The sequence below is a fragment of the Sciurus vulgaris genome, assembly GCF_902686455.1.
Source record: "Sciurus vulgaris genome assembly, chromosome: 17".
In the NCBI taxonomy this organism is placed as follows: Eukaryota; Metazoa; Chordata; class Mammalia; order Rodentia; family Sciuridae; genus Sciurus; species Sciurus vulgaris.
The window spans coordinates 53,539,163-53,683,341 of record NC_136478.1 but is presented as its reverse complement, the minus strand read 5'-3'; the positions used below and the strand labels follow the sequence as shown (position 1 = coordinate 53,683,341).

At 40.0% G+C, this 144,179-nt stretch overlaps 5 protein-coding genes, 3 long non-coding RNA genes and 3 pseudogenes across 15 annotated transcripts in view; 2 read left to right on the top strand and 9 right to left on the bottom strand.

Annotated features, from left to right (window-relative positions):
- Positions 1 to 4,422: 4,422 nt before the first annotated feature.
- LOC306648694 (something about silencing protein 10-like) lies at positions 4,423 to 5,964 on the top strand. Its single transcript, XM_079118964.1, has one exon. The coding sequence runs from the start codon at positions 4,486 to 4,488 to the stop codon at positions 5,893 to 5,895; it is 1,410 nt and encodes a 469-aa protein (XP_078975090.1). The 5' UTR covers positions 4,423 to 4,485; the 3' UTR covers positions 5,896 to 5,964.
- Positions 5,965 to 17,913: 11,949 nt separating this feature from the next.
- LOC306648715 (UBX domain-containing protein 2A) lies at positions 17,914 to 20,244 on the top strand. The gene is made up of 2 exons (XM_079119005.1): positions 17,914 to 18,163; positions 18,224 to 20,244. Exon 2 carries the CDS (start codon positions 18,237 to 18,239, stop codon positions 19,011 to 19,013), a length of 777 nt encoding a protein of 258 aa, XP_078975131.1. The 5' UTR covers positions 17,914 to 18,163; positions 18,224 to 18,236; the 3' UTR covers positions 19,014 to 20,244.
- Positions 20,245 to 26,102: 5,858 nt separating this feature from the next.
- On the bottom strand, positions 26,103 to 36,252 carry ZNF233 (zinc finger protein 233). 2 transcript variants are annotated; one of them, XM_079118918.1, is made up of 4 exons: positions 36,085 to 36,252; positions 30,204 to 30,330; positions 29,399 to 29,494; positions 26,103 to 28,232 (listed from the first exon to the last, which is right to left on the bottom strand). In XM_079118918.1, exons 1-4 carry the CDS (start codon positions 36,097 to 36,099, stop codon positions 26,506 to 26,508), a joined length of 1,965 nt encoding a protein of 654 aa, XP_078975044.1. In that variant the 5' UTR covers positions 36,100 to 36,252; the 3' UTR covers positions 26,103 to 26,505. The 2 variants fall into 2 exon arrangements, with proteins under 2 accessions (XP_078975044.1, XP_078975043.1); XM_079118917.1 differs by having other exon boundaries at positions 30,241 to 30,330.
- A 10,733-nt stretch (positions 36,253 to 46,985) lies between these two features.
- On the bottom strand, positions 46,986 to 106,969 carry LOC306648668 (zinc finger protein 227-like). Of its 3 annotated transcripts, XM_079118899.1 has the most exons (10): positions 106,041 to 106,326; positions 101,310 to 101,356; positions 99,335 to 99,461; positions 96,855 to 96,947; positions 62,540 to 63,571; positions 60,452 to 60,524; positions 59,995 to 60,056; positions 56,684 to 56,810; positions 55,599 to 55,731; positions 50,466 to 50,604 (listed from the first exon to the last, which is right to left on the bottom strand). In XM_079118899.1, the coding sequence occupies exons 7-10, from the start codon at positions 60,052 to 60,054 to the stop codon at positions 50,601 to 50,603; spliced, it is 324 nt and encodes a 107-aa protein (XP_078975025.1). In that variant the 5' UTR covers positions 60,055 to 60,056; positions 60,452 to 60,524; positions 62,540 to 63,571; positions 96,855 to 96,947; positions 99,335 to 99,461; positions 101,310 to 101,356; positions 106,041 to 106,326; the 3' UTR covers positions 50,466 to 50,600. The 3 variants fall into 3 exon arrangements, 2 of the variants coding, with proteins under 2 accessions (XP_078975024.1, XP_078975025.1); XR_013760452.1 differs by lacking the exon at positions 56,684 to 56,810 and having other exon boundaries at positions 106,041 to 106,969; XM_079118898.1 differs by lacking the exons at positions 96,855 to 96,947; positions 99,335 to 99,461; positions 101,310 to 101,356; positions 106,041 to 106,326 and having other exon boundaries at positions 46,986 to 50,604; positions 55,636 to 55,731; positions 62,540 to 63,543.
- Positions 76,161 to 81,521, bottom strand: LOC306648705 (heterogeneous nuclear ribonucleoprotein A3-like; annotated as a pseudogene). The gene has a single exon. The product of its transcript is annotated as a heterogeneous nuclear ribonucleoprotein A3-like (transcript).
- LOC306648742 lies at positions 94,254 to 96,843 on the bottom strand. Its single transcript, XR_013760473.1, has 2 exons — positions 95,153 to 96,843; positions 94,254 to 95,112 (listed from the first exon to the last, which is right to left on the bottom strand). It is a non-coding gene; the product is annotated as an uncharacterized lncRNA (long non-coding RNA).
- On the bottom strand, positions 97,223 to 99,286 carry LOC306648732 (small ribosomal subunit protein eS4-like; annotated as a pseudogene). The gene is made up of 2 exons: positions 98,516 to 99,286; positions 97,223 to 98,201 (listed from the first exon to the last, which is right to left on the bottom strand). The product of its transcript is annotated as a small ribosomal subunit protein eS4-like (transcript).
- Positions 106,970 to 116,103: 9,134 nt separating the features above from the next.
- LOC306648739 lies at positions 116,104 to 120,118 on the bottom strand. Its single transcript, XR_013760469.1, has 3 exons — positions 119,984 to 120,118; positions 118,513 to 118,595; positions 116,104 to 116,445 (listed from the first exon to the last, which is right to left on the bottom strand). It is a non-coding gene; the product is annotated as an uncharacterized lncRNA (long non-coding RNA).
- Positions 120,119 to 135,974: 15,856 nt separating this feature from the next.
- LOC306648730 (zinc finger protein-like) overlaps positions 135,975 to 144,179 on the bottom strand; it is a 15,136-nt gene continuing 6,931 nt past the window's right edge. Inside the window, exons 3-5 of one of the 2 annotated variants that reach the window (XM_079119036.1) lie at positions 143,607 to 143,733; positions 141,150 to 141,242; positions 135,975 to 138,544 (exon numbers count right to left, since the gene is read on the bottom strand). In XM_079119036.1, the coding sequence (XP_078975162.1) occupies positions 138,522 to 138,544; positions 141,150 to 141,242; positions 143,607 to 143,733 (243 nt within the window). In that variant the 3' untranslated portion in view covers positions 135,975 to 138,521. Of the gene's footprint in view, positions 138,545 to 138,843; positions 138,969 to 141,149; positions 141,243 to 143,606; positions 143,734 to 144,179 lie in introns of those variants that run through there. The other variant, XM_079119037.1, reaches the window with a different exon arrangement.
- Positions 139,255 to 139,736, bottom strand: LOC306648741. The gene is made up of 2 exons (XR_013760472.1): positions 139,463 to 139,736; positions 139,255 to 139,422 (listed from the first exon to the last, which is right to left on the bottom strand). It is a non-coding gene; the product is annotated as an uncharacterized lncRNA (long non-coding RNA).
- On the bottom strand, positions 141,834 to 143,193 carry LOC306648733 (small ribosomal subunit protein eS4-like; annotated as a pseudogene). Its single transcript has 2 exons — positions 142,792 to 143,193; positions 141,834 to 142,480 (listed from the first exon to the last, which is right to left on the bottom strand). The product of its transcript is annotated as a small ribosomal subunit protein eS4-like (transcript).

The following is a 144,179-nucleotide window of genomic DNA, read 5'->3' as shown; positions in this document are numbered from 1 at the left end:
CCCAACAATCTGAACTTTTTAAATTATGCCATTTATACCTACTAAAGAATTAAATGTTTTGGTATAAATGAAGTATAATACTTATTCCATATATGACAAAATGCCATTAGAGAAAAAGTAAAGAACACCTAAATAATTGAAGAAAAAATAGTGTTTATGAATTAGAAGACAGCCAGGGAAAGAGAACAGTTACCCCCAAATTGATTTATAGATTTAATGCAACCATAATCAAAATTCAAATAGTTCAGAGAGATTGTAGTTCGTTTCAAAAACTTACACAGAAAGACAAGGAACCTGAAGAGTTCAAATTTTCTGTTAAAGAATAAAGCTGGAGGGCTGGGGAGATAGCTCAGTGGATAGAGTGCTTGCCTTGCAAGGCCCTGGGTTTGATCCCCAGCACCCCCCCCCCAAAAAAAAAAAAAAAAAAAAAAAAGAATAAAGCTGGAAATATCACATCACTTCATTTTAAGCTACACCATTTAAAAATGGGATAAAGGTGAAGGGACAGACACACGGATAGAAAACAGAAGTCCAGAAGAGGCTCAGCAATGTGGAAGATTTTGACAAAGTCACAAACAATTTGCTGGAAGAAGGGTGTCCTTTCAACAAATGGTGACTGAACAACCGGCCTGTGTGTAAAAAGAAGGCACCTCAACCTACACAACTCAGGTTATGCAAATATAACTCAATATATACATCTGACTACAAAATGTAAGACTATATAAATTTAGAAGCAGACAGGAGAAACTGTGGTCTGAGGTCAAAGTTCTTAGAGTTGATATCAAAAGTACAGTCCATAGACAAAAACTCTATTATAGTTGGTCTTAAAAACATGTGCTTTGTACAAAGCAGTGTTAAGGAAATGAAAAGACAAGCCACAGGCCAGAAAAAAGGTATTTGCAAACCACACTTTTGAAGAAGAGCTTACCCTGGAACACACACTGGAGAACGGTCAATAAATGGTGCTGGGAAACCCAAATATCCACACGCAGAAGAACGAAACTAGAACCCTCTTTCTCACCAGTCACAAAGTCAATTCAAAATGGATTAAAGACTCAAAGGCGAGACCAGAAATTTGAAACCACTAGAAGAAAAACAAGAGAAAAACTGCAGGACATTGAAATGGGCAATTATTTTCAGACAGTTCCCTAAAAGCATAGGGGAAAAGAAAATCAATCGTGGAATTACATCCAACTAAAAAGCTTCCACACAGCAAAGGAAGACAGCCCGCAGAATGGGAGAAAACGATGGTGAACTATGCATCTGACCAGACGTTTGCATCTAGAATAAACTCCAGATGTGCAACAGAAAAAATTAAGGCAACTTAAAAAATGGGCACGAGGTCACTCTGCTGACTATGGCCATTGTCAAGAGCACAAGGGAAAACAGGTGCTGGCAAGGACGTGAGAAGGCCGGTCCCAGGGTTGCGTGCCTATCATCCGGGCTGTCCCGGAGGCTGAGGTGGGAAGACTGCAGGTTCAAGCCAGCTGGCAACACGGCAAGACCCATATCAACCCAAAAAAAAGGGAGAGAAAGGAAAAAGAAAAAGGAACCCTGATACCGTTACTGTTGGTGGGAATGTAAGTTAGTACAGCCATTAGGAGAAATGGCATGGAGGTGTCACCCAAAATTTAAAACAGAATGACCACGTGATCCAAAATCCCACCGTTCAGTCAGCTTTATCCATGCTGTGACTAAAGGACACGACCAGAACAACTGTAGAGGAGGAAAAGGTTATTTGGGGGCTCAGTTTCAGAGGTCTTAATCCACAGACAGCAGACTCCATTCATCAGGGCTCGGGTGAGGCTGAACACCATGGCAGAAGAAGCAGCTCACAGCATGATCAGAAAGCACACAGAGAGCTCCACTTGCCAGATGCCAACATATACCCGAAAGCCATGCCCCGATGCCCCTCCACCCCCAGCCCCATCCCAACTGCCTTCAGTTACCACTCGGTCCCATCAGGGGATTAATTCACTGATTGGGTTAAGACTCTCATAACCCAATCACGTCTCCTCTGAACCTTCTTAAATTGTCTCACATATGATTTTGGGGGGGACACCTAACACCAAAACCATAAGACCACTCCTGAGTGTATGTCTAAAGGTAAAGAAATCAGCATGTTGAAGAGATATCTGGGGGCTGGGGAGATAGCTCAGTCAGTAGAGTGTTTGCCTTGTAAGCACAAGGCCCTGGGTTCGATCCCCAGCACCCCCCAAAAAAAAAAAAAAGAGAGAGACATCTGTACCCCTTGTTTACTGCGGCACTATTCACAACAGCAAAGAAATGGAAACAACCTAAGCATCTATCAACTGATGAATGGATAAAGAAAATACGGTATCTATACACATTAGAATACTACTTAGCCAGAAAAATGGTATTCATCTCCTTTGCAACACGTGGATAGGACTGGAAAGCACTGTGTGGAGTGAAATAAGCCAGACACACAAAGACAAGTACCACATAATTGCGAGCATGAGAAGTCAAAACAAAGTTGATCTCACAGCAACGGAGAGCAGAAGGGTGGTTATCAGAGACCGGGGAAAGGAGGGGAGAGTAAGGGAGAGGCTAACCAATGAGTACTAGACTGAAGTTAGACAGAAGCAAGAAGTTCTACTGGACTATTGTGCAGTGGTGTGAATATAGATTTAGCAATTGTGTTCTGCATATCTTAAAAGACAGAAGAAAGGATTCTAAATGCTTTGCCATAAAGAACTGATAAATATTTGAATAGATATATTTCACCTGATTACACAATGTATACATGTGTCTAAACGTCACCTTTTACCTTGCTAAGTAAAAAAATTGTGTTTTTATGTCTCAGTTACAAATAAAATTTTTAAAAGGAAACTTTTTCCACACTATGTAAAGAACTTCCAAGTCAGGTGTGGTGGCACATGCCTATAATCCCAGTGGCTCAGGAGGCTGAGGCAGGAGGATGGAGACTTCAAAGCAAGGCTCAACAAAAAGGCTAAGCAACTCAGTGAGACCCTGTCTCTAAATAAAATACAAAATAGGGCTGGGGATGTGGCTCAGTGGCCAAGTGCCCCCGAGTTCAATCCCTGGTACCAAAAAATATATTGTTAAGAACTTCCAAAACCCAAATTATAAACTGGTAAAAGATATCTTGCCAAAGCATATAGAATAAAGGCAAATGACTACAGGAAAAGATGTACATCATCTTTAGCAATAAGAGAAATGAAAGCCACAATTAGGCCCCACCTACACCTGTAAGAATGGCTTCAATCAAAAGCAAGGATAACATAAGCTCTCAGGAGGTCCCAGAGCAGCCCAACACCCATCCACTGGTGGGGAACATGACAAGCTACAGACACTTTGGCAGAAAACAGTGTGAAATTTTATAACCAAGTTTAAAACGTGTACAGTCTTCTCAGTAGTCTTGCCTAGAGACATAAGAACGCACGTTCTCACTAAAAGCACACTAGGGTTTACACAGCCATATTTATAATTGACAAAAAGCAGAAGCAACCCAAGTGCCCTCCACAGGGTGAGTGGATGAGCTAGCTGCAGCACCTGCACCCAAGCAAAGATGCTCAGTGGTGAGAAGGGAACCACCAACATGCAGTGACTTAAAGCACATCTCAACAGAGGGAACCCAGCATGTATGTCACTCGTGGGCCATTGCACCTGTGTGGCGTTCTCCACCAGGTGAGCAGACAGTGTCACAGACCCAGTCGTGGTGTCAGGACCTGAGAGTGTGAGGAACGATGGAGACGGGTGTGGGGAGTGGGGCGTGAAGGGATTGTTTTCCATCCCGAGGACGGTGGTGGCTGCACAAATCTGCATGTTTTAAAAGTCACAGGCTTGAACGTGGCCATTTAAAAAATCATTTTTACAGAAAATATTTAAACCTGAAAAGGATATTTGACCATTTGAAGCAAAAATACTTTTGAAGTTTATTGCATGTGAAATTAAAGCATAACAACAGCTCAAAGGAGAGAGGGAGGAAACAAGGGTAGTCCCAGGACCTGTCACTCAGCAGGACGTTACTTCAGACTCTGATGTTGTGTGCTGCCTGTTGCGAGAGTTAGAGAAGAAAAAGCACACAGAACAAGGCAATGTGGAGCCAAAACTGAAATACTCAGTGCAACAGAAGAGAGAACGAGGAATGAGAACAGTTGGATAAATGTGAACCAAGAAGAGGCTGACTGAAGCCACACACGCCAAAAGTCGCCCTAAATTTAAATGGTCCAAACATCCCAAAGGCAGCTGTATTAACCCTGTACCAAAAGGCAGGGCCGCCATTTGCCTGTGCAGAATCCTATTTTAAATATGAAGACACAGAAATTAAAAGATATGTCATCCAAACACTAATCAAAAGAAAGACAGGATTATCACCAGGAAAAGTAGACTGTAGAGAAAGAAATTTTACCAGATAAGAATGTAAACTTCTCGGTTCATGTGCCACGGCCCGGGTGGCCGAAATCCCGGCGTTGCTGCAAAACGTGAGACCGAGGGAGAACCATGGTTAGGAGATCCCAGCGGCGCGGAGTGGCCAAGTGGGCAGCTGTGCGAACCAAGGCAGGTCGCACCACCACAGATGAAAATGAAGACTTAGGATCGCCACCCTCACCCGGAGACTCCAGCTACTTCCAGGATCAGGTAGATGATTTTCATGAGGCACGATCTCGGGCAGCCTTGGCCAAAGGCTGGAGCGAGGTTGAGAGTGGGGATGAGGATGGCGATGAGGAGGAGGAGGTGCTGGCCTTAGACATTGATGATGAAAACGACAAAGATGAAGAGAGTACGGGGGATGAGGAGGATAGCGATGATGATGATGATAGTAGTGGAAGCTCCGTGCAGAGTGAAAATGAGGCCTTGGTGGATCCTAGTTTGTCGTGGGGTCAGAGGAAAAAGCTTTACTATGACACAGACTATGGTTCTAAATCCCGAGGCCGGCAGAGTCAACAAGAAGTAGAGGAGGAGGAAAGAGAGGAAGAGGAGGAGGCACAGGTAATTCAGCAGCGTTTAGCCCAGGCCCTACAAGAGGATGATTTTGGAGTTGCCTGGGTGGAGGCCTTTGCAAAACCAGTGCCTCAGGCAGATGAGGCTGAGACACAGGTCGTGAAAGATTTGGCTAAAGTTTCAGTGAAAGAGAAGCTGAAGATGTTGCGAAAGGAATCACCAGAGCTCTTGGAGCTGATAGAAGACCTGAAAGTCAAGTTGACAGAAGTGAAGGATGAGCTAGAGCCATTGTTACAGTTGGTGGAGCAACGGATCATTCCATCTGGAAAAGGAAGCAAATACCTGAGAACCAAGTATAACCTCTACTTGAACTATTGCTCCAACATCAGTTTTTATTTGATCCTAAAAGCTAGAAGAGTCCCTGCACATGGACATCCTGTCATAGAAAGGCTTGTCACTTACCGAAATCTAATCAACAAACTATCAGTTGTGGATCAGAGACTGTCCTCTGAAATTCGTCATCTACTCAAGGGTGATGCTGTAAAGAAAGAACCGAATGCAAAAGAAAAATTCACCAAATCCAAGCCAAAGTCTGTTTCAGAGACTTCTGCTTTGGCTGTAGATCTCTCTGATGGCTCTGATTTTGATGAAGCTGCATTGAAACGCTACAAAGAAATAGAAGACAGGCAAAAATCGAAGAGAAAGATAGAAGAAAACAGCATTGAACAGGCTCTTGAAGATCAAAATGTAAAGAGAGCCATTACCTATCAGATTGCTAAAAACAGGGCACTTACACCTAGAAGAAAGAAAATTGATCGAAACCCCAGAGTGAAACATAGGGAGACGTTCAGAAGAGCCAGAATTCGAAGAAGAGGCCAGGTTCGAGAGGTTCGTAAAGAAGAGCAACGCTATAGTGGTGAACTATCTGGCATTCGTGCAGGAGTTAAAAAGAGCATTAAGCTTAAGTAAAGTCTTCACTGAACTTACATAAGGTTTTTGCCAATAATTTTAGATCAATAAATTTTTGTTTTAACTGAAAAAAAAAAAAAGAATGTAAACTTCTCAGCAATAACAATTTATCAAGAAGGCACAATAATTGTAAATGTGTTTATATCTAATTAGGGTGCTGTTTTTTGGGGGGTGGGGTGGGTACCAGGGATTGAACCCAGAGGCACTTAACCACTGAGCCACATTCCCAGCCCTATTTGGTGCTTTATTTAGAGACAGGGTCTCACCAAGTTCCTTAGCATCTTGCAAGCTACTGGGATCACAGGTGTGTGTCACATGCCCGGCTTCTAATCCCAGTGCATTAAAGTACATAAAGCACAAAAGATGGAAATGAGAGGCATTGGCACAGTCAAGTTAGAGACTTCCACATTCTTTTCCTGGTAAGCAACAGAACAAGTGAAGATAAAATTCAAAGATGCACATCCTGAGCAACACAGTACACCCGCTGGGCACTGGCATCACAGCACTCCACCCACAGCACAGGACAGGACAGGAAGTCCCCCAGGCTCGCCGGCAGCTTTTAAAGGACATGGAATCAAATCACAAATGCTGATATCCATATGTGAAGGATGAAACTAGATCCTCATCACTCACCTGCACAAGTCAACTCAGAGTGGATCCAAGGCCTGGGAATTAGACCAGAAACTTCAGTTTCTAGAAGAAAACAGGATCAACATTCCATCATGGAGATACAGGCAATAACTTGCTCAATAAGACCTCTAATTTCCAGGAAATAAAACCAAGAATAAGTGGAATGAAAAAGAAAAAGAATGAAAAGGCACCAAATTAAAAAGCTTCCATACAGCCACCGATACTAGAGTGTGAAGACAGAGCCCATAATGGGAGACAATCTTTGCTGTCTACTCTTCTGATAGATTCATGTCCAGAATATAAAAGAACTCAAAAGTTTAACACCAAAAACGAATAACTCAATAAGCAGGCAAATGCACTAAACATCTTTCAAAAGAAGAAATTCAAGTGGACAACAGTGTATGAAAAAGTATTCAACATCTTTAGCAATCAGAGAAGTGCAAACCAAAACTGCATTGAGGGCTGGGTTGTGGCTCAGTGGTGGAGCACTTGCCTTGCACTCGTGGTGCACTGGGTTTGACCCCCAGCACCACATAAATAAAGGTATCGTGTCCATACAACTAAAAAAATTTTTTTTAAACCAACTGCATTGAAATTTCATTTCACTCCAATTTGAATTGCAATCTTTAAGAATACAAATAATAAATGCTGGTGAGGAGGGGGAAAGAAACACTTCTGTTGGCGGGACTGTAAATTAGTGCAACCCTGTGAAGATCAGTATACATGTTCCTCAAAAGACCAGCAACGGAACCACCGTAGGACCCAGCTATTCCCACTCCTCGGCATATCTTAATTAAGGTCATCATTCTATAGTGATACATATACACCAGGTTTGTAGTATCACAGTCCCCAGAAGTTGAGTTGTGGAACCAACCTAGATAATCAACTGATGACTGAAGAAAATGTGATATGTATACCTAGTGGAGTCTAGTTCAGCCATAAAGAACAAAAGCATGTCATTTGCAGGAAAATGGATGGAAGCAGAGAACATTAGGCTAAGTGAGAGTAGGCAGACTCAAAGTGAAGGGCCCTGTGTTTTCTCTCATATGTGGCAACTGGAGAAAAGAAAGCAAAGAAAATGGACCTTATGAAGATAGAGACCAGTAGACGAGAGGAAGGGGATCTGAGAAGGCAGGAGGGGCAGGGAATGGGGCCTATGAAGGAATGAAACAGACCAGTTTGTGAGAGGTGCACGTTTGAACATATCACGATGCATCTATTATGTAAAACTGTAATACCAACAAAATTAACAAATGGGTTTAAGTGAAAACAGGATACAGCCAGGGAGACTTGTGAGATGTTAACTTAGCCTAGTCCCATCTCCCACTCCTCAGCTGGACAGTAGCTCAGAAAAACAAAGTCTGTATTTCTAATATTGGAGGAAGAACAGAACAAAGGTTGATCAGTTTTATGCCCAAAGAGGAATCATTTAACCCATCTGTTGGTTCCGAGGAAGATCCCACTCCAAGGACTTGTCTTTTGACCTCACCTGAACTTGCCCAGTACTAATGTCATGGGCCAAACTATATTTGCCTTGTCCAGACAAGCTCCATTTTACCCCGAGACTCCATTTCATATAAGAAATGCTTCTTCCGTGGGAAAACCCTGCCTCTGCCACCTCCTGCTAAGCACACCCTGTTTGGTAAGGCATGGAGGTTAAAAGAAAAAAAACTTTTTTTTTTTTTTTTTTTTTAGTGCTATTGAACCCAGGGCCTTATGCCTGTGAGGCAAGCACTCTACCAACTGAGCTCTATCCCCAGCCCTGTTATTCTTATACATTGTATTATTCAGAAATACATTTTTAAGATGTTCTCTTAGTTCCCATATTTCTTGGGTAGCGTACTGTACCCTGAACTGGGTCATTCTGGCCCACTTCCTATGCTGCTGTGGTTTTCACTTATTGGTAGCTTGTGGTTTGAGATACCTTACCTTCTGTAAGGGGTCAAGGGTGGCAAAGTTTGCTGCCCCTTGGCCCGCCAATGAATAAAATTCCATGTCTCATTTCGTGACTGACCTGGTGATTTTTTTCAAATGCCCCCAACACTAAGAGCCTGGGGTGAGGGACCATGTAATAGGCATGTCAGCAGTTCCCTGGGGTGGCCTGAGGTGAGGGACAACAGCTGGGCAAACAATGGTCAAAAGGTGAGGGAAAAGCAGAGGGAGATGTCCCACATGCACAAGTCAAAGGTAAAGGATAAGAAAAGATATCGTCAATATCATGCACATGATAACCAAAAGAGCTGGATGGTTGTGTAATACCAGAAAGCGCAGGCTGTGAGATAAAAATTGCTACCAAACACAGAAGCATAAAATGAATGGTAAAAGGGTCAATCTAACAGGATTTTAAAATTTACTGTATGCTTGAAATTTTCAATTTTATGAGAGACCCGAGAGGAAGCAGAGTACCAAAGTCACAGAAACATTTCAAACTACAACAAACCAGAGTGGTTGATATTAGAATGAATAAAACATCAGGAGAGTGTTTGGTGGTGGGGGAGGGGAGGGGACATTGCTATCCTGGGAAGGGACACAGTGGAACTCTATCTTGATTAGGGCTCCAGGTAGCACAGATGTATTCCATTTTGGAGTTATTGAATAGTTCAACAAAGATGTTCCTTTCCACGTATGTACATTTTATCTCCGCAAAAGGTCCACCAATGACACTGATACATTTGGACTGACACTTCTTGATTTCAAAACACACTCCAAAGAAAGAGCAATCAAGTCACCATGGTTCTGGTGAAAGGAAAGACAGATCAATGCAACCGAGTGCCAAAGATAAAACTATTTGTGGAGAATTTTCAACAAAGAGGCCAAGATCATCCAATGGAGGAACACATAGCTTTTTCAACAAGTCGTGCCAGACAACTGGGTGGCCTTATGCCAAAGAATGAACTAGACACTTAACTGCACCATACACAAAACTCAATATTGATCAGTTCTAAATACAAGAGCTATAACCATAAAGTCTCGGAAGAAAACAGATAGCTCTGCATGATTTGGGAATAGATTCTTAGGACACAAAAAACTATGGGCAATGCCACCAACAAATGGATATATTGTATGGCCAAGTTTGAATATCTAGTACAAATTAGGGAAATGCAGATCACAACTATACTGAGATTTCATCTGACACCAGTCAGAATGGCAGCCATCAAGAATACAATACATGCTGAAGAGGGTGTGGAGAAAAATGAACAGACTGTTGGCATTATAAATTGGTACAACCACTATGGAAATCAAATGGAGGTTCCTCCAAACACTAGGCAAGGAACCACAGGACTCAGCCATACCACCACTCAGTATTTATCCTGGAGAAGGAAAGTCATCATACTATAGTGGTACACAAATACCCATATTTACAGCAGCACCATAAACTATGGGACCAACCTAGGTGTCCATCAATGGATGGATGGAAGGAGAAAATGTGGTATATATAAGCACAATGGAGTTTTATTCAGCCATAAAGAAAAATTAAATCATGTCATTTGCAGGAACTTGAGATTATATTAAGTGAAATAAGCCAAACTCAGAAAGTCAAGGGTCATGTATTCTCCCATAAGTGGATGCTAGAGAGAAGGGAAAAGAAAGGTGAGTAGATCTCATGAGAATTGAGTGGAGATCAGGAGAATAGAGGAAAAGGATTAGGGAAGGAAGTGGGGAGAGAAAGGGGAAACACTGAGGACTGATACTGACCAAGTAATATTGTCACACTGTGTGCATGTACAAGCATATAACACATCCCAGCATTCCATAAAACTATAATGCACCAATAAAAACATGGGGAATCATTTTTGTGCAAAGGACACCAGGGAGAAAGTAAAAATAAAACCCAAAGATGGGAGAAAGTATGTGTAACTCATGCTCATAAGGGTATCTAGAACATGCATCTACACCAAAGAGCTTTTATAACTCAATATAAAGTCAAATAGCTCAATTTTAAAATGAGCACTTTTGCATTTTTCTGAAAAATGCGAATCAAAACCATAAGATACCCACTTCACCCCATTAGGATGGCGAGAATCAAGAGAAGGTAAGTGCTGGCAGAGGACATGGAGAAATTGGAACTGTCATTTGCTGTTGGTGAGAATGTAAGCTGCCATTCCTCTAACAGGTACACACAGCTACCAAGCCGTCCAGCAATTCCACGACAAGGTATATTTATATCAAAAGAACTGAAGACACGACACAAAAAAAAACTTGTACTCAGATGTCTAGAGCAGCATGGTTCATAAGGAGGTGGAAACAACCTAAATGTCCGTCAGCTGAGGAGTGGACACAAGATTGCTCCATCTGGGCTACAGATCGTTTAATCGTGATACATGCTACAAGATGAGCTTTGAGAACATACCGAGGAACGAAGCGGGTCGCCAAAGACCACATGTGATTCCTCTAGCCCTTCCCTTTTTGTCCTTGGCATGGTGCTGGAGATGGAACCCAGGGCCTTGGCACATGCTAGGCAAGTGCTCTACCACTGAGCTCCACCCCCAGTCCACAGGATTCCATTGATATGAAACCGCCAGACTAAAGCTATGTAGGTAGAAAGCCTTGGTTGCTTAGGGTGGGTAGGATGCTAAGGAGGAGATCACTCCTCCTTAGCATCAGAAAGAAAGAAAGTGATCTTTTTTTCAGAAAGAAAGTGATCTTTCTGAAGTGGTGAAATGCTCTCCAGTTGACTGTGGTGACGCCTGCACATATCCAACTCTTGAATTTTACACCGAGTGGGTGAATTTGGTATGGGAATAATCTCAATAAAGTTGTTATACCAAATAGACTGAGTATAATTCAAAATTACAACTGTTCTGTGAATGTAATAATGAAAGTGTATTTCAATGTATTTAAAGGACATTGAAAGCAGCCAATTTGTGAGCAAGATAATGAATAAACTTACTACAAGTCTTACTTATTGTATACAATTACTTGTGAAACCAAAATGATAAAAACTAAAGAGAAAATAACAGGAAAGCAAATCCTTGGCACATTTTAGAAACTAAATACTTACTGTCATCCATTATCTATCTCTAGAAATGGGGAAAATGGGCTACAAACGCCAACACAGCCTCAGCGTGATCCTTTGTGACTTCTCTTTCCTGGGGCAGGACAGGGCAGGTCTGGGAAAAGCAACAGCAGCCATGAGAGAAAGGCAGGACGCCCAGCCTACTTTGCACCCTGTGAACACTGGGGAACACCCCTCTTCTGCTGAGCTCTCACGGCCATGAGGCGTGGTGGTGAGCAGAGCCAGGCCAAATCCCAGCTCCTGCTGGACCACCTGGGGAGAAGAACAAGCCACACACTGTGCACAGTAGGGCTACCACTGCTCCACTGCTCCCAGGCCTCGCTGACCCTGGGAGATGGGGAAGGAGCTGAAGTAAAACCCAGCAGTGGGGGGGTGTGGGGGCATAGTCCCAATGCATCGAGTAGCTTCAATTCTGACAGCCATACATCACACATCCAGGATGACAATGGCTCCTCCTCACAGGGCGGCTGCGAGTAATCATTTGGGGAGGGAGACATGTGCGTCCTGCCTGGCAAACACTTATTTGCGGCCTCACCATTTTTTTTTTTTTTTTTTTTTTTTTTTTTTTTTTGGCACTTGGTTGCTTTCTAAAATGCACTCAGGGTGGTGAAGTTTCTTCCTGAAGTCGGAAGCAAAGGCACACTTCCCTTTCCCTATGACCATGGAAAATGGAACCTGAGACTTATTGTCTTATGCTCAAAAAAAAAAAAAAAAAAAAAAAATTGGGAATCTGCTTCATTTCTGAATCCTTGGGTAGTAAAAACCCAACCAGAGGACAACGGGGGGCTTTAGCGGACCGATTTGCTACAACCGGGCATCTCCAACACATTCCGTTCTTACACAGTGATAACTCCTGCTTAACAGAGAAGACTCAGGTTGGTGGGACAAAGTTACCCAGGTGACAGAGCTGACCTGCGGTGGGGCTGGACCCGAGCTGGCACTCACTGTGGAGCCTGGCTCCCAATCTGTCTCTAGGCTGCTGCTCTGACTCACATGGAGGCGGGGAGGAGATTCTCCCGGAGTTAATTTAAGGACAATTGAGAAGTGGATCATTTCCTGTGGCTGCCAGGAGAAAAAAAAAAATAGCACAAGCTTGGAGCTAAAAAGAATGAAGTCCAGATGACTCCTAGGGGATTAAAATCAAAGGTAGGGCTGGCTGGCCCCGCTGGGGGCTCCAGGGGAGGGTCCCATCCAGGAGGCTGCTTAAGACCTGCCCCCGCCCCGGCGCCAGCGGCCTTCCTTCTTAGAAGGCCCCCGAGAGTCTATGCGGCCCGCCTGGGTAGTCCCGGACCCCCTTCCCTCAAAACAGACCCTGAACTTATTTCACCCGTGCAAAGTCCTTTTCCCCAGGTAACATTCACGGTCCTGGGGATTTTCAGGACATGGGCGTCTTGGGGAGCTGTCCAGCCACCGCTGGGAATCAGAAATCCAGAGGACCCCGCTGCCCAGTGGCCTGCTTCAGAGAACGAAAGCAAACGCACACGAGGGTGAGGAGGTTCCTGGAGCCACATCTTTGAGGGTCACATGCCGACACCTCCAACTTGTGACCTTTCGGTGCCTCCACCCTCTTCTATATGAGGAGCTGGTGGCTGAATGCGAGTACACGTGCGGCCGCGGTGGCCTCCGCGCGACACGGCACGCCTGTCGGGGCCGCTGATTCCCCAGAGACGCGCGCTGCCCTCGGCTCTGCACGGTCCCTGTTCTGGCTCCAGGAGTGTCAGCGCCTGCTCCGGTGCGGGATTTAGAGATCCGAGGGACTGTGGTGGCGGCTCGGTGGAGCCCGCGACATCCGGCAGAGCCCCTCCCTAGGCCCGACTTTCCAGGCCTCCCAGCCTCAGCGCAGGTCACCGGGCAAAGCCTCTTCCTGCCCCTAGAGAACTTTCGCTCGCTCTTCGTTTCCTTTAAATAAAGAGTATTCATTGTATTTAAATATGCTGTTACTCACAAACGGGCTGCCTGCCAACAACCGCTGGCTTTTCTCCTCTGGCCTCAGGACATTTTGTTAATCAGTCTCCTTTGCTGCTCACCAGGAAGAACCCGACTCATGCCCCGCAGTAGTGGCCAGAGGAAGGAAGGCGCCCACGATAGCCCGCGGCAAGTTTGCCCTAGCTGTTGGTAGCTATTAAAAAAGAAAATCGGGTTGTGGCTCAGTGGTAGAGCGCTTGCCTAAAAAGCAGGAGGCACTGGGTTTGATCCCCAGCACCACATTAAAAAAAAAACTAAATAAACAAAAGGTGTTGTTAAGAAAAAAAGAAAAGAATATAATTCAGTTGGGTGTAGCTGTTGCACACCTATGATCCCAGAAGCTCAGAAGCCTGAGGCCAGAGGATTCCAAGTTCAAAGCAGGCCTCAGCAACTTAGCAAGGCCCTTAACAACTTAGCAAGACCCTGCCACAAAATAAAAAATGAAAAGGTCTGGGGATGTGGCTCAATAGTAAAGCACCCTTGGGTTCAACCCCCAGTGCCAAAAAGAAAGAAAAAAAACTCCCCAGTCAAGTTATTGCAGTAAATCAAAAGCTGATTCACCAATCAGGCAGCTTCCTGACCAGAGCAGGTTCTAAAAGCATTCTGAGAGCTTTTATAGGAAAGCAGAGTGAGGCTTCAAAAACAATGTGATTTGCTAAGCCTAGTCAATCAACCAGACACATGGTTACAGCTTAACCAGCTAATTGTTTACAGCCTAAGCAGTTAACTGGTTACAGGGCCTTCTGCGACCTGCCAAGGCTCAGTTACTAGGATTAGGCTCCATTGGATTGGTCTGTTGGGCCCAGGGCAGGTGTCCAGTCCAAGTTTAACAGGCCTTGATGGTCCTAGAGCAGAGGATTTGGGGGCAGCAGTTTCATTTCTGGGTTTTCTGGGTTTTCCTCTGGGTTCCTCAAGCATCTTCAGAGACATCTGTGGGACATCTTTGAAGACACTGAACTTTTCAGTGAAAGCCTTGACTTCAGCCACCTGCTCACTCCAGCGCCTCCCTCGCAAAGTGCTGCCAGCCCTATGAAAGAAAAGCCCTTTGCTGTTTAAATTTGAGACACTTGTGTATTTCTGAAATCAGAGCTTTCTTTTTAATACTCTTTTGAACAAAGTCTCTCCTGATCTAAATCTGGACTTGTTATTTGACAGTCCAGGCTCATAAGTAGGAGCGCATTCTCTGTATCAGACAGGCTTCTGACCCACACTCCAGGAGCCCCTCCGTGCCCTGCAGGACAGGCCAGCCAGTCTCGGTCATACTGTGGATCTTGAAGTGGCTCTTAGGTGCAGCTCCAGCCCCTATGACATGGCTCAGCTGTGATCTGAGAGCCAGGAACTTGGGGGAAAGGTGCTCATCTGTGCCACCAGAGGCAGCCCCACAGATCTAGGTCTTGGCTGTGGAACCTGAACTGTCCCTGTGACTCAGTTTCAGCCCCTCTTAGCCACAGTCCAGAGCCAGTGCTGCCTGCCAGGTATGTATCCACTGACCCAGCAGGAGTCCTTTCAGGGACCTGGAGGAAGTCACAGCCCATCTGCACACCTGGTCACTGGCCCCCTGTCCATCACTACTTATCTACTGACATCTTGACACAGGAACCCTTTGGTGTCCCTCAAGGATGTTAAAATCCCTTCATAAGAAACATATCCATTATCTGAAAATAGAAAGGTATTTAAGAAAGAAACCCTGCTTACCTGGACTTCGTTCAACGTCTCAGGGCAGGATACTGAGAAGGCAGATAGGAAAGGGTATGGATTCAGCTTGACGTGATGGCAGCCATCTTGATTTGGAACCACAATTGCCCCAGAGTTATCCTAGTTAGTTTTTCCTGCATGGTTTCCCAGCAAACTAGACAAAACCATTAGAGTGGCATGTGAAGCTTTATAACCACTCTGGCTTTATGCATGTGTCTCTTTGATATTAGCTGGAGATAAACCAGGTATATTCCAGCTAGGATGAGGTCACTTTTATCCTAACCCAGCTACCTGCTCTTCCTTCTGACCCAAATTATAGAAATTCAACTGGTTTTGCTGCCACCTAGGACAAAGCTTCCATCAGTAAGTCCCCCAATAAATCACACTGTGAAATCCTGGATCTGCATGCCTCTTTCTTGGGTCTCACAGTGCCTTAGAACTGGTCCTTCTACTCTGAAGACCAGTTATTCTGGAACAGGCAGAAAAGAAGGAAACCATAATATCAGACCTGCCTAACCACAACCCTCATGGACTAGTTGGTCTGAACATCACCTGATAGGAAGTGTAACATTTACCTCCTGTGGCTATCAGTTACTCACAGGCTCTTTTCCTTGGGGAAACAACAACCAAAAAAAAACTTGACCTTTCTTCTCACAGGAACAGAGGACCATCCCACAGCCCCCAGGCCCTGGGGTCACTCATCTGTCTCCTGATGCTTTTGAGTCAAAACTCCATGTTCCTTTCCTTTTCTAAGTCCCACAAGTACAGTAATGCTACCTAGGCAGTAAGCAGCAAGGACAGAGGTTCCAGACTTCAATTTGGAAAGAAATCTCAGGAAGGATTCTTACTGACAGGGGCACTTCTTTGTTTCACTTTCAAAATCAAGACTTGTTGGCTTCTTTTGAGCTATGTCCTGAAGAGCTCCCCAAAGTCACTCTCTCCAGAAAGGATCCTCCCTGGAGCCTGGTTTCTGTAAATATTCACAGACTCTCACAAAAAGGCCGGTGCCTGCCTGGAGAAGCCCACAGTCAACCTGAGTGCTGCTGGTTTCAGAGAATAAACAGTGTTAGCCACTGCTAATTCACTTTTAAACACTTTATAAGAGTTACTGTATTTATCAAATCAAGGACTATTCGGTTCTTTTTAGATTTTAATTTTTTGGTGAAATTCCCCATATTGTCAATGAACATATTAATAGCAGCTATTTTAAATTCATGTCTGGTAACTCCAAACATACAGATCACCTGGAGCCTGTTGATAGATCTTATTTTTGCTTTCAGTTCATCTGATTTTCCCCCCTCCTGGAAAGTCTGTTAATGTTCGTTTTGGTATGAGACATTGCTTATAAAAATTTTTGGAGGCTCTGTATAGCACCTTTATCAGGGGAATTTTTCTTCTGGTGAATGAGGAGAGTACCAGCAAACTCTTTATATCCAATTAAGGATTTACCCCATTATTCATGAGGATCAGAGACATATGCAACCTCAGGAACATTTGGAAGACACTGCATACCACCAAATCTAAAACTGATGATTCTTGGACACAGCACGAATTCTAGATATTTATTCCAAGGAAATAACAGTGCCTGAAGATGAATGTCACCATCCTAAATTTTTCATTGAACTGCTGTTTAGAAGACACAGTCTGAGCATTCATCACGATAAACTGGTTAACACATAATATATCCTTATACTGAAATGCTGTACGATTTAAATATAGATCAATATTGATAGAAAATGTTTCTAACATTGCATGAGGATTTCTTTCCTTGATGCGTCTTTGTCTGGTTTTGGTATCAGGGCGATACTAGCGTCATAGAATTATCCCATGGAATAATTTGAGGAGTGTTGGTGTTAATTCTTCTTTGAAAGTCTTGCAGAACTCAGCTGAGAATCTGTCTGGTCCTGAGTTTTTCTTGGTTGGTAGGCTTTTGATTGCATCTTTTATTTCATTGCTTGAAATCGATCTGTTTAAATTGAGAATGTCCTCCTGATTCAGTTTGGGTAGGTCATATGTCTCTAGAAATTTGTCAATATCTTTGAGATTTTCTATTTTATTGAAGGATAAATTTTCAAAATAGTCTCTAATTATCTTCTGTATTTCAATAGTGTCCATTGTGACATTTCCTTTTTCATCATGAATTTTAAGCCAAAAACATACATTGGTAAAAAGATAGCCTCTTCAACAAATGGTGCTGGGAAAACCAGAAATCCATATGCAGCAAAATGAAATTAAACCTTTATCTCTCACCCTGCACAAAACTCAAATCAAAGTGGATCAAGGACCTAGGAATCAGACCAGACTCTGCACCTAACAGAAGAAAAAGCAGGTCCAAATTTTTATCATGTCCGCTTAGGACCTGACTTCCTTAACAAGACTCCCAAAGCACAAGAAATAAAATCAAGAATCAATAAATGGGATGGATTCAAACTAAAAAGCTTCTCAGCAAAGAAAACAATAACATGAAGAGAGCATACAGAATGGGAGAAAATCTTTACCATCTGCACATCAGATAGAGCATTAATCTCCAGGACATATAAATAACTCAAAAAACTTAACATCAAAAAACAAATAACCACTGGTGCCGCGCCGCGTTTGGCCGGGCGCGGGGCCGGCGTCCGCTCGCCGCGGGGTTGGGCGGGCTTCCCCAGGGGCCGTGGAGTCTCTGCCTCCGGCCGCCGAGCGTCTGGATCGGGTGAGTCCGGGTCTGAGGACAGCACCTTTGCGGCCGGTGGGAGGACGCTGACGCGCGGAGGCCGGGCGAGGCGCCTGCCCAGCCCAGGTGAGCGCGGACTCCGGCTCCGGGCTCTGCTAGCCGCTTGGCTCGTGAACCCAGTGCAGGCACCCCACTCGGCTCTTTCGAAGGGCGCCCAGAAACTTCTAGCTACATGCCATCAAGGCGTTTTCCCAAAGGCGAACGCTGCCAAAGCGCAATCCAGAAATACAGAATGTCTGTTCTAGGTGGGCATCTCCTGATTGGCACCTTCACCTGCCTCCCACAATTCACCTGATATTTTGAAGTAACACAAAGAGAATGAAAGAAGTTGATAATCTTGAAAGTATAAAAGAGAAGTGGGTTTCTGAAACAGGATCCAATAATCAACCTCTTAGTGATAATCAACAAACAAATTGTGAATACTTTGTTGACAGCCTTTTTGAGGAGGCTCAGAAGATTGGTGCCAAATGCTTGTCCCCCACTGAACAGAAGAAAGAGGTAGATGTAAGTATAAAATTATGGAAAAATGGATTCACAGTCAATGATGATTTTAGAAGTTATTCTGATGGTGCAAGTCAGCAGTTTCTGAACTCTATCAAAAAAGGGGAATTACCTTCAGAATTACAAGGGATTTTTGATAAAGAAGAGGTGGATGTTAAAGTTGAAGACAAGAAAAGCGAACTATGTGTATCTACAAAGCCTGTGTTCCAGCCCTTCTCAGGACAGGGTCATAGACTGGGAAGTGCCACACCAAAAATTGTTTCTAAAGCAAAGAGTACTGAAGTTGAAAATAAAAATAATCTGTCCATGGTTTCACTGAACAACTTGGAACCCATCACTAATATACAGATCTGGTTAGCCAATGGGAAAAGGATTGTTCAGAAATTCAATACATCTCATAGGGTAAGCCACATCAAAGACTTCATTGAAAAATACCAAGGACCTCAAAGAAGTCCTCCCTTTTCCCTGGCGACTGCCCTTCCTGTCCTCAGATCGCTGGATGAGACGCTCACAGTAGAAGAAGCAGATTTACAGAATGCTGTAATTATTCAGAGACTCAAAAAAACTGCCGAACCTCTTAGAGAGTCTTCATAGTATTGATTTTTAAGAGACTAAGAAGAAATGTCACAGAGAAATGATGGTTGGAAGTGGACATGCAAAAATGGGAGGAAGGACCAGTCAGATTCACTGGTCTGTCGGTGTGAGTGCTGTTTACTGCTTCTGAGGAGAAGACTTTTGAATAATTTCAAGTTAAGAAAGTAACATGGCTGGAAGTTATATTTAATGATATTTAATGTACTTTTCCCAGAAGGCTACTCAAAAAGAAACATATACTTAATTTCAAAGACCAGTTAATCAACATATATTAAGTAGCTACATCATTTAGAATCTTAATATGGTATAAATGAATAAAAAATGTTCACAGTTTTAATCACTGAAACATTTCTAAATAGCAGGTATTTATTTAAATGTTAGCTATCTCAGAGTTTTTAAATAGCAATATATTAAGAAATTATACGTAACAGGTTAAAAGCATTAGTGTAATTATTTTATAACTGAGATATAATCAGAAGGGCAGAAAGACCTTTTACCATAGGTATGTTTAAGACTCATTGTGTTCTGAATTTTCACTCTGCTGGCAGGATACACTCGAATATTAATTTGGCTACAGTATCTAAGTTGTATTTTCATTTAGGAATAAAATTGCATGACTTAATGTAATGTCAGTGTTAACATACCCACTCACATTTCTGTACTTCTAAATTTTTTTTTTTTTTTAACTTATCTTTCACTTTTTTACAGTGCTGGGGATCAAACCCAGTACCTCCAAATGCTAGGCAAGTGCTCTAATGAGCCACATCCTAGCACCCCCTACCTTTTATTTAATTGGGAATGTATGCATTGTTTGTTGTTTTTTGTTTGTTTGTTTGTTTGTTTGTTTTTTGGTGTGGGGAAATCCTGGCTTTTTAACGCTAAGCCACATCCCCAGCCCTTGTTATTTTTTATTTTGAGACAGGATCTTGCTAAGTCTCTGAGGCTGGCCCCCTTGCCTCATCCTCCTATGTCACTGGGATTTACGATATGTGCCGCCATGCCTAGCTAGGGATTTATTTTTAGTTAACAATTAGGTATTTAGCCATTCATTTCCCACCAGTCAGAATATGCTACTAGGTTATCACATTACTAATTAAAGAATGTTTTTAAATATATCACTTGAAGTACAATTTTTTTATTTCTTGTATCCCCTATGTATACATTAACAGATTATTTATTACATTTTTATATCACCAAGACATCTTAGGAGTTTAACTAAAACTAGTTAAACTCCTAAGTTTAAGTTTAAGTTTAAGTTTAACTAAAACTAGTTAAACTTCAAAACTTAAATCAGATTAAAACCCTGGCTTGAAACTTAAGCTTTTTTACCAATGAATCATTAAAAATAAAGTATTACGGCTGGGGCTGTAGCTTAGTGGTAGAGTGCTTGCCTAGCATGTGTGAGGCATTGGGTTCAATCCTCAGCATCGCATGTAAATAAATAAAATAAAGGTCCATCTACAACTGAAAAAAAAAAAAAGTTACATAAATAAATAAAGTAGGTGTTGAGCATGCCGAGGATTAAGTGGCCCCTATCAGCAGTAATGTTCATAGGGTGCTAGATGGAGGCTGTGAGGCCTTGGGTCTCGAGACCTTTTGTTTTATGTGTGTTATATATCTATATAATACTAAAAATTCAAAGTTTTTAACTTATTTTTGTGACAAGTTCTGGCTCTATTGCCCAGGCACCTTGAACTCTGGAACCTCTCCTGCCTCATCTTCCACAATAGTCATGACTACTGGCATGCACCACAGCACTAGCTCCAAAAATTCAGTTTTAAACTATTTACTTAAAAATAATGACTTTCAAGCTGGGTACAGGGCATGTGCCTGTAGTCCCAGCCACACAGGAGGCTTGAGCAGGATGTTTGCTCAAGCAAGAGTTCAGGTCCAGCCTGGGCAACAGAGTAAGATTGTCTCTTTAATAAAATAAAATAAAATTAAAATAAATAAATAAATAAGCAATTTCCAAAACACAAAAAGGTTTAAGTAAGAAAAGTGACATTGTATTTTCTTTTTTTGCAAAATTCTTTTCTGTCTTTCTTATGGATTCTCTTTTTCATTGTGGGGAGTTTTTTGTTTTGTTTTTGTGTTACTTGGCATTCTACTAGAATCAAGCCCAAGCACATACCAGGCAAGCACTCCACTACTGAGCCAGATCCCCAACCCCAGATGGCTTGTCCTGTCTACTCTCACTGCTGCAGTAGCACACATCCTTAGCCTCCAGAAGACACCACCTACATCCATAAGAGAGGAAGCACATAACATTTTAATATTACTCAGAAAAAAGTTTTGACATCATAATCCCCTGAATGGATCTCAGAAACCCCCAGTGATCGGCTAAGAGTCAGTCCTTTAAAGCAATGTAGAGTTCACAGTACTCGAGCTTTACTGTAAGAATCATTTGACTTTTCAGAAATGCCCATTCCTACCACCCATCACAAACATTGCATTCTCCCTGGGTTAGGTCCCAAACCACTGCACTTGAAATCTTGAGTCACCGCTTAGGGGTGTGGTGGCAGTACCACTCTTCAGGAAATCCTGCACTAAGCTTCTACCCTAAGAAAATAAAGCCAGCATGCTTCACCATGGACAGTGGAAGACTCCAAAAAAGAGCTGCTGAACCTCATCCACCAGTTGCTTTTACAGAGAGCCCAAACCCCTTTAACCTGAACAGATCATGATGTAATCCTGTGCTTTGTCTCCTGTAACACAGATGAGACAGGGCTGGAACGTTTGAATGAGGCTTTTTCCTAAAGGGTCAGAATAGCAAAAGGGAAGTATTTACATAACTACATGGCATGGCTTCTCTTTGTGGTCTATTTTAAGGACACTTCCTTTCCTAGCTCCCAGCTGACCATGCGGTAGAGGTCTCTTTATGAGAAAAGGAGGAAGAAAAGAGATCCTTTTTCCTTTTGTCCTTTACCCTAGAAAATGGGCAGGTACATAGTAGAAAATAAATGTTTGTCAGTAACATACAGTAGTGTCGAGTCCTCTCTAGTAAGACAGAAATAATGACATTCTTTCAAAAAATTGGTAAAATCAATGAACTTTCAGATATGGAAAATAATTTATGAGTGTTCATATAACCAGAACTCCATAAGATGTTTCATATAAGCCTATCATGAAGTGTTTTTATTTGCATAATTAAAATGAATAGATGATTCCGCGTTTATACAAGCAGTCTTTCTTACAATGATAGTTTTAAATATATATATCACCAGGGGCAGTGGTGCACACCTGTAATCCCAGTAGCTCAGGAGGCTGAGACAGAAGGATCAAGAGTTCAAAGCCAGCCTCAGCAAATTAGTGAGGCCCTAAGCAACTCAGTAAGACCCTGTCTCTAAATAACATGTTAAAAAAAAAAAAAAAAAAAAAAAGAGCTGGGGATGTAGCTCAGTGGTTAAATATCTTTGGGTTCAATCCCTGGTACCAAAAAAAAAAAAAAAAAAAAGTGTCATATACCTACAGAAAAAGCCTCCTTTGTGGAATTTCCAACTTATATAATTCATTAATCAGAAGGTATAATGGAAGTTTCTTATGTGTGCATGTAGCATTCATCCCAATGAGAGGTGCCTACAGAGAAAGATCTGTCATCAGCAATAACCTTCATTTTTTTAACTGTGAAAACTTTTGTTAATGTGAATAATAATCTCAAATGTTTTTGGAAAAGTTAATCATCTGATAAAGCTTTTTACTTGAATGTTTATATGTTGTAAATGCATAAAATACTCAATGCAGGTTGAATATGGGAAACAACTGGATTTGCCAAGAGAAAGAAAATTTGAAAATATGCAAACATCTTAGGTGTGGAATACAGTTTGACCTAAATAGTTGTTTCAAAGCCGTTATCAATTTTTTGAAAATAATTAGGGCTAATATATAGAAGTATATTTCTAATTTTACAAATTCTGATTTAATGGTTAAATTACTATGCATTATTGAAGTTAAAACTTATTTTATATACTTTTCATGATGTTTCAGTGTATTGATAATATGGTTGTATGAATTTATTTCAGTGCCTTAAAGTATTTTGAATGCAATATTTTGCTAATGGTTAAAGAATTGTTCTCTTAAGAATGAAATGCTATCCGTTAAAAAGGATCTATGAAGTAATTTACACTTGTAAAAAAAAAAAAAAACAAATAACCAAAAATAGAAAAATAACCCAAATAATAAATGGGCTAAGGAACTGAGCAGACACTTCACAGAAGATAAACAGTTGATTAACAAATATAATGAAAAAAATGTTCAACATCTCTAGCAATTAGAGATGCAAATCAAAACTAAGATTTCATCTCACTCCAGTCAGAATGGTAATTATCAAGAATACAAGCAACAATAAGTGTTGGTGAGGATGTGAGGAAAAAGGTACACTCATTTATTGCTAGTGGGATTGCAAACTGGTGCAACCACTCTAGAAAGCAGTATGGAGATGCCTTAGAAAACTTGGAATGGAATCGCCATTTGACCCAGCTATCCCACTCCTTTGTTTATACACAAAAGACTTAAAATCAGCATAGTACAGTGACACAGTCGCATCAATGTCGATAGCAACTCAATTCACAATAGCTAAACTGTGGTACCAACCTAGATGCCCTTCAACAGATGAATGGATAAAGAAACTGTGGTATATATACACAATGGAATGTTGCTTGGCCTTAAAGAAGAATGAAATTATGGCATTTGCAGGTAAATGGATGGAATTGGAGAATATTGTGTTAAGCAAAGTGAGCCAAACCCAAAAAACCAAAGGCCACATGTTTTCTCTGATAAGTGGATGCTGATCCATAATGCGGGAGCCCAAAGGAAGAATGGAGGAACTTTGAATTGGGCAGAGGGGAGTGGGGGAGGGGAGGGGGCATGGGGGTGGGAAAGACAGTGGAATGAGATGGACATTATTACCCTATATATGGGTATGAATGCAAGTATGGCGTGACTCTGCATCATGTACAACCAAAGAAATGAAAAGTTGTGCTTTTCTCAGCACCACATATAAATAAATTAATAAAAATGAAGGTCTATCAACATCTAAAAAATATATTTTTTTAAATTTTTAAAAAAGAAAAGTTGAGGGAGATAGCTCAGTGCTCAGTTGGTAGAGTGCATGCCTCCCAAGCACAAGGCCCTGGGTTCAATCCTCAGCACCGCAAAAAAAAAAAAAAAAGTGCTTCATTTGTGTACAATGAGTTGGAATGCATTCTGCTATCATGTATAACTAATTAGAATAAAAAACACTGCATGAAGGAAAATGTTACAAAATTGTATGCATATTATTCTAAATGTCTCATAAAACAGAATGTCCATATGCCTACATTGACACTCTCAAAAATACTCAATTAAATATTCAGTTTATGTGCATCAGTGGTGTATCCACTGTGCTATTTTGCTTGTTTACAAACTCAAGCATAACAATTCTTAGGGAAAAAAAAAATCTAATTTTACTTTGGAAAAAATAGAGATACCTCAAAAGTTTCTCCAGAAAGCTGATGTGTGGTTAATGGCAAGTCATAATCATATTATTTAGATATGGTATACTTAGGAAGATACCAAGTCCCTAAATGACTAAGAGGGACAAGAGGTTCCGAAAATCAGCTGCCTTAGAGGTTAACAAAGCATCCACTCTTATCATGATTTGGCATGAGCACCTGTGGGAACCAACCAGAAAGGCCAAGGTCAGGGAATCACCAAGAATTGGTCCTGAGCCGTTTCAACCAGGCCTAGCCCTGACCTAGCTGTATTCTTATAAATTACGCATACCAACACATCTCCTTTTGGTTTCAGCTGGTTAAGCTGGGTTTTTTATCTCTCACAACTGGAAACATTCTAACATAAACCACCATGAGTGCTGTGACAAAGCAGAGAACTGCTGGCCCTGGGTTTCTGACGGTATGTGATGCTTGAGATGCCATGGAGCATCAACACCCATCGTCCTGGAAGATGAGGTGCAGGGAAAGGACAGTAGGAGACTGTCCCACCTCTGGACACACCTGGCTGTAAACCCTTCACCCGGCAAATCTGAACACCACTGAGGAGCTGAGAAGTATGGAGCGGTGTCCAGAACTTTCTGTGCGCTGATCAGCTGAGTCCAATGTCCTGTCTGCATGATCCGTGATTTCCCCTTCTGCACACCCTTTCCTCAAGAAGCTTTATGGAAACAAAAGCCATTTTTTTTTTCACTCAGTTTGTTTTTGTCACATAAGACCTAAAAAGGACAGTGAAATTTATACTATCCAGAATTAATGGTACAGTGTACAGAGAAAGTCTTAAATGTTAAGATCAAAAACGAGTCCATTACTCTTTAAGCAGAGAGCAGGAGCCAGTTGTAAAAATCTTACACAAAGAGCAGGCTTTATATAAGGCTTTTTATAAGAATTCTTTGTACAATTTACTACAACTAATTGGGGTTCACAGTTTTTCAGGTGTGGGTCCTCTTTATGATAGGTCTTTCCTGTCATGGTTTGGATATGAGTGTCCTCCAAAGCTCCTGAGTTAATGCAGGAATATTCAGAGGTGAATGATTGGATTATGAGAGCTGCGACCTAATCCGTTTGTCCTAGTTTGAATGGGCTGACTGGGTGGTGACTGCAGGTGGGGCATGGCTGGGGAGGTGGGTCATTGGGGGCATGTCCTGGAAGGCATATCTTCCCTGACACCCCTCCCCCCACTTCTTGGCCATCATGAGTGAAGCAGCACTTCTCTGCCACATGCTTCAGCCATGATGCCCTGCCTCACCTCAAAGCAATGGAACTGGCCAGCCAAGGACTGAATGAGCCTCTGACAGTGAGCTCACATTGTAGTGGATGTGGATTTGTCAGGTCTGTCATTGTGGGGGTCTCTCAGCCATGTCCCGCGTGGATGAGAAGAGGACTAACTGCCGGAGGATGATGTTGGCTAATAAATCAATCAATTACCCATAAACTTATCTAATCAATAAACACACAAGAGTCAATATTCCTTTTAAATGAGAGGGGGCATGATGGATCTGGCCATACCAGCTGTGGCCTCTAACAACATGGAGTAGTGCAACCCTCTTTTATTTATAGTCACATGGGTACAAGGGCCCAGACCAGGATGGTGTGGGTTAGGGGAGCCATTTTCTCAGGGGAACTACCACAGAACCAGACAGGGAACCCCTCCCACACAGTGCCACATGCTTCCTGGCAATCTGGGACATTCTCCATGGTAGCCAGTTCCTAGAAGCCAGACCTCCACGTCCCATGGCTCAACCTCATCTGATTCTGCTAGATAAGGATGGCTCCCACATGTCGTTATACTTTTGTTAAAGTCCTGGCCTGACTTTTCATTTTTAAGGCCTCTATTGCCTGAAAAGGCTCTGAGTGGAACTCTTACTTGTTCCATCCTTCCAGGGTTTCTCTGCTGTGTGTTCTCTTGAAAAAACTGACATTTTAGGCTCTGCCTGAGACACTGTGCTCATACAAAAAATAGATTTTCTCCAATGAAATTTATCTGACTATAAAAAATAATCCACTCATGAATTCTTAAAACACATTTTAAAAATACTTTTGCCACAAGGATTTTCTGAGGAAAAGGAGAAGCCTAAGTCCGGAAGAACACCTTTACTGGACTCATCACGTGTGTTGGGTTTACTGCCACTGTGGACCTTCTGATGAACCTGAAGACATGAATTCTTACTAAAGCCCTTCCCACACACAGAGCATTTGTATGGCTTCTCTCCAGTGTGGACTCTCCGATGGGCCTGCAGATGTGAGGTCTGGCTGAAGCTCTTCCCGCACAAGGCACATTTATAGGGCTTCTCTCCTGTGTGGATCCTCTGGTGAACATGGAGATACGAGTTCCAGATGAAGCCCTTGCCACACTCATCACACCTGTAGGGCTTCTCCCCTGTGTGCACTCTCTGGTGGGCTTGAAGGTGTGAGCTCCAACTGAAGCCCTTCCCGCACACCTCACACCTATAGGGCTTCTCTCCAGTGTGGACTCGCTGGTGGTCTTGGAGGTGTGAACTCTGACTGAAGCCCTTCCCACATGTCTCGCACCTGTATGGCTTCTCCCCCGTGTGGACCCTCTGATGGGCCTGAAGATGGGAGAGCTGACTGAAGTCCTTGCCACAGGTGTCACATTTGTAAGGCCTCTCTCCGGTGTGGACTCTCTGATGGGCCTGAAGATGAGAATTACGGCTGAAGTTCTTGTCACACACGTCACATTTGTAGGGTTTCTCTCCAGTGTGGATTCTCTGATGGGCTTGAAGGTTTGAGGCCTTACTGAAACCCTTACGGCATACCTCACACGTATATGGCTTCCCTCCAGTGTGGACTCTCTGATGGAGACCAGGATCCTGGTTCCGTACCCTGTCACACGCCTCCCAACCATATGCTTTGTCTCTGGGGAGGGCTCTGTCACAGGTGTCCAGCTTCTCTCCTGGCTGAATAAGCTCATGACTGGGAAGAGAGGAGTTCTTGTTGAGGCTCTGAGCACACAGCTGACACCTGGTGGGCTCTCCTTCTGACTGGACCCTCCGAGGAGTCTGTAGGCATGAGCGTGGCCCGAAGCCCTCACCACCTCCACCCCTGCAGCGTCTTCTACCTGTGTGAGTGCTGGGACGCAGGCTCCGCACCGAGCTGTGACCTACGTCCCTCCCACACTCAGTACATACCAGGGGCTTCTCTCCCAAGGGCAACTGCTGGTGAAGATCAAGGTCAGAGCCAACGCTGAAGCCTTTTCCTTTCTCACAGGAGGTCTGCTCTTGTGAGTGACTTACCCTATCCTGGGATGATTTCTTCAAGAATTCTTTTCTACCATTACTGGGGATACAAGCTTTCTCTCCTTTGTGTATTCCCTGGTCATCACAGTCACATTTACACAGCTTATTTGTTATGTCAATTTGCTGGCATCTTCTCTGGTAATTCTGGGATTCTCCCACATTCATTTTTCTCCAGAAATCCCAGGTGGTCCTAAATGGAAACTCTTGCTTTCTGACACTGTCAGAACTCTCCCCATGAAGCTTCACTACACAGACCTCATCTTTCGGGACCTGAACAGAGGCTCCTGTCCACACCTGGGCATTGCCTTGTTTTGGCAACTCAGACCTCTTCCCTTGAAGACTTAGGATCAAGTCTTGATTTCTGGCTAATTTACTTGTAAATTGTTCCCACATTTGCCAGCACATAAGGTCTTCACGTAAAAGGCATCTTAACCCTACTTCCTGGAGAGTCTCTATCTCATTTTGATTCCTGCATCCTGGAAGAATAAAGAGATTTGGAGATGAAATGAGGATGGATGTTTGTTCAGAGAAAAAACATTTCACAGCTGACCACACTGGGAGACCTTATTCCCCCACTGGAGAGCTGAATGTGACTTCATCCTTGTTCTTTTCATGACTATGGAAACACAAGAGGTGATGACATTACCTCCTTGACCATAAGAATAATTACTTAGGAATCCTGTCCATGGGTGGAGATGCAGTTTCACAGTTCAGTGTTTGTCTAGCAAGCCCGAAGCCCTGGGTGTGGTCCTCAGCATGAAAACAACAATGACAAACAAACAAACACCCCAAACAAGAACAAAAACACTGTCCTCCTTTCTGTAGCAGGTGTGTAGGATCAGCAACATCACGGTTACACTAACAACCTACAAGTGAACCCAAGGTGACAAGAGACTGAATCTCTCTGGGTTCACAGGCAGGTTATCTCCTAATACCAAGATTCCCAAGGAGAGAAGGAGGAAGTATCCTCCACGGAAGTGAAAAGAATTTATCTGCAAAGGGAAATATCTCCTCTGTCCCGACAATAAGTTCATGAGATGGTACATTTATTTCCTTCACTTAGCTGTTTAACCTACATCTTAAACAAGCTTGATCTGAGAGAATTCCCTTTCATGTTGATGATTTCCTACTACGTGAATTTAACTGGCGAATATTACATCAGCAAAGCAATTAGAAAACTGATTCCTAGAGCTGACACAATCTATGAGAATAAATTATTGCCACTTGATTTGGCTAAATTTTGTGATAAACCTGAATGGCCAACACTATCTTCTGGGTTTCATGGGTATGTGTCTGCATGTGTCACAGGATGGACACTCGGCAGGTCTGAGAAACAGCAAGCAGCCCCATACACTGGAAGGACTGAGAAAAGTCCAGACTAATAGAGCAAGTGAGCAGGCGGCCAGGCCACAGAGGACACAGAAGGCCCTTGACAGTTCAAAACCAAGCATTTAACTAAGACAAAAGTCATGGAAGGGCCGTAAGCACAGGAGTGACCAGACTGCCAGACGGGATCTGGCTGTGTGAAGGCTGCTGCAGAGAGTGGAGATGATGCTGGGGGTGGGCCAGGGTGGTCTCCATGGACAGGTGGGAAGGGGAGACGGAGCTGCACCCTGAAAGCCTCAGAGCTGTGTTTGCTCACCTGAACTCCCGTCTTCTTTGGTTTCTGTCTCCATCGCCCAAAGCTTCTCCTCCCTTCCCAATGGCAACATCGTGCCCAGTCTGAAGGGTTTATAGCCTATGAAAGAGAAATGGCAGGGCTGGGGGAGAGGCTCATGGTCGAGCGCTTGCCTAGTGTGTGAGGCCCCGGGTTCCATCCCCATCACCACAAACACTAAAATGAGAAATGGCATACATAGACGTGAATGCATTAAAGGCAAAAATTTTCATTCTAGTATTACAGTTTTCATGCACTTTAAGTAGCATTTTTTCAGAATTCTATTGTGCCCTATTGTAAAAAAAAAATAGCTTTATGATCCAGTATAGAGACACGTAAATCACTAAATCAAACGATCAGCTGATGTGATGCTAACCATCACCCACTTTTATTACCTCTCATTTCCCATTTCATTCACTGTTCTTATGTGCTAACAAAGAGTTGTATTTCCACTCCATTGCATTAAAAATAATTATGTAACCCACCAATTACTTTTAAAACCCACCAAGATGCTGCAATTGCAATTTGAGAAGAGTAAAGTACAAAGTGTCCCACCGAGAATCAGGAAATCGGGCTGGGGAGATAGCTCAGTCGGTAGAGTGCTTGCCTTGCAAGCACAAGGCCCTGGGTTCGATCCCCAGCACCGCAAAAAAAAAAAAAAAAAAAAAAAAAAAAATCAGGAAATCCAGACTCCCAAGTCCAGGGAAGCATTTCAAGAATCCCAAAATCTTAAATAGTTGCAATGTACTCCAGGGGCTGACTTTTCATTACCCAGGACACCTGTCCTCACCCACTGAGAGCAGGTTCCTGAAGTTCTCCAGCATCACCTCTTGGTACAGCTTCCTCTGGGCAGCATCCAGTAATCCCAGCTCCTCCTCGCTGAAGACCACAGCCACGTCCTTGAAGTTCACTGCCTTCTGCAACAGAGAACACAAAAAAATCTCCATCTTCTGACCCATATCCACTGGGAGAGGGGCACACTGAGGAGGTGGGAGGACAGGTGGGAAGATGTTCTCAATTTTGATGACTCTGAGTCAACTTTAAGTTGCTTCCTCCCCTTCTCCCTCCTGAATGCTGACTCCATACACTGATTTTCTACAGACATAGCAAAAGCCTGCAACTGAAGACACGTGTGCTGGTGCACGCCTGAATCTCAGCTACTCAGGAGGCTAAGGCAGGAGGGAGGCAAGTTGGAGGCCAGCCCAGCAACTTAGTAAGACCTTGTCTCAAAATGGTAAAAGGGCTGGGATGTGGCTCAGACCTGGGTTCAATCCCAGTATGGGGATGGGTGGGAAGTACCTACAAACTGAAAAATAGCCCCTGTGTATTTAACGTGGTGCCATTTGGGAGTATTCCAACAGTAAGTGTTCTAAAACTGTAACTGGTGAATCATGGGGTACACATTTTATAATTTGACTGATACAATTTGAACACCCAAAAATATGAAATCTGAAAAGTTGTGAAACCTGAGACTTTTTGAGCACTGACATGATGCCATAAGTGGAAAATTCTACACCATGAAATTCAGTTTCATGCACAAATCATTAAAAAACATTGTATGAAATTACCTTCAGGCTATGTGTATAAGGTGTGTAAGAAACAAATGAATTTTGTATTTAGACTTGGGTCCCATCCCCAAGATATTTCATATGTTTATGCAAATATTACAAAATCCCCCAAAATCTAAAATCCAAAACACTCCTAGAGCCAAGCATTTTGGATAGGGACACACCTGTGCCGGCAAACTCTCCTAGAAGTGTCAGGTCAGTTTGGCCCCGGGGTCTGAGCGCTTTCCCGCTCAGGTGACTGAAGCTGAGCACTCCATCTGTTAAGAGCCTGGCGAGCACGGCCTTCTGCGCCCTTCCCAGGGAGTTACATGCCTGGTCCTTGGTGTTCCCAAGGCACATCACATCTGTTTCTCCCTGCGACAGCACTCAGAGTGTCCATGTGTGCAGGTTCTCATGCCAGAATGAACACCTCAGCTTAAATCCCAGAGCTCTGCTCCTTACAGCCACGTGGCCTTAGACAAGTCCCTTGGTCTCTCATTCCCTTCAAATGTATGACACTATCACATCAGAAGATTTTTAGAGGAATGACTGTACACAGTGTCCTTAGAACTGTGCTAATTTAGCAGCCACTAGTCACAGTGGCTATATAAACTGAATTAAAATGAAATAAAAATTTAAAATTCAGTCCCTTGGTTGGACTAGTCATATTTCAGGTGCCCAAGAGCCACGTGTGGTTAGCGGCTCCCACACTGGACAACACAGCATGGAACATGTCCACCACTGTGCAAGTTCTACGGTTCAGTGCTGTCATGCCCAGTACATAGTAGGTCCTCTGCAGATGTTAGCTTTTATTAATGTAATTGTGCACATCATCCCCTTTCATGCCTACTTAACAGTTTGCACAATATACGACCTACACGTGATCTCTAACACGAGATTCATTCAGATTCATTATTATAAGGAATGCTATGAAAGAACAGCCCACTATGTTGATCTTAGCCCATTTCCTGGGATTTACCCAAAGCGGGGAAATCAGTATCAAACCACAAAGACTTTTGATATTTTGCAAGTATAATGGCACATTTCCTCCCAAATGAGTCCTATTCTATCTTTACTTTAAGCAACTATTATATGTTCCCTGAATTTCTATAACCTGGCTAACCTTGAGCAGGACCATTTCCTTCAATCTTTGGTAAAAGATTGTAAAAGATCACTTTCTTTAAAATTTCCACAGTTGACTATTAATGAAGACCACCCCCCGTTCATATTTTTCTTCTTTTTCTTTTTTTTGTTTTTTTTTCTTTTTTTTGTGGTGCTGGGGATTGAACCCAGGGCCTTGTGCATGCGGGGCAAGCACTCTACCAACTGAGCTACATCCCCAGTCCCCTTTCATATATTTCTGTTATTTCCTGGCAATCTTTTTCTTCAGTTGTTGATGGGCTTTCTTGTTTTATTTATTTATTTTTGTGCAGTGCTGAAGATCGAACCCAGTGCCTCACACATGCCAGGCAAGTGCTCCACCACTGAGCCACAGCCCCGGCCCTCCTAGCAATCGTCTATTGTGACTTGCTTAGGTTTTTTTTTTAATTGCTCATATTCCAATAGGAGTTTGTTATGCACTTGTAAAATTCAGCACCCCTGGCCTCTGCCTAGCAGTCATCAGTGGTATCACTCCCATCTCCTGGAGTTCCAGTAATTATAATAAAAAATGACTAGAGGGCTGGGTTGTGGCTCAGTGGTAGAGCGCTTGCCTGGCATGTGTGAGGTACTGAGTTTGATTCTCAGAAATGCATAAAAATAAATAAAAAATAAAGGTCCATCACCAACTAAAAAAATTATTTAAAAACATGACTACAGACATTACCAAATGTCCCAACTGAGAATCACTACAATAAAATAAAGGTTATTCTAGACCCACCTTAACAGAGCTTAAAGACAAGTCTCAGAAGGATCAAACTGAACCCAGGGAATGCAACCATCTGGGTGGACACAGAAAAAGTGTTTTATAAAAGTCAATACTCAGGCTGGGGTTGTGGCTCAGTGGTAGAGTGCTTGCCTAGCATGTGTGAGGCACTGGATTAGCACTGCATACAAATAAATAAATAAAATAAAGGCCCATTAACAACTAAAAATATATATTTTTATAAGTCAATATGCATTTATAATAAAAACTCTGAATAAAGTAGGGAGAGATGGGAACTTCCTCACTCCAGTGAAGGACATCTATAAAAAGTCCTCAGGTAATGGAGAAACACTGGGTGCTTTCTCCATAAGGTAGGTACAAGGTGAGGAAATTCACTGTCACTTTTTCTATTTAAAATTGTCCTAGCTTCCTAGACAGTGCAGTAAAAACAGAAAACAATCCCAAAAGGCCAGATATGGTGAACACCTGTAATCCCAGCTACATGGAAGGCTGAAGCAGGAGGATGGAAATTTCAAGGCCAGCCTCAGCAGCCTAGTGAGACACCATCTCAAAATAAAAAATTTTAAAAAACAGCTGGGAATGTAGCTTAGAGGTACAGTGCTCCTGGGTTCAATTCCTGAGTACCACAAAAAAAAAAAAAAAAAAAAAGAAGTCCAACCATATGGGGCTGGGAATGGAAGAAGTAAGCCCTTCATTTGCTATGACCATCTATGTAGAAAGTCCTGAGAGGCAGAAAAAAGCTACTAGAATTAATAAGCAAATTTAGCAGTCAAGATATAAAAATCAATGATGTTTCTATATCTAGAACAAAAAAATTAAATTTAAAAATAACACCATCCATAATATCACCCCTAAAACATAATCACTTAGGCATAAATTTAATAAAATATGCTAAAAGCCTATACACTGAAAACTACAAAACATGATTGAAAGAAATGAAATAAAACTAAAATATATTAAAAGAAGATATAAATGAAAGAAGATCTAAATTTTCATAGGTCAGAAGGACTTGAACCCAAAAAACAAATGGAAGATAGAAAAATGCTAGAGATTAAGAGAATAAAGAATGAGTTAAAGTGTTCAAAAGAAAAGACACACAGAAGTTTTTCTTATTCCACAGCAGGAGTTCACTCCTCGCCACCATTTTCTGTCTTTACTTTTTTTCCAATGACATAAAATAAAATTTTATCTGCTTTGAAAAAAATCAATTAATTAACTTAACAAAAGAGTTATATACAAAAGAAAAAGAACTCCTAAAATTCAATAAGAACATAATCTAATTTAAAAACTGAGCAAAAGATTTTAACACTTTTTTTGGGGGGGGTACCCAGGATTGAACCCAGGAATGCTTAAGCACTGAACCAATCCCCAGCCCTTTTTTGTATTTTATTTAGAGACAGGTTATCACTAAGTTGCTCAGGGCCTTGCTAAGTTGCCTGAGGCTGGCCTTGAACTTCCAATCCTCCTACCTTAGCCTCCTCATCTGCTGGGATTAGCAAACATTTTTAAAAGAATATATATGAATGGTCAAAAATTATAAGGTAGTTGGTACACACCTGTAATCTCAGTATCCCTGTATCAAGAAGTCTTTCATTAACAATAAAAAGAAGTAGAAATCAATTTTTTAAAACAAGCAAATGAATCAAACAAACTTTTCATAAAAGGATATGGAGTTTTTTTAAAAAAAGATATTCAACGTAATTTTTTGTGAGGATAATACAAATTATAATAATTTCTCTAGAACAACTAAAACCAAAAGATCCATGATATCCAACGATGGCCGAGATCTGGAGCAAGGGAAACACGTAACCCTGGCAGGGCTGAGTATAGCACAAGCACTTTGAGTTTTTTGTTTGTTTGTTTCTTTTTAAGTTTTTCAGTTGTATATGGACACAATACCTTTATTTTATTTACTTTTATGTGGTGCTTAGGAACGAACCCAGTGCCTCATGCATACTGAGCCAAGTGCTCTACCACTGAGCCACAATCACAACACCAACAGAAGCACTTTGGAAAGCAGTCTAAGCCCATCTGCCCTGTAAAACCAGCTCTTCCACTCCTCCATGTTCTGCCACATGACATGAAAACACATCCATTTGCACAGCAACAGTTTTGTGTGGAACAATTTAAGTTGCAAAAAGCCATGCTCTTCAAAAGAATCCTGTTTATTCTTCAAAAGGACAAACTGCTATATACTTGTAACATGGAACACAATTCAGCAATGAGAACAGTTGACACATGCAATGATACTATGCGAAGTGAAGAACACCAGATGCAAAACGACTACATAGTACTCCATTCCACTAAGTATGTTGAGTTTGATAACAAGGAAATACACATGATGGGTCTGAGCAGGCATGGCCTCTGGGGAGTAAAGAACTGCCTGGAACAAGACTTGAAGGAAGTTTTGGGGGCAAGCAGATGTCCGCATCTTGTTTTGGGTGATGGGTTAATGCAGTAACACAGTTGTCAAACAGGGTGTACAAATGTCATTTACTTATGGTCTGTGTGACTTTTTAATTAAATTGAATTTCATTTCAAGAAGTCCCATGTGAAATTGTTAAAAATCAAAACCAAATTTATTTGGAGGCACAGCAGTGTATACACTTGCTGGCAGTTTCTGAAAGATTAGATTAAAAACTGGAAAATTTCTGAGAGAGGTACATAAAAAATGCTGGATCACTGGGCTGGGGTTCTGGCTGGGGTTCTACAGCATTTGCCTAGCATGTGTGAGGCACTGGGTTTGATACTCAGCACCTTATGTAAATAAATTAATTAAATAAAGGTCTGTGGACAACTAGAAAAAATATTTTTAAAAAAATGCTGGATAACAAACTCAAGTGATGATATTTTTAAAAAAGAAAACTAAAAACTACATACAATAACCTAATTATATAAAATAAAATTTAAAAGTATACATATATCTATAAAAGCATATAAAATAATATGGGGACTACAGACGATTTGTAAGTAATATAGTAAATGTGGGTTTTCCCAATTTTTTTTTATATCTATGAATTTCTGCACTGTTTTTTGCAAAATAAAGATGATGATAAAATGATTAAAACTAAAAACTAAACAAAAGTTAAAGACAAAAAAAATTGATCCAAAAAAACCCAAGTAACTGGCAGGTCACAAATATATTTTCCTCCTTTGTCCTTCCCAAAGCAGAGACAAAAGACATGTTTCATCTTTGAGGCGATGTCATTTTAAGAGATAAAAATCTCAACTCCACTCACCTGAAACTTGGTCATCTTCTCCTGCTCCTTCTGGGGAAGGGTAGAATCCCGGGAAGTCAGAACTGGGAAAGAGGAAAGAAGCCATGAGACAGGCCTCAGCCCATTTGGCTGCGTGGTAGGAATTTCTTTCTTTCCTTTTTAATTTTTTTTTTTTTTTTTTTTTGGTAGTTATAGATGGACAACATGCCTTTATTTTATTTGTTTCACTTTTTTTAACATGGTGCTAAGGATCGAACCCAGTGCCTGACACACGCTAGGCAAGCGCTCTGCCTCTGAGCTACAGCCCCAGTCCCTCAGTAGGAATTTCTAAATTGCGAGCAGCACATACCACTGGTCCCGCAGTCTGGGACCTTGCACAATGAACGACCTACTCAACTCTCAGTAGCATGCCTCCCATGACAGCCCTTGCGGCTCCTAAGCTTTTTACCATTTTCTTCCTGGGTGTCATTGGAAATGAAAGACAGTGGGATGTACCAGACTCTGGAGCCAAATCTTGGCACTGCTGTTCTGGTTAAGCTAATTACCTCCCTGCACCCCAAACGTGTAACCTATAAAACTGAGAAAGAGTGTTTCGAGGGATTGTTGAGGGTTGAGTATGAGTAGACTGAAATGCTTACAACTGATATCCCTGCAGCAAAGTAGCAGTGTGCATCCTAAGATTATCCTGGGGAATGTCTCTTGTCATCATATCCAATAAAGGAGTCTCTTCTAACACCCAGATTTCACAGACTGTACAATGCTTTGTCCTCTGAAATTCCCCTTTGCCTGTGAACAGTCTGTGAGTCCTGTTGCCTATGTTACTTAGTGCTGTGTTGTTGTGTAATGATATTTAATTGACATCACTATCTGGTTTTATAAAAGGTATAAATACTTCTCAATTTTCTTTGTGTAGAGAGGAGAGTCTCAGTGGTACAGCCCCGTCCTCCTGCATTCTCTGTAGTGAAAAAAAACTACAACTAGGACTGTTGGTCTTTTCATTTTAAACAAATGTTCAGCAGTCTCATTTAAATGAACAGCACTGTAGAAGTAATAACAGATGCTAAGTGACAGAGTTGCTTCGGGTGTTTGTCAGCCATCAGCACCTTGGCTATGCAAATCCATAGACACAGTCTGAGTTGCTGCCAGAGGTGAGGGCAGGTAGTAAAGCATGGGGCTTAAGGGTCATGAGGTTTCTTGTGATGTGACGAAACCATTCTGAAATGGACAGTGGTGATGGTCGTACAACCGTGTGAACACCTGAAGACCACTGAATTGTACACACAAAGAAGTGAATCATACGATGTGTGAATTACAACTGATTTGTAAAACAGGAGTACAAGAGCCTCGGCTCCAGGCCTGGCATAGTATATAAGCTTTCAAGGAGGGATGTTCCCATTTAATGAATGAGAAAACTGAGGAGTGGCGAGATTACCTTATGCATGGGTCACAAAGCTGGTGAGGTGAGGCTGCATCCGAATCCAGCTGACTTCAGAGCCTGGACTCGGAGTCTCATCTCCCTCTCTAACCTTTAAGTCTAAGAGATGATCAGGGTATCTTTTGGATCAGAGAAAGGGAGCTGGAGGACACAGACTCTGCTAAAAATGATCTGCTGAGAGATACTGAAGCCAGATCCTCAGAATCCTAACACTGACCCCTGATTCATTAGCTCTTTGGGCCTCTTTCCATCCCACGTCAATAAAATGGGCATGGTGACAAAGTCTACTACAGAAAGTTGTTAAGACACACTCAGTACAGAACGGATGATGTTCCCGGGTCTTCCTGCTTAAGCAGAAGCACACGAGTAGACAAAAGCAATGTGGCCACTTCTCCAAAGCTTGGGGAAAAGATCCCTTTGTAACATTCAGTTCCCTTTGTCCTGGCCCTCATTTGTCTGTACCTTCCTGCTCTGCTTGATAACAGGGTTTTGAAAGAGACCTGACATTTCCCAAAAGGTAGGAGAGAAAAGCAGACAGGCCTGGCTCTGTTCTGCTCACTGGGTGCTGCAGGGTTACTTCTACAGGCCAGGTTCCCAAACCTCACTCATTGCTGGGTTGTCAAATTCTCTCCTGTCTCTGCTCCCACCACTCTGCTTCCCTTTCTTCTCCTGAATCCCTGCGGAGCAGCCTTCAGGGGATTTGGGGGATGATGAGATTAAGCATCTGGTTTTGCCTGTGAAATGAACTCTTAGGCACCTTTTTGTCCCCAGCACCTAGAATGTAGCAGGTTCTCAAAACACACACGGAATCCAATAATGACTGAAGACACACAGTCAGACAAGGACTGTATGAATTCATCCCTCAGGTTTCTTGGAGATGTAAAACTCTGAGGCTGCCCCTAATTGCAAGGAGGGGAGGATGGACTGTATCATCTCATTTCTTCCTTTGGCTTTTAAATTTTTATTTACTTTGAGCAACATCAAGGTCATCCTTAAAAACGAAGTGATTCACAAACGGGTCAATCCTAGGGTATGGCTGATGTAAACCCTATCTGTTTTAATAACACCATCAAGCAGTTACATAATCTTCTTGAAGAGTTCCTCTCCGGACATGATTTATATAATTTCAACCCCCCACACACACCATTTCTCTTCTTCTCCCATTCACTTTATACATTTAGCACTATCACTCTCTAATATCCCAATGCACATCTTATTTACTTATCTTCTATCCCCCTTTTGGAATGGAAGCCTCCTGTTTTGTTCACTGCTTTTTATCCAGTGTCTAGAGCATTCCTTAAAGTGGTAGGTATGCAATATATGAGATGCTGAAAAATGAATGATTGGATGAAAAGGTGATCAAGATACATTTTATACTAACTCAGCACCTCATTACCGCTTACCAGGTGGATTAACTTATTCATTCAATAAATAAATAAGTAAATAAATAAATAATGAAACCTCACAAGTGCCAGGCACAATTCTATATATTAAAGACGACAGTGAAGAAAGTCCCTGTGCTCATGAGGTGGACTAGTGGGGAGAAAGGTAACAACCAACAGATCAGGATGAAACGTGTCAGGGAGAGAGCGATGGGGACATGCTATTTCAGAAACGGGGCTTCACTTCTAGTGATGGTTGAGGGACACTTTGTGGATCAATCATCCCCTTGGGCCTCCTCTATGGCAACGGAATAACAACGGGTTGAAATGACACACATCCTGTTAAGTCCTCTCACGCTGGGATGCTGTTGCCACGGGGGTCACGCCCTCCCGCTGTCCGCAGCCCTTTTTGAGAAGTGGGGGCTGAGGAAGGAAAGGAGACTCGAAGATATGATCGTGTCCCTGGTTCGGGATAAATCCCAGTGAGCGACTCTGGCACGCGACGGAAGGGAGACACAGGGCGGGGGTCATCAGGGTCAGCCAGGCCAGAGGGGCTGCAGCTGGAGCTCAGCGCCCACCGCCGGCTCTCGGTCCTCAGGGGCCGAGGGCTTCTGGGGGAAGCAGCAGCCGCAGCAGCCGTGCCAGGATGGGCTCTGAGAGAACTTAGGTCGACTTACTTCGCAGACATCTCAGCCCCTACGAGGTCGGCTCTACAGGCAGACCCACTGTGTAGAGGGGAAACGGAGTGTTACGTAACCACTAAGAGTATATGGCCGGAAAGCTGCAGGGCGTGTGGAAAGTGGGGAAACAGGAGACACGCGAGCCGGGGAGACACCAAAGCAGAGATGCGCGACCAGGGCCAGCCCCGGACGCGGGGGCTGTGAAAGCCCGAAAAGCGTGGGGGACGCAAACTGTCGCCCCTGCCGCCAAGGCTTCTTCTTCCCGAGAGCTAGGGCCAACACCTGCGTGTTCCACCCGCAGCCCAGGAATGATCCGAGTAGACGCGAAGAATCGGCGCTCACTCACCTCCCAGCGGGCACTGAGGACGGCCGCCTTGCCTTCTTACGGCGGAAGTCCTCAGCCCTGGACATAACTCCTGGACTACACTTCCCAGAACCCCTGGAAGGAACATGAGCAATAGCCTCGCCTCCTACGGCGGAAGTGGCCGACTACCCGGAGCTTCCGGACTACACTTCCCAGAATCCCCAGCAAAATAGCTCTTCATAGGTAGGAGCGTTCAGTTCACAGCGTTCACGGAGCTTAAACTATTCTTCCTTTTACTTTTCCATACCTCCCTTCCCCAGCTCAGAAGTGCTTTCATCTACAACCAGAAACTCTAGACATCATAAATACAATAGAATATTTTATTTTTCTATAAGTTAGTTGTACTCAAGGACCAATCACTTTTCAGATAGTTGGACTGGTGCGTTTCTATTTGTTGGGATTTGGGGGATCCAACCCCGGGGTTGGTCCATGCTAGACAAACATTCTAACATGAGTTACACCACGAAGTACAGACTTTTGTCTCCAAAACCAGAAATCTTGTTTTTGTCTTGTTTGCCAGCATCCCTGAAAAAGTGCCAGGGTAATTTGTTTAGCTTGCAAGTTATACAATATCCTGGAATCTTCAGTGTAAGGTTTAAAAGTCTTCATTAGATTTGCGTCGGTCCTTTGTGGCAATATTTCTTAAGATGTACTAGAAATACCCACAACTTATATGTTGATTTAGTGTTTTCTGGGTGAACAGGTAATGAACCTTTATTTTATATGCGGTGCTGAGACTTGAACCCAGTGTCTCACACATGCCACGCAAGCACTTTGCCACTGACCACAACCCCAGCCCCTCTTTTATTTATTTATTTATTTATTTATTTTTATTTTTTGCGGTGCTGGGTATCGAACCCAGGGCCTTGTGCTTGCAAGGCAAGCACTCTACCGACTGAGCATCTCCCCAGTCCCCTCACTTATTTTTAATAGTTGTCATATGCCTTTTCTATTCCTTTACTGCAGCAGCTAGTATCTCTTTCTGATTTATCAGTGAATCCATTTACTAGCAGTTTTACTGGTAGATTTTAAAGAATATCCCAGACACCACATCTATGCATTCATAACTTTTTTTAATACAAGAATCTCTACACTATTTGGGACAACTTGACTTAGGCAATGCCATTTTGAAACATAGCCTCCATCTTAGACAAACTGTCACTCGTCACTCTAATGCGTAGCAATGGTCAACATGACCTAAATCCGACAATACCCTGTACCTTATTATCTGGAACTGAAATCTTGAGAAATATTTTGTTCGACAAGGAACAGCAGAAACCACAAAGAATGGTAGTGATGACCCCAAGAATCCTTCCCTGACAACCCCCTAGCAACAAACTGCAAAAATTTTCCCCCCTCTCACTCCCCTAGGCTGTAAGCAGATGGGCTCCACCCCTCTGCAGGTCAATCCCAAATAAGCCTGTTACTGTCGAGGTGCTTCTCCTTTTCATCTACTTCATTAGGTTCTTTCCTTACATATACCTATATCATACTAGAAAAACAGTATTTCTTTAATATTAATGCTCAGTCCATAATACCATTTACCATATCGTTCCAAAGATCCTGTAATAGTTGTTTTGGTTGAATTAAAACCAAACAAGTTCCACTCACTGAATTAGTTATGCTTAAATCTATTTACATTATAATGGTCCTCTCTTTGGTCACTGATTTGTTGGGGAAATAGGATTATCTGTGCGTATCCAATCTTGTGGATCATTCCTTCTTGTATTGCTGAACTTGCTCTATCTCCTTGCCTTCTGTATATGAATGGAATACACATCAAAAGTATAACAAAAACTGTTGATAAAAATATTGAAAAAGCATTGAAAATTGACTAATCAATGGAAATTGGGAGCCAAGACACATCTAGACATTTTATTTTTTTTCTCATACCAGGGATTGAATCCAGGTGTGCTTAACCACTGAGCTACACATCCTCAGCTCTTTTTATTTATTTATTTTTTAGTTGTCAATGGACCTTTATTTTATTTATTTGTATGTGGTGCTGAGGATTGAACCCAGTGCCTCACATATGCTAAGCAAGTGCTCTATCACTGAACCACAACCCCAGCCCTCTTTTTATTTTTTGAGACAGGGTCTTGCTAAGTTGCTTTTAAGTTGCTGAGGCTGGCCTTGAAATTGTGATCCTCCTGCCTCAGCCTCCAAAGCCACTCAGATTACAGGTGTGAGCCACCACACCAGGCTGCATTTATGACTTCTAAAAGTGACATGCAATCAATGGGGAAGGAATTTTTCAATAACTGATATGATAGTTGCATGGAGAAGAAAAATTATGTGAGGTAATAATATTTTCCTTTGATGATTCCATGAGTTGATTTAAACTGTCACCTATAAGACAGAGGGAGAGAAAGAGAGAAAGGAAAGTAGCTGGTTAAAACAGTAAATTTCCTATCTGGAGGTTTCAAGGAAAAGTGGTGCAGTGATAATGGATGTGGCCACTCTGGAATTCTATTCACACAGGATCACAATCAGATGGCAACTTTATCAGGACAACGTGGGGCAATGCTCTCAAGCTGTGATCAATTGAGGCAGCAATGCGAGAAGAGTCACAGCAGCAGCTGCCCCACTTCCCAGCCTGAGTGACTTTTAGGAAAAACAGATCAGCCATCGTTTATTTTTAAATACATCCCCGAGATCTGTCCTTAACACTGTGGACCTTGGATGGGGTTCGTGTCCTAACCACACATCAGGATACCCCCTTTTAAAGACTGTCTTAACCTCCCAAGTGTACTAGCACTGATTGTGAAGTGGCCATTGCAGGAGACAAAAAAGGAACTGATGACTTCTGTGCTCATGTCAGAACTAGATCTTTCTAGCCACAAACTTTCTAGCCACAAGACTGGCATGAGGTCAGTGAGATGCTGTCAGTATTCCCCACTTGGAGATTGAGTTCCAACCCTGAACTTCAGTTTTAGAAAAACCACACGCCAGGTCCTTCTCTGCGGTTTGACAACTTGTCAACATGGCAAAGCTTCTTGGGCAGGAGGCACACCGACTACACAAGTGAACGGATTTGCAGGAGCCCTTCTTGTGCCTCAGCACTGTGAGTCAGTCTTGTTCTTTTATCTGCCGTGTTCTCCTAAGTGACTACACCCACACAGCAACAGTCTTCAAGAGGAGACAATGAAGAAGTTGGGAGTCACATTTCTTTCACTGGATACACTGGTCAATGTTTTCAGGAGCTTGATGACTTACTGGCAGTGTCATTTTCTAATCTACACCCATTAATCTCCATCCAAGGAAGACACTGATAAATTCATCCCTGAATGCATAAGAAGTGAGACTGTTAAGAATTCCCTTCTGCAGCAGTGTGCCTCTGATAAGCAAAGATTATTGCCAAACTGCCATCAGTTTCCAAGCAATGGCAGGGATTCTGAGATTTAAATTTTATTTAATTTTTTAACTATGTGCATTTTCCATAGGAAGAGATGCCATTCAGGCACTGGAGATATCATGAACTGATCCCAAAATAGGAAGTGGGAGCCTCTGGCAGAATAGGACAATGTAAAGCTAGAGCTCCATGATAATGATCAGGTGAAAGAAATGAGCATCCACCTGTAACAAAATTGCAGAACTAAAGAAACAAGATCAAACTCAATTGAAATCTCCCACAAGCAGTATGCTTTTCTATTATTTTGACTCTATAAAGTGCCTTTTGCCCAAAGAAAGTGAACTATACTTTGGGGCATTATATTCTGTACTAGCTTCCTAGGACTGAATCTAGTAACAAATTACCTCAAACAGGTGGCTCACAGCAACAGAGATGTATTTTCTCACAATCTTGAGGTGACCAGTCAGAAATCAAGGTGTGGACAGAGCCACGCTTTCTCTGAAGACCCCAGGGGCGTACTCTTCCTTGCCTCTTCCTAGCCCCTGGCAGGTGCTGACAGCTTTGTACTCCTTGGCTTCAGTGGTGTCATCTTGGCCTGTCCTCACACAGCCTTTCCTTGTGCCCACACCCAGTTCTTCTTAAAAGGACTCCAGGCACCGAATCAGGGACCATCCTTGTTCAGTATAACTTCATCTTAACTGGATTAAAGATGCTATTTCCAAGTAAGGTCACATTCACAAGAATGAGGGTTTAGGACTTAACAATAACTTTTGGGGGAACAAAAAAGGCTAGGTGAAATCCAAAACAAAGTAACTTTAGCAGCCCTGTAAAAGCACACACAGGAGAACTTCTTGCAGGCTATTTCTTCAGTGTGATTTTCTTTCAGAAGGAGAAAGCTGTTTTAAGTTGGGAGAGGTAGAGTATTGTAATATTTTACCCCTAATATGGGCAGGGGACTATCTTTGGTATTTTCTACCATAAATATCTTCAACTCAGAATTGTTTTCATCCTAAAGCATTTTCTAATTTTCCTATAACACAGTCTTGCCCCAATGATTTTTAAGAGTGTGTGAATTTTCCAGTTTTTCTCCCACTATTGGTGTGTTTGAGTTAATTGTGGTCAGAGAATATATTGTATATATTTATCTTTCTATTGAGACCTGAGATTTATTTTTATTGGGGCCTGTTTTATAGTCTAGTGATCTATCCTAGAAAATATTACATATGCTCATGACAAAAATGTGTATTGTAATTTCTAAGATAATCACTAAAATAACAATAAAAGAAGTGTGGACATAATATGAAATCATTAGAAATTTCAAATAAATCTGTGAAAAAAATAATGAGGAAGGGGAAGGGAGAAAAAGCAGAAGGCAACTAAAAGTATGGGTTAATATCCGATTGTGTCAATAATTACATGAAACATGACATAAACACACCAATAACAAGGCAGAAATGGTCACACTGGAGAATAAAGCAACAATAATCTAAGCTAAAATGGTTATATTAATATTAAGCAAACACAAATAAAAAGCAAGCTGGGGGCTGGGGAGATAGCTCAGTCGGTAGAGTGCTTGCCTTGCAAGCCCAAGGCCCTGGGTTCCATTCCCAGCACCACAAAAAAAAAAAAAAAAAAAGCAAGCTGGAAAGTGGGCCCAGTAGTGAAAGTCTATAATCCCAGCTTCGAAGAGACTGAGCCAGGAGGACTGCAAGTTTGAGGCCAGCTTAAGCAACAGAGTGAGGCCCTGTCTCAAAAACAGTAACAAAACAAATGAACAAAAGGAGTGGCAATATTAAAAGTAAACACAAATGGTATGACTCTGCTTCATGTACAACCCGAGAAACAAGTTGTACCCCATTTATTTACAATGAATCAAAATAAATTATAAAAAAAAAAAAAAAGTAAACAAAGTAGACACCAAAACAAGGAAATTTACCTGGGAAAAGAAGGCTCCTGAAAAGTAATAAAAGGAGTAATTTCATCAAAAAGGCATAAAATTAAATGTGTATGCACAAAATAGAACTTCAAAATACATGAAGTCAAAACTGGTAAACTAAAAGACTGAACAGATCCACAATTACAATCAGAGAATCTTTGCTCACTGGGCAATACAACAAGTAGAAAGAAAACCAGCAAGGATACAAGTCTCAATGACACTACTAATAAACCTCACTTAGCTAACATTTATAGAAAGCCCTATCCAACAACAGCAGAATATGCTTTTTCCCCAACGGCACATGGAACATACATTAAGATGGATCATACCCTGGGCCACATAACTAACTGCAATCAATTTAAAAGAGCTGAAACAATCTAGTATGTTCTCAGACTGCAACAAAGTACAATGAGAACCAATAACAAAATGATCTTGGGCAAGTCCCCAAATAGCTGGAAATCAACAGTTGGGTCAAAGGAGTCACAAAGGAAAATGGAAAACCATTTAAATAGAAAACAAAAACATGACCTATCAGAATGTGAAATGAAGTTGAGGCAACATTTAGAACAAAATTTAGAGCATTAAATGCTTATGTTGGAAAAGAAGAAAAGTCTTATTTATTCAAGTTCATACCTTAAGAAACTAAAACTGAGAAAATTAAATCCAAGCAGAAGAGAGAAAAAGCAGGAATTAAAGAAAAATAATAGTTTTTAAAAAAATCAACAAACTATGAAAAGAAAGTAGAAATTACCAATTGCAGAACTTAAAAGACATGATTATAGATCCTAATGACAGTAAAACAATAAAGAAAATTATGAACAACTTTATGCCATATGACAATTTCGGTGAAATGGACAAATTCCTTAAAAGATACAAACTACCAAAACTAATCCAAGAAGAAATAAGGCAATCTGATTATTCTTGTGTGGAACAACACTGAATTCCAGAATTTCAGGTTAAAAAAAAAAAAAAACAAAAAAAACCCTTTCAAAATAACAACAGGCCTAGAGCTCTCACATCTACCAAACACTTAAGGAAACCCTCTTCCTCCACCAATTCTGCACAAATATTTTAAGAAAATAGAAGAGAACAGAACACCTTTTAACTTATTTTATGAGGCCATCATTATTTTGTTACCAGAATGAGAAAAAAAGACATTACATGAAGACAACAGATCAATAATCCTCATGCAAAACTCAACAGTACTAACAAGTAGAATACTATATATGAGAATATATCAAGTGGATTTATCTCAAGAACGCAATGTTGGTCCAACATTTGAAAATGAACATAATTAATAGACTAAGGTAGAAAAACACATGAATATTTTAATACATGCAGAAAAAGGCATTTAAGAAAATTCAACATCCATTTATTGTGAAAACTTCTCAGCAAATTGAGACACAGGGATTTCCCTCAACTTTATATAAGGTTGTTACAAAAACCTCCAGCTAATGTAACACCTAAAAGACTGGGCTAGAGGAGTAGCTTCACTGGCAGAGCACATCTAGCATGTTGTTCAATCTCCAGTACCACCGGGAAAAAAAAAAAAAAAAAGACTAATTTAAAGACTAATTTCTCCTAGGATCAAAAAAAAAAAAGGTTAAGATGATCATCTTTCAATACTTCCATGCAATAACTTTTTGGAAGGTTCAAACAATATAATAAGGAAACAAGCAAACAAGCAAAAACCAGAGTGGAAAAGAAGAAAAAAGTATGTCCATTTTCAGACATGATTATAAAGAATCTATTTAAAAGGTACCAGAACTAGTGAGTTTAGATAGGTCTAGGGGTACAATGTTAATATAAATAAACTGTATTTCTATATACTAGAAATGAACAAGTAGAAACTTCCAACAGATTAAAATTTCAGAAAACTTTTTACTACAAATCGAACAAAACACGGGCAATATCTGTGCACCGAACAATAAAAATCACTAAGGAAATAAAACACCTAAGAGGGAGGAGATATATGAATGGAAAGACTCAAATATGCCAAGTCGTCCAACACATTTCCCATCAAAAGTCCTGCAGGGTTTTTTTTTTTTTTTTAATAAACAAAATGATTCTCCAACTTACATGCAAAAATGAAAAATTACAATAGCTGAAGCAATTCTGAAAAAGCAAAGTTGGAGAATTTATGCTACTTGACTTAGAGACTTAAAATAAAGCTAGAGTAATCAACAAGTGGCACTGGTGAAAGAATTAAGAGCTCATGTCTTCCTGAATGTTATGTCATAGCTGTTTTGAGTAAATATCCTTATTCTTAGGAAAATACACTTTGTATTTTAGTGTAAGGGCAAGATGACTGTGTGGTTAAGAAAAGTGTGTACACACAGGCATACACACATTCAGGTATGCGAAGAATGACTTGTTAACGAATCTGGGTAAAGGGAATATGAGAGAATTTATACAAATTTTACAGTTTTTCTAAGTTTTATATGATTTCAAAATAAAAAGAAATATAAAGATACATGAATCAAAATCTCATCATTTAGAGATAATTAGAAATCTCTACACATCTATACCTTTTCTTAAAAAAATAGGATTGCACAAAAACTCAGATTTTGTGTTTTCCCAGGTTACTAAATTCTGGAAATCTTCCAACCTCTGTGATTACAAATTTACTTTCTCTCATTTGATGTTTGTATAGTATTCCATTGAACTGATAACACATAAAATACCCTGGCAATCCAACTGGTTGTTTGCTACTAAAATGATTCAATGAATATCTTTTTATATATATCTATGAAACACATAAATTTACATTTGAAGATCAAAGGCTCATCTCTGGGGATCTACTCCTTAATTATAGCCCTTTATACTTCATGAAACAAACATGCATCCTTAGTAACAGGAAAATTTTGGTCAGCAATTTTATTTTTCCATAGCTTTACAGCTTTTTAGTAAAATAATAACCACTCTAAGTATAAAAGGAAAGTTAATCGAAAACCCTTCCTGACCAAAAATAAGTAGTTAAAATATGGCAAATATCCTTTTATACATTACCTTTCAGCATACAGTCACACTGAAAGATGGTCATTTATATTAACTGGATCTTACCAACAGGGCTGCAATACCAACTTCTTCCCTAAATCTGAGTTCCAGTCCTGTTACTCTGGTTCTGCCATCATTTTAGAGTATATGTTAAGATTTTGAACCTGAAGAAAACACCTTCCACTCTCAATATTTTTACAGGGTCCCATCTCTAGCATCGACTCCAAAAACTTTAAGTTCTACCTTCTGGCAGAAGTCAACAAAAAATTTCATTTCTTGAGCTTTTTGCCAATGTGGACTTTCTGGTGGTATGTGAGACGGGACCGGTGACTGAAGTCCTTGCCGCATAGATCACATTTGTAAGGTTTTTCTCCAGTGTGGACTCTTCGGTGGGCTTGAAGACGTGCACTCTGACTGAAGCCCTTTCCGCACACCTCACATTTGTAGGGTCTCTCCCGAGTGTGAACACTCAGATGGACTCGAAGATTTGAGGGGAGACTAAAGGCCTTACCACACTCCTCACACTTATGAGGCTTTTCTCCCGTGTGGACCCTCTGGTGATGGCGAAGATTCAAGCTCCTACCAAAGCCCTTCCCACACTCCTCACATCTGTAGGGCTTTTCTCCAGTGTGGCCTCTCTGATGGTATATGAACTGTGAACTGTATCTGAAGCCCTTTCCACACACATCACAGGTATATGGTTTCTCCCCGGTATGGACTCTCTGATGGGACTGGAGGCCTGAGGACTGACTGAAGCCCTTACCACATACACCACATTTGTATGGTTTCTCTCCAGTATGGACTCTCTGATGTACCCGAAAATCGATGGCCTGACTGAAGCTCTTATCACACTCTTCACATTTATAAGGTTTCTCTCCCGAGTGGACTCTCTGGTGAGCATGAAGATTTGACCTCCAGCTGAAGCCCTTCCCACACTCCTCACACTTATATGGTTTTTCTCCAGTGTGAATTACTTGGTGTAGTTTAAGATTTGAACTGTAACTGAAGTCCTTACCACACACTTCACATTTGTACGGTTTCTCTCCAGTGTGGACTCTCTGATGGGTTTGAAGCTTTGAGGACTGACTGAAGCCCTTCCCACACATTTCACATTTGAATCGTTTCTCTCCAGTGTGGACATTCTGATGGACTTGAAGATTTGAGGCCTGACTGAAGCCCTTACCACACTCCTTACATTTATAAGGCTTCTCTCCTGTGTGTACTCTAAAATGGATATGAAGATCTGTATTTCGGGTAAAGCCTTTCCCACATGCCTCACATTTATATGGTTTCTCCCCAGTGTGGACTCTCCGATGGCATATTAGTGGCGAATTGTGGCTGAAGCCCTTACCACACACATCACATTTGTAGGGCTTCTCCCCAGTGTGGACTCGCTGATGTATGTGGAAATGTGCAGCCTGAGTGAATCCCTTCCCACACTCCTCACATTTATAAGGCTTTTCACCCCTGTGGACCCTCTGATGGACTCGGAGATTAACGCTCCAGCCAAAGCCCTTGCCACACTCCTCACATTTGTATGGTTTTTCTTCAGTGTGGACTCTCTGATGGCACTGAAAATTTGAACTTTGACTAAAACATTTACCACACTCCTCACATTTGTAAGGTTTCTCTCCCGTGTGAGTTCTATAATGAATGATGAGACCTGTGCTGCTACTGAACCCCTTACCACAACTGTCACATCTATAGGACTTCTCTCCTGGGTTAGGCTGATGAGAATAAAAAGGGTTCTTATGGAAGCAATCACCAGATTCTCGACATGTGCCCAGTTGCTCTCCTGGCTGAATTCTCTGATGAGTTTGCAGGTGCGTGTTCTGACCAAAGCGCTGCTCTGTGTGAACCTTCTGATGAAGGTGAAGCGCTGAACTATAATGGAAGCTCATTCCACACACACTGCATGGACGTGGTTTCCCTTGAAAGGGTAACTGCGGATTGGAGCCATCAATAACGCTCCTGCCCCATTCGTCACATTTGCAGGGCTTCTGCTCTGCCTCGGTTTTAACATGCTCACTGAACGGTGATTTCTTCAAGTCTTCACACGTATGCAGACTGCTTTGCACATCCATTTGCTTATTTCTACTGAGATTCTGTGACTTGCTCAGATATGTATTCCAGCAAGAATCCTGGGTTCTTAAAGTTGAAAATTCTTCATTTTCAATATACCTGGAACTATTTCCTTTATGATTCTTTATATTGCTCTCATTTTCAAAAACCTGAATGGAATTACCTTGTGGTAATTGGAAATTCTTCCTCTGAAGACATCTGGTTAATTTACTTGCAACCTGTTTCCAGATTTGCCAGCAGGATAGCTCTGCATGTGAAAGGTATTTTAATGCAAATTTTTGAAGAGTTTCTATCTCATTTTGACTTGTACTACCTATAAGAGAAAGCAATATTCAGAAATAAGGACAGGTTAACATTTTCTTTGGAAATATTAGAATTTCACAGCAAGGCCAGGTTAAGTGGTGCACGCCTGTAAACCCAACAGCTCAGGAGGCTGAGGCAGGTGGATCACAAGTTCAAAGCCAGCCTCAGCAACTTAGCAAGACCCTGTCTCAAAATAAAAAATAAAAAGGGCTGGGGATGTGGTTCAGTGGTTAAGTGCCTCTGGGTCTGATCTCTGAAACAAAACAACAAAAAAAAAGTGTTTCAGAGTAAGACCAGAGAGTTAATAAGCAGGGGAAGGGTCATCTTATCCTTACAACATCATTTATCCTTTTCTTGTTTTTCGCAGATAGAAGAGTGGGATCAAGAGTCTCTTCAGACATCATTACCCTATGTACACGTATGATTACACAAATGGTATGAATCTACATTGTGTATAACCATACAAACAAAATGATGAACCCCATTTGTGTACAATGAATCAAAATGCAGTCTGTAAAAAAATTTTTTTAAAAAGTCTCCTAAACCCAAGGTGTACAATGTGACTCATTGCTAGAATAATGTTTAATATGAGAGCCACAAGCTTGAAATCAGATGGTTTCAAAGTAACAAAAAGACAATCCACATTCCAACCACAATAACACCAATTAAAAGCTTATTTGCCCCTTCCTTGGACATAAAAATCATACTTTAGGTCTTGACAGAAATTATACTTCAAGAATAATTTAGGCTGGGCTGGGGTTGTGCCTCAGTGGTAGAGTATTTGCCTAGCACGTGTGAGGAACTGGGTTCGATTCTCAGCATCACATAAAAATAAATGAATAAAATAAGGTCCATCAACAACTTAAAAAAAATTTTTTTTAAATAATAATTTAAGAAAGTGGTTGGAATATTAACATGCATTGTTCTGAAACCTGGTACTTAAATTCAAGTCTGTAAAAGGAGAAGAAAAGGGAAAGCTAATCTTGTACAACTGAGAAAGAAATTGGGAGAAGGAATGAAACGGGGCACAATGCAGGCTCTCAAAGTCAACCCATAAGAGGAGAGGAATTATATTTCACTTGGAAAACCCTGAGGTTTGTTGATTCTCTCACTCCCTTCAGGTCTGTGTTCAAATGTCACTCTACTGGTGACGCCCTTCCTAACATTCAATGTAAAAATAATTCTTCCTTACCTCATATACCTTTGATCCTTCCCATTCTCCTTATCCCTCTCCCGTGATCCCTCTCTCTTGTAGTGCTGGGGATGCAACCCAAGGCCTTATGCATGTTAGGGAAGTGCTCTACCACTGGGCTCCACTCCCAGCCCCATATCTCTCTCCACAGCACTTTTACAAGTTGATCATCCCTAATTTGAAAATCCAAAATCCAAAATATTCCCAAACCCAAAATTGCACTGACATGGCGTGACAGTGGAAAACTCCACACCTGACCTCATGTGATGGGTCACAGTCAAAATGCAGGTGTATTAAATGAACTACATAAAATTATCTCTTGGTTACAAGTATAAAGTAACTATGAAATATAAACGACCTTTGAGTTTAGGCTTAGGTTCCATCCTCAATACATCTCATACATACATACAAATATTCCCAAATCCCAAACAATGCAAAACATGAAATACTTCTAGTCCCAACCATTTTGGATAAGGGATATTCATTCTGTATTATTTGACTTACTCTATACTTCCTATTTTTCTGTCCTTTTTATACCCACTAGAATATAACAGTTACATGGAAAACACAAACTTTGTTCCCTTCATTGCTTCATCCCCACAATAATATGACTTTTTTCAAATTGTTGAGATATATTAGTATACCATGAAACAAATTCTGTAACTTGTGACAAACATTTTTTTGAAAAAGCAGAATTAAAAACTTAAGTGTATTACAAACAATAAGAGTACCACTATACACAAGGTGAGATGGCAAGCACCTCTACTCCAACTACTCACGAGGCTGAGCAGGATTACCTGAGCTCAGGATTTTGAGATGAGCATGGGCAACACAGTGAGACCTCTGTCTCAAAAGAGTACCACTATTCAAAATACTTGTACACAGACACATAAATATGCACATTTCACACTTGGTCAGGAAGTAAAATATGCTTCTTATCGAGGACTGTGGTAACAAACATATGAAACCTATGCTGGAGTTGTGGCTTAGAGGTAGAGTGCTTGCCTAGCCTGCATAAGGCCCTGGGTTTGATCCCTAGCACTGAAACAAACAAATGATGAAATCCTGGCTTAAAATATTTAAGAGGAAAGGAGGGACCTTAATTATGTAATTAATTTGCTTAAATGAGAATTATATCCTAATAACATGAACTTTGAAAAACTATCAACATGCAATTCTGGATGTGGTAGGCTGAATAACCCACCACTCCATACCAGAGATGTTCAAGTCCTGAACCTGTTAATGGCAAAAGGGACTTCACAAATGTGAGTAAGTCAAGGATCTTGAGATGGGGAGATTATCCTGGATTAACAAGAAGAGCTCAAAGTTATTATAAGAGTTCTCATAAGAGGTAGGCAGGAGGGAACCCTCCCACATTTCACCCTCTGCATCTTTCCCTTGTGGTTGTTCTGATTTGCATTCTTTTGCTATAATAAAACTGTTAAATAAAGCACCCTCCTGAGTTCTGTGAGTCATTCTAACAAATTACCAGGGAACCCCCAAATTTGTAGCTAGTAGGTCTCAAGTGAGTCTGAGAACCCCTAGACTGACAGCTGGTGATGAGGGATGTCTTGTGGAGAACTGTGCCCTTAACCTGTAAGGCCTGGCCTAACTTCAACTGCTTGGCATCAGAAACCATCACAACATGTGAAGAGCTTCTCACACTGCCTAGCATCGGCCAAGATTAACACCAATAAGGTTTAAATTATGCTGGAAAATCTATGTAGAAAATTCCACAGTTTTACCTTTCCCAATCAGGGCTCTTGTCAACTCCACAGGTATGTCAGTGCCTGTGGACTTCTGAAAATGTTCAATCAACATTGAATAACTGCATATAGGTGATATGGCTATTTAGATATTACAATAAAGGGAGGGAAAAAGCAGCAAGCTAGCGGTATACACAGGGCAGTTTTCCCCAAAATGTAGCAACTTGAAGTTACTATGTGGGAACTGATGAATCATAATGCCTGGTACATTGGTATTGATAATTTTTAAGAGTTCAATTATAGTGTGATAATTGTGAATAGCTTTTATCTCCCAAGTTTAGACGATCTGAACTTTACATACATAAAGATGTCTATAAAATTATAATTTCAATTGTATAATAATTATAATTATCTAAATATATAATTATATTTACAGATTCACTGTAAAACAATGTTTCAAAATTACCCATTAATCACATTAGTGTGTTCTAAATCAATGAGCTACCCCTTGGAGTATTAGGGATGTAAGGTCCATTTGTTTCCATTCTCTGTAAGTTTTTAAGAATCACTATAAAAACAAGCACTGTAATTTGTGCTCCTGTGACCTATAGGGCATATATATAGAATATATAATTCTAGGATATTATTTGTACCTGGAACATGATTGCAAAGTCCTTAAATATACTGATATTGAAGAAGCAAAGGAAATCTTTGAGAAAGGGGGACAAAAAATGCCACCTGATTTGTTAAAGAAGAAACTCAGTCTGTTATGCAAAAATGAAAAATGACAATACTTAGGATCATAACTCTTGAGGTTGTTTGCATGTGAAAATGAGACCCAGTCAAGTGAGGCCAGTATCTAATAATCCTAAACACATGAAACATGATGCAGCATGTACACCTAAAAGGGAGACAGACTGAAAAAGAGTGGTTATCCATTAACCACTCACAGATTCAGGGCCTCATCTGCTGTGCTTGCGGACAAGCCTCTATTTTGTTTTGGGAGTGGGCGAGAGTATACAAATTTACAGCCTCTAGGACTATCTAATTTTTACTTTTACTTTTTAAATAGAACTGAGAAATATACAAATCAAAGAAAGAAAAAAAGGGGGTAAAGAATGCAGTGAAAAGTGAAGGAGTGAGGGGGGATGAGGAAGACAAGGACAAGCTAGTGAACAGTGGCTGGCAGCGTGTGGACAAGGCAGCCTTCAAGCACAGAAAAGGCTGGGATCACAGGCTGGGGGAGCCATGAGTGGAGCTTTCCCATTCCTGTTCCAATGATTAGGACTTATGTTAAGAATTCATTCTTTTTTTATTTTTTAGTTGTTGATGGACCTTTATTATTTATTTATTTATTTTTATGTGGTGCTGAGGATCAAACCCAGTGCCTCACACTTGCTAGGCAAGCACTCTACCACTGAGCCACAGCCCCAGTCCTGATAATTCATTCTCTCAGCAAGTATTTACTGAGAACCTACCATGCAGAAGACCCATCAGTTTGAGTAGACAGCAATAAATGGAACTGCCAAAATTCCTACTCTTGGGAGATGAGATAGATAATGAACAAATAAATAAAAATATGCCATTAGGTGCTTAGTGGTTAGCCACAAAAGAGACAAGGTAAGGGGATGGAGAATGGAAGGAAGATGTTATTTTAAACAGGACAGACATAGAAAAGAATGAAATTTGAGGAATGACCTGAAAGGAGTAAGGAAGGGGCTGTGCTGGGCTGGGGGGCTCTGCTGAGGTAGAGGACAGAACCAAAGCCATGAAACAAAGAACTCAGAAAGAATACTCCAAGGGGACCCATAAGGTCAGAATGATCTAAGCAAGGGGAAAAGGATAGAAACTTGGTGAGGATACCAGATCAGACAGGGTCTTACAGTCCAGTCTGGGTGAGAAGCAAAGGTTTTAAGGGGGTTGAGCAGGACTGGCATGATCTAACTTTTTTTTATTTTTTACAGAATCACCTGACTACTGTGGACAGATAACAGGAATGTAAGGGAGGAACCATAGAGAGCAGCGTGGAGGTGCTTGTCATTATCTAGGTGAGAGGTGCTAACACTTGGATGGTGGTGGCTATGATACATGTGGTGAGAATCTCACCAGCTAGTGTCTGAAAGAATAGCTGCACGAATCTCACCAAAATAGCTACTTCTCTGGGTTTCTGTTTCCATCATCCAAAGCTTTTCTTCTGCTTCCAACTGAGATACCATATCCACTTTGAAGGGAAGGTACCCTATGAAAAGGCAGAGATATATATATATTTAAGGTAAACACACAACTAAAATACGTTTTTGTCTAAGTCATATAATCCTCAGATCATCAGAAGTGATATTTTAAGAACTTTTTTTGACCATAAACTATAAAAAGAAATTTAGGTCATGCCTAGTTCTCATATATATATTTTTTATACACATATATATTTTATATACACATATATATTTTTTTTAATTAAACAGCCAACGCTGTCTCTCCCATCACTCATTCAAAATGGTCACAGCATGGGCTGGGATTGTGGCTCAGTGGTAGAGCACTTGCGAAGCATGTGTAAGGCACTGGGTTCGATCCTCAGCACCACATAAAAAAAAGGAAATAAAGGCATAAAAATAAAATAACATTATTTTTAAAAATAGGTCACAGCCAAGGCTGCAATGTGAGTGGTTTTTGATAAAGAACTCTGATATGATCTATCCTTATCTATTTCATTGAAAAGAAAATGCCAGTATTTATACTAAGTTTACTTCATGACCCAGCAGTGGTTTACCACCATAATTTGAAAGACAAAATATAGAAGCTAAGTTGGCCATTTACAGTTCATCTAAAATAGGGTCTCCACTGTGGCACTACTGATACTTTGTACTGGTAATTCTGTGTTGTGGGGAATTGTCCTATGCCCTGCAGGCCCACATCCCTGGTCACCACCCACTAGATGTGACGACATGTCCAGACATTGCCAAATGTCCTCTGACAGAAAAATCACCCCAGATGAGAACCAGTGATTCTAAAGAAAAGAATTTCGTATGAGCAAAACTGCCACTAAAACCTGTCCCCTGTTATCCCAGACATTAGAAATCATTTTTCCTTCAAGAGCAGAGAACCATTTCAAATGGGTCAAAGTCTTGAACATCTGAGGGCACAGAGACACTCAAGGGAGTTGAAATTCAGTGTGAGAAGGAGCCTGTCCTCACCCACTGCAACCAGGTTCTTGAAATTCTCCACCATTACATCTTGGTACAGCTTCCTCTGGGTAAGGTCCAGCAGCCCCATCTCCTCCGTGGTGAAGACCACAGCCACATCTTTGAATGTCACTGCCTCCTACAATATGAAACACACATAGCCTCAATTTTGCGGAACCCCCAGAAAAAGTGCAATACAAGTGTGGCACAGTGGTGCACACCTGTGATCCTAGCAACTCAGGAGGCTGAGGCACAAATTTAGGGCCAGCCTCAGCAACTTAACAAGGCCAAGTCTCAAAAAAAAAAAAAAAAAAAAAAAAAATAGAAAAGAAAAAAAAGCCTGGGGCTGTAGCTTAGTGGTAAAGCATGCCTGGGTTCAATTCCCAGTACCACCAAAAACAAACCAAAAAAGAAATACAGCACAAAAAGGATAGAGAGAATACAGAAAAAAAAAAAAAAAAAAAAAAAAAGTTACATGCAAAGGGATCCCAGTTGTTTCAACTACTGTCTCTCCTTTAATGTGCCCCACTTCCATTCCCAAATCTTACTCAATATCTGTTTTAAATATCTGCAAAGTTCACAGGACTTCAGCAACCCCCTAGGACAGTATACAGCTCTTCCTGGATGCTTCCAAGGCAAATGCATATTAATTGCCAATCCACGGCCGATTCAGGCACCAGCTCTGGACTCAGGTTGTCTGAGTTCAAATTTCAAATTTCTGTCCTTTATCAAATTTCTCTCCCAAGAAACTTGAACAAGTTCCTTAACTTTTCATTGTCTCAATTTCCTCTTCTCTTCAATGCTGTCTAAATTGCAAGGTGCTGGCAAGGACTAGGTAGGTGAATACATGTAAAGCACTTAAGACTGGTGCACCACAGGGGCAAGGAAACTGAACAGTTCACACCCTTGCTATAATCTCGTTCATCCCATTGTGAGTGCACAGAAAGATATTCCTTGGAACAATGTATCTTTAACCAACCCAAAAACGCATAATTAGTTACAGATGTCTACCTATAATCAATACTGCAAAGATTCCTTTACAGAGATCTTAGCCAAATATATATATATATATATATATATATATATATGTATATCTTGGCCAAGAAGTGGCAATTGCATAGTCATAGAACAGTCACTTTTAAAACTTTAAAAGCAGAATAGCAGAATGTCCCCTCAAAAGTTTTCTCAATTCACTTTTCACATAAGTACAAGCATTCCTGGATCTTTAAACTTGGACAAATATACCTTAATTCCTTTTTTAAAAAGTATTTTACAATATAAGTAAAATAAATAAATCTTTCTTAATATTCATATACATTATTGACAAACACTATTTTTCATAAATTTACTTTCTTTTTTCAAGAAACCCCTGTATTTTTTTATTCTCATAATCCAACTGGGTTTTATCTTATTTTTTGGCGGGGAAGGTAAGGGATTGAATTCAGAGGCACTCTACCACTAAGTTACATCCCCAGTCCTTTTTATTTTTTTATTTTGAGACAGGATTCCACTAAGTTAATGGAGCTGGCCTCGAATTTGTGATCCTCCTGACTCAGTTTCCCACATTGCTAAAGTTACAGGTGTGTACCACACACCAGGCTATCTTAACTGGAAACTGAACTATTAACCTTTACCTTATATTTAAGTCTATCCCACCAGTTGGTTATTGTCTTATAATATTGCACCTGATATCTCATGCTGAAGGGAAATTTAAAATGCTTGTGTTAAACTGAGCTTGAGCATCGAGGTTTTCAGAATGACTAAGACACACACATAGCACAGAGGAGAAAAGCCCTGAGGTGAGACCTAAATAAAGGGCACCATCAAGGTTTATGCTTCAAAAGGTCATGTCAGGTGCTTTTATAATACACACTCCGGTTTCTGGAAAATTTTTTTGCCTTGTCTACCTCTTCATAAAAATGGAATGAAAGATATTCCTACCTAACAGTCAAAAACTTCAGAGTTCAATGTACTGGTGACTGGGAAAAGGAAGGCAGTTATATGATGCTCCCGCACCCCTATCTTCATGTTTAAAATGCAGATAAATCACCTACATATTCACACAGAGCTCTAAAGAATAATGCAATTGGGCTGGGGAGATAGCTCAGTTGGCAGAATGCTTGCCTCACATGCACAAGGCCCGGGTTCAAGCCCCAGCACCACAAAACAAAAACAAACAAACAACAACAAAAAAAGAATAATGCAATGACAGAAAGGGCTGGCAAGGTATTTAAACACTATTAGACATATCGATATACAATTACTCTGATAAAATAACACAAGAAAATAGGTGAGTGACTAAAACACACACAAAGAAAACCTGTAGCTCTCCCTCTATAAAAACATCATAGGGGCTGGGGAGATAACTCAGTTGGTAGAGTGCTTGCCTTGCATGCACAAGGCCCTGGGTTCAATCCCCAGCATAACACACACACACAAAATCTATAACATTACACCATGTCATATTTTGGATGCTCTGCTTACAAAATACCTAAGGGAACTGACACGAAATTACCTCTTCAATTTAGAGGTCCTAAAACTTTGACAAACAATGCAGAATTCCACCAGAATTGCTTTCTGGAGGACAAAAGTTATATATAGAGAAAATGTCCCTATAGTGTTCCTGAAAATGGTAAAATTTTTAAATTCTCTTAAAGTTTAAATAAAGAATAGTTTATTTTTTTTTTAAAAGGGCATTCCAATTCAATGGAATATAATATAACCACCAAAATGCACATGATATAACTAAATGAAAAAAAAGTCAAAAATTTACCTATTCCATTATTGCAGATATACAGTGACAATGCATTTGAAAAAGGAATATGGGAAAGCGAAAAGAGCTAGTTTATAAGCAGGAGAACAGTATAGATTATTTTGTCTTATTTAAAGTTTCTTTAAACTTCTCAAAGTTTTTTTTTTTTTTTTTTTTTGGTAAAACAGTAAAGATAATCAAACAAAACACAAACATACACACACAACAAGCATACAGTGTGCACTCAAAGATCTGTTATTTTGCAGGGCGCAGTGGCACATGCCTGCAATCCCAACAGCTCAAGAGGCTAAGGCAGGAGGACTGCAAGTTCAAAGCCAGCCTCAGCAATTTAGCAAGGTCCTAAGCAAATTACCAAGATCCTGTCTCAAATATAAAACATAAAAAGGGCTGGAAATGTAGTTCAGTGGTTAAGTACCCCTGGGTTCAATCCTGATCAAAAAAAAAAAAAAAAAAAATCTGTTATTTTCCATTAGCCTTCCCAAAGAACAGAAAAAGATGCGCGTAATTGTTGAGAAAGTATAATCATATCTTAAGACACGGAATTCCTTACCTGAAACTTGGTCATTTGTTCCTGTTCCTTCTGGGGAAGATCAGACTCCTGAACAGGCATGACTGAGGAAGGATGAAGAAGTCATGAGATAGAAGTTAGAGCTACTATTACCTCATGTGGATTTTTGCAGAAATTATATAAGGTACAAGACTGCCAGACACAGTTTTGTAATCAGAGCATGAACTAGATTCCATCTACTCTTGGCCTGTCAGCTCAATGCTGTTGGGTAGTGACCAATGAACACAACCAAATGCAGCATCCCTACTATAGGAATATCTGGGAATGGCTAGAGATAAAAGGCTAACATGTTGGCTAAAAAGAGTGTGTTCTGGAGTCAAATGCCAGGTTTAGTTTCTAGAAATGACAATTCTGTATAACCCAGGGTATCTTAAGAAATCTCTCTGTACCTCATTTTTGCCATGTGTCAAAAACGACAAGAATCGAATATGGTACCTACCTCACAGAGCAGCTCCAAGGATTAAATGAACAGATGGAAAGTTCTAAAAACCAGGAGTCCCTTTCTCTTGTAGCTGCAAAACAAAAACAACAACAAAAAAACATATTTTGCATCATAAATTGTACTTGCAAACACTGTTATTCTATAAAATCACCTTTAATTTCTAAAAAGTCTAATTCTCATTTAAAATATCTTCTTAGTTAAGAATATGTTGCCCACTAGTAATATTTTATTGATACTGGTATCAGTTTTCTAAAAACTACCATTTCAAGTCAATTTACCTCATGATATCAGAAAAGGTTCCCTTAAATTCTATGTGCTTGGAAATAAGGAAAAACACATAACAAAGAGAAAGGTAAAGACAAGAGAAAAATCAAGATAATAGAAAACTGAAAGGCTCCAACATTTGCCTAAAAGGAGTAAGAGAAGAGAATGGAGGAAACAGTAGAGATGTCTTCTTCCAAATGATAATTACTCAGAATTCCTACAATTGATAAAAGACATGAGTTCACATTTATAAATAAAAATAAATATACTCCTACACTAACAAATCATAGTACAACTTGGGAAAGTGACAGACTAAACTAATGCAAAAAATTAAAAGCAATAACAACCTTAGAGTTTCTAGAAAGAAAATATATTTAGTTTACTTAAATGACAATTAAGTTGACAGAAACAGGATAACTAAATGGAGATTCAAACAAGAGAATATTATTTTCAATTATTATAAACAGGATAACTGTCAACCTTTTCTTAAAAAATACTTTAGTTGTAGATGGATATATCTTCTTTTCCTTATTTATTTTTACGTAGTGCTGAGGATCAAACCCAGCAAGACAAACGCTCCCCACTGAGCCACAACCCCAGCCCAACTGTCAACCTTTCTATGCTCAATGAATGATTACTTACAAAGATAAAAACAAAGATATTTTAGGTGACCATAAATGAAAAAAATTACGACTATATGAACCCTGAAAGATGAACTACAAGAAGTAATGGGAAGAAAACATCTGTCAATGTATTGGCTATATAAGTCTCTGCATTAAAAAAAAAAAAAAACACACAATAACTATAATGTTTTTAAAAAAAAGCAGGCCTATAACTTAGCCCCCAATTAAAAACAAACCAATAGGGCTGGGGTTATGGCTCAGTGGTAGAGCACTTGCCTAGCACATATGAGGCACTGGATTTGATTCTCAGCACTGCATATAAATAAATAAATGGTCCATCAACAGCTTAAAAAATATATGTATATTTTATATATAATATATGTGTAAAAAGTATACGTATATGTAAAAAATATATGTATGCACATGTATATACACATACATAATGTATACACATATATATACATGTGAAACAAACCAACAAAAGGGGACATCAAATTTTAAGAATTTTTAGTCTATATTTTTTCAGAATGAGAATATATGCTGATTAAAATTAGTATTGTTGAAGTAGGTAATAATTTTTAAAAGTTAAAAGAATGGTGTAAGACTACAAATTCTATACCAGTTGAGGATAATAAGAGTGCAATAAACTGAACAAAAAACTGTCAAAAAAGGAGAACAAAATGAAGCAATGCAAAGTATGATAAATTTTAAAATATATACATGTATATGTAGAAAAGAAATACACATTAAGAAACGGATTCAGGGCTGGGGTTGTGGCTCTGTGGCAGAGCGATGCGCATGAGGCACTGGATTCGATCCTCAGCACATTAAAAATCTAAATTAAATACGGTTATTATTTCCATCTACAAAAAAAAAAAAAAAAAAAAAAGAATTCAACATCCCTGACTGCATTTTAAAAATTCCAACTGCATTCTAAGAGACGCATAATGACAAAAAAGTTTGCAAGAAAAGGAACGGAAAAAGAGATGCTGAGCAAATGTCAAATGAAAGCTTCAGTTTCAGAGGTCATGACAAAATTTAAGAAACACTGGCATAATGCCTGCGATATGCTTTAAAAGGCTAGAGTTAAAATAAAAGTGGAGGAGCAAATGTTGAAACTGTTGATTACTTAAGGATTCACTAAATTGGAATATGACTCATTTTATTTGATGTGGAATCAAATTAAACAAATACCTACATCAATTCACGTAGTCCACAGAAGAATGTCTGGACGTCAAAGTGGCGAGACGTTATTAATAAAGTCATTTCTGAGTCCTATGCATAACTCAGTTATGCAACAAAAATCTGATCATTTTCCTCGTGATAATTTATGCAACAAGGAAACCCGACTGATGGCAAGAGATGGCGAAGCAAGAAAGTGCGTTCAGTTCAGCGGCAGTACAGTCCCTCCCGCCGGCTCTTATTTAGGGCTGAAGAAAAGGCAGCAGGGAGACCAGCGCTCTCGGGGGGCCGTGGGGCGGGTCGCGGCGTTCTCCGGGGCCCTGGCCTCGATTCTCTTCGCCGGGCTTCCAGGTGAAAAGCGAGCTGCGAGCGCAGAACTGTGTGGACAGCTTGAAAGGCGGCCCGAGACCAGGCGCCGCCGCCGGCCCGAGCGTGTGACCTGACGGTCTCAGCCTCCTACACTGCTCCCCGGGCACTGCCAGCTTCACCGCTCCCTTACACCCGAGGAAAGCGGAGCGCAGAGACGGCGACCGCTAGCCGTCTCACGCCGAGGGAAGGAGCGCCGCTCGGTACGGGGAGGGCCGAGGGGATCCACGCTTCTGCCCTCCGCCTCTCAGCCTCCCCCGGCGGCCGCGACTTCTTCATGTTAAACTGCTGGCCAGTGGCCGCGAGCCCCAAGCTCAGGCTGAAAAGGCTCCGCGGGTGGTTGTGGGTGAAGGATAAACTCACCTCCCCGACCGAAAAGATGGTGACTGCCTCGCTTTCCCGGGGCGGAAGCAGCTCGTACTACCCGGAACTCCTGAACTACACTTCCCAGAAGCCCCCGTGGGAAGGAACGCCACACTTCCGCTGCCCGATGACTTCCGGACAGAATGCTGAAATACATTTTCCAGAATGCCTTGAGCGGGAAGAAGTGAGCTCTTCTCAGAGGAAAGTAAGTCTCCAAACTCTTGGAGCTTCTGGACTACGACTTCCAGAATCCTCTTCATGATTTCCCGCCATTTTGCAGGTTTGAAGTCGTTCTTGATGACGGTTTAGGTTTTTCTCACTGACAAGTAAATAAAAAAGTAATAACAAATGAGTCGGAGATTGTAAGAAAAATATGTGATCCTTTCCTAATAGAATTACACCCAGCTACCAAGGGGGGAAAAAGATTTTAATTTTCAGTGTTTAAACATGTTTCCTACTGGTTAATCATGTTAACCAGCAGGAAAGATACTCTTTAGATACAAACAGAATCATATACAGTGGAAGCAGAACACTTTGTAGCTTTCTACTCCCCCTCCCCTTCCTTTTGCTCGGTGCTGGGGATTGAATGCAGGGCCTTAAGCTTAGCGAGACACTCTACCAACTGAGCTATATCCCCAGTCCACCTTTCTACTTTTGTTAACAGCACAAATAATTCCGAACTTGCGTGTTGAGCACTACATATACTCAAAGTGAAAAAACACAAGCTTCAACATAAACTTCTATGTGCACTCTTCAAAGTAATTGAGGCCTGGGATCATTTCTCTGGGAATTTCTCCATTTGAAAGATGAACAAATTCATTAACTTGATCTTTAAGCCATGGTCATTTGAAAGACTTATTTGCTCAATTGCATGATAGAATTAATATTTCCAAGAAATGAGGGTTGGTCGAGATGAATATTTGCAAATTTTCCCATGGCCATTAAAGTTTATCCCGTTTACTCGTAACCAAAAGCTTGGTCCTCGTCCCCAATGCCAATCTAGTGAGAACATTTTGAGAAAAAGGAAAAAGACGGTTTATTGCTTTTCTAGCTTAAAGGAGAAACACGGAAGGTTCCAAAGACTATGATTCTACCCATCAGCAGGAACAGGGGCTTTTAAAGAGATGACTCAAAGGCTACGCTGTATGTTGGCTGTCTGGAATTGTTACTTGTTAATTTGAGAGATAGTCATTTCTGAGATCTTCTGGTACCATCCCCAAAGTCTGGATTACTTTGTTCCCATAGGGGTGTGTACTCAGGGACAGATAACTCTGCCTAGGATGGGAAAGAAAGCTAATCCTGTTACCCCTGAGATCAGGGAGGGAGAGAGATTAGGGATGAGAAGGGAGAGAGGAAGAGAAAGAATCATGTCCATTTTAAAAATCAGTTGCAATGGCAGAGCAGCAAGGGTTATATTCAAAGCATAAAGTGGACCACTGTTTCATACTGAATGTTTTATTTTGTTATAAGAGATGGTTGTGCATATGCCAGGAACTATTCCAAATTCTTCAGGCTCTGGTACCTCACTATACCTTCACAACATTTTTAAGGTAAATACAGTCACATACTACAATTTAGGAACCAGAGGTAGAAAGAGGTTAAGCAGTTTGTCCCAAGTTACATTACTATGATTAAATTGTGTGCTAAAGCCACATTTCAAAATTTGGCATTCAAAAACTAAAGCCTGGGTGCTGACTACGACCTTAACCATGTCTTACACAATCAAGGCAAACAGAATATTCAGCTTCAATAAACTCCTGACACTAGAAAGGCGCGTCCTAAGATGGAAGTTCTATTACTTTTCCCCGCACATGTATCCAGTGCCAATAAGAGGCCCAAATGCTTTAGCAACTCAAATAAACAAGGAGTCTTCCATAAGCTGTTTCCCTTTTCAAATTCACTGGTAACTCCACATGCACAGCCATATTGAATCACTTGTACTCCCAGAAAAGGCCTCTAGTCTTTATGTCTGCTGTTCCTTCTGTGATAACCTGCTATTCATTCCTAGGTCAAAGCTTAAATATTTCCTGCTCTGTTATGGATCATTAATGGATTAATAAAAGTAGTGTTCAGTAGCCAAGACTGCAGATTTGTGACGAAGTTACCTGGAATAAAATACCAGTTGCTGTTGTTGCTGGGATCGAACCCAGGAGCATGGTATTACCACTGAGCTACACCCACAGTTCTATTTTTTATTTATTTGTTTATTTATTTATTTTTTTTTTGAGACAGGGTCTCACTAAGTTGCCCAGGTTGCTCTCAAAGTTCCAATCCTCCTGCCTCAGCCTCCTGAGTAGCTGGAATTATAGGCATGCACCATATGCCTGGCTTTATTCTGTGAATATTTGACTCTCCTTTCTTAGTTTGTAAAATGGAGATTACAATAAAGTTGATTTATGAAACAAATGGATTAAATACATGTAAAGGACTGGAGACTCTGCTGGATTTACCTTATAAGAAGTTAGAAAATATTCCTCAGGTAATAAGCACAATACAAAAATATCAGGGATGGTTTGTGTAAGAACCCAGAAAACCATGCTGGACACGGGAATAAGAGGGTTTATTAAGCAAACAGTGTGTCTCCCTGCAGGGTAAGAGAGAAAATGAGAGAAAAAGAGAGAGAGAGTACATGCAAGAGAGAGTGTGAAAAGTGAGGAGGAGAGAGAAAGACAGTGAGTACAAGAGAGAAAGCATGAGAAAAGATGGTGAGGAAGCTATCCTTAAGCTGTTGAATTCCACCGGGCTAACAGGGGACCAAAAATGGAGAAGGATACTTGCAAGCTGACTGATGAATCAATAGCTAGCTAGGATGTTCACATACTGACTAGTAGTTGGGAGGCAGGGAAAGGGCTACAGCGGAAAGGGCGGGGGAGCAGCAATATATTAGTTTGTTTCTAAATGATTAAAATATTATCAATAATTGTATATGAACTTTGTAATATTGTGGAAAAACTGGAAGTTTCTGCATCCCACTGAACTTATCATAAAGGATCACTAAAATCATTATTATTTCCTTTGTTGTTTCCTAAATCCATTTCAGGAATTCTGAATATACTTTAACTGGGCTGTGACCCTCTATTTAATAATTTTGGACAATTACACCAATGACAAACACTGAAGAAGTCCTTTTTGACAGTATTGTGCTGAGTGCTTAGCACAAAGTAAAGACCAGGACATATGCCATGCAACGAAGTAGCCTTGTAATGGGCTGACAGATTTGGTTTCATGAAAATGTTATAAGCCAGACTCTAAGGGAAATGACTAAACAGACTCCATTTTGCTCTGAGACTCCATGTTATGTAGGAAATAAGCTTCTCCCTTGGGAACACCCCGCCTCTGTACCCATCATCAGTTACTTGGTGTGACATGTTTAATAATATACAATGGCAACTCCTATGTAGTGAAGAATTGCTCTCTTTTGATTCCTATTGCTCCTAAACAATGTACCATGTGACGGTGATTGTGTGGATATTAGTAACCATTCTTTAGTTTGTACCTAGGTAAGGGTCATTCTGATCCACTTCCCCCTCTGTTGATGATCTCATGATGTTAGTTTGTAATTTCGAATCATAGCAACAGACACTTATGATTAATGTGATTTTTGTTATAAGAACCCCTACAACCCTGTGGTCGGGCTGTTCTCCCAATAGTCATTTTTTGGGGCATTGTGTGAGACAGTCAGCTGGCCAGCTTAATAAAGACTCTCAAATTTGGACTTCTCAGTGGTGAGCGGTCTGTTCTTAAGTTGCACCCCAGAACAACCTGAAGCCTAAGGAAGAAAGAGATCAAATGAAATCCTGCCAAGTTCAACTCCAAATAAAAAGCCAACTTCATAACTTATAGCGCTTCATAACTTAAATCGCAATGCTTGTTCTTTTAGCATTTTCACACAACTACCATCTAGTTACCAGGAATAAAAGGCTAAACTTAATGGCCTTGCTTTTCTCTCCATAAGTAAACTCTTGATATTATTTTTAATTTGACTGACTCCCTGACTGGGATCTGGTTTGGGTTTAAAATACTACAGGTCTTCCAGTCTGCACATGCCAAAAAAGTATTTTATGGGGTAGAAGAGCAATAGACTCTATGATAGACCAAATATTGACAAGAGTGGAAAACAAATGATGACTGAGGGGCATGTTTCATTATGCTGTCTTCTCTCTGTGTATGTTTGGGCATTTCCATAATAAAATTTTAAGGAGAAAATATCATATTTAGAATGGCACCAATGCATAAATGCATCAAAAATATTAACAGAGCTGGATATGTAGCTCATTGGTAGAGCACTTGCAAAAGGTCCTGGGTTTGATCCTCAGCACTTCCAAAAAAACCCCAAAAATATTAACAGTAATTATATTTAAATTGAGTTTACGAGTAATTCTAATTCTTCTTTTTACTTGTATTTTTGAATCTCTATAACTACCATGTGTTATAATGAAAACACAAAGTACAAATCCCAAAATCACCCTTCAAACCTTAAACCATATACATGACTATTATCTATGAATTAAACAAAAGTACAGCATAGATTATGAACACAGATTTGAAGCTCCGACTCTGGATTGAAATGGTAATTCTGCTTCTTACTAACTGTAAGTCTTGAGCAAACAACATAAACTCTTAGAAAATGGGGGTCCGGTATGGTAGCACATGCCTATCATTCCAACAACTGGGGAGTCTGAAGCAGGAAGATCTGCAAGTTCAAGGCCAGCCTCAGCAAATTAGTAAGACTGTAAGTGAGTTAGTGAGACCCTGACTCAAAATAAAAAATAAAATGGGCAGGGGATATGGCTCAGTGGGAAAGTCCCTCTGGGTCCAATTTCAAGTACCAAAAATAAAAATAAAAAGTAAATGAAAAATTTTCCCCTTGCCAAAAGGGTCTATTTTCCTCTCCTTTTTTTTAGAGCATTTCTACAAGAAATCTCTGCTTCTGAATCCTTTCCATAACCTTTTGATATGCATGTAAATCTTGCGAAGTTTATGGCCAAGAAATGTTTCCCAAAGGTCTGAAATTTGTCCTTTCTGAATGTAATCCCGTTCGCAGATTACCTACCACATGATACTCTGCGTGTCCTCATTCAGTAATAAGACAGCTTTCTTATCTGCATCGTGTAGGAAGGGTATTACTTCCCTTTTCTTACCTTTAGGGAAAAAAATAGTAGTGCCTACCTCATAAACCTGTTATGGTCTTTTAGTGAATTAATTCCTATAAAGTGACAGGGAGCTGCTACACCATTTCGGAGATGAGAATGGGGCAGATGGAGATTGAGTAATTTGCAAAACGGAAATGGAAAGAGCTGATAGGTAAGTGAGGGAAGCGTTGGGAGCCCTGCGAACATTCAAACCAGGCGACACGCGGGCCAGGCAGTCCCTCCACCAGGAACGCACAGTAGGCTCCAAACGGAGGCTCGGCCGACAGGAACGCAAAGCGCTTCCAGCACCATCTTCCAGCCCTCGGGGGCGCCAGAGGCTCCCCATCCAGATAGAGAACGCCTGGAGGATTCCGGCGAATCAGAGTCGTCCCCTAGACTCCTCCCACAGCGAAAGAGTCTTCTTCCGACTAAAGGAAACCCCGGGATCACTTCCCAGAATTCCTCAGTCCCACCGGCCAGAAACGGAAGTGCCCCTCGGCTATGCCCCTTTCAGAGTGCACTTCCCAGAATGCCTCAGCGGAAACGCAGTTGCAGCCCCACCCCCTGGGGCGGAAGTGCCCTGAATTTTTTAGCATTCCCGGGATGCCAAAGGGAAAATCAAAGGGGTTTTGCTATTTCAGGTTGATTTCATCTATTTTGGTGGCACGTACTGATACTGTTATTGGAAGTGTTAGCTACGTTCAAAGGGCTCAGAGAGGAACTTGGGTTGGGAAGCAAAGGGTGCCTTCTAAGACTCCAAAGAACTGCACAATATTTCTAAGGATTAAAGAGAAAGGAATTGTCTTTGGGAGGAACTGGAGCAAACTTCAAATTTCAATACTTAAGAATACGTAATGTGAATTTTTTGTTTTAAAGCATTCTCAGGTACTTAGCAGAAACAAATAAGAATTCTGTCTAGAGAAAAGAGACCGTCTTTCCTAGGCCTGAAATTAATTTTAAAATACTGTAATGTTGCAGTTATCCTCGAAGAGCATTAGAAGACGTTCAGAGAAACACTTCATAATGAAGGTGCAAATTATCAAGAATACCAGCATTTCATGATACAAAGAAACATTACAAAGTGAAATTGTAAGACTACAAAGAGAAAATCATAGACTCATAATCAGACTGGATTTTAGTGCTTATTAGAAGAAAATGCAAAAACATAAGCTAGCTGGGCGCTGCGGCACATGCGTTAATTTCAGCAACTAGGGAGGCTGAGGCAGGAGGATTGAAAGTTCAAGACCAGCCTTCAGTAATTTAGTGAGGCCCTGTCTCTAATATTTAAAAAGGCCTGGGAATGGGGATATGGCTCGGTGGCTGAATACCTGGTACAAAGAAATAAATAAATAAAAATAAGCTAAAAAATAAGTGAAAGCATATCCCCAGTGAAAATATCTAAGGAATTTAATAAACAAATTCCAAAGCACATACACAGTAAGTATTGGCACCCGCTGCTGCCAGTATTCTGCTCTGGCACACACCACTTTACAACCCAGACTGTCAGTCTGCGTACATCCTAGCCAGCCATTGGTCCATTCGTCAGCCTGCAAACATTCTCGGAAGTTATTGGTCCAGATTGTCTGTGAACATTATCATCAGTCATTGGTTCCTTATTATTAGCATGCCAAATTCCACGTAGCTGCTACACCATTTCGGAGATGAGAATGGGGCAGATAGAGATTGAGTAATTTGCAAAACGGAAATGGAAAGAGCTAACAGGTAAGTGAGGGAAGCGTTGGGAGCCCTGCGAACATTCAAACCAGGCGACACGCGAGCCAGGCAGTTCGCGACCCGGAATGCACAGTCGGGGTCCCCGCATTAAGAATAGCAGTCACCACCTTTTTCTCCCTCTCCCCCTCCCCCTCACTCTCCCATACACTCTCTGGCTCGCGCGCTCTCTCTCTCTCACTCACACACACACCCTCCCTCCCTCCCTCCCTGCAGGGAGACACTCTGCCTGTCCGCTTAATAAAGTCTCTTGCATGAGTTCCCACATCCAGAGTGATTTCTGGGTGCTTTTCAGTAAGTATATGAAAGGAAATGACCAAGAGAAGATTCGTAAAAGAGAAAACAAACTAGAGTGGATTTTTTAAAGTGCCATAGTACTGGGCCAGTGACACAGCAATCCCAGTTACTTGGGAGGCTGAGGCAGGAGGATAGCAAATTTGAGAACAAACTGCAAAATTTAAAAAAAAAAAAAAATTTAAAGGGCAAGAGCTGTGTAGCTCAGTGGTAGACCTCACTCCCAAGAGAGTACTGAATATCATCATTCTAATCAATTGTACTGTATCAGGCAAGGGTTGTGGCTCAGTGGTAGAGTGCTTGCCAAGCACATGTGAGGCACTGGGTTTGATGCTCAGCATCACATAAATAAATAAAATTATTTTAAAAATTGTACTGAACCTTCTATCCAACAGCGTGATCAAATTGTCAACCCTGATAATTTATATGTAAATTATTTTATATTTTCTACATTGTAATATATCTTCTGTAAGTGATGACAATTTTTGTTTCTTCTTTTCTAATGCTATACCTTCTACTATTTTTCCTACATGCACTGACAATATTTTCTTGTTACTTTGAGGCCATTATCACTTTAAAAATCATTTGACTGAAATACAGTTTTTAAGAACAGGTTCTCCTATATTGTCCAGGCTGGCCTTGAGCTCAGCCTTCTGAGTAACTAGGATTACAGGTGTGTGACACTGAACCTGGCTTGGATGGAATGTTTTAAAGCAAATTGGAGAGCTGCTTTACAGCACAATTAAATTGAAATTCTGGAGAAATTGTGTTAAAATATAATAGTTTTATTTTATACTTATTCCTGTTTCCTATTCTTATTCCCTTGCCTATCCCAGGATACTAGTTTGTTTGATGTATTTCTCTTTGTGTGTGTGTGTCCTTGTGTAAAATGTGTTTTGTATGGTTTTGTGCACACATTTTTTAATTTGTATAGGTGGTAAAATGTCATAAAGCTAATTGTCTTTTACTTTCCTCAGCAATGTATTTTAAAGATTCACCCATGTTTCTCACATGGATATAGTTTATTGTCTTTACCCACAATATTTTATCCATTTACTCTTCCATGACAACCCAGTATGCCATTGGAAATAATGATCCTAGAAACATCTCCATAACAATACAATTTTTATACATCTTTATACAAATATGTAAAAAATTATTTAGGACACATGTCCAGAAGTACAGGTGTTAGTTCATAACATATTCATATACTTACATTTATAAATAGCTAAGTTACTTTCCAGAATGGCACCAGTTTGCATTCCGATGAGCACTATACGAAGCTTGTTGTATAACTATTTCCAGTCCACGGTTTGCCATGATCAGTCAGCCTAAGTCATGATGCTTATTTATAGTGGCATAACACTGTTATAACTAAATTTCTCTAATTTCCAATAAGTTTGAATATTTCTCCAAAGATTCCATACCCTCTTCTATAAACTGGTAATTTATACCATTTTCCACTTCTGCTGTGTGATCTTTTCCTTGTTCGGAGTGTATATATTCTTTTTTCAAAATATTGTCTTTGGTTGTTGATGGATCTTTATTTTATTCATTTATTTATATGCAGTGCTGAGAATCAAACCCAATGCCTCACACATGCTAGGCAAATGCTCAACCACTGAGCCACAATTCCAGCCCGTGGATTGTATATATTCTGATTATTACCGTCTTGTGAATTTGAGACAGCAATATCTTCTATTTGGCACCTGATCTTACTTGTAATAACTTTATTAAGATATAATTTGGGCTGGGGATATAGCTCAGTTGGTCCTGGGTTTGATCCCCAGCACCACACACACAAAAAAAAGAAAAAAAGATAATCCACATACCAAAGTTCATACTTAAATGCATTTTATTATATTTGGATAATTCTACAAACACCACCACATTCAAATTCAGGACATTTTCATCACTTCTAAAAGAAACCTGGTACCCACTCACAGTTATTTCAGTGTTCCACAGACTCCCAGTGCTAGGCAACAACTAATCTACCTTCTTTTGATGTACATTTTCTGAAATTTCATGAGTATAATTGTATAATAGGTAGTCTTTTAAGATTAACTTCTTTTATTTGGCACAGTATTCTGAAGATCCATCCATTTTGCTATGTTTCAGTGCTTTGTCTCTTTTTATAGTTCAACAAAATATCTTTGTATGACTATACCATATCTTATCCATCTGTCCATCAGTTGAGGGACATTTTGGTTGTTTCCACTTTGGGGTTATTATGAATAATTTTGCTTTAGACATTTGTGTACAAGTTTGGGCACAGGGATATGTTTTTATTTCTCTTGATTATATATCTAAGAGTGGAATGGTGAGTCATAACTCTATGCTCAACTTTTTGAACTATAACTTTTTAAATAACTTCGACTATTTACCAAAGCATTTGCACCATTTTACATTGCCACCAAAAACATATGAGGCTTCCAATTTCTCCATTTCCTCAACAACCCCTTTTTTTTTTTTTTTTTTTTTTACTGTCTTTTACGTTATAGCCAACCCTGGTAGAAGTAAAATCGATATCTCCTTGTCGTTTTGGTTTGCATTTCCCCAATGACCAATGACATTGACCATCGTTTTATGTGATTTTTGGCTATTTATTATATCTTCAAGAAATATCCATTTAAAGCATTTGATCCATTGTTTGAGTTGTGTTTTTATTATTGAATTGTAAGAGTTCTTCATGTATTCTGGTCACCAATTCCTTAGCACATATATGGTTTACAAATATGTTCCCCAATTCTGTTGCTATCTTTTCACTTTTTTGTGTCCATCAATGCACAATTTTTTAAAAATTTTACTAAGTCCAATATATTTATTTTTTGTTCTTTATCCTTGTGCCTTTGATGGCATTTTGAAGGAGTAATTGCCTTTTTCAAGGTAATGAAGATTTATGCCTATGATTTTGTCTAATTGTTTAATAATTTTAGCTCATACATTTAGATTTTAGATCTATTTTGAGTTAATTTTGTGTGTGGTACAAAGTAAGGGTCCAAATTCATTGTTCTGCATGGGCATATCCAGTTTTCTTAGCAACATTTGTTGAACAGATTGTTCTTTTCCCATTGAATTGTCTTGACACCTGCCCTTGGTTTTAATATTCATTTATTGTGTTCTAATAAACAATAATGATTGCATAAACATCCTTAATTATGAGGAAATAAATTTAATAAGTCTTTGCCTTAATTCTGTTCTTTATAAAACCTGTTTCCAGAGTATTCTCCTACATTTTAAAAAACTAATTTTCTAAATGTATCTTTCTTTTGAAGTCATATATATATATATATATATATATATGTTATTAGGTGAAGATCTTTTACTTCTCTGCAAATACAGAAAAATATGATAAATCATTGTGTTTATGAATAGAAAATTAATATTTTATGTCAATATTCCTCCCCCATATGATCTGTAATATTAATACAAATTCAATAAAAATAATAAATTTTTCTAGAAATTGATGCAATGGTTATAAATATTCTGTGGAAAATATGAGGGCTAAGAATAGTCAAGATAATGTGAAATAATAATAAAATGGAGGACTTAACTTCATGAGCTCTGAAGTCATATTTAAAAGCTGAATTATGAGCTGGGAATATAGCTCAGTTGTTTGTGAGTTGCGAGTGTTTGCCTCGCAAGCACAAGGCCCTGGGTTCAAATCCCCAGCACCACCAAAAAAAAAAAAAAAAAAAAAAAAAAAAAAATTAAAAAAAAAAAAAAGCTGAATTATCTAAGACAGTGTGGTGGTTAATTATAGACAATAGAGAATGAAATCTAGATCAAAATACACACTACCACTTGATTTGTGAAAAGGAGATGCTGCAGTACAGAGAGAAAGCTCTTTTTATATAGTATTTTTTATTTGTTCTAATTAGTTATATTTGACAGTAGAATGCATTTTGATACATCATACATAGATGGAATATAATTTCTCATTCTTCTGGTTGTACATGGTGTGAAATCCCACCTGTCATATAGTTATATGTGAACACAAGTAATAAGGGCTAACTCATTCTACTACTCCCATACACTCTACCTAAAGTAACTCTCTACCTAAAGTAACTCTATTCTTCCCTAGTACCCCCTTATTGTGAATTATCATCTGCATATCAGGGAAAAAATTCAGCCTTTGTTTTTGGGGGATTGGCTTATTTTGCTTAGCATGTTATTCTCCAGCTTCATCTGTGGACCAAATGCCATAATTTCAGTCTTCTTTAAGGTTGAGTGATATTCCATCGTGGCTATATATCCAAATATGTAGTCATATATAGATAGATAGATAGATAGATAGAGAAAATGTGATTGATATATATATATATATATATCTGTTTATATATTGATTGATATATATATATATATATATATCTGTTGAAGGGCACCTAGGTTGGTTCCATAGTTTAGCTATTGTGAGTTGAAGTACTATAAACATTGATGTGGCTACATCACTGTAAAATGCTGATTTTATGTCCTTTCAGTATAAACCAAAGAGTGGGATAGCTGGGTCAAATGGTGGTTCCATTCCAAGTTTTCTTAGGAACCTCCATACTGCTTTCCAGAGTGGATGCCCCAATTTGCAGTCCCACCAGCAATGTAGGAGTGTACCTTTTCCCCCCACATCCTCACCTACATTTATTATTACTTGTAGTCTTGATAATTACCATTCTGACTGGAGTTAAAATCATAATTTTGATTTGCATTTCTCTAATTGCTAGAGATACTGAAGGTTTTTTCATATATTTGTTGATTGATTGTATTTCTTCTTCTGTTCAGTTTCTTAGACCATTTATTGTTTGGGTTATTTAGGGGTTTTTGGTGTTTTTTGAGTTCTGTGTATATCCTGGAGATTAATGCTCTATGTGAAGTGTATGTGGTAAATATTTTCTCCCATTCTGTAGGCTCTCTCCTCAAACTATTGATTGTTTCCTTTGCTGAGAAGTTTTTTAGTTTGAATCCATCCCATTTATTGATTCTTGATTTTATTTCTTGCACTTTAGGGGTCTTGTTAAGGAAGTCAGATTCTAGGCTGACATGGTGAAGATTTGTGCCTACTTTTTCTTCTATTAGGTGCGGGGTCTCTGTTCTAGTGCCTAAGTCTTTGATCCACTTAAAGTTTAGTTTTGTGCAGGGTGAGAGATAGGGGTGTAATTTCATTTTGTTACAGGTGGTGAGAAAGTTATTTTTAATATGTTTTTCCACATGGGAAAACATACATTTATGTCTACTTCACAGAATCCACAAATATAACTTTCATAAGGATGGCAGATGTGATTTTGGAAAGTAAAGCAATGAAGCTTTTAGAAGAAACTTAAGAGAACATGTGTACTGTCTTGGAGTATTTTTTATAAACTTTTAAAAAGGTTGGGTACAGCAGCACACAACTGTAATCCCAAACATTCAGGAGGCTGAAGCAGGAAGATCAAAAGTTTGAGGCCAGCCTAAGCAACTTATGAAACACTTTCTCAAAATCAAAAATAAGCAGGGTGTGGGGGCACATACCTGTAATCCCAGTGGCTTGGGAAGCTGAGGCAGAAGGTTTACAAGTTCAAAGCCAGCCTCAGCAACTTAGTGATGTCCTACGTGACTTTAGCGAGACCATCTCTAAATAAAACATAAAAACATAAAAAGGACTGGTAGAACACCCCTGAGTTCAATCCCTGATACCACAAATAAAAAAACAGGAAAAAAAAGATTAAAAAGAGATTATCAAAATATCCCAAAGTCAGATGAAAAGGTACTTAACTTCATTAGTCATCAAAGAAGTGCAAGTGAAATTATTATGAGATTCTACTATATCAGAGAGACTAAAATTAGAATGAATGCAAGAATAAGCGAGAAAGATACAAATACTCGCATTCTATGGGGGGGGGACTGTAGTCTAATGTGGTCACTTTAGAATTATATTTTGTTGTAAGTACTGAAGCTGAGTAGTTTTGATGCTATTACTAAGTAAATACTAAATCTGTCCTAGAACTCTGTGAGCCTATTTATCTTCTCAACAGAAAGAGATCCATGTTCAGCAAAAGTCATGTCCTTTTATGTTCATATGAACACTAATTTTAATATCTATAAAATAGTACAGTATACTATACAACTACACATTTGATGAATAATCAAATGGATAAATAAGTTATGGAGTATTTCTACATTAAAATAATACACAGTCGAGCACAGTGATACATGCCTGTAATGCCAGTGGCTTGGGAAACTGAGGCAGGAGGATCACAATTCAAAGCCAGACTAACTAAGCAGCTTAATAAGATGTGGTGCTATTCATACATTGCAAATTCATTATTATAAAGATATCAGTGCTACCCTTGAACAGTCTATACATTTAGGAGAAATCCCAGTTTTTTTCTGGAAACTGGAAAGCTGATTCTAAAACCTATAAGGAAAATCAACAGTCAAGAATAATTAATTTGTAATAAAATACACAGAGGAGGACTTATGCCATATCCAAACTTTTTATGAATTTGTAATAATTAAACAGTGTGGCATATATGCAGATAAGTGAATAGATTAATGTAAGAGATCAAAGTTCAGGAATAGATTCACACATACCTAGTCACTTGAAACTTGACAAAGATAACACTACAGTACAATGGGGAAGTCTTTTTGAGAGGTAAGGGTAGGTTCTTTGAGTATTTACATGGAGAAAGAATCATCCTGACATGTACTTCATCCCATATGCAAACATCAATGTGAGATTGAATGTGAATCTTAAAAAGCACCCTAAAAGCTACTAAAATATCTTCCTGACCTTGTCTTAGGTAGCCAAGTATTTCTTTTTCTTTTTTTTTTTAATTCCCTAATTTTTTATTCCTGGTACCACTACCACAATTTACAGGGCAATATACCTGATGTAATGAAAAGAAAAAGAAAAAGACAAAGCTACAACAGATAAAAGACCTCATGAATGTACATCTAATTGACACTGTACTGCATTAATCAATAGCTGCACTTTTTGCAAACTGTGGCTATGACAGTCCTGAACAAGGTTTCCTGTTTAAGCTGCAGTAACACTTCTGACTATGGATCACCGTTCCTTCTGTGGCAGATTTTTACAGTTCCTCTAATGCATTTGGGACCACTGTCTCAAAGTAACCTGCAGCTTTCCTGACAACTCCTCACTCTCTCCTGCTAAGAACTGTAGCCCTTTTCTGCTGTTTTTAAAACTTTCTGCTACCATATCCACCAGTTCCACTACCAGATCTATAATCACCACCATAGGGACTGCCAGAGCTTCTTCCACCAAAACTGCACCCCTCATGGGTCCATAATTTGATTGCTGTTGTCCACTGTAGTTTCCAAAATCATCATAGTTCCCACCACCACCATAGTTACCACCACCAAAATTTCCTCCTTCATTGTAACCATCGTATCCTTCTCCTCCACCACCATATCCACCACCTTGGTTTCCATGTCCTGGTCTACCCCCACCATAACCTCCTCTACTACTATAACCAGGACGACTGCCATAGTTGCCACCATCACCTCCTGCATAACTACCTCTGCTGCCACCATCTCCACCACCATAGCCTCCTCTTCCACCAAAGTTTCCACCATGGCCAAAGGTACCTCCATCACCTCCAGAGTTTCCTCCATGACCCATAAAGTTGCCAGATCCACCCACAACCTCTTTGTGATCCAGCAGACTGCATCTCTTGTTTCACTTCACGATTATGCCCATTAATAGTGTGGTATTTCTGAACAACGATTTTGTCAACTGTATCATGATCATCAAAAGTTACAAAAGCAAATCCTCTCTTTTTCCCACTCTGCCTGTCTTCCATAATTTCTATGGTTTCAATCATGCCATACTTTTCAAAGTAATCTCTCAAACTATATTCTGTATCTTCTTAAATACCACCAACAAAAATTTTCTTCACTCTTAGATGGGCACCAGGCTTTACAGAATCCTCTCTAGAAACAGCTCTCTTTGGTTCCAACAACTTCGTGTGGCCAAGCACACGTTGCTGCATCCACCTCTTCAACACAAGAGTAAGTCACAAAACCAAAGCCCCTGGAACATTTTGTTTGGGGGTCTCTCATTACCACACAATCTGTGAGTGTGTCCCATTTCTCAAAATGTTGTCTTAAACTGTCATCTGTAGTTTCAAAGCTCAGACCACCAATAAACAGCTTCCTCAATTTCTCTGGTTCCTTTGGATCATGGCTCCCCACCCCGGCAGCGGCGGCAAAGGACGGAATTGGCTGGGGACCACCAGGCGGCAGTTTTACCTCCATTTTAAGATCGGACTCACGTTTTCCAACCTCAGGTAGCCAAGTATTTCTAAAAGTACTAACTGAAACGATTGAGAGACTTAAAACTAAGAATGGTTGCTCATCAAATACATCAAAAAGTGGAAATGCAAACTAGTTTAGAAGATAATCACAATACACACATCTGTTGAAAGCTTTGTAAGCTGACTGTGATGAAGCATGATTAAATCCAAAAATAAAATTGAGGCCAAGTAAATACGAAAATGTACAAATCATGTGAAAAAGCACTGCCAAAGGGGGCTGTGCAAAATGTACAAGTGCTCCGTTTTCTCAACTTCACTAGTCATCATAGTAGTACACATGGAACCCTAGAAGAGACAGCATGCCCACATAACCGAATGACCAATGTTTTATTCCTCCTGCTAAAGTTGTATCCTTTCATTGACATCCTCCCAATTCCCCAACCTCAGATCCTAGTAACTATTGTTCTTCCTGCTTTTATGAAGAAATTAGAATGATTTTTTTAAACTTTAAAAAAATTTAAATCTGCAATGCCAAGTGCTGGTGAGGGTACAGAGAAAATGGAATACTCTCGTTTTGCTTGTGAAAGTTTACAATGGTAAAATACCTTGAAAAATATTTCATGGTATCTATGAAAATAAAATATATGAATCCTCCATGACACAGAAATTCTACATCTTGTAAACAGAAACACACACACTTACACACCAGCACACCAAAATTTATCCAAGATTTGGCCCATGGGGATTTGTCCACCCCTGCTTTATAGTAATGAAATAAGTAAAAACATAAACAGCAACATGATTCAATCTCACAAACATAATGTTGAACAAAAAAACAAGACCCAAAGAATGTATACAATGTGATTCTATTTATATAAACAAAATGAAAAGTAGTTACTAGTGATATGAGTTAGGAAAGTGATTACACTTCAGAGGAAAACAAAAAAAGAACAAAACAAAAGGAATTAAACCTTACATAAAAAAATAATGGGAATACAAATGAAAGATTGTAGAGATTTTTAGGATCCAGGCATATTCAGCTACTTTAATGTAACTGTTCATAGGAAACATGGTTAGATCAGTGAGTTCTGTGAGCATGAACCCAAATACTACAATTCATTGGTTGTAAAATGACCGCTTTGTTTACAAGTAATGCCAGGTGAAAAATCTTAACAGAGGATAAGCCATTTTGTAAGATCCACAGATTCTGCTTTTAGAAGAAGTTCTGAAAAAAATTAAAAAAAGAAAACAAAAATAATTTTTAAAAACAATAGAAGCAGCACTGGGGCAGGAAAGGCAGATCCATATCAAGAATAAATGTCCTTTCCAACGATAGCAAAGTGCTGCCCCTTCCATGATGGAAATGTCCTGGTATCATCGAATTCCACCAGGGAGTTGGTGGCTTGCTCTGGAGGACAATGTCTGGGGTTGTGTCAGTCTGTGAATTTGATAGATTGAACATGGAAGTGACTATAGCTAGACTGGATTTAGACCAAATTACTGAACCTACACACAAGCCCTATCCCTTCCCTTCCACCATGACTACATTTTTTTCAACATTTTAAACATCTTTATTTTATTAATTTTTTAAATTTATTTTTATGTGGTGCTGAGGATGGAACCCAGTGCCTTGCACATGCCAGGCAATTGCTCTACCACTGAGCCACAACCCCAGCTTCCATGACTACATTTTTCATGACATTGGGAAAGGACAAGGTCATTTGGAGAAAGAGATGGAGGGACATTCACAGAATGGACAGCTTTGATATTCTGATTATTAAGATGCTCCTCTGTGCTGCTCCTTATTCACTATTTGCAAGGATCACAAATAATTTCACTCTACTGATTAAGAGTGGTCCATCCATCCACCTTGCCAAATTGACAAGGCAATTTTCAACTGCAATGTTCCTTTGAAGTCCCTGACCATTCAGCAAAGCTATTAGGACCCCTGCCACCTTTCCTTCCAGGAAAAGAGAACTGTGAGGTACAATTCTCAAAATTCTAACAAATGCAAGTACTTCCTTTCACTAACATCTTACAGACCACCGTGCTCTTGCTGTCCATTTTTGGGTGATGCCAGCATATCATGAAGAATTATCTCTAAACCAGGTTCAAATGTTTCCTCCATATTCAACCAATCAGCAAACTCCTCATGAGGCCAAAGGTGTGTACTGAAAGTCTGGAATCACTGTAGCAGTAGAAGTTATAGGAAGCTGAGCCACTTGCTTATGAGATTACTTGTGACTTGTGTGTGAACCCAACCTCATATGTACCATGCCACTTGATAATGTATTGCTGCTGGTATGCCCAAATTTGTGATCTGACTTTGTGGCAATTTTCCAGCCCATGACCAATTACTTAGTTTTAACTAGGGTCAAATAAAGTCAGAAGCTGCTTTCTCATAAAGAATAATGGCAGAGCATGACCTAACTTTGATTCAAAATCTCTAAAGCTCTATGAGCTTCATGCAGGCTCCCTGCTTGTCACAGACACTACACACACCATTGGATATGCTGAATCACGCAGTCCAAGTAGCACAGGGTCTTTCCCAGAAGTCCTGACTATTGTAAAACTTTCTCTTTTCCTCAGAGCTGGTCATGTTTCAGGTTGGACAGTATGATTGAGTAACACACCTAAATAAAGTACCTGCTGCCTTCAAAATAGAGAGAGGTTGAGCAAGACCTAGACCCTCTCCTCTTTCCCCAGGGAAACTCATATTTTAACACAACCCCACAAAATATTCCTGTGAGGAACCCAAAACGAATCAGCACATCTGAGCAGCAAACCCCTGAGGAGTGACCAGCAGATATTAGCAATACTCAGGAGTTGGGGATGTCCTACAAACCCACCACTCCTGCCCCTAGCAGCATCCCCAACTCTGGCACCCCTGAGTCAGGCACCCTTGTCCCCACAGTCAAAAGTGTCCCATTTGGGGCTGGGGAGATAGCTCAGTTGGTAGAGTGCTTGCCTTGCAAGCACAAGGCCCTGGGTTCAAACCCCCAGCACCAAAAAAAAAAAAAAAAAAAAAAAAAAAGTGTCCCATTGGTGATTGGTGCTAGGAGCTGCTGGCCCTTTTAGACAGTTGTTTTATGACTTTGGACTGCCCTCCATGGGCTATGTGCAGGCAATGAAGCCACCTGGTACCCAGGACTCCTAGAGTACCTATACCACCCAGCTATCCATCATAGAGGAGATGGGCAAACTCCTTCTGAGGCCAGATGTATGCACACCACTGATGCTGGTGGCAAGAGCACCACAGCCCTGAAGGGAGGCATCCTCCACGTCCAGGCCCTGATCAGTGCCTGGCAGAGAGACAAAAACGTCTACAGGTAAGGGAGCACCTTGGCCTCAGACCTGTCCCTTTCCAACCACGGTAGGGCACCTGCTTCTCCCTGGCCATTGCCCTGATTTGCTCTTCCTATTGTGGGCTTCCTGTCTTGGTCTCTTGATGAGTGCCCTACAGGAATCAGGGATCAGCTTTCACTCCCAGTGAGCAGCAGTAAGTGGCTTCCTCTCCCTGTAAAAGCCAGCATCCGGGTCACTGTGGGTCCCACCATAACCTGACAACAGTATTGATGCCCCTGGAGCATTCTCCTTTCTGTGACCCTTGCTACTCTGCACTTCCTTCTCACCACTTTGTCCCAGGCCTCCTTCTTCCACAGCAGGGGCTTGGAAGACCTGTCACCTCCCTGCCTTGTCTTAATGGCCATATTGACTTTTTCAGTGTGTTTTATGAAACATGCCTTTTTCATATAAATAACAAGATGATAGGAAAAACAGAAAAGAAACCCCAAACCAGTTAAAACGTTCCTGCACCCCGGGTAAGCGAGAAGCTGGCCACACTGAAGCACAGTAGAAATTCCAGGACACTTACTGATATACTTCCTTTCACCAGAGCCCCTGCCCACCCACTTTCATCACCGCCTCACCCCCACTTTCCCTACACAGGCACAGCATGTTTGGGGAACCCCACCCCAATCCCATCATCTGCCTGGTGTTGAAAATAGAATGTACCTTCAACTAACTTTTAGGGGCGCTACATGAGGGACCAGTGTCTGTCTTGCCTGTATTCAAAGAACCAACTCTTAGGCAGTTTGGGGGTCTCTGAGAAACACACCAACCATCCACCAGAGACCATAGTAGCACAAACACTAGGTGGAGCTCCAGGGACTCGACTTCTTATAGCACCAGAGGAGGCTTCAATGTCACAGACAGCAGGTGAAGTTCCCTGAAAACCTCTTTAAATAGTGTGCATAAGCCCAGAGACGATGCATACCCAGAAAATTGCTCAAGACATCTCAAGAATCACCACCTGGATGGTGTGGAGAAAGTCCTTCCTAAGAAAACAAGATGGCATAGTCTTGGGGAGTTGGCTGATTCTTCAGATACTGAAATTCCAACAAAAAACAACAAGACAGCCAGGCTTGATGGTGCAGGCCTATAATACCAGTGAGTAGGGAGGCTGAGGCAAGAGGATGGCAAGTTGGAAGCCAGCCTCAGCAACATAATGACCCTAAGTGACTTGGAAAAAAACTGTTTCAAAATTTAAAAATAAGGGCTGGGGTTGTGGCTCAGTGGTAGAGCACTCACCTAGCATGCGTGAGGCCCTGGGTTCGATTCTCAGCACCACATAAAAATAAAATAAAGGTATTGTGTCCAGCTATAACTAAAATAAAATATTTTAAAAATTTTTTAAATTAAAAAAAAAAGGGCTGGGGGTGCAGCTCAGTATTAAAACACCCCTGGGTTCACTTCCCAGTACCAAAACAAAACAAAACAAAAACACCAACAACAACATAATAAAAAAGAAGATACAAAGAAAAGAGGCAACATGATCTATTTAAAAGTATTTAAAAGGACAAATTAGATCTCCAAACCTAAAGAAATGAATACATATGAATTGTCAAAGAAACAATAATTACCACCATAAAGATGCTCAGTGAATTAAAAGAGAACACAGAGGGGGCTGGGGAGATAGCTCACTTGGTAGAGTGCTTGCCTTGCAAGCACAAGGCCCTGGGTTCGATCCCCAGCACCCAAAAAAAATAAAAATAAAAATTAGAATATTAATAAATAATGGAAAATATGAAGAAGAACCCAAGAGAAATTTTGGAATTAATGAACACAATAACTGAGTTGAAACAAAATCACTGGGGGGACTCAACCAGGCAGAAGAAAGAATGAGTGATCCTGAAGACAGGCAGAGGAGACGAAGGAAGCAAGGACGGGAGGAAGGAAAAGAAAAGTGAAGCACCCAAGGGACTTATGGGGCACCATTAAGTGGAACAACTCACCATTACTGAGAATCCCAGAGGAGAAGAAAAGAGAGAAAGGGACAGAGAACCTAACTAAAGAAATAATAGCCAAAATTTCCTCAAATCTGAGGAAAGAAACAGACATGCAAATTCAAGAAGCTCAAAGACCTCCAACAGAGTATAGATCTAAAAATAACTTCATCAAGGAACATCATAATCAAACCATTAAAATTAACAGAGAATCTTGAAAGCAGCAAAAGCAGCTTGTCACTTACAAGTTTGTTCCTACTGGATTGTCATCAGATTTCTTAGGAGGAACCTAGCTGGCTAGAAGGAAGTGGGATGAAATAGTCAACATACTAAAGAAAACCTGACAACCTACAACACTATACCCAGCAACGTGCTTCAAAACTGAAGATGAAATTATTAAGACTTTCTCAGGTGAACAAAAGCTGAAGGAGTTCTTCACCACTTCCTTCTTACAGAACTGACATTTAGGAAATGCTAAAACGGGTGCTACAACTTGAAGCAAAAGAATGATAAACAAAAACACAAAACCATACAAAAATACAAAATTCACTGATGAAGATGAATACACAGAAAACTATAGAATCCGGTAGTATTGTAATGTAGGTGAGCGACTCCCTATAAATCTGGTATAGAAAGTGATTAAAATGATTATAAGTCAATGTTAGTGGAAACTCAATATAAAATGAACAAATTTTGTTATCAATACATAAAGTAGGAAGGGGCAGAGATATAAAAGAGTAGTTTTTATATGTGATTGAAGCTATTATTAGTCTAAATAAATTGTTACAACTTTAACATATTTTATACAGTTGCTGTCATAACCACAAAAGTATCTATATAATGAAAATGGAAATAGGGCCAGGCACAGTGGCGCATGCCTGTAATCCCAGCAGGTTAGGAGGCTGAGGCAGGAGGATAGAGAGTTGTGTCAACAACCACGAGACAGTACGCAACTCAGTGAGACCCTGTCTCTAAATAAAATATAAAATAGGCCTAGGGATGTGGCTCAGTGGTCAAGTGCCCCTGAGTTCAATCCCAGGTACCCCCAAAAACAAAAACAACAACAACAAAGGGCACTATATAATGACAAAGTTCAATTCCCCAGAATGATAAAACAATTATAAATGTATGTGTATCTAAAATTAGAACATTCAAATATTTGAAGCAAACCAACAAAACTGAGGCAAAGGAATAGTCAACAATGCAATAATAGCAAGATACTTCAATATCCCATCTCAGTTATGGATAGAACAACCAGACAGAAGATCAATAAGGAAACATAGCCAGGCACAGTGGCACATGCTTGTAATCCCAGCAGTTCGAGAGGCTGAAGTAAGAGAATCGAGAGTTCAAACCAGCCTCAGCAACTTATTGAGGCCCTAAGCAACTTAGTGAGACCTGGTCTCAAAATAAAACAATAGGGCTGGGATGTAGCTCAGTGGTTAAGTACCCTGGGTTTAAGCCCTGGTGGAGAGGGAGGGAGGGAGAGGGAGAGGGAGAGAGAGAGAGAGAGAGAGAGAGAGAGAGAGAGAGAGAGAGAGAGAGAGAGAATACCTGAAAAACACTATGGAACAATTAGATCTAACAGATATGCAGAACACCTATAACTAGTTAGTTGTACTAACTAGTGGAATTAAAGCAACAATAAAAAAAAAAACTCTCAGAAAAGTCAAGGACCCATAGATTCACTGGAGAATCCTATCAAATATTTAAGGAAGTAACGTAAATTCTTCTTAACTCTTTGAAAGCTCTGACAAGGAGGGGATATTCTCAAACTTATCCTTGAGGCCAGAATTACCTGGATAATAAAACCAGACAAGGATAAAGATAAGACACTACAGACCAGTATCTATGATTAATATTGATGCAAAAATCTTAAAACACTAAGAAACTAAATTCAACGACATTAAGAAGGATCATACCTGGCATTTAAAAAATAATATACCTGGAATGCAAGCCTGATTCCACATATGAAAATCAATCGATGTACTGTACCATATAAAAAAAGCATTTCATGATAAAAACACTTAAATCAGGAACAGACGGCAACTACTTCAGCATAATAAAAACCACATATGAAAAAACAATGAAAACTATACATGAAAAAATAATGGTTAACATCATACTCAATGCAGAAAACTAAAAACTTTTCCTCTAAGATTGGACACTAGATAAGAGTGCCCAATCTCACCAATACTATTTAAAATAATCCTGGATATTCTATCTATAGTAGTCAGACAAGATTAAAAGGCATCCAAATTGGAAAAGAATTAAACTTATTGCTGTTTGCAGATGACTTGATGTTACATATAGAAAGATTCCATGTAAACACACACACACACACACACACACACACACACATGTCAACAAAATTGCAGGTAGAAAAATCAACACTTGAAACTCAAGTTACATCTCTAGAAATCTAATGTAGGTGGCCTGAATTTATGTTCTCTATTAATCTATCCTCCTCATGTGTATGTCTAACCAAGATGTCTTACATGATTACTTCTTCCTGTCTACAAAGTACAATCTGCACTGTTTGTGTGTATGTATGTATATGTGTGTATAACATATTTTTTCCATCATATTTGGTCAATATGGTGTCCTGTGAAATGGAGAGGCAACTAAGATTTCTACAGACTACAGTAGAAAACAAAATTATTATGGGAAGAGCCAGATAGTAAAAGTTTTAGGCTTTTCACACTCATAACTTTGCCATTTTAGCACAAAAGCATCCATGTAAAAAGTGGTCATGGCTATGTTTTAATGAAATTGTATTTACAAAAACAACTGGCAGTCAAATTTTGTCCATGGACCACAGTTTACCAAGCCCTGGATAAATTATGAAAATATTAGAAAGCCGATGTTACCTTAAGCTTACTCTTAACAATGAGTGTATTGATGTCCCTATCAGATGAAACTAGGCTTTGAATATTTACTATTAGGTGTAGTGAAGAAATCACATATCAGTTTAAAGGCAAGGTCAGTCACAGCACACAGGTTGATTTGCTCCGGCAATAACACCCCATCCTGGAGTTGCAACTGACATCAACTCCTAATTAAATTTAAAGTAACTGCATGTCATTCTCCAAGATTCACTTATGTTCTGCACAAGTCAAGGAGTGAATAAATGGGGGTGTGACTTTCAAGACACTGAACGTGGTTTTACTTTTGGTTTACTATTTACAAGGAAGTTATAGCATTTAGTTGTCCTTTCTTACCAGAATAGCCCTCATTCCATGTGTCAGGGAATCAGTATGAGGATTCTGCCAGTTGTTGAGTATTTCTATTCCAACTCTGCATTCTGGAATTAGGGAAATAATCATAGCACCATTTCGGGGAATCCATTCGGACCATTATATATGGACCTGAGCAAAAACATCCTTTTGTTTTGTTTTTGGTCTTCTCTAAGCTCTCCTACTAACTGGAAAACCACAATGACATTTTTGGGTTCTGGAAGTTAATGTCAATGCAGTTCTAGTTTCCAGTAGTCCCTCCGTGTTCTGATTTGTATCCACATAACAAATGCATACCCAAACTATGGCTGCAAATCACTTTGGGCAAAGCTAGAATGGTTTATAGTAGCATAAATCAGTTTGGGTAGCATATCAAGGGTACTTCCTCATGGGGACCTGGCCTATCCTTCATTCAAGGTACTCTGGAATTGGGAACTCACATTACAGAATTGGATGAAGGGCCACGATTCTCTCTTAAGTTGATTTACTAGATCTAGAGCTTTTCCAATTAACCAAACCAAGTACAAATCTGGTAGACTTCTCATTGACTTCAGCCAGAGGGATGTCACAATCAGTGGGTGAAAGTAGAGATCTCTTCTTGTTAACCCATTCTGATGATCCCTTTTGCTTTCCTACTCATTATGACAAATGTCATCTCTGCCAGTGAAGTACCTCTGCTTGACCCTGGACATGCCAGGATCCCATCCTCCTCACTGACAATCCCATCATCAAGTGGCCATTTGTATGTCAAGATTTCCCACTTTTATTTCTGGTCCATAAAGAGTCGCTACAGAGCTCCCCAATGATACCATCCCCAGTGAATTTCTCATATCCTTTGTAGAAAGTGTCCTCTGGACATCCCCCTCCTAGGCCCATATTGGGTTGGGTGAGCAGGTTTTCCACGTCAAATCTCTTCTGGCTTTTAGGCATTCCTATGTCTTTGTATATCATCTGCAACAGTGCTCTCATTTGGGAGTGACTTTGCCCTCGGTGGACATCTGGGCAGTTTCTAGACATTTTTGCCTGTTATAACTGCCAAGCATACACAGGCACTTAGTGGCTAGAGGTCAAGGATGCTGGTAAACATTCTATGATGCATAGAACATCTCCCCAAAACAGAGCTATCCAGTCTAAAATGCCAATTGTGCCAAGGTTGAGAAACTGTTCTACGGCATACTTACAAAGTTCTAAGGTTTTAACTTTAGTGTAGACCAACTTGCCTTTCAACAAACTGTTGAAGACATCCCCAGATGCTCAAGCTAACACAGTGGGTCTGGAACCACTGTTCAGGGTACCCATACCAAAAATCCACCTAATCCATCACTGTATCCCTTCCACTGGATTCTATGTCCTTAAGTACACAATACACACTCTCCCTCTCTCTCTCCCCCTCCCACACAATTTTTGCAGTACTGGGGACTGAACTGAGAGATACTCTACCACACAGTTACATCCTTGGACTTTTTAAATTTTTAAGACAGTCTGGTTAAGTTCTGACACTGGCCTCAAACTTGGAATCCTCCTGCCTCAGCCTCCTAAATACTGGGATTACAGGCATGTGCCACTATGCCCTGCAACCATATACATTTCCAAGGTTTCTATTGATATAAAACATGAAAATCATTATTTTGGCTGGTATATTATAGTGTCAGGCATACCTTTTACCTAAAGTCTCCTCTCCCTATGGCCTGTGAGAACTTGAGTCTTATTATAGGTCTAGAAAAATTAGGGGTAATGGAGGCATATCTTAAGGATCGATAGCTCCTTGCAAGATCAACTATCCCAGGAAAGGATGTCATAGGTTCTTCAGTCCATAGAGCAGGGAGGAAGGGGCTCCTTCTAGTGGCAAAGGAGGGACTTAGATAAATTTGGAGGTCAAAGCCCTCAGCTCTGTTGCTCTATGTTCCCATCCGTCTTTCAGGATTCCCTCCTTCCTATCGATGTCTTGTGACCTAAGACCTAACTGTGAATTCAATGTGTTGCCATTCAGTCACTGACTGAATTTCTTATTGATACCTCTTTTTTCAAAACAAAGAAATGGTGATACTACATAAAGTTCCCCAAAACATTTGCATGTAGTCAAGTTCAAAAATAGAAAAACCTTCCAGAAGTCCAAAACTCAAGGCCATAATGGCAAGTGGTAGTTGAAACTTAATAGCCCACAAAGGCCAAGGGAGCTAGATACACAGCTGGGAGTTTAATCTTGACGTTAGATGGGAATCAAGGTCAGCATACCATGCACACTGGGAGTAAAGAGTGAACTAACAAACACTATAAATGAAAGTGCAGCTCTCTCCCAACAGATGTGAAGAAGGAGGTGGTGCCTGGCTTTGGACCAACCTAAGAACTAAAGTCTATCAGAAAGGCAGATACAAGAATCCAAAGGAAATCATTCTGGAATCCTGACTCAACCAGGTCTAAACCCTGAACTACATATGATCTTTTCAGTTATGGAAGACAAACCATTTTGGTTTAACACAGGGGTCAACAAAGTTCTTCTGTAAGAAAGTCAAAATGTTAATATTTTAGGTTTTGTGAGCTATAGTGTATCACAATTGAACTGCCACTGTAGCAAGAAAGCAGCCATAAACAACATACAAATTAGCCATATTCCAATAAAGCTTTTAATGCACTGGACTAGATATAGCCTAAAGAAGGTAGTGTGCCAACCCATGCCTGAACCCCTAAACTACAAATCACCTTGAGAGTTGGTAATTTTCCTGATATATCTACTAAGAACAAATCATCAAAGACCCAGATTTGTGGTATCTAGCATGATTTGAGGCACCATAGTCTTTCCATACTTAGAATGTGAAGATGTGATTCTGGAAACCTGGTTTTCCCCTGACATGTATACTTTGCTGAGGAAAGCCCCCAAACCAAGATCACTGAATTGCCTAAAAACTGGTCTTCAACCCTGCATAACTGTTTGTTCCCATCAATAGGTTCCACAGCATCATGCTGTCCTCTCCCTATGTACAGCTCCAGAACTTAAGTACCCCCACTCTCCATCTTCAGGATCTGCCTCGACCTGTTACTTTGTAAACAACCTTCACACCATTCCTTTTCCCCACAGCTCCCGATTCTCTTTGGCACATACTATCTGGAAAGACTCAGCTACTTCCCCAATCAGATCAAGGACCAGAAAGGACAAGGCAGCACCCTGGACTCTGTATTTATCCAGGGAAGAAGTCTGACAAGAACAAGGATGTATGAATTTCTACTCTTGGGACTACATTGCTAAACAGCGTGGACTTATGCCTAAGAAGATTCAAATGTATTAACTGCAAATAGATATTCACATTCACCAATGTACATCTGAACAAGCATACCATTTTTTAAAAATAACCGATTTCCAGTTTATTTCTTAATTTTGACTTTTATATGCTGATTCATTAACCTTAAGTCATTGATATATTCTTAGTAATTTTTCAAATTATATTTTATATAGTTTTACTATATGTGTTACTGCAAACTTACAGTATTTCACTACAAAAATTCTCCCTGAAAATTTTAAAATACAGAAATTAAATGTGGAAAAATCCCTGAAGATTCTCCTTGCTGTTTACATAAGGTACATAACCTGTCACATGACTGGATGCACACGTGGACATACACCAGTTTAAGGTGCTCTCCCTAAACTATATTAAATTTATTCTTGTACAGTCATAAGTCTTGGCCATCATTTTAAATGATGTTATTACAGATAACTTTAAAAAAATATTAAAATTCCTAACTGAAGCATCATGCTGCATCCCATAAATAATTTTATGCATAATTTTAAATTAAAAAGTAATATATATTGGTGAATGCTTACTTCCATGTTTACAAAACTCAGCAACATCACTGATGTCCATTTGAACATTAATATTAAGTTCCTATCTACCAAAGGATGCACATTCTGCATTCTGACTGACTCCTCTTCCAAGTTGCTCCTCCTTCACTTTCACTCCTGGGGAAAACTGAGTGATGTCAAAGTCTGGATGAAAATGTAGAGAATAAGAAAATTATCAATTCCAACAATTACTATGAAGAATATTTGTCAAGAGTAACTTCCGACAAACCTCTACCTTATTGGTGTTGGAAATAATCAGTAGTGTAGTATATAGAGTCCTACCATTCCAAGAACAAAATTCATTTTCAGTATATACTATCACAAAAAACAATTGAATGTATACTGTATAAAACAATACAACAGGGCTAGGGTTGTAGCTCAGTGGTAGAGCACTTGCCTAGCACATGTGAGGCACTGGGTTCGATCCTCAGCACCACCATAAAAATAAATAAAGGTATTGTGTTTATCTACAACTGAAAATTAAAAAAAAAAAAAAAAAAAAATATATATATATATATATATATAACACTTAACAAAGTCCAAGAAGATAGGACCCAACTTGTCAAGAAAGGCTGGCAGAAGACAGGTGCTAATCTTAATGGGTAATACTAAGTAAACATTGTAGATTGAAGTACTGAGTGTTTTTCTACATTTCAACTCTCTCTCTGAATGAATTTTATTATGGTTACTTTCACATTTCCTGTTCTGATTACATATTTGCAATGCTCTGGAGGTGATTTCAACACAATTTTCAGTTACACATTTTCCCCATTTATTAAGCACATTTATTAATGATAAAGTACTGGGCAATGCTAAGATTATGCACATTCAGCAGTCTCTGCATTACAGAATTATTGCTCCAGCAGACACCAACTTTGGCTTATCAGTGATGATAATTTTTGAAAAATCCCTGATAAAACTCATCCTAAAATCTCTCTTCTGAGTAGCTGAATTGCCGACTTCAATGAAACAAACTTCTTTCTTTGGGGACGTGAAGGATTCACATGCTGCTTGAGTCTTCCAAAAAAAAAAAAAAAAAAACATTTTATAGAACTTTGTTCCTGTGTGGGTTCTTTTTTCTTATCATCTCTCTTATAGGACTTATCACTCACATGGATTCTATGATGAATTGTAAGATTTGATCTCCAGCTGAAGCTCTTACCACATACCTCACACCTGTACGGCTTCTCCCCTGTGTGAACTCTCTGATGAGACTGGAGCTGTGACGCCCGACTGAAGACCTTCCCACACACATCACACCTGTACGGTTTCTCTCCAGTGTGGACGCTCTGGTGGAGTTGGAGACTTGAGGCCTGACTGAAGTGCTTCCCACACTCCCCACACTTATATGGTTTTTCTCCTGTGTGAACCCTCTGATGCATGTCCAGATTCAGGCTCCACTTGAAGCCCTTCCCACACTCCCCACATTTGTAGGGCTTGTCTCCAGTGTGAACTTTCTGATGGGCTTGAAGGTGTGAACTCCGACCGAAGCTCTTCCCACACTCTTCACATTTGAATGGTTTTTCTCCACTATGGACTCTCTGATGGGCCAAAAGATTTGAGGCCTGCCTAAAGACCTTCCCACATTCCTCACAATTATATGGTTTTTCTCCTGTGTGGATTCTGCAATGAATTTTAAGATCTGCTCTTCGACTGAATCCCTTTCCACACTCCTCACATTTGTATGGTTTCTCACCAGTGTGGACCAGCTGGTGAATCTGAAGTCGTGAACTCTGATTGAACCCCTGCCCACACTCTACACACTTGTAAGGTTTCTCTACGCTGTGGGCCTTCTGATGGATTTGAAGATAGGAACTCTGACTGAAGCCCTTCCCACACACCTCACATTTATAAGGCTTCTCTCCTGTGTGGACCACTAGATGAACTTGATAATGGGAGTTCCTCCTGAAGCTCTTCCCACACTCCTCACATTTGTATGGTTTCTCTCCAGTATGGACTCTCAGATGAGCTTGAAGGTTTGAACTCAGAGTAAAGCCTTTACCACACACAGTACATATGTATGACTTTTCTCCAGTGTGGACTCCCTGATGGGCCTGAAGACTTGAAGGCCGACTAAAACCTTTACCACATTCCTCACACTTATAGGGTTTTTCTCCTGTGTGGACCCGCTGATGAATGTAAAGATTTGAGCTACAAATAAAGCCCTTCCCACATTCCTCACATTTATAAGGTTTCTCTCCTGTATGTACTCTCTGATGGGACTGAAGATGTGAATTCCGGCTGAAACTCTTACCACAAGCATCACATCTGAATGGTTTCTCCCCAGTGTGGAGTCTTTGATGATCTTGAAGATGAGAGGCCTGACTGAAGGCCCTCCCGCACTCCTCACAATTATAAGGTTTCTCTCCGGTGTGGACTTTACAATGAACGTTAAGTGCTGATCTACGACTAAAAGCTTTACCACACTGCTCACATGTGTACGGTTTTACTCTTGTGTGGACTTTTTGATGGGCTTGCAGATGTGAGCTCTGACTGAATTCCTTACCACACTCATTACACTTATGTTTTTCTTCCATGCAAACTCTCAGATGAACACAAAGTACTGAGCTGTCATGGAAACCTTTTCCACACTCAAAACACGTCTGAGATTTCTCTCCTGAGTGTAACTGCTGCTGAGGCTCAAAGCTGGAGAGATCATTGAAGGCTTTTTTACACTCATTACACTTGTAAGGTTTCTGATCTGGGCGAGTCATCCTGTGCTTACAAAATGTCAAAATCTTTAGTCTATCTTTTCCATATTCATTGGGGCTATAAGAGTTTTCACACTGGTCTATTCTAAGATCATCACAGTGATGTGAAATCCAACTGATGGGGTCAATATCCTGTTTGTGCTGACAGAGTTTATTTTTCATGGAAATCTGCTGATATCCACTCTGATAATTCTGTGATTCAATTATGAATGTTTCCCTCCAAGAATCCTGGGTTCTCAAAATTGGAAACTCTGGGTCTTCAGTATGATTGGGACCATTGGCTTTATGATTCTGTATAGAGTTCTCATCTTCAGAAATTTGATCAGGTACTCCTGTCCCAACCTGGCAGGGGGAATAACACTGTTTATGGACCTGAGTATTATTTATTAAGGTGCCATGACACCTGGTTAAGTCATTTGCAATTTGTTGCCAGATTTTCCAGCAGCAAAGTTCTTCAAGGGATTCTCTGTCTTGAACAGTCCTTAACTCACTTTGATTGTTCTCTCCTATAAAAACAGAATTCAGAGACACAAACAAGTAAAAGCTTTATTCAAAGATTCACTTAGGAACAGTAAGAGACTTTAATAAAACTCAGGATGGCCTACCTCAGTTTTTCACCATATATGAAGGTTTTTGGTTTACATACTGGCAGAAACCAAGAGATGGTTCATTAAGCTCCCAACTACTAACCATTATTGAAACTCATTTAAGAACACAATTACTGACATACTATCTAAATCTTTTTGTTAAAATTACAAGTCATTCCTATTACAACACAGTATCAATAAGGACAAACATGGGGCTCACAGTTTTATAACTATTGCCCAGAATAGTAGCTGGCACATAGTAGGTGTTCAAGCAATGGATGCACAGATAAATTCCAATTTGACTTCTGGGATTCTCTGTAACTCCAAATCCAAGATTAAGTTTGAGCTAAATCAGATGCAAAGGGGATTTTTAATGTAAAATATATGAAATTCAAAAAAGAACTGTAAAGTGCAGTTTTGCTGAGAAGGCAAAAAGCTGTACTTGAAGCAGGGGTACACCAAGTGAGTTAATGCTGAGGAGAAAAATAAAAGATGGTAAGAGGGCTGGGATTGTGGATCAGTGGTAAAGCGCTTACCTCGCATGTGTGAGTCACTGGGTTTGATCCTCAGCACCACAAAAAATTACTAAATAAAATAAAGGTATTGTGTCTGTCTACAACTAAAAAAAAAAAAAAGATGGTAAAGATGGTAAGAATCAGTTAAGGTGAAAGGAAAGCGTGAAGATATGTGTACTAGATCATTATAGATTTCCTTCCTTCCTCCCTTCTTCTTTTTGGGAATGGAACTCAGAGTCTTAGACATGTCAGACAAGCACTCTACTACTAAGCCACGTGCCCAGCCTTTTTCTGAAGCACTCTACTACTAAGCCACGTGCCCAGCCTTTTTCTGAGGCCTCTATATCTTCTCTCTATTATGTTTCTACTTCCTTAAGCAAGAGTCAAAATTCAGAGGCAAGAAGAATGCTGACTCTTTGAAAGCAAAGAATAGAAAACTTTAGATGCAGACATTTGCCTTTGACAAGAATGTTTTCCAAACTGAAAACTGCAGACTATTAATGAAATGTGAAGTAAATTTAATAGCTAGTGATAAATGTTTAGAACAGACTAGGAATGATCAGAGAATCATCACCAGCAATAATGGTGTCACTATGTGCAATGTCTTCTACAGTTTTATAAAACTGAATACAAATAAAATGTTTGTTAGAGTTAACAACAGAGATCCATTTCTTATGTCTGTGGACTTTGGGAGTAGCAAATGAAATGCAGCTGAGCAAATCTTTCAAAGGAAAGGCTAATTCACAGCTGGCTATCTTCTGAGACTTCTTTTCTGATATAGGGAATATAGAGTTTTATTTTCTTCTGAAGGCAAATGTCTCAGGAGTTGACATAAGAATTACCTTTTTAAAAAAATCCCTTCACAAGTACACAAGCTCTGCTACAACCGCACAAATAAATTCACTGCAAAAGAATGTTGTTCAGTTTGATTTACAACTATACTACTAAGTAGGTTCCTTAAGGTGTGGATCGGCTTGTACAAATAGGCAAACACACACACTCCTGAAAAATTAGAATTAGGTTAGGAATTAATGTGATGAGAAATATTTTTGCAAAATCCCTTATTTGTTCTGATTTGTTCATTTCCTATTAGCTATCTCCATGAAAGATAGATTTCCAGATCCACTAACCTATTCATTTATTCACTAATACTTATAGAGTCCCTGCCATATAACAGGACTATCCTAAGCACCAAGGAGACAGAAATAAATGAAAGAGACAAAACTATTCTATTCCTCTCTCATATTCCAATGAGAAGGCATAGGTGATTAAAAAAAAAGTGAAATATATATGCAAGGCAATGACTGATGCTTAGACACAAAATGAGGCAGGGTACAAAGCATACAGGAAGAATTATATTTTCAGTAAGATGGTGAGAGAAAGCCTCTCTTATGGTATTAAAACTCAGCAGAGGGGCTGGGAATATAGCTCAGTAGTGAAGTGATTGCCTAGCATACACAAAGCCCTGTGTTCAATACCCAGGACCACAAAAAAAAAAACAAAAAACAATCGCAACAATAACAACAAAACTGAGCAGAGACCTGAATGAAGGAAAGAAGGGGCTAGGAGGATTATAGGTGAACAAGTAGTCAGGCAGAGAAAAGAACATATAAAGGTCTCTGAGGCAGAAGTGTCCTTGGCAGGCCTGAAAAACTGTAGGGAAGAAAACACTTAAAAGACTGAGCAAGAGGTAGATAGGAAATAAGGTCAGAAAGACAGTGGAGGGCAAAAAGCAGACCATGTAGGATGCGCTCGGCCACTCTCAACGGTTTTACTCTACATAAAATAAACCACAAGAGACTTCTGAACAGAGGACTGTCACACTCTAACTTAAGGTTACAAAGGATCACTCTGTCATGTCAGAGAACAGACCGTAGGAGGGGAAGAGTAGCAGAGGGCGACCAGAATCAAGGTTGCTGCAATAATCCAGGAAAGAGTTGGCAACTTGGACCAGGGGACAGCAACAGGGATGATGAGAACAAAAGATGCACAGTTAACTACAAAACTCAAAACTGCTTGGTCCCTACCTAAAGTTGTCTCTCTCTGGGTTGCCGTCTTCATCATCCACAGCTTCTCTTGTCTTTCTGTATATGATATATCTTGTTTGAAGAGCTGATGCTCTGTGAACATGCAGAGTCATAAGTTTAAATGACATGGTAGAGCTAAAATCTACTGGAAAAAGTTACAAATGTATATTCAAGACACTGAAAATAGTGTTCATCAAACTTTAAAAAAAAATCATCACCCATCACAGAAATACCATTTAATGAATCAAACATGTGCATAAGGGCTGGGGATATAGCTCAGTTGGTAGAGTGCATGCCTTGCAAGCACAAGGCCCTGGGTTCAATCCCAGCACCACAAAAAAACAAGCAAACAAACATATGCATAAATATATATTATAAAAAGTCTGAATGATCTATTTCTTCCTTTCCTTTTGTTCTTTTCTGCTTCATTTTTGAAGATACTAAGGAGTAAACCCAGGGCCTCATGCATGGGAGGCAATTACTCTCCCACTGAGCTACATTCCCAGTCCATTTTCAAGCTCCGAGACAGGGTCTTGCCAAGTTGATGAAGCTGGTCTCGAAGCTGGTCTCCAACTCACGATCCTCCTCCCTCAGTTTCTGAGTAGCTGGGTTTACAGGCATGCACCCCCACATAGAGCTGACTGACTTATCTAATGTCTGTTTTTATTAAATTTCTTCCTACCAATTTTTTTTTCATCCTGCTACATTTTAATTAAGTACAAACACCTCTACTCTCTAGGCATGTCAACTAGAGACCATTTATTTCACCCACTGCTCTGTTTGGCCACCAATCTCTTGTCTCTCTCTCTTCAGCAATGGTGAGGTGGATTACTTTTCCTCGGGGAAGAGAAATCCATGGTTTATTGCCTTTGCCAATAACAAAAATGTTGGAGAGCCAGGTGGCAAAGCTGTTACCATTGGCATCTTTCCCATGAACCACGTCAAAATAGAGCCAGGATGTCTCTCTCTGTTGGTAATCACACCAATTCTTCCCAAGTTAGCACTTCTGGTCACCATACACAGATTACCAGTGTCAAACTTGATAAAATCAGTAATCTTGCCAGTCTCCAAATCAATCTGAATGGTGTCATTCACCTTGATTAGGGCATCAGGATAGTGAATGGTTCAAGCATCGTGAGTTACCAGATGAGGGATTCCTTTTGTGCCCACAAAGATCTTTCTGACTTTGCACAACTTGTACTTGGCCTCCTCAGGTGTAATACGATGAACAGCAAAACAATCCTTCGTGTCATAGATCAGACGGACATTCTCTCCAGTCTTATCAATGCTGATGACATCCATAAAACCGGCGAGGTAGGTTTTATCAGTTTAGACTTTGCCGTCAATCTTTTTTTTTTTTTTTTTTATTGTAAACAAATGGGATACATGTTGTTTCTCTGTTTGTACATGGCGTAAAGGTATACCATTTGTGTAATCATAAATTTACATAGAACAATGTTGTTTGATTCATTCTGTTATTTTTCCCTTCCTCCCACCCCTCTTTTCCCTCTATTCAGTACTTCCTTCCTCCATACTTGCCCCCCTCCCTAACCCTAACTCTAACCCTAATACTAACCCTTCCCTCCCCCCCATTATGTGTCATCCTCCACTTATTAGCGATATCATTCGTCCTTTGGCTTTTTGAGATTTTTGCCGTCAATCTTAATGAAGCGTTGCATGCAAATCTTTTTTACTTCATCTCCTGTCAGGGCATACTTAGAAAAATGATGAGAGGAAGATATTCTCTTAGCTTGTAGGGACCAGTGGATGGATGAGGAGCAAACACATCAGTCAATTTATCCAGCATCCAATGCTTAGGAGCTGCTACCCGCTTCTGATGCTTCTTGGGACCACAAGCCATGGCTGCTCTAGGCACAGAAAGAGTTTCCTACCAACTCTTACACCATTCATACAGTTGGCCACTTTTTGCTGGAATGTGTACCATTTTTCCTAAGGATCTCTGATATTTTCCACCCTCTTTTATTTAATTAAAAATTGCTGATAAGATTCAATTAATTGGCTGGGGACGTGGCTCAGTGGCAGAGCACTTGCCTAGCATGTGTGAGGTACAGGGTTTGATCCTCGGCTGCACCACAACAAAAATTAAAGTAAAAGTTTGGGCTGGGCATATAGCTCAGTTGGTAGAGTGCTTGCCTTGCATGCACAAGGCCCTGGGTTCAATCCCTAGCACCACAAGAAAAGAAAAGGAAAATAAAAAGATTTAATAAATCAGTTTTAAAATTCACTAATGAGACAGAGACAAAATTCTGAAAAAGAATAGGCAAGGAATAGCAATCTACTGTCGATGTGTGATTCTTTTACCAAATACAAATTAAAAAACCTAAAATACTCTGTTCAGAAAGATCAGAAACATCCTTCTTCTATATTCCACAGGAATTAGGAAAGTCTGGGAACTATTTCAAGAGCCCCAAAGCATTAAAACTCCAAGGTCACAGAGTTATTTGAGAGGGAGGCCTCACCCACTGAGACCAGGTTCCTGAAGTTCTCCACCATCACATCTTGGTACAGCTTCCTCTGAGCGGAGTCCAGCAGTCCCAGCTCCTCCTCAGAGAAGGCCACAGCAACATCCTTAAAAGTCACAGCTTCCTGCAACACACATACATGACCTTAATCTTACGAAAAGTGTCCACTAAGAAGGTAGAAGGAGGGTTCGCTGGGCTCTGAGCCATGCATAGGCTTCCCAGCCCTCTTCCTTCTACTCACTGATGCCATACCCTGATTTTCCTCAGCCTCACCAAAAATGCTGCTAGAAAAAAGAAACCAGGTGCTCTCAGTGAACACAGTAATAAGTAAACTCCCTAGAAATCTAATGGCTGCATTAGATTTTACATTTTAATCAGTATTTCCAATTTCCCCAGAATTGTTTACCAATTAAATTCCACCAATGCCTGATAGCACCTGCCTTCCCACTGAGGTTAGAGCCAGATGACTTATTAGTGTTACAGGCTGAAATAAACCACAAGGGAATGTCAGATCTCTAGTCAAAGACTCGTTCTGTTTCTTCCCGTTTCCATCTTTTACTAGAACCCTAGATCTCTGATATTTACTCTAGGTCTTTAGTATTCCATGTGAATACTTTCACAGCCACTTTTCTTTATGTTTAAAATGAAGAGGAAACCCAGTACCTCACACAGTTGCTCTAAAGCATAAATGCAGTGATAAATCGTAAGTACCTGGAAAGTTCTCTAGTACCACTAGACTTTTTATATTAATGTCACATATTACTTTGACAAATAAATAAATAAATAAATAAATAAATAAAATAAAAACTCCAGGTACAGCAGCACATGTCCCAGTAACTCAAAAGACTAAGGCAGGATTCCAAATTCAAAGCTAGCTTCAGCAACTTAGCAAGACCTTGCCTTAAAATAAAAAATAAAAAAAGAGCTGGGGATGTAGCGCTGTGGTTAAGCACTCCTGGATTCAATCCCTAATACCAAACCCACAGAGGAAAAATGCAACAGATCAGTAAATGAAATACACCCAGGGTATAACTCTGGCATAGGAAAGACAGAATCTAGATCTTGTGGTAAGAAAATGTTGAACAATATTTTTCTATGTGAAGCAGCAGTCAAATCTGATACATTGAGCTATATTTGAATATTCTACCAAAAACATATGTGTAAGACATATCTTTTCAATTCTGAATAATTAGTATATTAAGAATATAAAAAATGCAGTTTTCAAAACTGACTTTTTCAGAAAAAGCTAAATGCAGGAACACCATCACTGTAATGTTCTTAAAACAGTGGAAGTCCTAACTAAAATAAATGTCTACAGAGAGAATAGTTTAAGAATTGGGTATATAAATTTGGTGGAAATTTAGTACAGTAATTAAAAATGAATTTGTATATTAAATGAAAACAAAGAAAATGAAGTATCTTGGGATATAACTCAGTGGCAGAGAGCATGCCTATAATGCATAAGGCCCTGGGTTTGACTCATAGAACAGAAAAAGAATATATAAGATTAAGAAAAATCTACCTATGTTATGAACTGAAACATATAATTATGAGTGTACCTGTCCATTAATCTGTATACTTTTATTTGTAAAGTAAAAAAATGAAACAAAACAAGAACTAATACCAACTTAAAAAAGAACAAAACAAGTGCCTGGTACATTCTGCATGCCTTGACTCGCCTTGAAACACTTCTAATCTCTGAGCACCATTTTTTTTTTTTTTAGCTGTCAATGGACCTTTATTTATTTATTTATATGCTGTGCTGAGAATCGAACCCAATGCTTCACACATGCTAGGCAAGCGCTCTACCACTGAGCCACAACCACAGCCCTCTGAGCACTTAAAGTGGCACTTTTGGTAGTGAGAAAAGGTGTTTGCCTTGCATGCGCAAGGCCCTGGGTTCAATCCCCAGCACCACCAAAAAATAAAATAAAATAAAAATTTAGTAGTGAGAAAGGTAAGCTCTACTCACCTTGAATGTGCTCATCTTTAATTCTTCTTTCTGGGGAGCACAGAGTCCTAAGAAGAATTGAGAAAAGAGAGAAATCAATGGAAACTGAGTTCTGAGGAGGATCCAAGATGGCAAACTACAGGGAGGCTGTGTTCCTTGTTGCTCGGTTTCAAGAAGAGGAGATCTGTTTCTCTGTGAGACAGTCTTTGCTGCTTATCAATCCCCTGCTGTTTACCCCATTTGTCCACCTGGATCACCTGCAGTCTGCCAGCATATCGACTACTTTTTGAGAGCAGATTGCTGCCTATCATCTGCCATTTGTCCATTTGCCTGCCTCTTGCCTGCCCACCGCCTGCCTTTCACCTACCCATCACCTAACTACACCTGAGGTTCACCTGCCAATCTTCCACTGGTAGCCTGCAGACTGATCACAGACCGCCAACGGATCACCAGTTGCCTGCTGTTGCCTGGAAGCCCACTATCACAGTACCGGCAGGTTTGGTTACACGTGGCTGCCCCCATTTTGAGACAATAGCCAGGTCCTGCAGGACACCCAGTGACTGACTGAGCCCCACCTCCAGGACTCCTCAACGAGACCAACCACACCCCACCTCCAGGACCCCTGCCCAACCAACCGCACCCTGCCCCAGGACACAGGGGCCCAACCACACCCATTCCCCAAGCTGCAGTTCCCCATTTGCCAATAGGTTTGGAAGCCAGTGAGGTCATCTTGGATTATCCTGGAAGTGAAATCTCCCACCTTTAAGTGGGGCAAATCCCATCCTGAGACACCTGCTGGAGACTGGAAGCTCATTATCAGGTACCTCTCATGCATCAGGCTACTGAAAACTGGAAGGTTGAATATTTTATGACTGTTGTAGTGTAGATTTTTTTTTTTTTCTTCTTTTTGAAAATGGAAACTGAGAAAGTATGTTGCTAACCCATGTGGTTGCTCCTTGTGAATTAGCAAAGGTGCTTGCTCCTAGTGGCTTATGAGAAATCAACATGACACTAGGTGTTTCCTTTACCCCTTTTGGGAGCTGTTCACAGAATGTGCCCATCCATACACAGTTGTCTGGTCACCAGCCTGCCGGTACAGCAGAAAGTCTTACTCTGGGTATGGTACAAGAGAGCTGATATGCATGGGCTGAAATCCTGTCATGGCTACTCACTCACTAGAACTGTCATGCTGGGGAAATTACTAACTTCTCTTCATCTCAGTTCTGTCATCTCCAAGTGGGAAGAATAACAGTGTCAACCCATAGGATAGGTGTAAGGTAGAGAGCTCTTGGAACACTATTGGAATTTCTTTCTTGGGAACTGCAATAAGTAGGTTATAATCTACAGTTTAAAATTAGCCTTAAAAATTAGTTAGGCACAGTGGTGCATGCCTATGATCCCAACAACCTGGGAGGCTAAGGCAGGATGATCACAAGTTTGAGCCTAGCTTTGGCAACTCAGTGATACCCTATCTCAAAAATAAAAAGGGTTGGGGATGTGGCTCAGTGGTAGAGTGCTTGTGGGTTCAATTCCCAGTAAAAATACACACACACACACACACACACACACACACCTGATTTCTACCAATGACAGAACATTTTAAGATACATGGAGCTCACAGGTTGTTGCTCTTTGATGTGAAAATCTCTTAAAACTTCTAAAAAAATCTTTGGTTGTCTTTGATAACTTTTTGCTGCCCCAACAATAATATGCATTCATTTTATTTAACTTATTTTTGCTGTGCTGGGGATTGTACCCAAGGCTTCATGAATGTTAGGCAAATACTTTACCACTAAGGTACACGCCTATCCCAACAACAGTATTTAAATTGACATAGACAACTTTAAAAGGTATACAAATCTGTGATGTTCCCTTTTGGTTTTGTGTTGTCAGAAATTGACGCTGCACATGCTCTACTCATGATCTACAATCCAGCCTTTGCTGTTTCTTTTTAAGAAGGAAATACCCTTTTAGCACACAGGCACAGAGGTAAAGAAACTGATAAAATCAAGATACTGTAATAAAAAAGTGTGACAATCTACACTCAATTTAAATGAGGAAGACAGAAATCTGAGTTCATATTGTTATAAATAATGTGTAACAAATAAATAGGAGAGAACAGAAAAAGCCCTTTCTATACAACATATACACTAACACATTTAGAATGAAAGATACCTAGAAAATCACTGATGGATGCTAAAAGTTGGCAGAAGTTTGTGAGGAAAAATATAGCTACAAAAATCTCAAAGTATTAATTGAGGAAAAAGATAACCTGGCAAATTCCTTAGCCAAAAGAACAAAGCTGAGACCACCATTGGGTGAACAGTGACATCTGACCTACATCATGCCTGGCGAAGGAAGCCTGCTCACGTCTATGGCACCTCTGTTGATAACGCACAGCCTGATTATCATGAACAAATACCAAATAAACCAAAAAAAGTGGGGACATCCCACAAAATAATTTGCCAATAGTTTACGAAAATTTCAAAAGCAAAAAAGAAAAAGTTTGAGGAATCATTCTACATTAAAGAGACTAATGAAACAAAAACTACGTGCAATGCATACAACTGGGCCAGTCTCTGACCTGAGATGGAGAGTTCTCAAAGACTCTGAGAGCAATAACTTCATTGAGAAAGTTGAATGAATTTAAATATGAACTGTGGGTTAGATGACAGTATGCTATCGATATAATTAATTTCATTTTGATCACTGCCTCCAGCTTGTTCTCAAGTGCTTGGGCAAAAATAAAAATAAAAAGTTATATATAAGTATACACACATATACATAAAGAAAAAGAAAGCTCTAATAGCTAATAGTGGCAAAAGCTAACACTTGATGTTTTCAGCTGATCAACAAGAATGAGGCAAGGCCATTTAGTGATTTGATGGACAAGAAAAAAGAAGACAGTTTAACACAGAGGCACATTCTATAGTAACAAAAATAACCAAATAACTGTCTCTCCTGGCTAACATGAGTGACCACTTCATTACCAGTGAAAACTCTAGTCTGTTTTGTTTCTCTAGTCTGTTTTGTTACAATCCTTGGTCATCAAATTACTTCTGCTTATTGACAGCATCCAATCCGGAACAAACTCACTTGCCTACATTTCTCCCCATCTCAGCTTGTACAAGTGAAAACCCTACAACCAGCTCCTCCTAACTGCCTCTTATCAAGACACCCCAGGCCTGATTCCCTACAGTGAGTGGGTTCTCTTGTTGCAGCAAGTTAAAATTAAATGCCTTTGGTTAACAGATATGTTCCTAGCTGACAGTTACCAACAGAGAAAATAGGCAAAATGCAAACAACTGGTGAATCTCAGTTGAGTATGAGATTTCCTTACACTGTTTTTGCAACTTTTCTGAAGTTTTAAATTTATATAAAAATAAAAAAACTAATGAAATCAGGAAACTACCACAGTAATATCAACAGTAGTAATAATAGTAATGATGACAATGAGTACAGAAGAGTATCCAGCATTAATTAACAGGAAATAGTGGTCAATCTTGCCACTTTAGACAAAAGTCCTCTGTACAAGACAGCAATGAGTCCGTTCCCCAAATCCTAGGAAAACTTTATCTTCACACTTCTAATTCTCTCCAATTCAACTCTAGACTAGCTAGCTGCCTTCTGCTCATGTCAGCATTTTTCAAGAAGACTTGACAATTGGCAACATTTAGTGAACAAAATCATGGGACTGAGTAGGAAGCTTGTGTGGCCAGCTCAGTTTTAGCTGTGACATGTGGCAAGATCACTTGCCGAGGCCTGAGTTTCCAAGCAGGTCCCATTCCTGAGCTTCTCAAACTTAAGCCTGTGTAGGAATCACCTTGGGATTTTGTTGAAATGCAGATTCCTGGGTTCCACCTACAGAAATCCTAAAGTAGAAAGTCTTTGGTGAGACTTAAGGCTGTATATTTCTACCTATGTGATCCTAATGTTGCTGGTTTGTGGACTCATTTCTTCTTCTCCCCACTCCTCCCCACCCTTTTTTTTTTTTTTTTTTTTTTTTGCCATATGAGGGACAGAACCCAGCAGTGCTTCCTACCACTGAACTACCTCCCCAGCCTTTTTAAAATTTTATTTGTAGACAAGGTCTAAGTTGCAGAGGTTGGTCTTGAGCTTGTGATATTCCTGCCTCAGTCTCTGTAACAGCTGGGATAATAAGTGAGTGCAATCATGCCTAGCAGACCCCAGTTTCAAATGCACCGCAGTGACTATTAGTGTCCCCCAAAATGGCCTCTGATAACAGAAACATACACAATAATGCCAAAAAGGCACTAAACTGTTAATATTTGTCATATTTACATGCTATGATTATGGTAATTAAGATTTGCTTTTTTATATATTTGTTTCCCATGATTAAAAGGTTATTTCTATAACATGAGTATTATTTGAAATAAAATGAAACCCACATCTTACTCTCAAGATACCCTGGCCAGATTTTCACACAATTGGAGCTAGATTCCTATGACTCAGAGAACATACCAAAGAGATGATGAACTCAGGTCTGGATTCAGGTTGCCCAGGATCTAGTGCTATTTCTGCCACCTACCAGCTATGGACCATGGGCAAACAGGTTATGTTCCCTGTTTCTCAGTCTCCTCATCTTCACAGTAGGAAAAATAGCGGTACCATTCATAAAGCACTCTGAAGGGCTTCCTCTGTATAAAGCCCTTAGAACTCTGCAACTTACGCTTTAACCGTAACACTGTCTCAGATTTATGTGACATTTGTAGAATGACAAGTCTTACTCACGTGGGACTCTGCGGCCTTCTCCTCTGTGCAGTGCTTTTTGACAAGTCAGGAATGGGGAAGAAGAGGAGGTTGTGAAATACCAAGGTTGTCTTCACCTCCAATCAGTCACAGTAGCATCTCTCAGAACCAGCTAGAAGCAACACTCTTCTTCCTAAAAAGAGCAATGGCTTAGGGAAAATCCAGTTGCTTCCTGACGTCACGGATGCTCACTGGGAAACATGCTTCTCGAAAAAATTTTAGTATTATCGAGAAAAATCTATGCACCAGGCAATTTTAAACCTTTGTAGTATACCACGTTTTTCTCAAAATACTCCATTATATGAAGTGTAACTTGTCATTTCCTTTTACACAACAAAAGTACAGAAGGATCAACTAGGCGGCCCGAGGTGGTAGGGTCTGAGGCCGCAGGGCTGACTCACAGGTGGGGGAGTGGGGTAGGAGGCGCGAGCACCCCAGGGCGCCCTCTAACTCCTGAAGACGAACCAGGACCGCCCGGACCCCGAAAGCCCCCAACTCAAGGAAGCTCCGCCCTAGAGAACGCAAAACGCCATCCTCGAACCTCCGCTGTCAGCCGTTCCTCCCCAAACGAAAGACTGTAAGCGGTTGGTCCCAAGTACATATGGGGGGAATTCGAAATATTCCTGGGGGCCGATCAAAAACCACTTCGGCCCGGGAAAAGATGGCTGCTACGCTGCCCTCCTGGAGCGGAAGTGCCTGCGACTACCAAAGGCTCCGGGACTACATACACTGCCCTGCCCAGAACCCCCCAGAACTGCCTTCCTTCACTGGGAAGAGCCCGCGAGCACAGGAGTTCCGGGACTACGCTTCCCAGGATTCCGCCGGGGAGAGGGACCGTTTACAGGGCGGGCTTAGTATATCGGAAGTATGCGAAGTGCACGGAGCTTAGACTACAAGTCCCAGAAGTCTAGGGGGAAACCAGCCGCTCTACCTCAGTCCTGGACTACATTTCCCTAGTTTCCTGATTTTCACTTCCCAGAATCCCTGAGAAGGTTTTGGGCCAAGTTTGTTCATTGTAGTGTGTCTGCCTTAGAAGACTGTAGATTCTGGAAAATTTAAGACTAAGAAACGGAATAGACTTTAGATGCTGTGGTGTCACTGCTTGCGTCACACACCCTGCCCAAATTCCTGCGTTGAGATCCTAACCCACAAGCTAATGGTATTAGGAGGCTGGACCTTTGGGAGTGAGAGCTCTTCCCCAGGAATTGGGGTAGTGCTTTCATTAAAATGTCCCTTGAGGGAGCTCTTTTGCTTCTTCAGTGAAGGGACAACATCACGGGAAAGAACTACTTATGAACCGGAAGTGAGCCCTCCGGAAACCCTGAATTCGCTGGCATCTTGAGCTTGGACTCCAGAACCGTGAGGAATAAACATCTGTTAAGCTAGTGAGTTTATGGTGTTGTGTAAGATCCGGAATGGACTAAAACAGACATGTTCGAGGAACATGAGTCCATTTCCTTTGGCAACCTTCAAAGATCTCCACTGGAGTATGGGCAGAAGGGAATTGGGTCCCCTCAAGTAGGAACTGATACCAAAATATCAAATCCCTGAAACTGCATGAAGGTGGGTGTGTTTTGTTAGCATCTTCTGGCCCTCGCAAAAGTAAATAAATCTCTCAAGAAAGACTATCTCTGGATTCGGTGGCACACACCTGTAATCCCAGCGGCTCAGGAGGCTGAGGCAGGAGGATCTCGAGTTCAAAGCCAGCCTCAGCAAAAGCAAGACCCTAAGCAACTCAGTGAGACCCTGTCTCTAAATAAATACAAAATAGCACTGGGGATGTGGCTCAATGATGAGTGCCCTGATTCAATCCCCAGTACATCCCCTCATCCCAGGGGAAAAAAAGAAGATACTATCATTCTAGGTTTCAAATAATTTCTGTAACTTAAATTTTTCTTATATTATCACTTGACCAGATGAACTTTAAGAAAAAAAATACTTCACACATAGGGACACTTTATAATGATAAAAGGCTCAAGTTACCATAAAATGTTAATATTTTACAAAGCAAAACTGGACAGAACCACAAAAAGAAACACAAAAATCAGATGTGCAGAGGGAAATATTGAGCTTTAAATGGGTATATTAAAATAGAAGGAAATTGACAATCAATTAGGGAAAAGTATCTATCCCAGGAAGTTTATAAAGTAGTAACAAAACTGGGGCTGGGGTTGTGGCTCAGTGGTAGAGCACTTGCCTAGCATAGGTAAGGCACTGAGTTCGATCCTAAGTACCACATAAAAATAATAAAGTTATTTTGTCCATCTACAACTAAAAAAAAAAAAAAAAATTTAAAGAAAAAAAAAAAAAAAGGCACAACAAAACCAAAGAAAGGAAGTGGCAAAATACTGAAGAGCAGATTGATAAATTACAAAACAAACTAAATGAATGTACCCACCCAACACACACGCAGGCGCGCATGTACACATGCGTGCCGCGCGCACTACACACACACCAAAAAGAAGATCAACCCAGGGGAAAAAGGGTACACTCATACATTGCTGGTGGGCTTGCAAATTAGTGCAGCCACTCTGGAAGCAGTATGGATATTCCTCAGAAAGCTTGGAATGGAACCACCATTTGACCCATCTATCCCACTCCTTGGCCTATACCCAAAGGACTTAAAATCAGCATACTACAGAGATACAGCCACATCAATGTTCATAGCTGCTCATTCACCATAGCCAGATTGTGGAACCAACCTAGATGCCCTTCAGATTGATGAATGGATAAAGAAACTGTGGCATATATAAATGGAATATACTCCAACACGAAGAATGATAAAATTATGGCGTTTGCAGGCAAATGGATGAAATTGGAGGATATCATGCTAAGTGAGAGAAGCCAATCTAAAAAAAACTAAAGGACAAATGATCTTGCTGATAAGCGGATGAGGACATATAATGGGGGGGTAGGAGGGGTTAGGGTTAGGTTTAGGGTTAGGGATAAGGAGGGTGGTAAGAATGGAGGAAGGAAGGACTGTATAGAGGGAAAAGAGGGATGGGAGGGTTGGGGGAGGGAAAAAATAACAATGAATCAAACAACATTGCCCTATGTAAATTTATGATTTTTAATAAAAAAAATTCCAAATTAACAAAAAAAGATCAACCTATTGAGAAAACCATTTAATTGGCAAAAGTGGTGAGACTGACCATGCAAAAAAGACATAAAAAATTACCAAGACCAGAAATATAAAAGAGAACATCAATGAAATTATAGGCTAATTGCAAACAACTTTGTAATACTTCTTTGCACATTTAGGAAATAGATATATTTCTAGAAAAAAAATGAACAAAACTACAATACATTGCATTAGAATTTAATAATGATGCAATGATGAAAACTTCACCTTTGAGATGGGAAATCAGAACACAATGTTATTATAACCATTTACAATGAAATTATACTGGATCTTATACCACTAAACTTACCAAATTCAATTATCACTAATTATAGGTACATCATTTGCAATTTCTTTCTTTTCTTTTCTTTTCTTTTTTTTTTTTTTTTTTTTTTTTTTTTTTGATACTGAGGATTGAGCCAAGGGCACTTAACCACATCCCCAGCCCTTTTTATTTTTATTATTTAAAAAAAACTTTTTTAGTTGTCAATGGATCTTTATTTCTTTACTTATTTGTATGTGGTGCTGAATTGAACCCAGAGCCTCACACATGCCAGGCAAGTGCTTGACACTGAGCCACATCTGCAGCTCCACCCAGCCCTTTTTAAAATATTTTATCTAGAGACAGAGTAGCTTAGGGCTTCATTAAATTACTGAGGCTGGCTTTGAACTCATGATCCTTCTGCCTCAGCTCCTGAGCCACTGGGATTACATGTAGATTTTCTATACCAAAGTATATGTAATACCAATCAGAAATGACTTTTATTTCTTCCTTTCCAATTTATACACCTTATATATACTGTTCACTCCTTCTTGCACTCACAAAGTTTGTTCATATGGTCTAGCCCATTCTCAAGAACTATTCTTGTAAAAATATTTTAAAGAAAATTTTAGTTGTCATTAGCACGTAAACACTTTATTATTCATTTTTTACTGATAAGAACATTTTTAAAAAGTCTGAACCACTGAAGCAGTTATCCACTTAAGAAAAGTAAAAAATATTTATTAACAATTTATATCCAAATCCTGTTAATAATTCCTGAAATGTCTTGAAGATATTTAGGACAGATTTTTTAAAAATAAAATCTAAAAAAAAGATCCACAGTGTGGTGTATTGGTTCTAACTATTAAATCATAATAGTTCTATAATAGTGCTTTCTTTTTACTGTCACCAAACTCATGGAAAATCACATTTTCCCGTACACATCAGAGCTCTGATTTGGTTGATTACATCTGCAATATTGAAAACTATAAGCTAGTAGAACAATAATTAGATTTTGGTGTCTTTAAATTTTTTATGTTCCAAGTTCTTATTGAAAACATCCTCCAAGAACTATGCCTGGCTTAAGGCAACACATGCAACACAGAACAATTTTTTTTCACTAAATCAAAAGCCTGAATATAGTTTGCTGAAGTAACAATTTAAAATATTTATTCACTTCCTTTTTCCTTTGGCACCCTTCAGTTCCTTCAGTACTCCATAAACAATCATTCTGTTTGTTTCCTGTGCTTCCTTTTGGATATGTTCTTATGAAAAATGTGATATGTTATATATTTTAAAATTTATATAAATGACATCATAAAATTCATTCTGGTGATTACTTCTAAGGGGTTTTTAAGTTTCATCCATCCATTTATTTATTCTATAAAATTCCATTTTTCTCTACCCCCACTTACCTATCTATACTTCCCATTGCCAATACAATAAAAGTTCCTTCATATGTATTTGAGGATATCTTTGGAATACACTGTAGGAGTCTAGCATGATTTGACCATAAGCCATCTTGGATATAACAGCCATTTTGCCCACCAGGTGGCACACATCCTAAACCCTATAGGATAGTCATTTAAGATAGCCAAGCATCTTGTGCCAGCCACTGAAGCCTGGACTTTTTATAAAAACTAATGTTGACATGTTAATATTTCTTGAGAAAGGGTTGGTACATTCAGACTGGATGTAGTTCATTACTCCTCTAGCTTAGCATGCAAACCCCTTCCTCCTACCTTGTAGTGCTGGGGGTCCTCCTGCCTCGCCACGCCAAGTCATACTTCAGTTCATTTTTCCCTACAAATTGCAATTTGTGCAATCCTGGACCCGTGTGCCTCTTTCTTTGCTCATTCAACAGCCTCCACCTTTGCAGTTGGTTCTCATATACTGGGATTGGCTTTTTCCTAAACATACATACCCAAGAGTGAACTATTTCATAGTATATGTATGTACTTAAATTAGTAATATTATCCGACTGACATCTGGAATGGTTAAACACAACCCACATTACCATGAGTTGCATATGATATTTCTGTGTAACCCTCCTGGCCTTTAATGTGACTGACTCATCCATCCTAAATTTTGCTGATAAATTAAATTTATAGTAACATTTTGTTGCTTCAATTGTTTCTCCAATTTCTAATAAATTTGATCAGCATACAGTCGTTTACCCTGTTTTGTACTTTAGGTAAATGGAGTCAGACAATACATACTATTTTTTGTCTGGCTTCACTTACTCAACACTGTCCATGACATTCATCCAAACTGTTGAGAAGCAATGACTGAATTATTGTTATTGATCAATATTATTGTGGTGTGAAAAGATACCATCATCTACTCACTCTATATATTTGACGGGTCCTGAATAGTTCCCAACTCTTGTCTTATCATAATTAGTGTTCACATGTATAATCATCATTGATATTACTTTTGCCATTTTAATCTGATAATTATAAATCCCCCAATTATATGTGCCAGTCAGGTTTTCACTGCTGTGACAAAAATATGTAACAAGGACAACGTAGAGAAAGAAAAGTTTATTTTGGGCTCACAGTTTCAGAGGTAGTTCATGATCAGCTGACTCCATTGCCCTGGGCAGGAAGTGAGGTAAAACATCATGGCAAAAAGGCATGGTGGATGGGGCGAGGGTTGTGGCTCAGTGGCAGATCACTTGCCTAGCATACATGCAGCACTGGGTTCGATTGTCAGCACCGCATATAAATAAATGAATAAAACAAAATATTTATCAATAGTTATCAATATTCAAAAAATATTTATCAATATTCAAAAAACTTTTTTAAAAAAAGGCATGGGTGGAGGAAAGCTGCTCACTTCATGGTAGGCAGGAAGCAGAGAGAGAGGAAAAAGGAGCCACAGGGAAGATAAGTCCTTCCAGGGCACTCCCCCAGTGACAGACCTCCTCCAGCCACATACCACCTGCCCTGTTACCACCCAGGTAGTCCATCAGCTCTCATAATCCAATCATTGTACCTGGGAGCATTCCTGCATAGACACAGGAGCTTTTGGGTGATATCTCATGTATGAAACATAACTATGATTTCTAGATTAAAAGATGTACAATCTGATAAAAATTATCAGATTTCCATGATTTTTCTTTTGGTAGTTGCTTCATGGGTATAGGGCAAGAATATGTATAGACCTTACCTGAGAAATTTTGATAAGAGTTTTGATAGTTACACTATGGTAACTAGAAGGCAATCATTTCAAAGTCTAGATGAAAATTCAGAGAATTCAAGGTCAATAAGGAAATTTTTGTCATTGGTAACTACTTCAGACACATCCAAAATTTTTGTCCCATCATCTGATGGAACACCTATAAAACCTTGAGCACCAGATATACTACTTATGGCAACTTTGAAAAAATAAATTTCATTATTAATTAATTAAAAGCTTGAGACTTAATGGGTTAAACCCCTAGCTTAACACTGATGGATAAAAAAAAATACTCAATAACCTGTTATTGGCAAGTTAAATGAAGCTTTTTCAGTCAGCACTGTCCAAAAAAAATTTTAAAAGACAGTTCAACTTATAATGTCTAAAAACACTTGGAAAACTAGCTAGGCCTCCAAATAATAAAAACCCAACTTGAAGAGGCTGTCAAGAAGAGGGAGGCCCAAAGGCAAATGAAATAAAATAACACCATATTAATATTGCAAAGATGCAGTATCCAGTGGTTTTTCTGCTTTTCAACTAATATTCATTTCCATGAATAATTTCACAAGTATTGAATATGTTCTTCTTTTGAATATGTTCTTCATATTTAATGAACAAATATTGAACATATCAACAAGTACGAGGACTCTCTGATGGGCCAAAAGATTTGAGGCCTGCCTAAATACCTTCCCACATTCCTCACAATTATATAGTTTTTCTCCTGTGTGGATTCTGCAATGAATTTTAAGACCTGCTCTTTGACTGGAATCCCTTTCCACACTCCTCACATTTGTATGGTTTCTCACCAGTGTGGACCAGCTGGTGAATCTGAAGTCGTGAACTCTGATTGAACCCCTGCCCACACTCTTCATACTTGTAAGGCTTCTCTACGCTGTGGACCTTCTGATGGGTTTTGAAGATAAGAACTCTGACGGAAGGCTTTCCCACACACCTCACACCATTAGGGCTTCTCTCCTGTGTGGACCACTAGATGAACTTGGTAATGGATTTTCATCCTAAAGCTCTTCCACACTCATTGCATTGTGTGGCTTCTCTCTGGTGTGAACTCCTGGATGGGCCTGAAAATTTGAGCTGTAAATGAAGCCCTTACCACACACTTTACACACATATGGTTTCTCTCCAGTGTGGATTCTCTGATTGGCCTGTAATTGTGAAAGCTGAATAAAGCACTTATCACATTCTTCACACTTACAAGGTTTCTCTCCTGTGTGAACCCTCTGATGGATATAAAGATTTGAGCTACAAGTGAAATGCTTCCCACAGTCCTCACAATTGTATGGTCTCTCTCCTGTGTGGAACATGCAATGATTATTAAGTGCTGATCTACGACGGAAGTTCTTACCACACATATCACATTTAAATGGTTTTTCCCCTGTGTGGATTATCTGATGTTTCTGAAGATGCAAAGCATGAATGAAGGCCCACCCACATCCTCACAAATGTGAGGTTTCTCCCCTGTGTGGACTCTGCAATGAGCACTGAGTGTTGATCTGTGAGGGAAGCCTTTCCCACACTGCTCACACTTGAATGGTTTCTTTAGAGTGTGCACTTTCTGATGAGTTTGTAGGCGGGACCTCTGATTGAATTCCTTTCCACATACATCACACATGTAGTGTTTCTCTCCCATGTGAACTCTCTGCTGAATACGAAGACCTGCGCTGTAACAGAAGTTTTTCCCACACTCAAGACATCTATGAGACTTCCCTCCTGAGTGTAACAGTTGATGAATGTCAAAGCTGGAGACATCACTGGAGGACTCTTTAAACTCATGATATTGGTCAAGCTTCTGGCCTGTGTGAGTTACAGGCAGTCCTGCTCCAACCTGATGGGGTGGGTCACCTTCTATGGGGAACTGAAAGCTATTTATCATGGAGTTTTGACATCTGATTAAGTCACTCACAATGTGTTGCCACATTTGCCAACATGACAACTTTTTTGTGTGGTCCTGCTTCTGAAATAGTCTCCATCTCACTTTGGATCTTGTCTGCTGTAAGGACAGAGAATTCACAGATGTGGATAACTAAAGGCTCTGTTTAAAGTTTCAAGAGATCACATTTAGGAAACAGTGAGATTTAATGAATCTGGAGGTTTGGTTTTTCTTTTCCATTGTATATCATATTCTCTGGTTTGCCTGCCCAAAGAAACCAAAACATGGTCTAGTTGGCTACTACCCACTAAGTTGTTTTTGGTTTTTTTTGGTACTGGGGATTACCATTGAGCTACATCCCCCAGCCCTTTTTATTTTATATTCTGAGAAAGTTGCCCAAAGTGGCCTCAAATATGTAATTATCCTACCTTAGTCTCCCAAGCAGCTAGGCTTACAGGTGTGCATCACTGTGCCAGCACCCACCCCACCAAGTATTAATAAGACCACACCAAGTCTCCTACATTAGTTATGTTAGAAGTTAATTTTTTAAAAACTGACACTATGATTCAAACCATTAATCTATTGCCATTTCTATTCAATTTCAAAGTCAGTGTAGAATCTTGGATGGTATGTGATATTGTCAATAAATTATACAGATATAAAAATCATGTGAATAATAAAATATGAAACAAAAGAACTTTAAAGAAGTAAAATAAGCAAATACTTTGCTGTTTGAGCTCATGTTATATGTCCAAATTAGCAAATACCTGAAGATATTTATATTTGCATATTCAAAAGTACACCTGGTTATTCTGCAACATATAAACCTAATTATGTTTTCATGTTGAAAGATATTAATATGGAGGCTGGAGTTGTGGCTCAATGCTAGAGCACTTGCCTAGGATGTGTGAGGCCCTGAGTTCGATACTCAGCACCACATATAAGGAAATAAAAAGATCCACCAACAACTAAAAAAAAATTTTAAAAAGAAAGATATTAAATGAGTTGGCAACTATTACAAACACTTGAACCCTTTTGAAAGACAATCTGGTTTACATTTCCAAAGGGTCACTTTGGCTGTAATACACAGAACAGACCTTACACTCAAAGGTGGGGGGAGAAGGACAAAGGTGACCAGTACAAAGACTGTTGTGACAATCCAGGGAAGAGATCTGGCAATTTGGAAACACATGACAGCAATGGGAGTAGAAAGAGATTAACAGGTGGCCAGACATCTATAAGGACTCCCAGTCACTTGGTCCTCACCTGATTTCTCTACTCTTTGAGTTGCTGTCTTAATCGTATCAGGCTTTTTTTTTTCCCTTTTCTAAGTGGAATATGTTATGTTTAAAGGGGTGACACCCTGTGAACATGCAAAGTCACGTTTAAAACAATTTAATGGAAATTTGGATTCTTACTACATACTGATCAACTAATCAAAAGCAGAATTTTTCAAACATTTTAAAAATGGTTTATTGAAGAAATACAGTATTTCAAGACCCAGAAGCATACACATTAATATGGACTATAAAAAACAACCCCTAACCCAAGTGTTTTTTATTAAAGCTCACATAATTAGCCTGAGTTTTGCTGCAATATATTCCATTCCCCCTAACAAACTCTGATATCTTCTACCTTATTTCACTAAAAATTACTGATAGGAATATCAGGGAGGTCCACCTTTGTGGGAGACCAATTCAAGATATCCAAAGCCTTACACTGAGGACACAAAGGTACTCTATGGGACTAATATTTAGTGTCAGAGGGTTCATGTCCTCACCCAAGGAAGGCAGGTTCCTGAAATTCTCCAGCATCACATCTCAGTACAGCTTCCTCTGGGCAGGGTCCAGCAGCCCAAGCTTCTTCTTACTGAAGATCACAGCCACGTCCTTGAATGTCACTGCCTCCTACAATATCACACACACCAACCTCCATCCTATTGAGTCCATTTGAAGAGAGATAACATGAGAATATCTGGAGTATGAGTAGGACTTTGGTCCAAATTTTGAGGAACTTAAATAAATTTGTAGATTTCCCATCTCTTCTCCTTCTGTTTTGTCAATGTTACACACTGATTTTTCTCAGTCTTGCCAATAGTATAGAATGACAGCAGTCCTTGTCCTTTACTTTGTGCCCTCATTGATTCTAAGCAACACTCTACAACTCTAAATGATGTATCCTGGGCTACAACATTTTAACTTTTGGTAAATATTACCAATTGCCCCAGAAACATTTAGAAATTGAAAATACTTGATGACACCTACTTTCCTCCTCTTACACACAACTTCTGGATGCTAAATAATGAAATTTAATTTTACACATTTTTTCATCATCACCATCCTGCAGGGAACATTGTTTTACCAAATCTTACATTCATGCCTACTTAATAATTGCAAATAAAAATTAGAACATCAAAATGTAAGTACACTCAAAATTTATGATCATATAATGTCATGGTTTCTTCCCATCTTAGCTCCTACCTACCCCATTCTTTTTGAGAGAATACAAATGTCCTGATTCTCCATATAATGGCTGAGAGCAGGTTATAAACTTTCCAATGGCTTGGGCAATCTGATTAGGAAGAACAATTTATTATATTACTCTCACTGACTTGATTAAAAATGAGTACCATGGGCTGGGGCTGGGGCTCAGTGGTGGAACACTCACCTGGCATGCGTGAGGCCCTGGTTTGATCTTCAGCACCACATAAAAATAAAAATAAAGGTATTGTTTCCACCTACAACTAAAACAGATTATTTTTAAAAAATGAATACCATCACCTTTTCAAATATCTATTGACCATCTCTACTTCTTTTGAACTTGCCTCTTCACATGGCTAACACTCCTATTACCAATTTGGGTTTTTTTTTTTTTTTTAGTGCACCTGGTATGTGTGTCTTCTGGTAATTCTGTGTAAGGTAACTTTTTTTTATATAACAACTCTGCTAACTGCTGGTCTTATAAACTGGAGTGCTGAACATTTCAGGGCACCTGAGATGGTGGCATGTCAGGCAGAGAAGAGGTCACCTTGAGGAGGGGCTTCAGCATGGGAGCAGTGCCATCTGTGGTTATCTCCACTAAGCAGGGCACTGCAGACACCCACATCACAGGGCACAGGTCTCTCAAGTAGAAATGCTTCTCTTTCCTCATTTCTACTTTCGCTTAGATAGAATGGATGAGCCATGTTCCTGGCCCTCGATCTCCTGAGTGAACCTGAGCAGGTTCTTCAAATATCACAAGTTTGTTAGAATCTCTTCCTTTTGCTAACCCTGAGTAAATGCAGTAAAAAACACATGGGACTGGCCAGTCTCCTAGTATCACTGGACATCTTAAAGGAGAGCTACATGGGTCAAACTGTTTCTTCATAAGTAAATATATATACAGAAGGAAATAGTTAAAAATAAGAGGTAAATCAATCCAGTGGGACTATCGCATAACATAAAAGGGATATTATTTAGTATTAAATTATTAAAATCATGGGCTGGGATGTAGCTCTGTGGTAAAGCACTTGCCTACCATGCAAAAGGCCCTGGGTTCAAGGTTCACTCCCCAGCTGCACAAAGGAAGGAAAAAAAAAAAAAAAGAATAGATAAAATTTTTAATCACAATTTAAAATGAATATAGATCATGAACAGTTATGAATGCATGTGAGAAAAAGAATATGAGAAAAACTTAAAAGTTAGTTTGTAAGGAGCGGAGGGGTTAAGTGAAAGAACTATTCACTCCTACTGATGTTTCTATTATATATAATAGGAAATAATAAAAGAAAACAAGAACTAAAAACAAAGACAGCGCTGGGGATATAACTTGGTAGAGTGCTTGCCTCATCTGCACCACAACACAAAAAAAATAAAAATAAAAATCAGAGTCAACTCAAATGGTTAAAGAAAGTCCACAGCACACACAATGTCTTCAAATCCCTATTCTGAGTCTTCCCAAGAAAGAAAACCTGACAATCTGAGTAGTGAGACGGAATTTTAACAGTGAGAAAGGCAAAATTTACCTCCAATGTGACCATGTTTCCTCCTCCTCCTGGAAATATGCAGAGTCCTAAGGCATGCAGATCCCAGGAAAGCAGAACTGTGCCTGGAAAGTGCCACAGAAAATAAGACATGAAAGGGTGGCCGGGACCCAAATAGTGAATTAGCACATGAATGCTCTCAGCAGCATTATCCATGAACGCAAACCAAACAACAAAAATGCCCTCCTATGAGCAAACATAAACAAAATTATATACACAATGAAACGTTACTGGAAACTAAAAGTAATGGGTCACTGCCATAAGCTGCAACATTGATGAACCCTGAGGACATTACGCTAAGTGAAAGAAGTCAGTCACTACAGAGCACATATTGAATGTTTCTATTCCTATGAAATATCCAGAATAAGCAAATGCTTTCCTATAGAAAGCAAGTTAGTGGGTGCTGTTGATCTGGGCTAAGAATAAGAATTAACTAAAAGTGGGCCCAAGGAGTCCAAACAGTGGGGATGAAAATGTTCTAAACTGAATTATGGCAATGGTTAACCACTTAGCAAAATTCCTAAGAATCATTCTTTGTACAACTGAAGTGGCTAGATTATATGATTTATAAAATATACTTCAATAAAGTTAGTAAGAAGTATTAATCTACACATCACTGAAATGACAAGTCCAAGTCCACACTGATTTTATATTCTTATAAATGAATAAACAAATGATGAAAAACATTTTTACAGTAAAAAACCCACTAATAAATATATCTCCCCATAAAAATTTGATCAATTACAAAACATAGTATCTTTACAATGAAGAAACATGACAGACATCACCTTAGCCAAACGACCAAAGTTAACCTGATCAATAAAGGGACAAAACTGACATCTGGTCCATTAGGTTGCCATGAAAAGGTCATTTCCCCACTTATGTGGTCACATCTCCTCCATTGACCCAGAGTGTGAAATATACCAAGCACATCGGGAATGAATGTTTTCCCCAAAATAACTTGGTTGTACTCTTCAAAAAATGTCAAGAATAAAAAAGAAAGCCTGTGGGATCACTCCAAATCAGGTAACACAAATATCTGCGACTACCAGTCATCCCATATATCCTTAATGGTTAATGGTATATTACCTAGCATATTACGAAATCCTACTCCAGACCTAACACCCCAAGAATACCCTGGTATGGGGGCTTCCTTGCCGTAGAGCGCCAAAATACTGTCTCTGGTTACAGGAAATGTTCCGGTGACATTTGGCGTTGACAGCTAATGGACATCCAAAAGGAAATAGGCAAATGTGACCACACAGCCCCGGAGACCCGCCGACAGCCACGCGCTCCGGGGAGGGGTACGGAAACCTCCGCTCTCCGTCGAGGCTTGCTTTGCGCTAAGCGGGGTCCAGTTCGCCTGGGGCCGCCGGCCTAGGGCCACGAAGTTCCCATGGACCCAGGAGACGCGGGACTGGTTTCCGACTACCACGCGAAGAAAGCGAGTGACCTCGACCATCCGGAGCGAAAGTGTCCACGATTCACAGAGCGTCTGGACCCTCCAGATTTCTCCAAAACCGCCTGCCAAAGCCAAAGTGCCCGCGACCCCAAGGAACATCTGGACTACACTTCCAAACTTCCGCCGATCGCCCTGGACTCCAGCAGAGCTGGACTACACCTCCCAGAATTCCCCGGGATCCTTGCCTACGTGTACGCGCCTGCGACTCCAGGGAACTGGGCCCTATTTGCTTCCCACAATTCCCTCTCTCATCACACTCAGTTCACAGGTCAGGGGTCCTTTTCCCAGGGTACGTCCATTTCCTGTACCGTAACTCCTCTAAAGCAGTGCTTCCAAACCAAGAGTGTGATCATTTACAAAGCACCTAAAGTTTATTTGCTCAATTACAAAATCTGCCATTTATTCAAAAAACCAAAACCAGAGTAAGGTTGGCATTATTGTAATAACATCTGAGGAACTTTGCAGCAGGCTTTTCCTGAGGTAGAGTTGGAATAGCATTGCAGTAAATGTACTTAACTCAGTACAGTTGGTCTTCCATATCCAAATGTTCCATGTCCATGAATTCAAACAACTGCAGGGGCCCGGGGCACATTACATACAGATGCACGCATCTGTACTGAACATGTCGTTAATTCATAAGCAATGGTATAACGATTATTTACATAGCACTTTGTATTCATTAAGTAACTTAGAGTGATATAAAAATGTGTGGTGGGTATTGATTATATGCAAATACTGTGCCATTTTATATAAAAAACTTAAACATCAACATTTTGGTACCTGCACAAGGTCCTGTAACCGATCAACCCACGAAAAGATGCATACCAATAGGTGACTGTACTTATTTAGGATACACCCTGTCCACTGGTGCTTGCATCCTCCATTACAAACAAATTTTGTCATTCCCATCACATCCACAAAGCCTAAAAAATCCAATCCTCTCTTTCTCTGCTTCTACTATCTAGAAATTTTCATGGCACAGGATTCTAGGAAGTGAGTAAAGCGGAAGTTGGCTGAGCTCTCCTAATGAGATACATACAGCTGGTTATGAAGATTCACGGGCGTAAAAATGAACAGTACAAAGTGACATTGTGGAATACAGGTATTGGAGAGGTGAAAGATTATTGATATGAGATTGCTGAAGGGAATGAGCTGGAAATGCAGGAAGAGGTGATTGGAGATTGTAGTGCTTCATTTCAAATTGCTTCAAAAGAGGCCTGGGGTTGTGGCTAAGTGGTGGATTACTTTCCTGGATGTGTGAGGCACTGGCTTTGAATCTTGGCACCATGTATAAGTAAATGAACAAAATTAAGGTCCATCAACAACTAAAAATATATATATATATATTTTTTAATTGCTATGGAAGAGTCTCCCCCCACTCTTTAGAAGTGTTTGGGGGCTTGAACCCAGGGCCTGTGCATGCAAAACAGGAACTCTTCCACTGAACCACATTCCCAGTCCTGGAACAGACTTTTAAGTGAAATGATAAAGCCTAAGATATTACCATGTGATCTAGTCAGATTTTCTCTGGTGCAACTAAATGACCTGACCAGCACAACTGTAGAGGAGGAAGAGTTTGAGTACTCAGGGTTTCAGAGTTCTCAGTCTACAGAAAGCCGACGTCCATTCCTCAGGGCTCCAGGTGTGACAGGAGCAACATGGCAAGAAGAGTGTGAGAGGGAAGTGGCTTATAAAGTGATCAGGAAGTAGAGAGACTCCACTGGCGAAATACAAATATATACCCCATAGCCAAGCCCCCAGTGAATCACTTCCTCCAGCCACACCCCATCTGCCTCCAGTTACTACTCAGTTAATCCCACCAGGGGGTTAATTCAATGATTAAGTTAAGGCTATGACACACCCATTTCTCCTCCAAATCTTCTTGGATTGTCTCACATGTGAACTTTTGGGGGACTCCACATCTAACATCATGGGATAGAGTGTTCCTGATATTCCATATAAATGTTAAAGTGGATTTTTCCATTTCCAGTTTGGGAGGTGGGGTCATTGGAGTTTTTATAGGTATTTCATTGAATTGCTAGATTATTTGGGGTGGTATTAACATTTTGGTACCTTTGAGTTTCCCAGTCTGTTAACATCAAATATATTCCATTGTTTTTGTGTCTTCTTTAATTTGTTTAGTAAGGTTTTATAGTATTTAGTGTACTAAATACCACGCCTGGCCCTAAGTATCCTTTTAAGTTCTATTACATATGGAAAGATTTCCCTTATTATTAATATGGAAAATGTTAACTGCTCCTGTGGGGCAGTACCACTGCTTCTAAGGTGTTGATCTTTTATCCTTCATTGTCCTGATTTCCTATTAGGTTTTTCTTGTGGATTTTATGGAATTTTATTTTTGTTTGGCTTGTTTTTGGGTACTGAGGATTGAACCCAGATTGCTTAACCACTGAGCCATATCCCAGTCCTTATTTATTCTTTATTTTGGGACAGGGTCTTGCTAAGTTGCCTAGCATTCTTGCTAAATTGCTGAGACTGGCCTTGAACTTGCAATTCACCTGCCTCAGCTTCCTGACTTCTGGGATTATAGGCATGTACCAGCGCACCCACGGTAGAATGTTATATATTTACAGCATTTGGAGAAAGCAAGCAACCTTGTTGTGTTCCATTAGAGGAAAAACTTTCAGTCTCCCACCATTTAATACAACGTAAGCTGCAAGTTTTCCATATGTAGCTTTCATTTATTTGTGCTGGTCTCCTTCTCTTCCTAGTTAATTGAGACTTGTCTTCCTTAACATGAAACAGTGCTGAATTTTGTCAAGTGTGTCTTCTGCACTCACTGAGATCATGCAATTTTTATTTTTCATTCTGTTCATGTAGTCTATACACCACATGTGTATTGGGTTTTGTATGTTGAAAAATGAATCTCTTTACCAGGTATAAATCCGCTTGGTCACTGAGTATACTGAAACTAATATACTGCTGAATTTGGGTTTCTACTATTTGCTGTGGTTTTTGCATCAGTATTCATAAGGGATGTGCATCTATAATTTTCTTTTAGTGTCTACAGCTTTGGTATAAAGTAATGCTGATCTCATAGAATGAGAAGGAAGAGTCTTTGCCCATGTGATCTGGGGAGGAGTTTGAGTAGTTTCAGGGTTAAATGTTCCTTAAATGTTGGTAGAATTCAGTACAGAGAACATCTGGTCGTGGATTGGCTTTCTTGTCTTTTGTTTGTGAAGAGTTGTTTTTAACATTTTTTTAGTTGTACACAGACACAATACCTTCATTTATTTATTTTTAAATAGTGCTGTGGATGGGACCGAGTGCTACCCCTGAACCCCAGTCCGTGAAGTTTTTGAATTACCGATGCAATCTCTTATTAGTAATGACTTAGATTTCCTTTGTTCACGATTCAGTAATGCCAGATTTTGCTCCTAGGAATTTGTCTATTTCATCTAGGTTACGAAAATTGTTGGCACACAACTTTTCATAGTATTTATTATATTTTTTAACATAGTGGTAATTTCCCCATTTTGTTTCTGATTTGAGTCTTCTCTATTTTCTTATTCAATTTAGCTAAAGGTTTGCCAATTTTATTTTTAATTCTTTTTTATTGTAAACAAATGGGATACATGTTGTTTCTATGTTTGTACATGGCGTAAAGGCATACCATTTGTATAATCATAAATTTCTATATGTTAATGTTGTTTGATTCATTCTGTTATTTTTTCCCTTCCCCCCACCCCTCCCACCCCTCTTTTCCCTCTATACAGTACTTCCTTCCTCCATACTTGCCCCCCTCCCTAACCCTAACTCTACCCTAACACTCACCCTTCCTTCCCCCCCATTATGTGTCCTCATCCACTTATTAGCGATATCATTCGTCCTTTGGCTTTTTGAGATTGCCTTATCTCACTTAGCATGATATTCTCCAATTTCATCCATTTGCCTGCAAATGCCATAATTTTATCATTCTTTATGGCTGAGTAATATTCCATTGTATATATATATTATATATATATATATATATATATATATATTATACCACAGTTTCTTTATCCACTCATCAATTGAAGGGCATCTAGGTTGGTTCCACAGTCTGGCTATTGTGAGTTGAGCAGCTATGAACATTGATGTGGCTGTATCTCTGTAGTATGCTGATTTTAAGTCCTTTGGGTATAGGCCAAGGAGTGGGATAGCTGGGTCAAATGGAGGGTCCATTCCAAGTTTTCTAAGGAATCTCCACACTGCTTTCCAGAGTGGCTGCACTAATTTGCAGCCCCACCAGCAGTGTATGAGTGTACCTTTCTCCCCATATCCTCGCCAACAACTGTTGTTGCTCGTATTCTTGATAATCGCCATTCTAATATTGGGGTGAGATGGAATCTTAGGGTGGTTTTGATTTGCATTTCTCTTATTACTACAGATGTTGAACATTTTTCCATATGTTTGTTGATTGCTTGTAGATCTTCTGTGAAGTGTCTATTCATTTCCTTAGCCCATTTGTCGACTGGATTATTTGAATTCTTGGAGTAGAGTTTTTTGAGTTCTTCATAGATTCTGGAGATTAGTGCTCTATCTGAAGTATGAGTGGCAAAGATATTCTCCCACTCTGTAGGCTTTTTCTTCGCATTGCTGATAGTTTCCTTTGCTGAGAGAAAGCTTTTTAGTTTGAATCTATCCCAGTTATTGATTCTTGCTTTTATTTCTTGTGCTATGGGACTCCTGTTAAGGAAGTCTGGTCCTAAGCCGACATGTTGAAGATCTGGACCTACTTTTTCTTCTATAATCTGCAGGGTCTCTGGTCTGATTCCGAAGTCCTTGATCCATTTTGAGTTTAGTTTCGTGCATGGTGAGAGATAGGGGTTTAGTTTCATTCTGTTGCATATGGATTTCCAATTCTCCCAGCACCATTTGTTGAAGAGGCTATCTTTTCTCCATTGCATATTTTTGGCCCCTTTGTCTAGTATGAGAAAATTGTATTTATTTGGGTTTGTGTCCATGTCCTCTATTGTGTACCATTGATCTACCTTTCTATTTTGGTACCAATACCATGCTGTTTTTTTACTATTGCTAGTACTTCCTTTCACTAACATCTTACAGACCACCGTGCTCTTGCTGTCCATTTTTGGGTGATGCCAGCATATCATGAAGAATTATCTCTAAACCAGGTTCAAATGTTTCCTCCATATTCAACCAATCAGCAAACTCCTCATGAGGCCAAAGGTGTGTACTGAAAGTCTGGAATCACTGTAGCAGTAGAAGTTATAGGAAGCTGAGCCACTTGCTTATGAGATTACTTGTGACTTGTGTGTGAACCCAACCTCATATGTACCATGCCACTTGATAATGTATTGCTGCTGGTATGCCCAATTTGTGATCTGACTTTGTGGCAATTTTCCAGCCCATGACCAATTACTTAGTTTTAACTAGGGTCAAATAAAGTCAGAAGCTGCTTTCTCATAAAGAATAATGGCAGAGCATGACCTAACTTTGATTCAAAATCTCTAAAGCTCTATGAGCTTCATGCAGGCTCCCTGCTTGTCACAGACACTACACACACCATTGGATATGCTGAATCACGCAGTCCAAGTAGCACAGGGTCTTTCCCAGAAGTCCTGACTATTGTAAAACTTTCTCTTTTCCTCAGAGCTGGTCATGTTTCAGGTTGGACAGTATGATTGAGTAACACACCTAAATAAGTACCTGCTGCCTTCAAAATAGAGAGAGGTTGAGCAAGACCTAGACCCTCTCCTCTTTCCCCAGGGAAACTCATATTTTAACACAACCCCACAAAATATTCCTGTGAGGAACCCAAAACGAATCAGCACATCTGAGCAGCAAACCCCTGAGGAGTGACCAGCAGATATTAGCAATACTCAGGAGTTGGGGATGTCCTACAAACCCACCACTCCCCCCTAGCAGCATCCCCAACTCTGGCACCCCTGAGTCAGGCACCCTTGTCCCCACAGTCAAAAGTGTCCCATTTGGGGCTGGGGAGATAGCTCAGTTGGTAGAGTGCTTGCCTTGCAAGCACAAGGCCCTGGGTTCAAATCCCCAGCACCACAAAAAAAAAAAAAAAAAAAAAAAAAGTGTCCCATTGGTGATTGGTGCTAGGAGCTGCTGGCCCTTTTAGACAGTTGTTTTATGACTTTGGACTGCCCTCCATGGGCTATGTGCAGGCAATGAAGCCACCTGGTACCCAGGACTCCTAGAGTACCTATACCACCCAGCTATCCATCATAGAGGAGATGGGCAAACTCCTTCTGAGGCCAGATGTATGCACACCACTGATGCTGGTGGCAAGAGCACCACAGCCCTGAAGGGAGGCATCCTCCACGTCCAGGCCCTGATCAGTGCCTGGCAGAGAGACAAAAACGTCTACAGGTAAGGGAGCACCTTGGCCTCAGACCTGTCCCTTTCCAACCACGGTAGGGCACCTGCTTCTCCCTGGCCATTGCCCTGATTTGCTCTTCCTATTGTGGGCTTCCTGTCTTGGTCTCTTGATGAGTGCCCTACAGGAATCAGGGATCAGCTTTCACTCCCAGTGAGCAGCAGTAAGTGGCTTCCTCTCCCTGTAAAAGCCAGCATCCGGGTCACTGTGGGTCCCACCATAACCTGACAACAGTATTGATGCCCCTGGAGCATTCTCCTTTCTGTGACCCTTGCTACTCTGCACTTCCTTCTCACCACTTTGTCCCAGGCCTTCTTCCACAGCAGGGGCTTGGAAGACCTGTCACCTCCCTGCCTTGTCTTAATGGCCATATTGACTTTTTCAGTGTGTTTTACGAAACATGCCTTTTTCATATAAATAACAAGATGATAGGAAAAACAGAAAAGAAACCCCAAATCAGTTAAAACGTTCCTGCACCCCGGGTAAGCGAGAAGCTGGCCACACTGAAGCACAGTAGAAATTCCAGGACACTTACTGATATACTTCCTTTCACCAGAGCCCCTGCCCACCCACTTTCATCACCGCCTCACCCCCACTTTCCCTACACAGGCACAGCATGTTTGGGGAACCCCACCCCAATCCCATCATCTGCCTGGTGTTGAAAATAGAATGTACCTTCAACTAACTTTTAGGGGCGCTACATGAGGGACCAGTGTCTGTCTTGCCTGTATTCAAAGAACCAACTCTTAGGCAGTTTGGGGGTCTCTGAGAAACACACCAACCATCCACCAGAGACCATAGTAGCACAAACACTAGGTGGAGCTCCAGGGACTCGACTTCTTATAGCACCAGAGGAGGCTTCAATGTCACAGACAGCAGGTGAAGTTCCCTGAAAACCTCTTTAAATAGTGTGCATAAGCCCAGAGACGATGCATACCCAGAAAATTGCTCAAGACATCTCAAGAATCACCACCTGGATGGTGTGGAGAAAGTCCTTCCTAAGAAAACAAGATGGCATAGTCTTGGGGAGTTGGCTGATTCTTCAGATACTGAAATTCCAACAAAAAACAACAAGACAGCCAGGCTTGATGGTGCAGGCCTATAATACCAGTGAGTAGGGAGGCTGAGGCAAGAGGATGGCAAGTTGGAAGCCAGCCTCAGCAACATAATGACCCTAAGTGACTTGGAAAAAAACTGTTTCAAAATTTAAAAATAAGGGCTGGGGTTGTGGCTCAGTGGTAGAGCACTCACCTAGCATGCGTGAGGCCCTGGGTTCGATTCTCAGCACCACGTAAAAATAAAATAAAGGTATTGTGTCCAGCTATAACTAAAATAAAATATTTTAAAAATTTTTTAAATTAAAAAAAAAAGGGCTGGGGGTGCAGCTCAGTATTAAAACACCCCTGGGTTCACTTCCCAGTACCAACACAAAACAAAACAAAAACACCAACAACAACATAATAAAAAGAAGATACAAAGAAAAGAGGCAACATGATCTATTTAAAAGTATTTAAAAGGACAAATTAGATCTCCAAACCTAAAGAAATGAATACATATGAATTGTCAAAGAAATAATAATTACCACCATAAAGATGCTCAGTGAATTAAAAGAGAACACAGAGGGGGCTGGGGAGATAGCTCACTTGGTAGAGTGCTTGCCTTGCAAGCACAAGGCCCTGGGTTCGATCCCCAGCACCCAAAAAAAATAAAAATAAAATTAGAATATTAATAAATAATGGAAAATATGAAGAAGAACCCAAGAGAAATTTTGGAATTAATGAACACAATAACTGAGTTGAAACAAAATCACTGGGGGGACTCAACCAGGCAGAAGAAAGAATGAGTGATCCTGAAGACAGCAGAGGAGACGAAGGAAGCAAGGACGGGAGGAAGGAAAAGAAAAGTGAAGCACCCAAGGGACTTATGGGGCACCATTAAGTGGAACAACTCACCATTACTGGAATCCCAGAGGAGAAGAAAAGAGAGAAGGGACAGAGAACTAACTAAAAAATAATAGCCAAAATTTCCTCAAATCTGAGGAAAGAAACAGACATGCAAATTCAAGAAGCTCAAAGACCTCCAACAGAGTATAGATCTAAAAATAACTTCATCAAGGAACATCATAATCAAACCATTAAAATTAACAGAGAATCTTGAAAGCAGCAAAAGCAGCTTGTCACTTACAAGTTTGTTCCTACTGGATTGTCATCAGATTTCTTAGGAGGAACCTAGGGCTAGAAGGAAGTGGGATGAAATAGTCAACATACTAAAGAAAACCTGACAACCTACAACACTATACCCAGCAACGTGCTTCAAAACTGAAGATGAAATTATTAAGACTTTCTCAGGTGAACAAAAGCTGAAGGAGTTCTTCACCACTTCCTTCTTACAGAACTGACATTTAGGAAATGCTAAAACGGGTGCTACAACTTGAAGCAAAAGAATGATAAACAAAAACACAAAACCATACAAAATACAAAATTCACTGATGAAGATGAATACACAGAAAACTATAGAATCCGGTAGTATTGTAATGTAGGTGAGCGACTCCCTATAAATCTGGTATAGAAAGTGATTAAATGATTATAAGTCAATGTTAGTGGAAACTCAATATAAAATGAACAAATTTTGTTATCAATACATAAAGTAGGAAGGGGCAGAGATATAAAAGAGTAGTTTTATATGTGATTGAAGCTATTATTAGTCTAAATAAATTGTTACAACTTTAACATATTTTATACAGTTGCTGTCATAACCACAAAAGTATCTATATAATGAAAATGGAAATAGGGCCAGGCACAGTGGCGCATGCCTGTAATCCCAGCAGGTTAGGAGGCTGAGGCAGGAGGATAGAGAGTTGTGTCAACAACCACGAGACAGTACGCAACTCAGTGAGACCCTGTCTCTAAATAAAATATAAAATAGGCCTAGGGATGTGGCTCAGTGGTCAAGTGCCCCTGAATTCAATCCCAGGTACCCCAAAAAACAAAAACAACACAACAAAGGGCACTATATAATGACAAAGTTCAATTCCCCAGAATGATAAAACAATTATAAATGTATGTGTATCTAAAATTAGAACATTCAAATATTTGAAGCAAACCAACAAAACTGAGGCAAAGGAATAGTCAACAATGCAATAATAGCAAGATACTTCAATATCCCATCTCAGTTATGGATAGAACAACCAGACAGAAGATCAATAAGGAAACATAGCCAGGCACAGTGGCACATGCTTGTAATCCCAGCAGTTCGAGAGGCTGAAGTAAGAGAATCGAGAGTTCAAACCAGCCTCAGCAACTTATTGAGGCCCTAAGCAACTTAGTGAGACCTGGTCTCAAAATAAAACAATAGGGCTGGGATGTAGCTCAGTGGTTAAGTACCCTGGGTTTAAGCCCTGGTGGAGAGGGAGGGAGGGAGAGGAGAGGAGGGAGGGAGAGAGAGAGAGAGAGAGAGAGAGAGAGAGAGAGAGAGAGAGAGAGAGAGAGAGAGAGAGATAATACCTGAAAAACACTATGGAACAATTAGATCTAACAGATATGCAGAACACCTATAACTAGTTAGTTGTACTAACTAGTGGAATTAAAGCAACAATAAAAAAAAAACTCTCAGAAAGAAAAGTCAAGGACCCATAGATTCACTGGAGAATCCTATCAAATTTAAGGAAGTAACGTAAATTCTTCTTAACTCTTTGAAAGCTCTGACAAGGAGGGGATATTCTCAAACTTATCCTTGAGGCCAGAATTACCTGGATAATAAAACAGACAAGGATAAAGATAAGACACTACAGACCAGTATCTATGATTAATATTGATGCAAAAATCTTAAAACACTAAGAAACTAAATTCAACGACATTAAGAAGGATCATACCTGGCATTTAAAAAATAATATACCTGGAATGCAAGCCTGATTCCACATATGAAAATCATCGATGTACTGTACCATATAAAAAAAGCATTTCATGAAACACTTAAATCAGGAACAGACGGCAACTACTTCAGCATAATAAAAACCACATATGAAAAAACAATGAAAACTACATGAAAAAATAATGGTTAACATCATACTCAATGCAGAAAACTAAAAACTTTTCCTCTAAGATTGGACACTAGATAAGAGTGCCCAATCTCACCAATACTATTTAAAATAATCCTGGATATTCTATCTATAGTAGTCAGACAAGATTAAAAGGCATCCAAATTGGAAAAGAATTAAACTTATTGCTGTTTGCAGATGACTTGATGTTACATATAGAAAGATTCCATGTAAACACACACACACACACCCACACACACAAATGTCAACAAAATTGCAGGTAGAAAAATCAACACTTGAAACTCAAGTTACATCTCTAGAAATCTAATGTAGGTGGCCTGAATTTATGTTCTCTATTAATCTATCCTCCTCATGTGTATGTCTAACCAAGATGTCTTACATGATTACTTCTTCCTGTCTACAAAGTACAATCTGCACTGTTTGTGTGTATGTATGTATGTGTGTATAACATATTTTTTCCATCATATTTGGTCAATATGGTGTCCTGTGAAATGGAGAGGCAACTAAGATTTCTACAGACTACAGTAGAAAACAAAATTATTATGGGAAGAGCCAGATAGTAAAAGTTTTAGGCTTTTCACACTCATAACTTTGCCATTTTAGCACAAAAGCATCCATGTAAAAAGTGGTCATGGCTATGTTTTAATGAAATTGTATTTACAAAAACAACTGGCAGTCAAATTTTGTCCATGGACCACAGTTTACCAAGCCCTGGATAAATTATGAAAATATTAGAAAGCCGATGTTACCTTAAGCTTACTCTTAACAATGAGTGTATTGATGTCCCTATCAGATGAAACTAGGCTTTGAATATTTACTATTAGGTGTAGTGAAGAAATCACATATCAGTTTAAAGGCAAGGTCAGTCACAGCACACAGGTTGATTTGCTCCGGCAATAACACCCCATCCTGGAGTTGCAACTGACATCAACTCCTAATTAAATTTAAAGTAACTGCATGTCATTCTCCAAGATTCACTTATGTTCTGCACAAGTCAAGGAGTGAATAAATGGGGGTGTGACTTTCAAGACACTGAACGTGGTTTTACTTTTGGTTTACTATTTACAAGGAAGTTATAGCATTTAGTTGTCCTTTCTTACCAGAATAGCCCTCATTCCATGTGTCAGGGAATCAGTATGAGGATTCTGCCAGTTGTTGAGTATTTCTATTCCAACTCTGCATTCTGGAATTAGGGAAATAATCATAGCACCATTTCGGGGAATCCATTCGGACCATTATATATGGACCTGAGCAAAAACATCCTTTGTTTTGTTTTTGGTCTTCTCTAAGCTCTCCTACTAACTGGAAAACCACAATGACATTTTTGGGTTCTGGAAGTTAATGTCAATGCAGTTCTAGTTTCCAGTAGTCCCTCCGTGTTCTGATTTGTATCCACATAACAAATGCATACCCAAACTATGGCTGCAAATCACTTTGGGCAAAGCTAGAATGGTTTATAGTAGCATAAATCAGTTTGGGTAGCATATCAAGGGTACTTCCTCATGGGGACCTGGCCTATCCTTCATTCAAGGTACTCTGGAATTGGGAACTCACATTACAGAATTGGATGAAGGGCCACGATTCTCTCTTAAGTTGATTTACTAGATCTAGAGCTTTTCCAATTAACCAAACCAAGTACAAATCTGGTAGACTTCTCATTGACTTCAGCCAGAGGGATGTCACAATCAGTGGGTGAAAGTAGAGATCTCTTCTTGTTAACCCATTCTGATGATCCCTTTTGCTTTCCTACTCATTATGACAAATGTCATCTCTGCCAGTGAAGTACCTCTGCTTGACCCTGGACATGCCAGGATCCCATCCTCCTCACTGACAATCCCATCATCAAGTGGCCATTTGTATGTCAAGATTTCCCACTTTTATTTCTGGTCCATAAAGAGTCGCTACAGAGCTCCCCAATGATACCATCCCCAGTGAATTTCTCATATCCTTTGTAGAAAGTGTCCTCTGGACATCCCCCTCCTAGGCCCATATTGGGTTGGGTGAGCAGGTTTTCCACGTCAAATCTCTTCTGGCTTTTAGGCATTCCTATGTCTTTGTATATCATCTGCAACAGTGCTCTCATTTGGGAGTGACTTTGCCCTCGGTGGACATCTGGGCAGTTTCTAGACATTTTTGCCTGTTATAACTGCCAAGCATACACAGGCACTTAGTGGCTAGAGGTCAAGGATGCTGGTAAACATTCTATGATGCATAGAACATCTCCCCAAAACAGAGCTATCCAGTCTAAATGCCAATTGTGCCAAGGTTGAGAAACTGTTCTACGGCATACTTACAAAGTTCTAAGGTTTTAACTTTAGTGTAGACCAACTTGCCTTTCAACAAACTGTTGAAGACATCCCCAGATGCTCAAGCTAACACAGTGGGTCTGGAACCACTGTTCAGGGTACCCATACCAAAAATCCACCTAATCCATCACTGTATCCCTTCCACTGGATTCTATGTCCTTAAGTACACAATACACACTCCCTCTCTCTCTCCCCCTCCCACACAATTTTTGCAGTACTGGGGACTGAACTGAGAGATACTCTACCACACAGTTACATCCTTGGACTTTTTAAATTTTAAGACAGTCTGGTTAAGTTCTGACACTGGCCTCAAACTTGGAATCCTCCTGCCTCAGCCTCCTAAATACTGGGATTACAGGCATGTGCCACTATGCCCTGCAACCATATACATTTCCAAGGTTTCTATTGATATAAAACATGAAAATCATTATTTGGCTGGTTATAGTGTCAGGCATACCTTTTACCTAAAGTCTCCTCTCCCTATGGCCTGTGAGAACTTGAGTCTTATTATAGGTCTAGAAAAATTAGGGGTAATGGAGGCATATCTTAAGGATCGATAGCTCCTTGCAAGATCAACTATCCCAGGAAAGGATGTCATAGGTTCTTCAGTCCATAGAGCAGGGAGGAAGGGGCTCCTTCTAGTGGCAAAGGAGGGACTTAGATAAATTTGGAGGTCAAAGCCCTCAGCTCTGTTGCTCTATGTTCCCATCCGTCTTTCAGGATTCCCTCCTTCCTATCGATGTCTTGTGACCTAAGACCTAACTGTGAATTCAATGTGTTGCCATTCAGTCACTGACTGAATTTCTTATTGATACCTCTTTTTTCAAAAACAAAGAAATGGTGATACTACATAAAGTTCCCCAAAACATTTGCATGTAGTCAAGTTCAAAAATAGAAAAACCTTCCAGAAGTCCAAAACTCAAGGCCATAATGGCAAGTGGTAGTTGAAACTTAATAGCCCACAAAGGCCAAGGGAGCTAGATACACAGCTGGGAGTTTAATCTTGACGTTAGATGGGAATCAAGGTCAGCATACCATGCACACTGGGAGTAAAGAGTGAACTAACAAACACTATAAATGAAAGTGCAGCTCTCTCCCAACAGATGTGAAGAAGGAGGTGGTGCCTGGCTTTGGACCAACCTAAGAACTAAAGTCTATCAGAAAGGCAGATACAAGAATCCAAAGGAAATCATTCTGGAATCCTGACTCAACCAGGTCTAAACCCTGAACTACATATGATCTTTTCAGTTATGGAAGACAAACCATTTTGGTTTAACACAGGGGTCAACAAAGTTCTTCTGTAAGAAAGTCAAAATGTTAATATTTTAGGTTTTGTGAGCTATAGTGTATCACAATTGAACTGCCACTGTAGCAAGAAAGCAGCCATAAACAACATACAAATTAGCCATATTCCAATAAAGCTTTTAATGCACTGGACTAGATATAGCCTAAAGAAGGTAGTGTGCCAACCCATGCCTGAACCCCTAAACTACAAATCACCTTGAGAGTTGGTAATTTTCCTGATATATCTACTAAGAACAAATCATCAAAGACCCGGATTTGTGGTATCTAGCATGATTTGAGGCACCATAGTCTTTCCATACTTAGAATGTGAAGATGTGATTCTGGAAACCTGGTTTTCCCCTGACATGTATACTTTGCTGAGGAAAGCCCCCAAACCAAGATCACTGAATTGCCTAAAAACTGGTCTTCAACCCTGCATAACTGTTTGTTCCCATCAATAGGTTCCACAGCATCATGCTGTCTCTCCCTATGTACAGCTCCAGAACTTAAGTACCCCCACTCTCCATCTTCAGGATCTGCCTCGACCTGTTACTTTGTAAACAACCTTCACACCATTCCTTTTCCCCACAGCTCCCGATTCTCTTTGGCACATACTATCTGGAAAGACTCAGCTACTTCCCCAATCAGATCAAGGACCAGAAAGGACAAGGCAGCACCCTGGACTCTGTATTTATCCAGGGAAGAAGTCTGACAAGAACAAGGATGTATGAATTTCTACTCTTGGGACTACATTGCTAAACAGCGTGGACTTATGCCTAAGAAGATTCAAATGTATTAACTGCAAATAGATATTCACATTCACCAATGTACATCTGAACAAGCATACCATTTTTTAAAAATAACCGATTTCCAGTTATTTCTTAATTTTGACTTTTATATGCTGATTCATTAACCTTAAGTCATTGATATATTTAGTAATTTTTCAAATTAATTTTATATGTTTTACTATATGTGTTACTGCAAACTTACAGTATTTCACTACAAAAATTCTCCCTGAAAATTTTAAAATACAGAAATTAAATGTGGAAAAATCCCTGAAGATTCTCCTTGCTGTTTACATAAGGTACATAACCTGTCACATGACTGGATGCACACGTGGACATACACCAGTTTAAGGTGCTCTCCCTAAACTATAAATTTATTCTTGTACAGTCATAAGTCTTGGCCATCATTTTAAATGATGTTATTACAGATAACTTTAAAAAAATATTAAAATTCCTAACTGAAGCATCATGCTGCATCCCATAAATAATTTTATGCATAATTTTAAATTAAAAAGTATATATATTGGTGAATGCTTACTTCCATGTTTACAAAACTCAGCAACATCACTGATGTCCATTTGAACATTAATATTAAGTTCCTATCTACCAAAGGATGCACATTCTGCATTCTGACTGACTCCTCTTCCAAGTTGCTCCTCCTTCACTTTCACTCCTGGGGAAAACTGAGTGATGTCAAAGTCTGGATGAAAATGTAGAGAATAAGAAAATTATCAATTCCAACAATTACTATGAAGAATATTTGTCAAGAGTAACTTCCGACAAACCTCTACCTTATTGGTGTTGGAAATAATCAGTAGTGTAGTATATAGAGTCCTACCATTCCAAGAACAAAATTCATTTTCAGTATATACTATCACAAAAAACAATTGAATGTATACTGTATAAAACAATACAACAGGGCTAGGGTTGTAGCTCAGTGGTAGAGCACTTGCCTAGCACATGTGAGGCACTGGGTTCGATCCTCAGCACCACCATAAAAATAAATAAAGGTATTGTGTTTATCTACAACTGAAAATTAAAAAAAAAAAAAAAATATATATAATATATAATTAATATAACACTTAACAAAGTCCAAGAAGATAGGACCCAACTTGTCAAGAAAGGCTGGCAGAAGACAGGTGCTAATCTTAATGGGTAATACTAAGTAAACATTGTAGATTGAAGTACTGAGTGTTTTTCTACATTTCAACTCTCTCTCTGAATGAATTTTATTATGGTTACTTTCACATTTCCTGTTCTGATTACATATTTGCAATGCTCTGGAGGTGATTTCAACACAATTTTCAGTTACACATTTTCCCCATTTATTAAGCACATTTATTAATGATAAAGTACTGGGCAATGCTAAGATTATGCACATTCAGCAGTCTCTGCATTACAGAATTATTGCTCCAGCAGACACCAACTTTGGCTTATCAGTGATGATAATTTTTGAAAAATCCCTGATAAAACTCATCCTAAAATCTCTCTTCTGAGTAGCTGAATTGCCGACTTCAATGAAACAAACTTCTTTCTTTGGGGACGTGAAGGATTCACATGCTGCTTGAGTCTTCCAAAAAAAAAAAAAAAAAATCATTTTATAGAACTTTGTTCCTGTGTGGGTTCTTTTTTCTTATCATCTCTCTTATAGGACTTATCACTCACATGGATTCTATGATGAATTGTAAGATTTGATCTCCAGCTGAAGCTTACCACATACCTCACACCTGTACGGCTTCTCCCCTGTGTGAACTCTCTGATGAGACTGGAGCTGTGACGCCCGACTGAAGACCTTCCCCACACATCACACCTGTACGGTTTCTCTCCAGTGTGGACGCTCTGGTGGAGTTGGAGACTTGAGGCCTGACTGAAGTGCTTCCCACACTCCCACTTATATGGTTTTTCTCCTGTGTGAACCCTCTGATGCATGTCCAGATTCAGGCTCCACTTGAAGCCCTTCCCACACTCCCCACATTTGTAGGGCTTGTCTCCAGTGTGAACTTTCTGATGGGCTTGAAGGTGTGAACTCCGACCGAAGCTCTTCCCACACTCTTCACATTTGAATGGTTTTTCTCCACTATGGACTCTCTGATGGGCCAAAAGATTTGAGGCCTGCCTAAAGACCTTCCCACATTCCTCACAATTATATGGTTTTTCTCCTGTGTGGATTCTGCAATGAATTTTAAGATCTGCTCTTCGACTGAATCCCTTTCCACACTCCTCACATTTGTATGGTTTCTCACCAGTGTGGACCAGCTGGTGAATCTGAAGTCGTGAACTCTGATTGAACCCCTGCCCACACTCTACACACTTGTAAGGTTTCTCTACGCTGTGGGCCTTCTGATGGATTTGAAGATAGGAACTCTGACTGAAGCCCTTCCCACCACCTCACATTTATAAGGCTTCTCTCCTGTGTGGACCACTAGATGAACTTGATAATGGGAGTTCCTCCTGAAGCTCTTCCCACACTCCTCACATTTGTATGGTTTCTCTCCAGTATGGACTCTCAGATGAGCTTGAAGGTTTGAACTCAGAGTAAAGCCTTTACCACACACAGTACATATGTATGACTTTTCTCCAGTGTGGACTCCCTGATGGGCCTGAAGACTTGAAGGCCGACTAAAACCTTTACCACATTCCTCACACTTATAGGGTTTTTCTCCTGTGTGGACCCGCTGATGAATGTAAAGATTTGAGCTACAAATAAAGCCCTTCCCACATTCCTCACATTTATAAGGTTTCTCTCCTGTATGTACTCTCTGATGGGACTGAAGATGTGAATTCCGGCTGAAACTCTTACCACAAGCATCACATCTGAATGGTTTCTCCCCAGTGTGGAGTCTTTGATGATCTTGAAGATGAGAGGCCTGACTGAAGGCCCTCCCGCACTCCTCACAATTATAAGGTTTCTCTCCGGTGTGGACTTTACAATGAACGTTAAGTGCTGATCTACGACTAAAAGCTTTACCACACTGCTCACATGTGTACGGTTTTACTCTTGTGTGGACTTTTTGATGGGCTTGCAGATGTGAGCTCTGACTGAATTCCTTACCACACTCATTACACTTATGTTTTTCTTCCATGCAAACTCTCAGATGAACACAAAGTACTGAGCTGTCATGGAAACCTTTTCCACACTCAAAACACGTCTGAGATTTCTCTCCTGAGTGTAACTGCTGCTGAGGCTCAAAGCTGGAGAGATCATTGAAGGCTTTTTTACACTCATTACACTTGTAAGGTTTCTGATCTGGGCGAGTCATCCTGTGCTTACAAAATGTCAAAATCTTTAGTCTATCTTTTCCATATTCATTGGGGCTATAAGAGTTTTCACACTGGTCTATTCTAAGATCATCACAGTGATGTGAAATCCAACTGATGGGGTCAATATCCTGTTTGTGCTGACAGAGTTTATTTTTCATGGAAATCTGCTGATATCCACTCTGATAATTCTGTGATTCAATTATGAATGTTTCCCTCCAAGAATCCTGGGTTCTCAAAATTGGAAACTCTGGGTCTTCAGTATGATTGGGACCATTGGCTTTATGATTCTGTATAGAGTTCTCATCTTCAGAAATTTGATCAGGTACTCCTGTCCCAACCTGGCAGGGGGAATAACACTGTTTATGGACCTGAGTATTATTTATTAAGGTGCCATGACACCTGGTTAAGTCATTTGCAATTTGTTGCCAGATTTTCCAGCAGCAAAGTTCTTCAAGGGATTCTCTGTCTTGAACAGTCCTTAACTCACTTTGATTGTTTCTCCTATAAAAACAGAATTCAGAGACACAAACAAGTAAAAGCTTTATTCAAAGATTCACTTAGGAACAGTAAGAGACTTTAATAAAACTCAGGATGGCCTACCTCAGTTTTTCACCATATATGAAGGTTTTGGTTTACATACTGGCAGAAACCAAGAGATGGTTCATTAAGCTCCCAACTACTAACCATTATTGAAACTCATTTAAGAACACAATTACTGACATACTATCTAAATCTTTTGTTAAAATTACAAGTCATTCCTATTACAACACAGTATCAATAAGGAAAACATGGGGCTCACAGTTTTATAACTATTGCCCAGAATAGTAGCTGGCACATAGTAGGTGTTCAAGCAATGGATGCACAGATAAATTCCAATTTGACTTCTGGGATTCTCTGTAACTCCAAATCCAAGATTAAGTTTGAGCTAAATCAGATGCAAAGGGGATTTTTAATGTAAAATATATGAAATTCAAAAAAGAACTGTAAAGTGCAGTTTTGCTGAGAAGGCAAAAAGCTGTACTTGAAGCAGGGGTACACCAAGTGAGTTAATGCTGAGGAGAAAAATAAAAGATGGTAAGAGGGCTGGGATTGTGGATCAGTGGTAAAGCGCTTACCTCGCATGTGTGAGTCACTGGGTTTGATCCTCAGCACCACAAAAAATTACTAAATAAAATAAAGGTATTGTGTCTGTCTACAACTAAAAAAAAAAAAAAGATGGTAAAGATGGTAAGAATCAGTTAAGGTGAAAGGAAAGCGTGAAGATATGTGTACTAGATCATTATAGATTTCCTTCCTTCCTCCCTTCTTCTTTTTGGGAATGGAACTCAGAGTCTTAGACATGTCAGACAAGCACTCTACTACTAAGCCACGTGCCCAGCCTTTTTCTGAAGCACTCTACTACTAAGCCACGTGCCCAGCCTTTTTCTGAGGCCTCTATATCTTCTCTCTATTATGTTTCTACTTCCTTAAGCAAGAGTCAAAATTCAGAGGCAAGAAGAATGCTGACTCTTTGAAAGCAAAGAATAGAAAACTTTAGATGCAGACATTTGCCTTTGACAAGAATGTTTTCCAAACTGAAAACTGCAGACTATTAATGAAATGTGAAGTAAATTTAATAGCTAGTGATAAATGTTTAGAACAGACTAGGAATGATCAGAGAATCATCACCAGCAATAATGGTGTCACTATGTGCAATGTCTTCTACAGTTTTATAAAACTGAATACAATAAAATGTTTGTTAGAGTTAACAACAGAGATCCATTTCTTATGTCTGTGGACTTTGGGAGTAGCAAATGAAATGCAGCTGAGCAAATCTTTCAAAGGAAAGGCTAATTCACAGCTGGCTATCTTTGAGACTTCTTTTCTGATATAGGGAATATAGAGTTTTATTTTCTTCTGAAGGCAAATGTCTCAGGAGTTGACATAAGAATTACCTTTTTAAAAAAATCCCTTCACAAGTACACAAGCTCTGCTACAACCGCACAAATAAATTCACTGCAAAAGAATGTTGTTCAGTTTGATTTACAACTATACTACTAAGTAGGTTCCTTAAGGTGTGGATCGGCTTGTACAAATAGGCAAACACACACTCCTGAAAAATTAGAATTAGGTTAGGAATTAATGTGATGAGAAATTTTTGCAAAATCCCTTATTTGTTCTGATTTGTTCATTTCCTATTAGCTATCTCCATGAAAGATAGATTTCCAGATCCACTAACCTATTCATTTATTCACTAATACTTATAGAGTCCCTGCCATATAACAGGACTATCCTAAGCACCAAGGAGACAGAAATAAATGAAAGAGACAAAACTATTCTATTCCTCTTCATATTCCAATGAGAAGGCATAGGTGATTAAAAAAAAGTGAAATATATATGCAAGGCAATGACTGATGCTTAGACACAAATGAGGCAGGGTACAAAGCATACAGGAAGAATTATATTTTCAGTAAGATGGTGAGAGAAAGCCTCTCTTATGGTATTAAAACTCAGCAGGGGCTGGGAATATAGCTCAGTAGTGAAGTGATTGCCTAGCATACACAAAGCCCTGTGTTCAATACCCAGGACCACAAAAAAAAAACAAAAAACAATCGCAACAATAACAACAAAACTGAGCAGAGACCTGAATGAAGGAAAGAAGGGGCTAGGAGGATTATAGGTGAACAAGTAGTCAGGCAGAGAAAAGAACATATAAAGGTCTCTGAGGCAGAAGTGTCCTTGGCAGGCCTGAAAAACTGTAGGGAAGAAAACACTTAAAAGACTGAGCAAGAGGTAGATAGGAAATAAGGTCAGAAAGACAGTGGAGGGCAAAAAGCAGACCATGTAGGATGCGCTCGGCCACTCTCAACGGTTTTACTCTACATAAAATAAACCACAAGAGACTTCTGAACAGAGGACTGTCACACTCTAACTTAAGGTTACAAAGGATCACTCTGTCATGTCAGAGAACGACCGTAGGAGGGGAAGAGTAGGAGGGCGACCAGAATCAAGGTTGCTGCAATAATCCAGGAAAGAGTTGGCAACTTGGACCAGGGGACAGCAACAGGGATGATGAGAACAAAAGATGCACAGTTAACTACAAAACTCAAAACTGCTTGGTCCCTACCTAAAGTTGTCTCTCTCTGGGTTGCCGTCTTCATCATCCACAGCTTCTCTTGTCTTTCTGTATATGATATATCTTGTTTGAAGAGCTGATGCTCTGTGAACATGCAGAGTCATAAGTTTAAATGACATGGTAGAGCTAAAATCTACTGGAAAAAGTTACAAATGTATTCAAGACACTGAAAATAGTGTTCATCAAACTTTAAAAAAAATCATCACCCATCACAGAAATACCATTTAATGAATCAAACATGTGCATAAGGGCTGGGGATATAGCTCAGTTGGTAGAGTGCATGCCTTGCAAGCACAAGGCCCTGGGTTCAATCCCAGCACCACAAAAAAACAAGCAAACAAACATATGCATAAATATATATATAAAAAGTCTGAATGATCTATTTCTTCCTTTCCTTTTGTTCTTTTCTTCATTTTTGAAGATACTAAGGAGTAAACCCAGGGCCTCATGCATGGGAGGCAATTACTCCCCACTGAGCTACATTCCCAGTCCATTTTCAAGCTCCGAGACAGGGTCTTGCCAAGTTGATGAAGCTGGTCTCGAAGCTGGTCTCCAACTCACGATCCTCCTCCCTCAGTTTCTGAGTAGGGGTTTACAGGCATGCACCCCCACATAGAGCTGACTTACTTAATGTCGTTTTTATTAAATTTCTTCCTACCAATTTTTTTTTCATCCTGCTACATTTTAATTAAGTACAAACACCTCTACTCTCTAGGCATGTCAACTAGAGACCATTTATTTCACCCACTGCTCTGTTTGGCCACCAATCTCTTGTCTCTCTCTCTTCAGCAATGGTGAGGTGGATTCTTTTCCTCGGGGAAGAGAAATCCATGGTTTATTGCCTTTGCCAATAACAAAAATGTTGGAGAGCCAGGTGGCAAAGCTGTTACCATTGGCATCTTTCCCATGAACCACGTCAAAATAGAGCCAGGATGTCTCTCTCTGTTGGTAATCACACCAATTCTTCCCAAGTTAGCACTTCTGGTCACCATACACAGATTACCAGTGTCAAACTTGATAAAATCAGTAATCTTGCCAGTCTCCAAATCAATCTGAATGGTGTCATTCACCTTGATTAGGGCATCAGGATAGTGAATGGTTCAAGCATCGTGAGTTACCAGATGAGGGATTCCTTTTGTGCCCACAAAGATCTTTCTGACTTTGCACAACTTGTACTTGGCCTCCTCAGGTGTAATACGATGAACAGCAAAACAATCCTTCGTGTCATAGATCAGACGGACATTCTCTCCAGTCTTATCAATGCTGATGACATCCATAAAACCGGCGAGGTAGGTTTTATCAGTTTAGACTTTGCCGTCAATCTTTTTTTTTTTTTTTTTATTGTAAACAAATGGGATACATGTTGTTTCTCTGTTTGTACATGGCGTAAAGGTATACCATTTGTGTAATCATAAATTTACATAGAACAATGTTGTTTGATTCATTCTGTTATTTTTCCCTTCCTCCCACCCCTCTTTTCCCTCTACAGTACTTCCTTCCTCCATACTTGCCCCCCTCCCTAACCCTAACTCTAACCCTAATACTAACCCTTCCCTCCCCCCCATTATGTGTCATCCTCCACTTATTAGCGATATCATTCGTCCTTTGGCTTTTTGAGATTTTTGCCGTCAATCTTAATGAAGCGTTGCATGCAAATCTTTTTACTTCATCTCCTGTCAGGGCATACTTAGAAAAATGATGAGAGGAAGATATTCTCTTAGCTTGTAGGGACCAGTGGATGGATGAGGAGCAAACACATCAGTCAATTTATCCAGCATCCAATGCTTAGGAGCTGCTACCCGCTTCTGATGCTTCTTGGGACCACAAGCCATGGCTGCTCTAGGCACAGAAAGAGTTTCCTACCAACTCTTACACCATTCATACAGTTGGCCACTTTTTGCTGGAATGTGTACCATTTTTCCTAAGGATCTCTGATATTTTCCACCCTCTTTTATTTAATTAAAAATTGCTGATAAGATTCAATTAATTGGCTGGGGACGTGGCTCAGTGGCAGAGCACTTGCCTAGCATGTGTGAGGTACAGGGTTTGATCCTCGGCACCACCACAAAAATTAAAGTAAAAGTTTGGGCTGGGCATATAGCTCAGTTGGTAGAGTGCTTGCCTTGCATGCACAAGGCCCTGGGTTCAATCCCTAGCACCACAAGAAAAGAAAAGGAAAATAAAAAGATTTAATAAATCAGTTTTAAAATTCACTAATGAGACAGAGACAAAATTCTGAAAAAGAATAGGCAAGGAATAGCAATCTACTGTCGATGTGTGATTCTTTTACCAAATACAAATTAAAAAACCTAAAATACTCTGTTCAGAAAGATCAGAAACATCCTTCTTCTATATTCCACAGGAATTAGGAAAGTCTGGGAACTATTTCAAGAGCCCCAAAGCATTAAAACTCCAAGGTCACAGAGTTATTTGAGAGGGAGGCCTCACCCACTGAGACCAGGTTCCTGAAGTTCTCCACCATCACATCTTGGTACAGCTTCCTCTGAGCGGAGTCCAGCAGTCCCAGCTCCTCCTCAGAGAAGGCCACAGCAACATCCTTAAAAGTCACAGCTTCCTGCAACACACATACATGACCTTAATCTTACGAAAAGTGTCCACTAAGAAGGTAGAAGGAGGGTTCGCTGGGCTCTGAGCCATGCATAGGCTTCCCAGCCCTCTTCCTTCTACTCACTGATGCCATACCCTGATTTTCCTCAGCCTCACCAAAAATGCTGCTAGAAAAAAGAAACCAGGTGCTCTCAGTGAACACAGTAATAAGTAAACTCCCTAGAAATCTAATGGCTGCATTAGATTTTACATTTTAATCAGTATTTCCAATTTCCCCAGAATTGTTTACCAATTAAATTCCACCAATGCCTGATAGCACCTGCCTTCCCACTGAGGTTAGAGCCAGATGACTTATTAGTGTTACAGGCTGAATAAACCACAAGGGAATGTCAGATCTCTAGTCAAAGACTCGTTCTGTTTCTTCCTGTTTCCATCTTTTACTAGAACCCTAGA

Coding starts and splice junctions, on each gene's coding strand:
- LOC306648715 (XM_079119005.1), top strand. CDS start 18,237: ATGAAAGAAGTTGATAATCTTGAAAGTATAAAAGAGAAGTGGGTTTCT.
- ZNF233 (XM_079118917.1), bottom strand. CDS start 36,169: ATGGCTTCTTTCCTCTTTCCCAGTTCTGACTTCCCGGGATTCTACCCT. Junction 30,331..36,084: donor AGAAGATGACCAAGTTTCAG/GTGAGTGGAGTT, acceptor TCTCTGTTGCAG/AAGGCAGTGAACTTCAAGGA. Junction 28,233..29,398: donor CAAAGAAGACGGGAGTTCAG/GTGAGCAAACAC, acceptor TTATTCTTCCAG/GATGCAGGAATCAAAATGAG.
- LOC306648668 (XM_079118898.1), bottom strand. CDS start 60,054: ATGCCTGTTCAGGAGTCTGATCTTCCCCAGAAGGAACAGGAACAAATG. Junction 56,811..59,994: donor AACAAATGACCAAGTTTCAG/GTAAGGAATTCC, acceptor TTCATATTGTAG/GAGGCAGTGACATTCAAAGA. Junction 50,605..55,635: donor CCAGAGAAGTAGCTATTTTG/GTGAGATTCGTG, acceptor TTTCTCTTATAG/GTAGTACAAGTCAAAATGAG.
- LOC306648694 (XM_079118964.1), top strand. CDS start 4,486: ATGGTTAGGAGATCCCAGCGGCGCGGAGTGGCCAAGTGGGCAGCTGTG.